This window comes from Malania oleifera, chromosome 9 (genome assembly GCF_029873635.1).
Source record: "Malania oleifera isolate guangnan ecotype guangnan chromosome 9, ASM2987363v1, whole genome shotgun sequence".
Classification (NCBI taxonomy): domain Eukaryota; kingdom Viridiplantae; phylum Streptophyta; class Magnoliopsida; order Santalales; family Ximeniaceae; genus Malania; species Malania oleifera.
This window is the reverse complement of record NC_080425.1, coordinates 52551568-52695746: the sequence shown is the minus strand read 5'-3', so window position 1 is coordinate 52695746 and position 144179 is coordinate 52551568. Positions and strand designations below refer to the sequence as shown.

At 36.0% G+C, this 144179-nt stretch overlaps 2 protein-coding genes, 1 long non-coding RNA gene and 1 other non-coding gene across 4 annotated transcripts; 2 read left to right on the top strand and 2 right to left on the bottom strand.

Annotated features, from left to right (window-relative positions):
- Positions 1-33844: 33844 nt before the first annotated feature.
- Positions 33845-34927, top strand: LOC131163459 (mitogen-activated protein kinase kinase kinase 20-like). Its single transcript, XM_058120050.1, has one exon. The coding sequence runs from the start codon at positions 33845-33847 to the stop codon at positions 34925-34927; it is 1083 nt and encodes a 360-aa protein (XP_057976033.1).
- An 18488-nt stretch (positions 34928-53415) lies between these two features.
- LOC131163458 (uncharacterized) lies at positions 53416-116094 on the bottom strand. The gene is made up of 6 exons (XM_058120048.1): positions 116027-116094; positions 115576-115906; positions 103471-103685; positions 102989-103380; positions 102736-102847; positions 53416-53889 (listed from the first exon to the last, which is right to left on the bottom strand). Exons 1-6 carry the CDS (start codon positions 116092-116094, stop codon positions 53811-53813), a joined length of 1197 nt encoding a protein of 398 aa, XP_057976031.1. The 3' UTR covers positions 53416-53810.
- Positions 57757-57863, top strand: LOC131165179 (small nucleolar RNA R71). The gene has a single exon (XR_009139496.1). It is a non-coding gene; the product is annotated as a small nucleolar RNA R71 (small nucleolar RNA).
- Positions 72971-75235, bottom strand: LOC131163747 (uncharacterized). The gene is made up of 3 exons (XR_009139108.1): positions 74934-75235; positions 74463-74843; positions 72971-73382 (listed from the first exon to the last, which is right to left on the bottom strand). It is a non-coding gene; the product is annotated as an uncharacterized LOC131163747 (long non-coding RNA).
- Positions 116095-144179: the final 28085 nt, after the last annotated feature.

The window sequence follows — 144179 nt, the reverse complement described above, 5'->3', positions numbered from 1 at the left end:
CTGTAGAGCAGGCACGTGCCCATGGGCAACACATATCATGTGTATATTCTTAATTTGAATAAATTTAAATATTTAGAATTGAATTTGGTGGGTGTGCAAAGGCCAAAAAAATGCAGGTGGCCTTTTAATAAATAGTGGAGATGAATATCAGCCATGTAATTTTATTTTTCTTGCATGTTCTTTTTTTTTTTTTTTTTTACAAACTAGCAAGGGAGTTTAAAAGTTTTTTTTTTGAATTTAAATTTATTTTAATTAAAAATATTTAATAAAAATTTGGGTGATACTTTATTTCTGGGATTGATACGTCTGAAAAAACATTGGCCCATACAGCGTTTTTTAAGTAAAAGACGCTGGATGGTCCAACATCTTTTGTTCTCGGCGAGGTCATCTCCTTTTCATGCGTGGCGGCTAAAAATCGATATCCCAAGTAGCATTTTTTGCTATGATATATCATTTCTTCCTCTTCCCTCTTTCTCTGCAATTCTCAGAGGAGGCTGAGCGCACAGAGAGCCGAGAGGGGGAAAGGCGGCCTGATGATTCTCTAAAGTTGCAGGTGAACGTTGGGTTCGGATTGTACAATTTGAACGTTGGGAAGGTAGTATATAAGGAAGGGAAATAAGGTATGATTTCCTACATTGAACCTTATTCTTTTTTTGCTGAGATTATGAAATTTGAGTTGAAATTTGTGTTAGGTTGTAGTAGAAATTGGTATCATGTGTTTCTCCAACAAGCAGATTTGTACCAGTATAATCAATGCACAACAAACAGATAAGAACAATAAGCTTGGTGCAAATATGTGAAATAACACTCAAGGTAATGTCAATAATCAATCAAGTGTGAGAGTGTATTATCAATCTATCTTTGAAACAATATATAAATATATATCAACCACAAATAGGGTTTTGAAGATTTCCAAGAATATAATCAAAATATCTCAAAATGATTTTCACAAGTTTAAGCACAAGAGATATTTTCAAAGCAAGCTTGTCAAAAAGTTTTCTACAAAACACAAGACAACCCTAAGAGTCTTGCAATAAAAAATGCAAAGACTCACAAGCTAATAAAAAGTTTCCTTACAAAATGAATATTGATTAACTCAAGGGAGAAAGCTTTTGGGCTTAACTCTCAATAAAAAAAAATCAACGAGCAATTTGCAAGTATGAGAGTTTGAGCAATAGTAGGATGTGTAGGATCACTTAGAATACTCTCACTAAAAAATATTTTGCAATAGAACGAGTAAGGGAAGAATATATGGCTTATATGTGAAGAAAGTGCTCTCAAAATTTCAAAGGAAATTTTTCTTAATCAATTTTCTAATTGATTATTAATCTTTGCAAATGAACACATATATATAGCTCCACCCAAAAAAAATAACTGTTCGGATATAGAGGGGATTAAACAAAAAAATAATTTGTTTAAACCAATTTAACCTTGTTAAAATTGGAATGAAGATTTAATATCTTATTCACGATTAATGAAAAATTATTACATTATGTCTTTTTATACATATAATAGTAACTGAATTTGTACAACTGAAGAATAAAATTTATAACTTAGAAAATTCTGTTGTAACTAATATATAACTGTTGCATGCTGGTAATCTGTTGTGCGCGCTGGTAATCTGTTGTATAACAGACTGAAAACCAAGACTGCTTTGTTGATAAATTGTTGTGTTGCTGTGGAATTGGAGAACTGAAAACTGCTAATACGCCCCTTCAAGATGGTGCTGGGGAATAAATATTCAACACACCCATCTTGCACAAAATATGATGAAAAACAGCAGAACCTAAAGCCTTTGCGAAAATATCTGCTAACTGGTGATGAGTAGAAACATGAAGAAGATTTAAAAAACCAGCTTGAACCTTCTCCCCAACTAAGTGACAATGAATGTCAATGTGTTTCGTTCTTTCATGAAAAACAGGATTGGAAGCAATATGCATAGCAACCTGATTATCACAAAATAAGAGATGGGTAGTGAGAACGAAACACCCAAATCATTGAGAAGATTAACAAGCCAAGTAAGTTCACAAGAAGTTGTTGCCATAGCTCGATACTCAGCTTCAGCAGAAGATTTGGAAATTATTGTTTGTTCCTTAGATCGCCATGAAACAAGAGAGTTACCAAGAAAAATACAAAAACCAGTAACAGATCGGTGAGAGTCAGGGCAGCTTGCCCAATCAGAATCAGTAAAAGCTGTAAGTTTCAGAGATGAATGAGCACTAAAAAATAGGCCCTGGCCAGGAGATGATTTCAGATATCGAAGAACACGATAAACTGCATGAAGATGAGGGAACCGAGGCTTATCCATGAACTGCATAAGAACTTGAATTGAAAAAGTAATATCAGGTCTTGTGATAGTGAGATATAATAATCTTCAAACAAGACGGTGATATGGTAAGGGATCCGGTGGTAAGTCACCTTCAGTACAAGAGAGCTTGAGATATTGAGTCATGGGGAATGAAACAAATTTAGAACCAAGGAAACCAGTGTCTTGTAAAATATCCAAAACATATTTTCTTTGACAAAGAAAAAATCCTTTAGAGGAACGAGCTACCTCAAGACCCAAAAAATATCTCAAGCAACCAAGATCTTTAATTTTGAAAGCTGAATGGAGAAAATGTTTAATGGCATTGATGGATGATATACTGGAGTGTGCAAGAATAATGTCATCAACATATACAAGATGAACTGTAAAAACTGTAGCAAACTTTTGAATAAAAATATAGGAATCAGAATTTGACTGATGAAAGCCATAATTAATTAAATTCGTAGCAAGCTTGGAAAACCACTGCCTGGTTGCTTGCTTTAAACCATAAATGCTCTTATGAAGTCGGCAAACCAAATCATTATTTCCTTGAATTCCATAACCAGGTGGAATTTTCATGTAAACTTCCTTAGATAAATCACCATGGAGGAATGCATTATTTACATCAAGATGATGAACAAACCAATTTTTAGATGCAACAACAGCTAACAAACAACGTATAGAAACCATTTTAGCAATTGGAGAAAATGTTTCAAAATAATCAATGCCCTCTGTTTGATTAAATCCTTTGGCTTCTAACCGAGCCTTAAATCGCTAAATAGAACCATCTGAATTAAATTTTATTTGATACACCCATTTGCAACCAATAGGTTTGTCACCAGGAGGCAAAGAAGTAATAGACCAGGTTTTGTTGTCCTCAAGTGCATGTATTTTAGCATTCATAGCATCACGCCATTCAGGAATCTTGACAGCTTGATGATAATATTTAGGTTCAAATTGAACAGAGACATTTAATGCAAAAGAATGATAAGCTGGAGAAAGATGAATATATGATAAAACAGAGGATAAAGGATAGGGATTACCTGAAGAATGCTGAAGAGAGCTGTGAGAAGAAGAAAGGACTGAGTTAAAAATTCTGGCCAGAGAACAATGATAATCACGAAGATAAGAAGGTGGATTACGTGATCGTGTTAAATGTCGTAGTGGAACTGAAATAGAGTTAGAAATGGTGGATGATGGTACGGAAGTATTAGATGGAGATGAAATATTTGATGAAAAAAATTAAATCATTAAGATCAACATCTGATGGTTGAACTGGAAGAACAGTATTTGAATTTAATGGTTTTGCAAAAAAAATCAGATGGTAAGGCAGTAAAAGGAAAAATGTGTTCATGAAAATTGACATCCCGAGAAACAAAAATTTGATGAGTTTGTAAATCAAATAACTTGTAACCTTTGATGCCAAAAGGATAACCAAGAAGAATACAAGGACGAGAACGAGCTTCTAATTTATGACGATTAAATGGAAGGGTAGAAGCAAAACAAAGTGCACCAATAACTCTCATATGAGAATATGAAGGAGGTTTAGCAAAAAGATTCTTATAAGGAGTTTTTTTTGACAAAAGGGGAGTGGGGGTACGATTTATGATATATGCAGCAGCTAAAACACAATCAGACCAGAAAGTTAATGGTAGATGTGCTTGAAAACGAATTGCTCTTGCAACATTGAGCAGATGTTGATGTTTTCTTTCCACAACTGAGTTTTGTTGAGGAGTAGCAACGTAGGATTTTTGACGAATGATGCCATTTGAACGATAAAATTCAGTCATATTGAATTCAGGACCATTATCAGTTCGTATAATCTTAACAATAGTCTGAAATTGGTTTTTGATTAAAGCAAAGAAAGAATGAAGTAGCATGCAAGTTTCAGATTTACACTTCATGAGATAAATCCATGTACACCTAGAATAATCATCAACAATGGATAAAAAATAACGAAAACCTTGGAAAGAAGGAATTGTAAAAGGACCCCAAATATCTGCATGAATTAATTGAAAATTAAAAGTTGATATAGATTGACTATGTTGAAATGGTAATTTGTGTTGCTTCGCAAGGGGGCAAATATTACAAACATGATGATTATTCGAAGGAGAAAATGAAATATATTTGCACAACATATGTAAACGACTATGAGATGGATGTCCTAGTGGTTGATGCCAAAGATCAAACAATTGGTATACATTATTTGAAAAAGAAGAATTAACAACAGATGTAACTGAATGATTTCCAGTTGAGAAAGGAAGCAGATAATAGAGACCATAAAGCAGTCGGCCCAGTCCAATCGTCTTCCACAGCCATAGGTCCTGAATATAGCAAAAAGAAGAGGAGAAAATTAGACAACAAGATGAGGTTGATGATAGTTTGCTTGCAGAAATAAGATTGAAATTGAAAGAAGGAATGCAAAGGACATCATGTAAAATTAAAGATGATGATAAAGTAACAGTTCTTATATGAGTGACAGACACACGAGTACCATTTGGTAGATTGACAAAAGATTAAATCGAAGAAGTGATGGTAGTTAAAAAACAAATATCACTAACCATGTGGTTAGTTGCACCTGTGTCTATGATCCAGGAAGTTGAAGAAGATAAAGAAGAAGAACAATTAAAAGATATACCTGTCATACACATTGGAGTTAAAGAACTACCATTAGGAATAGATGACACAGCCAAAGCTGAGGATGAAACAGGCGATGGTTGAAGAAGAGCTAACAATTGATTGCATTGCTCTTGAGTAAAAGGCAAAACAAGAATCTCTAAAATGGCTTGATTTGCAGAAGAATTGCCTCTTTTTGATTTAGTAAATTTAAAACCTGGCGGGAAACCATGAATTATGTAGCATTTGTGAATAGTATGACCCGAAATTCCACAATGAGAACATATAGGCCTGTCTTTCTTGAAAGATTTTGAATTAATAGATGATGGTGAAGCATTCGTGGCCATGACAGCAGAATCAAAAATTGGAGTAGAAGTTGCTATAAGCTGACGTTGACCTTCATCTTGAAGAAGAAGAGAAAATGCTTTGTTAATAGTAGGAAGAGGATCCATCATTAATAGTTGCCCTCTTATGGCTGAAAATGAATCATTCAATCCCATAAGAAATTGAATTGTGTAATCAAATTGTTCACGATAAAATATTTGCTGAAGTGCTCCACAGGAACATGATGGTGAACAAGAACAATGAGGAGCAGGACGATAAGTTTGAAGTTCATTCCAAAGTGTTTTCAGATGGCTATAATATTGAGTAATTGATAATTGACCTTGAGAAAGATCTGATATCGATTTCTTTAACTGATAGACACACGGAGCACTGCTTCTTGAAAATCTCTATTGCAGATCCAGCCATATGCTTATTGCATTGTCAGAAAAAAAGACACTAGAAACAATGTCTTTTGATAATGAATTTGTAATCCATGCAAAAACCATGGAGTTGCAGCGTCCCCAAACAGATCGAAGAGGATCATTAACATCTGGCCGTGGAAGAGAATTATCAATGAAAGAAAGTTTATTTTTGGCATGAAGGGAAGTGATCATGGAACGATGCCAAGTGTGATAATTTGTTTCATTGAGAGGTGTAGTGACAAGAGCAATGCCTGTATTATCCATATGATGTAAGAAATCGGGATTAGTAAAATCATCAACTGTGGATGAATTAGAGGTAGAGGAAGATGCCATGAAAATTGCAGTAAAACTTCGAAAAAAAACAAATGCAGAGAATACAGAGGAAGTTTAGAAACGCTCTAATACCATGTTAAAAATGGAATGAAGATTGAATATCTTATTCACGATTAATGAAAATTTATTACATAATGTCTTTTTATACATATAATAGTAACTGAATTTGTACAACTGAAGAATAAAATTTATAACTAAGAAAATTCTGCTATAACTAATATATAACTACTGCATGTTGGTAATCTGTTGCGCGTGCTGGTAATATATTGTATAACAGACTGAAAACCAAGACTACTTTGTAGATAAATTGTTGTGTTGCTGTGGAACTGGAGAACTGAAAACTGCTAATAAACCTTAATAACCCCGTGTTACCATAGTTAAAAATATAGTAACCTGAGAGTTTTCGTCGACTATATTTTAAGTTTGGTCGACTATATTTATAAGTTCGGTTGACCGAGCCACTTTTGAACTACAGAATATAGTCGGTTGAATCAGGGCGATTTACAAACCCTTCAAGGTTCGGTTGGCTATATTTGAGTTCGGTTTGCTATTTATCTGGTTCAGTCTGCTCAATCATAAATGAACTGGAAGTTTTGTCGGCTGAAATGTTGGGTGTTAGACACGTGCGAGTTCGGTCGACTGAGGAAGACATTTTCAAAAAGATATAGTCGACCAAACGAAGTCAACAAGTTGACTTTTGGTCAGTTCAGTCGACCGAGGTGTTCATAACGCGCTGAATTCGATCGACTGAAACTCGTTTACACTTAAGATTTTGGTCCTGATTTTGAGTATTGTTACGTGCAGGAACCTAGGGTCTATCTAAGGTTTAGGCATTTTAATTTAGCCTAAAAAACTTTGGCGTCGGTCGACCGAAGTCTTTTCTATGGTCATTGAACTTTTAGTCCTATCATGTATGTGATACATATATTACATACCGTATTAAATATTACAAACCCCAAAAGAATAAATGTAAATACAATGAAGAGAGAGGTCTTCAATGTTTTGCTACTTTAGATGTCATATATGAATGTACTGGGAGCATGTGCTCTTTAAGGTCTTTCTGACATTCACTTCCCTTTCATATGTGTGTTTTGAAAGATTAACCCATTCAAGTACTTAGGCACACACATTAGTAACTTGCGATTTGTCATTATCAAAACCAGAGATCGGACTCAAAAAGTCAACATTAGTTCAGTAGGTTTTGGTTTTAGGATGATATATATATATATATATATATATATATTTTAACTAAAAGAGGGAGGCACCTCCAATTATTTATTAATATACCCTTACTTTTAAAGGAGGAATACCGTCGTTACAAGATAAGCAAAAGGGAGATGACAGAAAAACCCTCCCAAAAAAAAAAAAAAAAAACACCAGCAACCAACCAAACTATGACAACAAAACTAAACATAAATAACAAAGAAGATAAAAGCATAAACAAAGCCAAAATCAAATCAAAATGCACCAAACGAAACTCATGATGAATGCATATGAAATTTTGTGTTTGATAGCATGAAATTATGTTATATGATTTTTATTTTTTGTATCTTTTATTTTTGTTACAATAACATGTTTGATAGCATGGAATTAGATTATATGATTTGAATTTTTAATTTTTGTGGCAAAACTTGAGGTGCTTTTCATCCAAACAAGCATAAAAATGTGGATATTTTATTCAACACAATGTTTTTCATCCTTCACACTTTCCTTTTGATGGCATTGATAAGTATTGTATACAAATATTCATTTGTAATTAAACATAATTAAGAATGAATTTAAATTCGTAAGTGTGTCCTTGGAGGGTGAGAGTGGTGGAGTGGCAGAAAATTTAGATTCTTAAGATTTGTATAGAACATATGTATAAAATTTTTAATTTTTTAAGATTCATAATGAAAATATGAATAATAGAAAAAATGTTTAACTTTATCTTTCAATTAAGCAAAGTATGAAAGATATGGTAGATAATTAAGCGAAGTCTGAAAGATACGATTTCTATTCCTCATAGGTCTTTATTGTTTCGGGAGGTTTGGTCTAAATAGTAGGAAACTCAAGCAGTGTTCCGATGACTGTCCTATTGTATATGGGGGAAGCAATTATCACAAGAGTAGATGTCGTTGGTTATAGTACACAACCAGTTCAAGCAATTTGAATTGGTAAGATGGCAAAATTAAACAAACTGTATGTTAAGATATATAAATATTTGCACATTGATCCAAACAAGATGCATTGTGGGTTACTACAAGATACCCTATGCGAGGGTTAAATGATACAATACTCTTTTAGTCTATTCCTATAATAGATGATTATGGTTTGCGCATTGCATTGGACGCACGCTGCTCCTGCCCAAATATTTATATTGTGGAGTTTTATTCCTCAAATATCAAAGGCGGAGGTTGGTGTTGCTGAGGATAGGCGGATGTTGGCGCTTGGGGAACAAGTGACTGAAGTGGAAGAAGACACCCAACCAACACCTTATTATGAAATAGCTATGTGTGGCATAGATGAACAGTACAATAGTGAGGAGTTTGGTGGGGATAATTTTGACTACTGTGGATTTGAATGATGGTCTGGGATCGTTGTTCCAGCCGCCTACATATGGAATACATGTTTATCACACAAATGAAGAATCCAGGCGCATTGAAGTTCCTGCTGATTTGTACGTCATTACGAACATTACATTAGACGAGGGGATGAACATTAAGAATGATGCTGATTTAGAAGACAAAGAAAACGGTGAGCAGGAAATTGCTGAAGGGTTAAATGAGTTCACTGATTACGAAAACTATGCCTTCTGCGATGAATTACATCCATCCCTCATGAAATGAATGATAACATATACAATAGATAGTTTATGGACGAACCTTCAATGTATGTTGAAATTGATGTAGAGGCTGCAGATGTGACATGCAAGAGGGGCTGCTTGTACAAGTCACTTGTTGGGATGAGTCATCTGAGTTGTGTAAGGGGATGATCTTTGAGTCCAAGGATCAGTTGATAGTTGAAGTGCGTGCTGACTTTTTGAGTCCGATCCCTGTTTTGATTATGACAAACAACAACATCTCATTTGTGTATTTAGTGAATATACAAGTTTATAATTCTAGAAGCACAAGTGAAGGATGCAAAATGAAAGCCGTAAATGCACTTCAAGCTTGCACCAATCTGTGTATTCTATGGGAACTAGGAGAGCAAGCTTGAAGACTTTATATATTTTTTGGTTGTAATAATTAGTTAGGTTTAATTGTACATGCATCTCATGATTTAAGTTGAAGCTCATACTTGACCTTAGACTGACCTTAGACACTCTATATTTCATTGAAAATCATTTTACAAATGCGTAAAATTTATTTCAATTGCAATTTTTTTTTTTGAAATGAAAAACTCTAAAGCAAGCTTTTCAAAGACCCCTTCATGTTTCTTCCGGCTCATTGATGAGTGATTCTATCAATCAATCCATTCTCATATTAAAACACGTTCAACATAAAAGTTGTGGGATTTTCTCTCAGCTTTCTGTTGCCACTAAGAACATTCAATATGAATTCGTATAGAAAAAGTTATGGTCAAAACACTAAAAGGTGTCAGTAGCAATTCCCTTCATGTTTCTTTCGTTTCAATGATGGGCATTTTTCTCAATCTATAACTTCTTATCTTAAAAAGTTTTCAACCTAAAAGTTATGGAATTTTCTCTCAGCTTTCTGTTGATACCAAGAATGTTCAATTTGGAGTTGTATTGAAAACGTTATGACAAAAACCTGAAGGGTGTCTACGCAAAAAGCCCCCTAACGACCGAAAAAAAGCTAGCTTTCAAATTAAATCATATTTTAATACTCCAATGGCCATAAAACAGCTAGTTTTGGTTTTTGCCTATAAATATAAGCCAAAGACACTTGAAAAATTGAGGAGAAACATTTTGAGAGCATATCTACACATTCTTTGTTTCTCCCTTATTTTTCATACCCCTTTGTGCATTAAATTTCATATTTCTCCTACTCTTTCACTTTGAAAATTCTTCTTGGAAGAAAAATTTGTGGGTTATTGAAGGAAACTTGGAGCATATATCCTGTAACACCCCAAACCCGTAAACCCGGGTTCGGTGCGTTATACTTGATAAAATCCCGATAATCCATAATCCATAATATTCATACGCAGCGGAAAACATAAACATAATCTCCATATGGCATATACCTTAATACAACAATACCAGAGTTTACTATTCTTAACTATATTCCATAATGTTCACCCATCACCTGCATTTCCATAAATACGTAATTCCAAAATATTCTAGTATTTTCACAATCATTCATCCCTCAACATCCTTAAACATAACGATATAAAACATAACACATAAATAATTACATCCAAAATGTCATCAACATATACCCTGTTTCTTTATATTCCTCATAAAAAGACTGAAATACCCTCGAGCTCCTAAGCCCGACCTCGAGGATATTCTGAAAAGAAACATTCATATTCGGGTGAGATACATCTCAGTAAGGGGAGAAGTATATACATATCAAAACAGCGTGTGGCTAACATAAGGTATATAGATATCATTTTAATAACATTTGGAAAACATTATCATAAACACTGAAATCATTTTCTGAACCTAATCATTCACATGCAAAGATTTAATCCACGAGAATACCTAAGGATGGAGGTGATTACCTGCCCATACAAGTAGCCACTACAAAAAAAATAGGTTTTTAGTGACGAAAGTATTAGTGACGAATTCGAATTTGTCACTAAATGTTGGTAATAGTGACGGTTTTTAAGAACCGTCACTAAAAGTCTAAGCATTAGTGACGGTTTCAAAAACCGTCACTAATATGACTTTATTAGTGACGAATTCAAATTCGTCACTAATACTTTTGTCACTAAAAAGAGTGCGGTAAACAATTTCCGTGCGAAAATTTATCCAGGAAAATATTAGTGACGATTCTAGGGTATTAGTGACCATTTTGAAACTGTGACTACTAGTGTTTATATTTAAAAAATATTAAAAAAGAAAAGATTAAGGGTGTCACGACGTCCCGACGAGCGCGTGTGCCCCGGGCGGCGAATTAAAAATCAATTTTTATTTTCAAGGAAAAATAGGGAATGTCGGAGTCGCCACTAACCTTTTAGTGTGGTTAGAACACATGATTACTACCCCATTAGGGGTAGAATGGGTCTACATTACCAGAGTTAGGCTCGGGAGTTCGGTTACGCAAGGGGAAGGTACAAGCACCCCCTACGCTTCCGTTCTTACGAACGATACCTAATTAATTTGAAATTATCCCTAAGTTAATCTAATAAGTCTTTAAATTACTCCTTTTTATGAATTTATAAATACACATGAAAAATAAATAAATAAATAAATATAATATATACATATATATTCCCTCAGAGCTTAAAGTACGTGATGCCTGAAGGCTGATATCCCCGCAATAAAATCATAGGGATACACTCACTCAAAAATACTTACTCAAATAATACCAAAATACTAGAAATAATGGATATCGCAATACAAAATATAAACATAGGATATAACTGAAAATTCTAGAAATATGTGATAATAATGGTCCTAATGTATTATAATGATAATACATTACCTGTAATAATAATACTACTAAAATAATAACACATATATATCTCATAATATTAATTACACATAAATATCAATACAATATTATAATACCACGTAAATATATACATGTCATAACATGCAAATATTAATATTATACCATAATAATACTACTAGACTAATAATACATATATATATATATATATATATATATCATAATTTTAATAACTATACAATAGGATAATAATACATTTTAACAAATACATGCAAAAACCCTAATTATAAATAATCAAAACTTTAACATAGCACTAACAAAACCCTAATATTAAGAATAAAGGAAACATTTAAGAACACGCCAATAAATCAAACCCTAAAAGTTAAAAACAAACATGGAAACAAATAAGATGAAATTATGGAATTAGCCAAACCCTAAAATAAATATACAATATATGCAATAATAATTATGGAAATAATTGAAGCCTTACCATTAATATACAATAAAAATGTGGAAACAAATTAAACCCTATAATACACATGCAATATATACAATAATAGAAACTATTACACAAGTAATATTATGGGAAGCAATTTAAACCCTAAAGTTAATAAATAAAACACACGACAATAATTATGGAAATAATTTAAAACCTTACCATGAATATATCGTGACAATATGAGAAACCAATGGAACCCTAAATAAAACATATAATGAACAAAGCCCTAAATATATCATTAAAACCCTAAATACAAAATGTAGTGATTTAAACCCTAAATACACAATACATAAATAACATACCATAGGATAATATACAACATTAACAACTAAGAACCTAAACATAAAGATCAAGTATCAAAACCCAAACCAACAAAATATCAAATATCAAATATCTAATATGTACAAATAATATAATATTAATACTAACACAATTAATATAATAGTAATACTAATAAATTAATAATAATATAACTAATAATAGTCTACGAACAAATAATAGTAATATTAATAATAACATACCAATAATATTACTAATAGTAATATAGGACAATATAATAACGTTACAAATAATAATATACAAACGGTGTAATAATATTACTAATAATATGTCAATAATAACATCAATACTATTAATAATATGCGAATAGCAATAATAATATAATCAAAATAAACATATATAACACTATCAATAAAATAAATATGTATATGTGTGAGTGTTGTGTGTGCTGAGTTCACTGTGTGTGTGTGTATTTTCTGTGAGATACGGGCTTGGACGGCTGGGGATTTACAAAGGGGGTGCCGCTGGAGTTGGGTGGTTGGATATGCTCTGTTCGTGGAGCTGGAGGCTGTGTGGGCTTTGGCTGGAGCAGAGGAGGGCCTTCGGGTCTGTTGTGGTTGATTCTCGGCTGCTGTAGAGAGGAGCCGCTGGCATGGTTGCAGCAGAGCTGTGTGTGAAGTCGTGGTCGTGAACTGCTGTGCTGCAAAGCAGAGATGCTCGGCTGGTGTGGTGTGGATGGTGGTGGAAACAGATGGGGCTCACGGTGATGGAGATGGCTGTCGGAGTTGCCGCTGTTGCTGGGTGTTTGGGAAGCTGTTGGTTCGGGGCCGCTATGGTGCTCCGGCGGGAGATTGTGTAGGAATAGTGGAGCTGGTATGGTGGTGTCGGGACTGGTGTTCTGGCTCAGCAGATGGAGGATGCTGCGGCTGTGGTGACGAACGAAGAAGACACGGTGGCAGTGATGGGGCTGTGAGTGGCCGGAGGGAAGCTGGGCTGGGGCTGTTGTGGTAGCTGTGACAGCAGCTGAAGAGAGGGACTGAGAGCAGAGAGAGATGTGAGAGGAAGAAGGAGCTAGAGAGATTCCGGAGAGGAAGGCTCGGGGGCGGCTCCTTTCGTGAAAAAGAGAAGCAAGAAATTAGGTTCTTTTATTTTTATTTTTATTCTTCCCTTTGGCTGCCTCCCCTCCTTTGTATGGCCGTCCCCCTTTTATAAAAAAATTTGGAAAAATCCTAAAAAAAACTTCCTTTTTGATTTTATTTTTTTTTCTTTTTTTATGTTTTTATTCTTATGGTAATAATGAAAATAGAAATAATAATAATAATAATTATCATAATAATATAAGTATCAATAAGGTAATAATAATAATACTACTACTAAATAGTAAATAATAATAAATAATTATAGTAAAAATAAAATAAATAAAGATATTATTAGTAAAATAATAATAATAATACTAATAAAAATAAAGTAATAATACAAATATTAAAAGTAATAATTAATAATAATAATAATAATAATGATAATATTGCTAATAAAGATACAGATAATAAAAATAATAATACCCAAAATAAGATATTAATGCTAATAATAATAATAATAATAATAATAATTGTAAGAAAGTAATAATAAAATAAAAATACTAATAATAATAAAATAACAAAAGGGAACCCCTTGTTCATTTTGACTAGGGCAAAAATATGGTGTTTACAAAGGGTATTAGTGATGGTTTGGGATAATCGTCACTAATAATATAGTATTAGTGACGGTTTTGAAACCGTCACTACTAGTGTTTTTACTAAAAAAATATTAAAAAAGAAATGGTTGAGGGTATTAGTGACGGTTTGGGATAACCGTCACTAATATTGGGTTATTAGTGATGGTTTTAAAACCGTCACTACAAGTTTTTTATTTAAAAAATATTAAAAAAGAAATCGTAAGTGTATTAGTGACGGTTTTGAAACCGTCACTACTAGTGTTTTTACTTAAAAAATATTAAAAAAGAAATGATTGAGGGTAATAGTGACGGTTATCCCAAACCGTCACTAATATTGAGTTATTAGTGACGGTTTTAAAACCATCACTACTAGTGTTTTTATTTAAAAAATATTAAAAAAGAAATCGTAAGGGTATTAGTGACGGTGTGGAACAACCGTCACTAATACCCCAAACCTAGTCAGCCCAGTGAGCCCACTGCCCAAGTGCCCATACGCCCTGCTCAGCCCCCCCCCCCTCCCAGGCGAACCCAAAATCCCTAATGCCTTATTCAATTGGAGCCCTAGCTGCCCTATTTGATTCTTCATTTGAGCATCTTTGTTCAGAGAGCTAGCACGAGAGGAGAGAGTGAAAGACCCTTCAGTTCTGGCCTTCTTCTTCGACCCTTCAAAGCCCTCTGGCCTTCTTCTGACCTTCGTGAGTTCATCGTCAACCCTTCGAACCAGCAGGAGCTTCGTGAGTTAGTCTTCCACATTGCGAACTAGCAGGAGCCCTTCACGAGTTTGTCAAAAGCTTCGTGAGTTCGTCATGGATATTTTGAACCAGAATGAGCTCGTTGCAAGCTCGTCTTTGAGCCTTCGTGAGTTCATCTGCGTCGAAGTTCAAATTTGTAAGTATTCTTCTTCTTCTTCTACATATCTGCTTTTGCTTTCAATGTTGGAATTTTTTTTCCCAATGCTGTAAGCTAACTTAATATGTTTTGAGACATAATGTGCAAATGGTTTATACAAGTTGTATGAAATATTTTACTGGGAACTGCATCTTGTGCTACGCTGTGCTGTGCCTTCAGATTGAGTTAACCTCATATATCCAAACATACTGTAATTGAGATTAAATTATACTGACCATTAGGAATAATTTGTAATTACAAATGAACTTAATTTGTAATTACAGTTTGTTCAGATATGCACTTGCCTTCGGTTAAAGAACTAATTCACTTAAAATTTTAAACTCATTAGGCATGCGTTTCGATTGATTTATTGTTCTCAAGGTTGCTAAAGGGTTGTTAGTCAATCTTGGCTCGGCCAGTTATTCTAACATAATAGCACGTCCCTCCAACAAACTATTAGTCATCCCTTAAATCTAAGAATACTTTCAATTTGCCTATACTATTTATGATGCTTCTGTCATTTTACTTGACAATTGTTTAAAATCTTTCCTTGTTCTAAGAATGATCTGGGCGTATCTAGTATTAGAGCCAGTTTTATTCATTGCTCTTTCAAAAGTTTTTAATTGAGATTAAATTATATTGACCATTAGGCATAATTTGTAATTACAAATGAACTTAATTTGTAATTACAGTTTTGTTCAGATATGCACTTGCCTTCGGTTAAAGAACTAATTCACTTAAAAATTTAAACTCATTAGGCATGCATTTCAAATCTAGCAACACATTTTGGATAATAAAAGCCCCAATAGGCTTGAAAAATGGGTAAAATAGAAGTTCATTGCATGTTAAAATTCTAACTTTTTAATTGGAAGAGGTTCGAGCTCTACACTTGTAGGTTAAAGAGGCTATGACTAAGAAAAATTACGGTACCTAGATTATGGGCAGTTCGTAAGGCCTGTTCACTTGTAGGTTAAAGAGGCCTTTTCTTCTTAAAAGTTTAAACTCATTAGATCATGAAGAACAACATAGAGTTATGGGTATGGATCTCATCTCTACCTGTGGTTGCCATTGAGCAGTGTCCATGGATGCAGAAGAAGAAGAAAAGGAAGAAGAAGAAGAAGAAGAAGAAGAAGAAGAAGAAGAAGAAGAAGAAGAAGAAGAACCAAATTGGTATCTGCAGAGAAATAAAGAAAGAAAACCCTTTTTCCCTGCAACTAGTTATAAAAAAAGTTGAAAAATATAAGAGAAAAGTGAGCGAGAAGGCCTGTGCGTGAAAGTTCTATGTACCACCTTGCTTTATGTGTGTGTGTGTGTGTGTGAGAGAGAGAGAGAGAGAGAGAGAGAGAGAGAGAGAGAGAGAGAGAGAGAGAGAGAGAGAGAGAGAGAGAGAGGTGCAATTTGGGTGGTAACATGTAAGATATGGGTTTTTATTTGAGTATTTTATTGAAAGTACTTGTGGGTGGGAATATATGTCTATGAAAAATAATTATTTAATTAATACCGTTTTGTTTATGTTTTTGTTAATACTTTAATACCGTTTGTGTAATGATTATTACAATATGATAAATATTTTATTATAATATGATAAATATTTTATCTTGTTTGGTGTAACGCATTTTTATGCAACTGAGTGATTCATGGTTGGAGGTAGTCTTGTTAGCAGTATCACTCTCATCGTCCCATCAATCGTGATTGTTACCTATTGAAGCATTTATCTTCAACAGCAACATCTTTACACCTTAATGCCATAAGGCTTATGCCTTGCCTACTTATCATGGGCTCCTTATGCAAAATTAATTATTGTCATTTCATGTGTGCATCAAAGCTTAGACCCGTTCAATAATGGTTACTATATATTCATGCCTCATCGTACATGTGGGACAAATCAATTGTTAAAATTCAATTGAGTATTAGTCATATTATGTAGACTAATAATCAATTGAACATGTCGATTATTTGTTTCATTTACGATTAGTCATGTTTGTATTTCAACCATTATTGAATTGTCCAATGTGGACAATTTAGGAAGTTGTATTGACATTCTTGTCATCGTTCATGCTTTCGTCATTGTCATTATATATTTCGATTGCATCTTTACTTGTGTTCTCTGGGTGCATAGTGGGGTGTGGTGACAATTTGTTAGTGATGGAAAACTAGCAGATGATGTGCACTTCCTCCATCTCATGTACTTGGAGAGCCATGGGGAGATGCTGCTGAAATTTAAAATGACTACGACGAAGGAATTTGAGTGATTGATCGCAATGCAATTGCAACATTCTTGAATGGGATAGGATTCGTACCCTTTAGACAGAAGGTAGTTGATTATAGGATTCATAATGCATGCGTCATAAACATTCTGACAATATAATCAACACCATTTACTTGAACATGTTATAAGGAATTAATGAACATGGATAAGAGTTGGATGAACGCTTGGGGTAGGTTTTTGCCAGAATACGTGAAAAGGGTAAATGATTTCATAGAGTTCTCACGTCCTCGTGCTGACGGTGCTAGTAGAATAAGGTGTCCTTGCAAGAAATGCCAAAACATAACATTCAAACACATTGATCTGATCCATTCACATTTATTAGACTTCGGAATGGAGAAAAGGTACACAAGATGAAAGTTCCACGGTGAAGCTTACACAGTTCAGAGCGATGATGATGATGATGACGATGAAGATGAGGGGGGTAAATATAGTAGGTGGTGATACACATTCGGAAGGGTTAATCGAAATGTTAGGTGACTTACAAAGGGCGATTGTAGTGGACACAGAAGACGTTAGTGTGTCACGTGCTGGTGATGAATCTACTTCAATAGGTACCATACCTTGCGATCATAGTACGTTAAATCAATTTGGTAAACCATTTGCTAATCTCGTGAGGGATACACGGGTGCCCCTATATCCAAACTGTAGAAAGTTCTCAAAATTAAAGTTCTTGATAAAGTTGCTTTATGCAAAGACAATGCATGGGTTATCTCAGAGCGCATTCAACATGCATTTAAGGCTCATTAAGGTAGCACTGCCTGATGGTGAAACACTTCCAAAGTCCTTTTATGAGGCGAAGACATACATGCGTGAATTGGTTCTCGATTACACTATAATACATGCATGTAGGTATGATTGTGCACTCTTTTATGGTGAACATGAAAACACGAATGAGTGTCCAGAATGTGGTGAACCGAGGTATACAACTAATCAGAAGAAGGGTAAAAAGATCCCCTAAAAAGTTTTGCGATATTGTCCATTAATCTCGCGGCTACAACGATTGTATATGTGCAAAAAGACTGCTACAGATATGAGATGACATAAAGAGAAACGTCTTCAAGATGGAAACACCCTTAGCTATCCAGCGGACTCCGAAGCTTGGGACAAGTTTGATAAAATGCATCCGTGGTTTGCTAGTGATCCTCACAACATCAGACTTGGCCTTGCTTTAGATGGGTTCAATCCTTTCGGTAACATGAACAACCCATATAGCATGTGACCAATTATGAGGATGCCATACAATATGCCGCCATGGCGATGCATGAAAGAACCCCTCAGTTATATGTCTCTGCTTATTCCTGGACCGAGGGCACCTGGTAATGATATTGACGTTTACTTGAGGCCATTAATTGATGAGTTGAAAGAACTATGGGAAAAAGGAGTGGAGACATTTGATGTGCAACTGGGACAACATTTCAGATGCATGCTGTACTTTTGTGGACAGTTAATGATTTCCCCACCTACGACAATCTGTTGGGCTAGAGCACAAAAGGTTACTTAGCATGCCTAGTGTGTAATAAGGATGCTGGGTCCTTATCCTTAAAAAGCATGGACGCAAGTTATGTTTTATGTTTCATCGTCGTTTTTTACGACCCGAACATCCTTAGAGGACTCGTGGTGTCAGAAGCTTTAATGGAAAGCCTGAACGGAGGTTGTAACCAAACCGACTAAGTGGGGAAGAGATATTAAACCAGCTCAGGTTGATCGAACATATGAAATTTGGGAAATCACCTAACAATAGAAAAAGGAAATGTGTTGAGTGGGAGTTAAATTAGATAAAGAGAAGCATCTACTTCGAGTTGTCATACTGGAAAGATCTTCCACTACGCCACAACCTAGATGTCATGTACATCGAGAAGAACATTTGTGAGAATGTCATTTGTACATTATTGGATATAAATGGGAAGACAAAGGACAAAGCAAATGCTTGTCGGGATATGAAAGATATAGGAATACGACCTGAGTTGCATATGATTCGTGATGGGGACAAACTTCTTATGCCATCTGCCTGTTACACATTTTCGAAAGATAAGAAGAATAATTTCTTTGAATGGTTGAAATCAGTGAAGTTCCTTGATGGATATGCATCGACCATATCTCGATGCATAAGCATGAGGGAAGGAAAGATGTTAGGAATGAAAAGTCATGACTGTCACATCCTTTTGCAACGAGTTTTGCCCGTTTTCCTTCGTGGACACTTGACTGAAGATGTTTGCTCGGTGCTGATTGAAATGGAGATCTTCTTTTGACAGTTGTGCTCCAAGAAATTGAGTGTAAACGTACTTGAATGGTTAGCGGAGGACATTGTGATCATACTATGCAAGCTGGAGAAAATATTTTCGCTAGCATTCTTCGATGTGATGGTCCACCTAGCCGTCCATTTACCAATGGAGGCCATAATTGGAGGACCGGTCCAATATCATTAGATGTATCCTATTGAGAGGTACATTATAAAGTCCTACAACGTTCTCATGATTTCCTTGTTTTTTTGTACAACTCACTAATGCTATGTAAACTACACAGGTTTTTATCTACTTTGAAGGGGTATGTGTGCAATAAGGCACGATCAGAAGGTTCAATCATTGAGGCATACATTGACAGTGAATGTCTTGCATTTTGCTTAATGTATCCACAATGATATTGAAACAAGGTTCACTCGTGAGAAGCGAAATGCAGACGTTCATGCTATTAATGCCGAAGATGAAGAACCGAGGAGCTCTATATTTTGAGGAAATGTTCGGCCATTCGGTGCACGGTTTTACGATTTCATTGATATGGTCGACCTACGAAAGGCACATTTTTACGTCCTCAGTGATTGTGATGAAATTATTCCATATATCGAGTACGTGGTTCAAAACTCCTTACTTCGAATTGTATTTACATATGCATATATACTTAGTTGACATTAACATGTACTATTGTTGCATATAGCAAACATAAAGCTGAACTTTTCGCTCAAAATGAAAGGAATGTTGACGAAAGACATAAGAAGGAATTTGTCAATTGGTTTGGGTGCCGTGTAAGTAACAACTACTACCTGAGTTCACTACAATGTACATTTTCAATATTGACGATTTACTCATCTAAAGTCCTTTGTAATTAATAGATGAAAGTCATGTATTATAATAAAGAAGCAACAACAAGTAAAGATTTGTACGCATTGGCATGTGGCCCCGACCAACGAGTTAACCGCTATAGCGGTTGCATTGTCAATGACTTACGCTTTCATACCAAGTCCCTCGAACTGCATAGAAGAACCCAAAATTGTGGCATTGCGGTGCTAGGCACAGAAGGAGATGAGGAAATTGACTATTTTGGTGTGTTGTATGACATTATAGAGCTTCATTATGGAGCTAACAGACTTGTCCACATCTTCAAGTGTACCTGGTGGGACATTAGCAATAAAAAGAGTGGGATAAATACAGATGCCTACTTTACTAGTGTCAATTTTAGTAAAACATGGTATCAAAATGACCCTTTCGTGCTTGCGACACAGGAAGAACAAGTGTTATACCCTAAGGACACAAAATTAAATGGTGAATGACATGTGGCCCAAAAAATTCCTCCTCGAAGTTTGTATGATATTACAGAAGTCGCAGATGGGGGGAAGAGTGCCAGCAATGATGCTTTCCAAGAAGATCAGCTATCTGATCCCATAGCAATGCAATATGTTATCAATGTTGCCGAGGAAGGAGTTGATCCTATACCATTAAATAGGGTTGGTGCCATGGCAGAACCCGTAGGAACTGTTGACATTAGAATTGAACCCTCTGTACATGTTGACTTCATCGACAGTGATGAAATTGATGGGGAAGATGAAACTATGGTTGAGTACTGCAGTGAAGAGGAAGACACTCTAGAAAGTGAAGACGATACTGATATTGAGGACGAGTAGGGGTAAGTGCATTATGTTGTCGCCGTGTATTTGACATGTGAGAACAAGTGAAAATATATTTACTATGCATCCATATAATATCCAATCTTCTTATATTTACTTTTGAACTGTTTTGCAGACATGTCCCCAGGAGGTCGCCGCCCCTTACTTCAGTCTAGGCTATTGAAGACATCATCCTGTGAGGATGATGGGTCATCATCGAGAGCGACTGAGCACGTCGGGGCAGATGCGGCACCATCTGAGCCCTCGGGACCCCAGCCCGACATCAATGCATCAGTTGGGGATCAAGCCCAGGGTGAGTTGTCGTCCATAATCAGCAGTGTTGGTAAGGTTATGCGTACTTGATTTAGAATAATATATTTACTATCATTTCACATGTATGATTATGTTATTGTTCTTTAACTCTTCTTTCAGCATCAACCCATATAACGCATACGAGTGCAGGCCGCGGTGTAGCGAAGAATGTTGCGCTAAAGAAGCACCTGGAGAGGATTGGGCGGCGGATCCGTATCGACATTCCTCCAGGCTTTATGGCCCCGCTTGACGATTGGTGCACAGCCTAGTCACGAGAGCTTGGGATTATATGTCGCCAATATACTCTAGTAACTTGCTTCACTTGGCCAAAGGTGACGGAGGCTCAGCACTTGGTTCTATATGAGTGCATCTTGGTAAGTAAGCCTAAAACATTTCTTTCACTTTTAATACATTACACTAAAGATTCTCTAACATTAAAAAATATATTTCATATGCAGGAAGAGTTTGATATGGACATTTTCACCGCAGACCATGTGAAAAAGGCGGTGAACACGCAGCTGTGCTCTCGGTTTAAGACCTATCGCAGCAAAATGCGCAATCATTTTAGGGAGATGGGAGATTAGGCAAAAGTGTACCCATATGATAAGATCTCCCTAGAGGTTTGGCGGGTGGTGTGTTGCCATTTTCGCGACCCTAACTATCAGGTGATGTGTTTCTATTAATTACAATAACAACTTTTTCATATTTGTGTGAATAATAAGAAGTTATTACATCTATTTTGTAGGCTATCTGTGAGAAAAATGCTGCGAATCGCAGCAAACTAGATACACCGCATTGTGGTGGCTCGAAATTGTTCGTCAATCATTGAAAGGTAATTGCTATGAAACGATCTGACCATCACTTGACAAGTGTTATTTATATTGACACCGCTGAATTCATATTAATGAACTTTTATATGATAATGTAGCATGATCCCGTCACTGGCGACCTAGAGTCGAGGCCGGATCTGTATCAGAGAACACATCAGAGGACATCGGGGGAGTGGTGCCAGGGTGCGCAGATAAAACATGTAAGTGAAGCAAATTATTTAGTTCATTATCTTATTCAAAAGGTCAGTTGTATTCTTATTTCTTCATTTTCATCATTTTAATGACTGAAAATAGGCAAGGATGCTTGAGCTGCGGGAAGCAACCGTTGCAGAGGGCAGTTAGCCGATAAAGGATGACGAGATCTGCACTTAAGTGCTTGGGCAATGATCAGGTGGCTGGTTGAATGGTCCTGGGAGTGGATACGTCGCCCCAACATCATCACCTTCTTTCAGTGCGGCGTCTCGTGCTGATATTGACTGAGAGCGTCGAGCCACCGAGGCTCGAGAGGAGGCGATGGTTATCCGGGTGCAAATGGTGGAAGTGGAGAACCAGCAATTGAAAGAAAAGATCTCGAACTGGGAAGCGGAGATGCAAGCCATCAAGGATTGGAAAGTGCAGATGGAACAAATGATGCGCCAATCCCGTCCAGATGATGCGGGTGACTCCTCTTATTAGAAGGTATGTACAAGCTAGTGACAATTAATTTAAATATAAAATACATGAGGATTTCAATTGGAATAAATACTTTATCCTTTTTTTTTTTACTTTCAAAATACATCAATAGATATTTAATAATTATGTAAGAAACTGTCCAACAATCATGATAAAAAGCTAAAACTAACTATCCGTCCAAGAGCTTTGAAATTATATACAACTAAAACGACTAATTTTTTTTTTTTTTACTTGCATATGTGAGTTGCAAGATGATATCATATACAACTTTGAAAATTCATGCAATGAAAGTTTAGATTGAGTGAAATTTTTATTTAAAAGATAAAAATGGATTTGTATGCTTATTTTGTTTCAAAATATTAAAGAATGATAAATTTTGTTGTTATGTTTTTTGTCTATTTTTGGATCTGATTGTATTTAGGACTCTATTTTCCTCTGTATGGAAATTTGGATATGATATTACTGGAGATGTAAATCTGGAAATTTAGAAACGTTTTGAGTTTGAACGGATTTTGAAATTTGACATCTTCTGGAGAATGCACTAGTGTTGATATGTTGCTAATTGATTTAATCATGTCCCCATTTGGATTGATGAACAATGCATTGGCATAAAAAGTCTTGTAAGAAGTGTGTTGTTGATTATCTGCCTCAAAACAAGAGAAAAAAAATTTCTAAAAATCAGAATCAGTCAATGTTAAAATTCTATCAATACATTTTTCATATGAAAAAAGTAGTAATTTTGTTGGTGGTTAATATAATCTACGTATTGCGTTGGTGATTTCTTCTTTTTAAAATAATAATTATATAAATAAATGCTTGTGATTAGGAAAATTTATCTTGCACACTCATAGTTGGTACACACCATATTATAAGTTATTGTAGTCTTATTATAAGCTATTGGGTTAAAAACTCAATGAAAATATTGTGGTTCATAAGGTTGTATTATAAATATTTCATATGGGTTATCTCTTATGAAATGAAGATGATTGTTACAATTTATATAGTATCAATGGTTTGGTTTGGTAAGTTTGAGTGTCAAGTTGAGATACTATTCTAAATTAATAATCTTAAATTAACATGAACCGCAAGAAGCAATTCGGGTGAGCTTGTTTCATTTATCATTCTTTTTCATCTTTTGCGTTCTTTTCCAAAGGATGATAGTATTATGTTAGTTTCAAGTTTTTGTTGTTCTATTGGGCAACAACAAACTTGACTAGAATTTGTCGTACACGTGGGCTCTGTTTATTGCTTGGATTCTACTTGGGATTGAATGATTGAAAAACAATTTAAAGTTCCCAATATTTGAAATTCAGAACTTACTCCCTTAAAATACAAAACTTTATCATGTGTAGCCACGAACAGACACATGTTAAAGCCAACTTCAAATGTGGTGAAACTACTAGGCTTTCAAATTCTAGTTGTTTGGTTGACACATTCCTAGCTAGCAACAGTCATTGGCTAAGTATTTGTGTGATACTAAATTTGAAATTACTTTTTTATTTTTTTAACAAAATAATGGATCTAATTGGAGTTGAGAATGTAGACTTATATAGTGAAGAGAATAAAAGAAGAGCCAAGAGACGGAAGGTTATGACAACGTACTATATATACTTTCATTTGTACCATAGTATTTGTATGGTGGCATGAGAAGTATATCACTAAAAGGGCCCACACATGATGACTCGAACACTTTGGAAGCAGTGAAGGCAAGAGAATTGTATTCAAGACGTCTTTATAGAGGGAGTGACGGTAGATGTTTTAGCCAACTATTAAGGCATATGGCTCAAGGTTGCTTAGAAAATTCATCAAACCTAGGACTTTGGCTGCCTTTTATCACTTGATTAAACTCGACTGCGCAATATTGCTTAACTTATTGAAGTTGAAGATCGTCTATAGCTTGGTAAGGGGCTCGTAAAATTGGCAACAAACTTAAATTCATCATGATCCATGTTCTCAATTACAACCTTAGAAAATAATTAAAGTTGAATTTTTACTCTTCATTTGGATTCGTATGGTCTGCTGGCTCATGCACATTGTAGAGTTGAAGCATAGTATTCTTAGGAAGGTTGTATGCTATAAACTTGTCAATGATGATGGTGATTGTAGAATTCGATAGCACTACTTGTTATAGCTAACACTACTAGTGCATGAGCATTAGCTTTGGTACTCCTAGCTGATGATAAGCATATATTAATAGTACTATTTTGTTGCAGGCAACTACTTCTCATTCCTATAGCTAAAGAGGGTTTCTAGGTGTTCATGAGAACATTGTTGTTAGAATTGGGATGATGACGAAGTTGATGATGATATTAATTTACTGATTTGGTGTATGGATGTTCATGAGAATATTGTTATTAGAACTAAGATGATGATGAACTTGATGATCATCATCATTTTTGTGCTTGGGTGATCATATATATTAATTTTATGATATTAATTAAGCATTGTATATAGTATATACCTTATGGTGGTGCGCCTAATATTGTTGCTACTGCTATGGTATTGTTATTATATTAATATTGTTATAATATCCATTAATTTTGGTATATTAATATTGTTATAATATCCATTAATTTTGGCATTTGTAGAAGCTAGTAATACTCCTACTGCTTGCTTCTTTTTCATTGCAAATAGCCAAATATATACTTATTTTCTCATTGTTGCTGCTATTGTTTTCTCACTGCTGTTGGTCGAGTCCAAGTAGGTTCATATGTGTTACTCAATGTGAATTTTTGTTCTTTTTTCTCTTGGTGGAAGAATAACACTCATGCAGGCTTGTCTTTCAAGTATCCCTATATACTTTCTTTATATTTTCAAGATTCCAGTAGGGGTTGCTAGTAAGATTGAGAAGAAAATAAGGGACTTCTTGTGGTTGAGGGTAGGGGGTTATAGGGATCATTTGGTTAGTTGGGGAGTGGTAGGTAGGTCTAAACAGGAGGTTGGTTCAGGTATTGGCAATTTGGTGTCTAAAAACACAATTCTTTTGACTAAAAGGCTTTGATACTTTCTGCTAGAGAATTCTTCCGTGCATCATTTAGTTGTTAAAGTAAGCATGGATTAAAATTTAAACAAGAATGTGTGGGATACTAATTTCAGATTTAGATGTTCTTCAGAGAGTCTGTGGAAAACTATCCCTCAAAGCTATCCCCTCTTCATTCCCCATACGAGATAGCAATATCCATTTTTGGAAAGATCCTTGGCTGGGGAATGTAGTTTTGTCCACCCCTTTTCCACGATGTTTTAGCTTGAGCTCAGGACACGATTATTTCAATTCTTCTTTTGTTGTTGATCGAGGTGGCCCTATGCCTTCTAGGATTTCCACTTTCACAGATCGTTAAATGATAGGGAGATGAAAGAGCTATCCTCTTTATTAGTCTTGTTGAATAATTGTTGCTTTTCTTTATAGGAGGATAGTCGGTTTTGGTCTTTGGATCCTTCAGGTAAATTACTCTTGCAAATCTTTATAACCCTATAAAGATTTTTGAGGTTATGTATATCTGTGATTACTCCTAGAATACTGTATTCTTTAGTCGTGACTGCTTTTTGAACTTAACCTTTGAAGTTCTATAGTGTTGCTTTGTGCTCGTGTGCGCTGCCTAATTTCCATTGTTGCTGTGTTTTTCATTCTTTGTATTGGTGTGTACTGATTGATGGGTGGATTATTTCGTCCTCTAAAATCTGATCTTGATGTGATTTATTTTTTATGCCTGTATATGTGCAATGTAGTGATTTATTTTCAAAAATCGTATACTAATTTTTTAACTTTCTTAATTTGTAGGGATTTGCAACTGTGACAACGACAGGACGATGTCATGCAGTTCGGATGCAGCTTTCTACTTTTTTTTTTTTATCTGAACAAATGGAATGTATTTAAATTTGAATTTTTATAATGTTGTGTATTTAAATTTGAATTTGTATAATATTTTGTATTTGTATTTGCATTTGAAGTTGTATAATATATTTGTACTTAAAATTTGAATTGCAATTATGGTTTTTACAGGAATTAATTTGAATCAAATTTTTACAGGATAATATAATTGGAAAAAAATTCATTTCACTATTAATTGTGCAATTTATGTATTAGTGACGATTTCAAAATCGTCACTAATACTATGCCTTTAGTGATGGTTTAAAATCGTCACTAAATCAATAAATAACAGTTATGCAGAGCAATAGTGACGACCCTGAAACCGTCACTAACAATAGACAAATAGTGACGGTTTTAAAATCGTCACTACTGATGAGTAATAGTTACGATTTTATAATCGTCACTAATAATGTAGAAATAATGAAGAATATAAAACCGTCACTATTAATGAAGCAATAGTGACGAATTTAAACCGTCACTAATAATAGAGAATTAGTGAGGAATTTAAAACCGTCACTAATAATAGAGCATTTGTGACGATTTTTGATCGATCTGGTGTAGAATCTATAGTGACGGGATTCGTTCTTTAGTGACAGATTAAAACCGTCACTAGTACGCTATTATTAGTGACGATTGTAATCCGTCACTAATACTTGATTATTAGTGACGATTTGAAATTTTTGTCACTAATAAGTATTAGTAACGGCAGGTATAGCGACAAATTGAAAACCGTCACTAATAACCTTATTTTTTGTAATGAGCACCCCTCTGCTCTGATACTTAGGTAATCCTAAGGTCACAACTGAAGCATACCAGGGCACTCACCTTACTCAGTAAGCCCTCAAGTGTTAACTTGATTTCGTACTCATGCATTCAACAATAGTTTACTGGTAAAGGCCCTAAGGATAGAAAAATCTACCCACCCATACAAATAGGTTCCCTCTACCCTAGTACGTTATGCAGCTATTAACACATCTGAAGCTACTAGTGCACTCGCCTTTCTCAGCAAACCCTTAGGCAAAGAGTTTGCCTCTCCCAATTGTAACATGTTCTACATACATAGATACTTCTAATATCATAATACTTTATTCCTTTCTGTCATTATTCATTTATACATATTTGTTCTTGTCCATAACTTAAACATTGCATTTCATTTCACTTTAAGTGACTCTTTCCCATTTACATTGTTCACATTTGTCATTTCATTCCATGGTCATTCCATTGTCATTTCATTTCATAATGTTTTCATTTCATTCCTTTGTACTACAACTGCTCTTTAGCCATCATCAGTTAGTCCACATAGAAATGCGCTAGAATCTGCTAATACAGCTCCTTTTAGCTGTCATCAGTTAGTCTACATAGAAATGCGCTAGAATCTGCTAACATGACTGCCTTTCATCTGTCTTACATTTACATGATTGTATTTAACATATATAGGCAACATAGTCCATGTCATATTTTATTTATAATACTTTACTTACTTAACCCGCATATCATACATTTAACATATATTTGCACAGAATCTCATGTTACACAATTTAGCATTAAAATTCATACTTATCCCTGTAAAATAAGCCAACCCACATTTAACATTTATATGCTGAAAATACATTTCATTTCTTATATAATTCCTCAGAAATTACTTTTCACTTTCATCCGTTTACTTTCACATATACATAGCCATATAAGCAATCCTAGGCTCAGAAAACATAGTTTTCATGGTTGGCATTTCAAACCCACATAAAAACATATATACATAAATAATACATAATCCATTTTAATTCATCAAAACTTGATTTAATATATAAATTTTACCCTTACCTGACTTTTAAACTACGTTGGCAGGATCCCCGAACTGACACCCGCAGCGTTCGCTTGGACTTTGAATCAAAAATTCCTAGTTTAATTAAATAAATTCCAATTAACTCAGATTTGAAGAAAAAACACCTATTTTTTACTTCCTAGGCTCCATACAATATTATTCATTAAGGAAATCCCAAAATAATTCACTTACCCTGATTTTGGGATGTTTCCCGAACCCCTCAAACCAACGATCAGCTCCTACAACCTTACAGAGAACGATCCTACGAACCTCGTGGTGGTTTCGAATCATCAGACTGGGTCAAATTCGGCCCAAGATCGAAGAGAGAAGGTGGGAAAACTGTTCTAGAGAGAGAGAGAGAGAGAGAGAGAGAGAGAGAGGAGAGGAGAGAAGAGAGAGGAGAGAGGAGAGAGGTCATGAGTTCTTGCTGAAAAATGAAGAACTCTCTATTTATAGGCAGGGCTTCGTCGACGAGACACGTGGTTTCGTCGACGAGGCACTATAGAGATTTCGTCGACGAGAAGATACTTTCGTCGACAAAATTCAAAGTTCCAAAATATACTCTTTCGAGATTCCTTCATTGACGAGAAACTAGAGTTCATTGACGAGCTTTAGAAGGACACTCGTCGACGAGGCCAGGACATTCGTCAACAAGGCTTGCTTTTCCTTTGAAAAATTCTTCATTTTCCCTTTTTATCCATTAATATATTTTATTTATTATATTTTTTAATTATTTTAAATTCCCGGGTCATTACATATCCACTCATATATTTTTGCTTCAAAGGCTCCTTTTTCTTGAGGTAATTTTATTTTAAAAGGCTTGAGCATATATTATCTTTCATATATATTGTGCTTCGTAGCCTTTCTTTTATTGTGTTTTTCAAAGATTAATTTATCCTACACTCACTTCTTGAAAATCTTTTTGGAGAAATGTTTTGGGATTTTGTTTTAAAAGGCTTGAGCATATATATTCAAGTATATATATATATATATACTTGATAGCCTTTGTATGGTTTTCAAAAATAATATTTCTCCCATTTTCTTCTTTGTAAAAATTATTTTTGGGGAAATATTTTTTTTTATCAAAGACTTGAGCATATATTTAAATCTCATATATATATATATATATATATATGTATGTATGTATGTATGTATGTATGTATATATGTATGTATATATATGGCCTGTCAGCACTATATATTTGTTCGACAGGACTTGACATAGTCGAGTCATCTAGTAGCAAACCATATCTTGGATATGTACCTTCATCCTTTTGACCTTCACATAATGTACCATATTTGAGTACCCCGTACGACTCTTCTACCACCCCATTCACGCCATTTATGTTTGACGACAGTATAGATGCTAAGGACGTGGATGCATTGGTCATTCCACCTCATTCCCGCCCTACATCATAACATCAGTCATCTCCCCATCCGTTTCATATGGACGATGATGCAGTACCTCAGGGCGGAGATGGTAGAGGTACAGGATGATGATAGGGTAGGAGACCTGATGGGGATGACTAGCAAGGAGAGGGAGGACATAGATGGTAGCCACCTTGATAGCGAAGACCACCTACATGTGGCACTTGAGAAGCAACATTATCATATATGTACCTATTTGTATATTGTGGTACATTATTTTCATTCTTATGTATTATCTTTCATGTATCATTGCATTTTTTTTTATGTAAAATTAGGAATGTTTATTTGTTGTTGCCTAATATGTAGACGTGATTGGAAAATAATGTTTGCATAGTATGAACGTATAAAGCTATGTATTTTCGTTGTGAAAATACTGTGACTGTTTTCCGATGAAAGTTGTTTTTCTTTGAATAGGTGTAAGCATGGATGAGTATACTCAATTTTAAGAGGAGACTCTGCCGAATTCTTTACACACGTTTGATGTAGTACGATTGTATAAAGTTGTGTATGAAAGTTATGAAAATATTATGAAAGATTTCTGATGAAAGTTGTTTTCTTTGAATAGGTGCAAGTATGGATGGGTATACTTGATTTTAAGAGAAGACTATGCCGAATTTTTTACACAAGTTCGATATAGTATGATTGTCTAAAGTTGTGTATAAAAGTTGTGAAAATAGTGTGACTGTTTGCTGATGAAAGTTGTTTTCTTTGAACAAGTGCAAGCATTAGTGGATATACTCAATTTTAAGAGGAGACTCTGCCGAATTTTTTACGCAAGTTCAATGTAGTATGATTGTCTAAAGTTGTGCATGAAAGTTATAAAAATACTGTGACTGTTTATGTTATTCCATCATGTCAAAATAAGATAGAAATAAATTAACATTCTCATGGTAAATTTTGAGAATAGTGACCTCCTTATTTATTCCCCATTAGCAATCATAATAATTTTATTATTACCATTTATTTAATGATTATTATGCATTTCCTTTTGTGAATTATATAATTTTTACTATTATAACTATTTTATTCCTAAAAAAATTAGTTCATACATAAAATGGTAAAAAGACACTTACATGCCTTAATTAAGGTTTTGACAAAAAAGACAAAAATCTCTCTTAAGATTTATAAATTTCACAAATCAAAATCTTCTGAAGTCTATCAAAAAGACATAAATCTTCATATATGTTTATGGTGTTTATGAAATCTCAGGAGAGTGTGTATTTTCAAAACCTTATGGGGTCCTTGTCTTTTTGAATATAGTTTCGTGCATATTTGGACAAAATGTAGGATAAATTTGGTTTTTTCCCTTTAAAATCCACACAAATTCAATGCCCTAAAATTCATATTTCCAAACACAACCTAAGTGGTATTTTATTATGTTGTATTTTATTCCTTGATGCCAACTCCACATCATATTACACGAGACTCTAATTCACAGGATACTAATTCAACTACTAATAAATTTTTTAATATTTGGTATGTGATCTTAGCTAATTATCTACTAACTTATACTTTTAAAAAAAAAATTGTTGTGTAAGAATTAATAATAACTGTTATAATTTGCAATTATTATTGTTGCATTTTATGTTGTTACATTTTATAGTTACAATCACTCTCAAAAAGGTTAAAACTTGACATTTTTACTAATAATTATTTTTTTGATATTATTCTTTTTTTATGATTAGAAATTGAAAAAGTTAGTATCAAATACTTAAAATTTTAAAATATTGAACGCTATCTTAAACTTTTCAAACTTTTAAACATATGAACACAGTAATCTAACATAGTATGTAGCTATTATTGGCTAGGCTATAATCTTTGTATCTCATGTTAAGACGTGCAAATTCTTATCTTACTATAAGAAATATACAAATTATAATTATTCTCATAAAAAATATCTTTATTTTCTTTGATAAAAATTAAAAGGGAGTAATTAGTTCATGAAAATCTTTATTGAACCTCATCTACTATAAATTAAAACTACACATTAAGTACGTAAGAATATAATGGAATTAAGAACAATGAAATCAAATTTATCACTTGATTTTGTCATACTTTTCATTTAAATTTTCATTTTATTCCTTTCCTATTGCGCTTCATTCTTTAAACCAAACATGACAAAAGAATTTTAGATGACGAGTTCATAAACAAGTCGTGGCTCATTTTTAAAGTTTTATTATACAAACTTTAGAACACATTCATTGTTATTAAAAGTGATAAACATATTTAAGAGTTAAAATTAAAGGTAATAAGCTTAAATACCCCAAATTGTGATTTATGATTAGTGATTTTTTTTTTCCAAACTATTGCCCGTGAATCAATTGAAATTATTGTAACATATAGAGATTTTTTATTAAAAAATTGGATAATTATGGATTTTCTATTTATAGTAGTAATAGCAAATATTATTTTAAAAAAATCCCTAATATATTTAAAATATTTCAATTCATATAAATGTATTTGATGCACGGTTAAATCAAATGATTGCATTTCACAAAATAAGTTAAAAAAAAAAAAACAAAAGAAAGAAAAATTCTATGCCTTTGCACGCCATCGGCACGTGAGGTAACCACTTTCATAGTTCATTTTTATCGACCAAATAACACGGATTTTCACAACTTATCTAATATTATTTTAGATTTTGGTATTATTATATTTCTTCGGATGAGTTTTCGGAGCATACTCACAATAGCCATGTAAAAAACGCTTTTCCAAATGGTATTTTTAGAAAGAAAAAAAATACTATTTGGAATAACATCTTTTATTAGAAGACTCTTTCCTTTAAAAAACGTTAGACCATTCAACATTTTTCTACAAACATCAAATAAAGTCTACACTCGAGCTTTTTGTTTTTTTCTAAATTTTTAATTAAAATAAATTTAAATTCAGAAAAAACTTATTATTTTATAGTCATTTTTTAATAATATAAAAAAATTAATGCTCCTTCCCTCTCTAGCAACGTTTTATTAACAGAAATCGCGGTTCAATTAACTGTCACATTTCCAAGCAGTAATTGTAAACTAAATAACTGTAATGCCCCTGCGGATTTTGAGATTGGCGCCACGTGGCAGTTATGGATTCATCCATTCTCCCAAATCCTCTGTGAATTCCTGAATGCTCGGATTTCGGATCACAAACCGCTGCTCTCTCCCCCTGAGTATATATTGAATGCCTTGTGAATTTCTGTCGTCTTCAACAAAATCAAGAAGAAAAACAGAGGAGAAAATTATTGGCCGCTTCTGCTGAAAGGGGCTCTGTTTTTTTAACCCGTTGGGCGGTTTTCCGATCAACGGAGAACCGCTCTCTTCACTCTGTTTCGCTTCGTCTTCCCTAAAACATTTGCTATCAACAAATTTAAGTAAGACTCCTGCCCTCGTATAATTGGGTCTGTGTAGAATTTATCAGGATATCGCATTTTGAATCTGTTTAACAAATCAAAATATGAAAAGTGTGGCTAAATTTTTTAAATTTAAAACAAAGGATAGCCAAATACTCTGTTTTTCTCGGTGTTTATAGTATTAAGACGAACCTCTGTTCTCCATGCAGGGTCCGTGGATTCCCATTTCTCGGAGATATCATTCTGAGTGTTCAGAGAAGAAGTAATTCAATCAACCCGTTTCCTTTGTCTTGTTGGATGCTTCAGATTCGCCATTGTTTCATTTTCAACTTTCTTTCCAGTTTGATTGCCATTTTCTATTTTCGGTGGTTACAAATTTTAAATCTGTATACAATTTGAAGGGCTGAAGATTTCATATTCCGAATTAGGTTTTCGTGCCCAATTCAAGATTGACCAAACGGGATTTCTTAAAATCGAAAAGAGGGAAGAACAATGGCTGGAGAGGACCAATGTTCTTCTCCTCAACCCGGGGAATGGGTGAAGGGCAAGGTAGTGGGATGTGGGACTTTTGGCGCTGTCAATTTGGCTATGAGCAAAGTCACCGGGGCGCTCTTCGTTGTCAAGTCTGCACAATCTGGTTCTGGACTTGTTTCTCTAGAAAATGAGGCTGAGATTCTCGAAACCCTGAATTCCCCACATATTGTTCGGTGCGTGGGAAAGGAATTTTCCAGCGAAACAAACGGAAACCACAGGCTCAGTGTTTTCCTGGAATACATGGCCGGAGGCAGTTTGTCGGATGTTGCTGAGAAATTTGGGGGTTTCCTGGACGAGCAAGTAATCCGCTTGTACACTAGAAAAATTCTTCAAGGCCTTCAGTATCTGCACGAGAATGGGATTGTGCATTGTGATCTCAAATGCAAGAATGTGCTTTTGGATTCATCAGGCAACATCAAATTGGCAGACTTTGGATGTGCCAAGAGGCTTGATGCCCGTACGAGCCGTGTATCGATCCATTCTTGGCAGCCTATTTGTGGTACTCCATTGTGGATGGCTCCTGAAGTTCTGAGAAATGAAGGGCTGGATTTTGCTTCAGACGTTTGGTCATTGGGGTGCACCGTTGTCGAAATGGCTACGGGAAGGCTTCCATGGGCCGAAAACATTTCAAACCCGATGGCTGCAGTTCTGAGGATTGCGTGCGGCGACGATATGCCTCAGTTTCCAGAGAAGTTCTCAGAGGAAGGGTTGGATTTCTTGGCAAAGTGCTTCGCAAGAGACCCGAAAAGAAGGTGGACGGCCACACAGTTGCTCTGCCATCCGTTTGTTTCTGGGGAGAATTCCAGAAAGGAGAATGCATTTGCTTGCTCACCAGCAAGTGTTTTAGATGTTCGAATTCTTGAAGTTGGGTATGAGTCGGATGAATCAGAGAGTGCTACTGATCAAGGATTGCTTTCGAGCAAAATTCCATTTTCAGTGAGGCACTGCAGCAACAGAAAGGGAATGGCACTGGAGCAACAAGAAGAAGAAGAGAGCAACCTCTTCTCAGCTGAAAGTTGGATTACTGTTAGATCAGGTTGAGGAACTCAGTTTGTGTATAATGTTTTGAGAAAAGTGACATGTGAACGGAGATTTGAATGTACAGTGAACAAGTAGAGAGAAGCAAATTTGTCAGCGTAAAAACATAATCATAATATATGCAAACAGGAAGAAACACTTCCAGTTTCCGTGGAGTAAAGTGGGCAGGGGCTTAGAATCCATTGAATTATGTGAATGGCTTTATTTAACATCTTCAATGTTTGTGCATACACCAAGAAGATGACAGTTCATGTACAAAAGCCATTTTCATTGATGCATGATTGTCCGTTGTTGCTGAAAATTCAAGCTTGTAAAATGACGGATCGTTGGAGAATTATTTTTGTTCCAATCCAGTCCCAAGGATATGAAAAATAATTCACAACATTCAATGGATAAGATGTGATATAAAATTATATTCAGGGCTGGCTCTTCACAATATGGGGCGCTCGGCGAATGATTTAATCAATGACCCTTAATATTTTTAAATTTTTTTTTATTTAAAATTAATTTTTCTAACTTTTTGAGTTGCAAAATTACTAATTAAAGTTTTATATTCAAGATTTTCAAGTATTTCTTTTTCTATTGATAACATAGCATATCCATTCATCTTGCTCATTTATATTTTACTTAGAACTAAAAATAAATTTATCAAGAGCTCCCTTTTAAGATGACACTAATTCTTCTATTTTTTTTTTCTTCGTTTTTCATATCCGGATTCATATTTTTCTCGTTGACATAGTTAAATTTCAAAATTAGCACTATAAAGTGACAAATTATGTAAACAAATAAAAATAAATTTAATAAATTTATAGAAATAATAGATTGAAACAATATAACCTGATTATTATTATTATTGCAAATCGATCAGCTTGTCGGATACAACACTCATACCTCAAAGCTTCCAAAATCTAAGAAAAAATAGAAAAAAAAAAAGTCAGAGTGAAAATAATAGAAAAATAATATACAAACATTGAAATCAAAATTAGAGTTGAAGAAAATTACAGAGAATCAGAGGTCCGAACACAATAGTTGGAGCAAAAATCATAGAGACTAAGAGATGAGAGTGAGAGAGAGTGTGAGAGATGAAAAAAAAAAATTTAGAGAGACTAAGAGAGAAAGATGGGAGTAATAGATAATTTGAAATACAATAAAGTTGTTAGTTGAGAAGTATAAGACTTGAAAAAAAAAAGAATTAAATTATATTTATTTTATATTTTAAAATATAATTTCATTTATTTATTAGTTGGGAAGTCAATTATAAGAATAGAGCATAATAAAAAATATTATTATTATTTAATTAAAAAAAAAATTTGAGGCCCAAAAAGTATATTATTATATTAAAAAAAAGTGAGGGGGCCCCAAAAATTTGGGGGCCCTAAGCGGGTGCCTCGATGGCCTAAAGGCAGAGCTGCCCCTGATTATATTAAAATTTATCTGCAACTACCTAAATTCAAATTTAAGAACTAAAATTCATGCTCCCAAATAGAGCATTAGTGAATTGCACTCTATTAATGTTCTCCCTTATTTGCCTAAGTAATGAAGAATTCTTTGATTTAAGTCAAATTGACCCAAACAAATTGGGTGCAACAATGGGTATCTTTACATGCTGGGAATGAAAGATTACAACAAAATATGGGTGACCTATTCCCTCTTTCTCCATGGATAAGTTTAAGGAGAATCCAACTTCTGTGTGAATCTGATTTTTTGAACCAAATTATCTTAACTATTTTATTAACTATTTAATAAAATAAAATAATTATTATTATGTCATAATAATATAGTACAATTATTAATATTTGGGTCAAATTTGTTTGTAGAATGACTATTCCATAAGAATGTAATGAAATTATATGGGGATGTAATAATTTTTAAGGATGTCACTCATATAAAGTATGTTTTAATCCATTCAACATGAAATAAGAAAGTAGTAGTCATTCATATGGTGAAATTTGATAATACTTGTTCCTTGTTTCTTATCCATTCCTTGTTATGCATTACAAATATATATATATATATATATATATATATATATATATATATTGCTATTTTCTTTAGGGTGACATTACACACACACACACATATGAGTAAACTATCAAATTCTCATAATTGTGAACATTGTATTCCTAGAAATACAAATTATGCCAGACCAAGTATTAGCTTAGACATTGTGTTATCTTCAATTATTTAGATTAATTGGATTGTTTTAAGTGTTGATTTTGTCTTTTAAATTTACGATAGTTGAAAATTGTAGGACATGAATTTAATTAAGTACATATTCTAAGTAGTTTTTTAGATTGAAAATATGTTCATTCTTCACTCTAGTCATCTTTGTGAATGTCCGCTAAGATTCCCTTGTTAAAACCAAACATTAACATGAGGCTTTTTTTTTTTTTTTGTAAATTTTAGAGAATCTTACAATGCAAACCAAACAAGAGCTATACCCATGAGGCAAATTATTGTGTCGGGCACCTCACTTGTGTCAAATACCAATACTACAAATATTGCTATTGAATATATAAAAAACTAAAGTAATGCAGAAACTAATAATAAAACGGTAAAAAGAACAAGATAAGAAATTAACGAGATTCGGTATAGAATTATCTACATCCTCGGGCGCCGAAGATCAATACACTACTTCTTGACAAAGTACAACTTTGAGGTGTGTTTTACAAATGGAGAGTTGAGCTGTTTATATAATTTCAACCTCAAGTCCAAAAACCAATGTGGGATAAATAATACAAAAAATTCAAAACAACTTTTTATACCAATTTAGAATTATTCTACCAATGTGGGACAAAAAACAACAAATCTCCACCTTGACGATAAATTCAACAAATTTTTCAGTCACCAACATTTTCTGGAGTTCCACATCATCGACGCCTTCCAAAAAATATTCAGACTTGAAGGATATTGATCAAGTTCAAACAATGTTTGAACTTGATTGTTGTCACAATCTTGGTCAATATAACTACGAGATTTTTAGTTGTAACAATCTTTTGAAGAAGTATCTTGCCTCTATCAATAATATCCTGCATAAAATGAGACTTAACGTCGATGTGCTTCGTTCGTGCATGATAGACTTGGTTTTTTGCCAAATGAATAACACTTTGGCTATCACAAAACACAACAATGTGCTTCTGAATAATTCCCAAATTTTCAAGTAAACCCTGCAACCAAATAGCTTCCTTAATAGCCTCTAAAACTACAATGTATTCTACTTCTATTATAGACAAGGCAATGATAGACTGTAAGGTAAACATCTAACTCACTAGACTGTTAGCAAATGTAAAAACATGTCTAGTAGTTGATCGACATTTATCCAAATCACCTGCAAAATCAGAAACCGCATATCCAACAATACGTTGATCAATAGTATTATTTTTCTCAAATACTATACCAACATTAATCATATTCGGAATATATCTCAAAATCTATTTCACAGCTTGCCAATGTCCTTTAGCCAGATCATGCATATACCTGCTCACCATACTAATAGTTTGTGAAATATCAGGTCTAGTACAAACCATTGCATACACCAGACTACCAATAGCACTTGCACAAGGAACTTGTGACATATACTTACATTTCTCATCTGATTTAGGAGATAAAGTCGCACTAAGTTTGAAATGAGAAGTAAGAGGAGTGCTTACCGGTTTTGACTGCTCAGACATGCTAAAACTCTGTACTGCCTTCTTCAAATACTGTTTTAGAGACAAACTAACTATTCCTCTCATTCTGTCTCTGCGAATCTCTATGCCAAGTATCTCTTTTGCTTTACCAAGATCTTTCATTTCAAACTCTTGATTTAACTGCCCTTTCAACTTGTTGATTTCTTCCCTATTCTTTGAAGCTATCAACATATCATCAACATACAAGAGTAAATATATAAAAAATCTATTTTATAGTCTGTGAAAATAAACACAATGATCATGTTTATTTCTGATGTACTTATGACCCATCATAAACTGATGAAATCATTTGTACCACTGTCTTGGAGATTGTTTTAAACTATACAATCATTTACCCAGTTTACATACCCAATTTTCTTTTCCAGCAATCTGAAATCCATCTAACTGAATCATATAGATTTCCTCTTCCAAATCACCATGTAAAAATGCAGTTTTTACATCGAACTGAACTAGTTCAAGATCAAATTGTGCGACCAAAGCCAACAAAATTTGAATGGAAGAATGTTTAACAATTGGAGAAAATACCTCATTATAATTAATGCCTTCCTTCTACGCATAGCCTTTAGCTACCAATCTAACTTTGAAGCGAACATTATTTGCATATGGAAATCCTTCTTTCTTTAGATAAACCTATTTGCAACTAACTACTTTCTTACCCTTGGGCAGCTGGGCTAGCTCCCAAGTCTGATTCTGATGAAGAGACTGCATTTCTTCATCCATTGCCCTTTTCCACTTGTCTAATTCAAAGTTCCTCATTGCTTCTTTGAAAGTGTTAGGAACATTATCATCCACAACTGGAAGTGCATAGGCCACCATATCAGTATACTAAGTAGGTTTTGGAATTTCTCATCTTGGCCTCTAAGAAACAATTGATTCTTGTTACTGTGAAGATTCTCGAATTGAAATCTCCTCTTCTCATACACTATTCCCTACCGTAACTGGAGAGTTACCATGTGTAGTCTCATTTCTCACTGGGTTTCCCAAAACCTCCACCTGTTGTTAAGTACCACTAGTTTTCTCTTCAACTCGTGACTCCTTGGGTATTGTTTTCTTCATCATCACAAGTTCATCAAAAGTCACATCCCTGCTTAATAATATAGTACAATTGTTAATATTTGGGTATGATTTGTTCGTAGATTGACTATTCCATAAGAATGTAATGAAATTATATAGGGATGTAATAATTTTTAAGGATGTCACTCATGTAAAAGTTCGTTTAGTCCATTCAACATGAAATAAGAAAGTAGTAGTCATTCATATGGTGAAATTTGATAATACTTGTTCCTTGTTTCTTATCCATTCCTTGTTATGCATTACAAATATATATTCATTCTTCACTCTAGTCATCTTTGTGAATGCCCGCTAAGATTCCCATGTTAAAACCAAACATTAACATGAGGCTTCTTTTTTTTTTTTTTTTTTGTAAATTTTAGAGAATCTTACAATGCAAACCAAACAAGAGCTATGTCCATGAGACAAACAACCCATTTTTAGGAATAAGATTATGAAATAATATAATTTTATTAGAATATTTTTAATTCTACGAACCCAAGGACTATCTTATTTGGCATTAGGGCATATTTGAGCTTAGAAACTTCTTATTACATTTAACTCATAGAGTGTTTATTTTTATTAATAGAGTAAATAAGGTAGGTATGTAATAAGAAATGTATAGAACTACAATAATCTAAAAAAAAGTCACTCTTACAAAAGTTCGCGTAGTTATTTTGTTTTACGCTAAATGAATAAGATAAGAATATACATTCTTATGGTGAAAATGGAAATAGTTATTTAACATCTATTCTATATTACAAATTCATTAAAAAAATTTAGATTATCAAATACTTTAAAATGAGAACACATAGTTATCAAAATTTATACTATTATTATTTTATCTTAGTAATAAGCTGGATGAAGTAAATGTTTGTGAGAACCCGATCCGAGATAAGTGTATTAAATAACTGAGTAAAAGAGAAAAAAAGTTTAAAAGGTAAAAATCTGTAGGGCTTATCGACGAGACTTCTTTGCTCGTCGACGAAGCCTCTTGTGTAGTTCGGCAACGAGTTTCAGTAGCTCGTTGACGAGGAGATGCCAGGAGATTTTGGGAAATCCTGAAATCTCAGGTTCGTCGACGAGGCCACCTTAGCGTCAACAAACTTCCTTCTGCGGCCCTTCGACAAGGACGTCGTCTCGTCGACGAGTCTGGTTAGATCAACTTGTTTATAAATATCTTTTCACTTGCTTAATGGTTAAGAAACCAAAAACCTCTCTCTCTCTCTAGAACTCGAATCCTCGCTCTCTCTCTCTCTCTCTCTCTCTCTCTCTCTTTAGGATTTCAGGCCGTCAATTGCCGGAATCTACAATTCGACGTTACCGCATGGATCAGGAGGAGAATCTCTACGTCTATAGAGGATCAGAAATTCATTTCAAGGATTTTCGGGTTTTGACCCAAAACCGAGTTAAGGGTCTGATTTCAATTTTGTTTCGGTATATATGTAGTAGTAAGAATTGTAGTGAAGTATAGTTCTTGGATGTTTAGGTTTTGGGAACTTGGTTCGCAATTTTGGAGCGGTAAAGTTCGGGTTTGTGGTATTCGAGAAAAGGTAAGGGGATTCTATTTATATTAGTTATTTTTGAAATCGGGATCGTTAAACCTATAGTTTACGATCGTATGTATGTTTTGGCTACTTATTTGGGAAAATCTATCGGGTGAAAATGAAGGATTTTTGGGTTACAGTTTTTGGGAAAATTGGGAGTTTTGGGTATCATCTTTATTTCTGTTGGAAAATCGTATGTTGTATAAAACTATACTATTGAGATGACTGTACCTGTATTTGTATTAAATTGTATTTCTCAAACTGAAAACGATATGCTTTGTGTATGTTCAAATAAGTGTGGAATGAATTGTTGTATGTAAAATGTTCCAAATTTTGTAAAACAATTTGGGACGACTGATTACCGTACGCTGATGAGTATAGGAACATAAGCTCTAAAATTGTTCCAGATTTTGGTTGACTAATGCTTCGGCGGTATTTATGTAATGAACATAATTTTCCATGAATATCTGGACCATTTCGTGGTGGTGTTTATCAATGAAATTTTGGTATATTCTAAGAGTTCAAAAGAGCACAGAAACCATATGAGGTTGGTACTTCAAGTTCTACGGGAGAAGAAGTTGTATGCTAAGCTGAAGAAATGTGAATTCTGGCTGAATCTGGTCACGTTTCTAGGCCATGTCATGTCAAAGGGTGGTATCTCAGTTGATCCTGGTAAGATAGAAGCAGTGGTTGATTGGGTGAAACTGAAGAGCGTATAGGATATTCAAAGTTTCCTAGGACTGGCTGAGTATTATCGACGGTTTGTGAAGAGATTCCCTAAGCTTTCTGGCCCTCTGACATGGCTGACAAGGAAGGGTGTGGGATTTGATTGGAACAATGAGTGCGAGCAGAGTTTCCAGGAGTTGAAACACCAACTGATCACTACTCTGGTTTTAACCATCCTATCTACAGATGGTGGTTTTGTGATTTACAATGACGCATTGCTGAAGGGGTTGGGATCTGTGCTGATGCAACAGGGGAAGGTAATTGCTTATGCTTCTTGAAAACTCAAGGAGTACAAGAAGAATTACCTTACACACGATTTGGAGTTGGCAGCAGTAGTATATGCGTTGAAGATTTGGAAACACTACTTATATGGTGAACAATGTGAGATCTTCATAGACCATAAGAGCCTCAAATACTTTTTTACACAGAAGGATTTGAACATGAGGTAGAGAAGGTGGTTAGAACTGATCAAGGACTACGATTGCACCATTAGCTATCACCCGAGGAAAGCTAACGTGGTAGTTAATGCGTTGAGTCGAAAGTCAGAGAACGCGTCAGTATCTAAAGTAGTAGGTCAGTATCATATCAGACAAGATCTAAAAAGTCTTGGCGTGGAGTTGGTGGATGGTAATCATCAGACTTTCATTGCTAGCTTGGTGATTCAGCCGACATTATTTAAGAGGATTAAAGTCGTGCAGGCTAATGATGCAGAGTTAGTCGAGGTTGTAGAGAAAGTGCAGCAAGGGTTAACTACAAATTTTAACATCTTCGAGAGGGGCGAGTTAAGATTTGGGACCAGACTGTGTGTTCCAAACGACGATGGGATAAAGAGGACGATCTTGGAGGAGGCATATCGTTCTTTGTATATGGAACATCCGGGTAGTACGAAGATGTATTAGGATTTGCGTGAGTTCTTATGGTGGAGTGGTATGAAAAAGGGGATTACTCAGTTTGTGGGGCAATGTATAATGTGTCAGCGGATAAAGGTTGAACATCAAAGACCGGCAAAACCGTTGCAACCATTGAGTATTTCAGAGTGGAAATGGGAGCATATTTTCATAGACTTTGTCACCGGGTTACCGCCAGCACTACACGGGCAGAATGCCATCTAGGTAATCGTGGACAGGTTGACTAAATCTGCTCACTTTATACCGATGAAGGTTAGCTGCTCTGTTAACCTTATTGGTCACACCCGGTTTCGATTATGACAAATACTCATTGTATCTAATGAGTGTTTGAGGTTTTGTGCAGGAACTAAATTTGTTAAAGATCGAGATGTGCACAAAGAGGAACTAAAGATGAAGACCCATTTATCGATTGTACTGTATTTAATTCATATGCAAAGGGCCTGTAATAGTAAATAGGATATTTAGTTTGTAATATGCTCACATACATCACATGCATGAAAATACGTAAGCTCAAAAAAATCATAAATGAAAAATGACCTTAGAAAGACCTTAGGGTTTTCCCTTTGGTCGATCGGAGGTCAACCGACATCGGACTTTTTCCATTTCTTCAAAATTGGATCTCAAGTGACCTTAGGAAACACACCATTGCACCTATGATTGTTAGGTACTTGAATAGGGTTTGTATGTTTCAAGACTAGACTGAAATGCACACATTGTGCACTTTTGGTCGATCGGCCTTGATAGTTCATTTTGTCCCTGTGATGACGCAAAAATATATATATATATATATATATATATATGATTAAAGTACAATAATAATAAAATAATAAAAATGGTCATTTAGTTAATATCAATATAGAAGTATTTTTCTGTAGGATCCTTGATTCCATGTTTGATGCCTAAGAAAGACCTTGTCTTAGCGAGTGCTCAGAGACCATTGCGGCTCAGTCGCTCCCTGGAGGTCGGCCTGGTCAAAATGGAATTTCATAGGACAAACAGGATAGACACTGTTTGTACACGTAAATAAGTATATATACATAAAATAGTGTTTTGACAGACATAATTTGTAGAAATACATAATAAGATGATAATAATATAGGTATCATATGTGGGGCCCACAAGACTATGTGGGGTCTACATGAGTCCCGGAGCCACAAGACACTGTTTATATACGTAAATAAATACACAAAATAATGTTTTGACTGATATAATTTGTAGAAATATATGATAAAATAATAATAATATAGGTATCCTATGCGGGGCCCACAAGACTGTGTGGGGCCCACATGAGTCCCGAAGCCGTATGGAGGTTTACACGAGTCTCAAAACTATGTAGGATGCATAAAATCATATGAGAGTTGTTCGAGTGACATAGGATCCATTTGGGTCTCGAAGTTGTGTGGGGCCCACAAGACCAAGTGGGGCCCACATGAGTTTTTAAAATTCAAATTTAATTCTTATTCAAAAAATAAAATAAAGAAATACTAAAAATAGTTTAAAAGTAATAACAATGATAATAATATTGATAATAATGATTAAGAAAAATAATGAAATAGTAAAATAATTAATTAACTAATTGATTAATTAGGTAAGTAATTAATTAAAAAAATAAAAAAAATAAAAAAATTATTTAATGGGAATGGTGGCAAGCACTCCCACATGGCCTCCATCCCCATCCCATACTCAACCCATACCTTGCCCATTCTTTAATTTTTAAAAATTATAATTTCACTCATCTCCCCACACTTTTATAAATTTCATTCTTTCCCCAAAATTTTCCTATAAATAGGGAGTTCTCAACCTTCATTTTTCACAATAATTTTCCAAGGAAGAGAAGGATTAGTGAGTGAAAGAAATTGTGGTGGAGAGAGAATTTTTAAATAAATTCTCAATCACCCACTCTTTCCGATATCATTTCTTAACGATAGTTATTGTGTTCGTAGCACGCGGTAAAAGAAGAAGGTAAGTAAATTTGATTATGTTAGTATTTTTATTCAAAATTTATACCCGAGTTTATTTGTAAGTAAATTTTGATTATGTTAGTTTCTTTTTATTTTAAATTCATACCCGAGTTTATTTTGTACGTAAATTTTAATTATGTTATTTAGTTCCACAAAATTTCCATGAGTTTATTTTTACGCATATTTAATTATATCAGTTCTATCTTTAATATACTTGCACCTATTTTTGGGTTAAGAAATGTTCTAATCCCCTTGGGTAAATTTTCAGCATTTCTTTCTATTCAAAAATAAAATTATATATATATTTTTAACACAAAAATTGTGTGGCATGAGTTTATTTTTACGTTGCAATTTTTATGAAAATATAAGTAAAGATGAGATTTTCACGATATTATATTAAATTGCATAAATTATAATAAGATGATTTTAAAACCCCTTATGACAACGAAAGTTCAAAGTTACAGATGCTCGGTACCGCAGCTTAAAGTTTATACGGATCAGAGTGCACCCACACTGTTTACAGAGTCGTCATTTATGTTAGTGGATTTCTCTTGAGTGCACACCTAGTTCCGGACCAGGACTTAATAAGGAAAATCTCACTTAAAGTTTACGTACGTTGATTTAGTTTGGTCGGCCAACCAACTAAGTCCAGTCTTCGGACCGCATAACCTAGTCATGGGGGTAAACATGACTTACGGCAAACAGGCCTAAGGGTGGTTTTTTATAATATACGTTTATACATATTTAATTACGTATACAAGTTACTGATGATTTGAAGGAAAAGTATAAGTTTACGTGAAAAGGATCATTCTGGTGCTTAAATGACGATCTAAGAAAAATGTATAAGGAAAAGTATATGTATGTTTATCATTAAATATTTTTACAGTTTTAAAGTTAAAAGTTTAATTTAGCAGTTATAATATATGATTATAAAAATTTACTGTTGAAATTGATGACAAAAGTTTTATGCAAATTTTTTTTTAATTTATATTTATTCTAAAAGCAGTCTTGAAGTTATAGTATTAAATATTATTTTACGAAATTCTTTAAAAGTTCATTTTAGCCACACACTAATAATAATCTTATTTACTTACTGAGCGTCGTCTCACCCCAATCATATTTTATTTCAGATAACTCTGAAGGACATGTCAGAAATCAGGCTTACAAAACATGCGGGTGGGGATTAGAAAAATAAAGATTTATTAGAAATATTAGTATGGTTTCAGATATTTATGTTTGTGTAATTTTTCTTCCTTTGAAATAAATGATTGTAATATGGAATATTAGTGCTTTGGTTTAATAAAAATTGAGTTTATTTTGCTTCCGCTGTAAATGAGTAGTAAAAAGTTAATATCCCAGGCCCCTCGGGGTCGGGGTGTTACAGTCCCAGTCGACCGAAATAGGCCTAGGTGAATAGTTAACTAAGGTCTTGGTCGACCGAACCAGAGTAGTTCAAATCCCCTAGTCAACCAAAACCCTCTCTGGTCAATAATTGACCATTTGGTCAACCGAGCAAAAAAATGTATACCAACTACCTGGTCGACCGAGGGTCCTCGAGAAAAATCACAACGGTCTGGTTGACCGAACCAACCAGTTCAAAATGGCCCGGTCGACCAAACCTTGGAGAAATGGAAAATCGCCCACTTATGGTCGACCGAGACTTCAGTTCAAAAACCTCCTGGTCGACCGAATCATATGAACTCTAGTCGACCGAAACTATTCTGGTCGACCGGACCTCTCGGATTGCTGTATTTTTTTACCGTGGTTAAACATTTTTTAAAAGTGGATTAGCTAATAATACCCAATAGGTCCCCAATGGCCATATCTCTTCCCATGTCTATATATATGAGATCGTTTGTGCAAATTAAGAGTGGATTAGCTACTTTGATTAGAAGAAATTCTTTGAAATTTCCAAATCTTATAGTACTCATACCTAAGCTCCAACCACTTATACTTACCTTCTCTTATTGTTCAAAACTCTTTGTAAGTTGATTGAGTGCTTGATTAGAAAGGTTTGCTCTCCTATTCTGATTAGATTGATTTGATTTTTACGAGAGCTAAACCTAAGTCTTCTTAGGGAACTTTGTTAATAAGTCTCTCCTAAGAAGACTTGTATAAAACTTCTGAGTATTGCATATTCATTGCAATATCTCTAGAAGTTTGTATTTGTATTTTGGTTGCAAAATCTTTTCATAATCACTTTCAAATATCTATTGTGCTTTATATTGAAAAATATATTTGAAGAGATATTTGTTTATGAAATAGTGATCTTTGTTGCAATATTCATTCACTCATATATTATCTGCTAAATACAAAGATTACACATCTTTTGCAAACCAAACATATACATTACTAGAGCATCATACGATTGAGAAAATCCGCTCATTGAAATATACATATATACTGTTTGGCTAGTATCTTTGTTTGAACATCTTGCTTGACTATCTTGTGATACAAAGATTTCTTGATTGATACTCTCACGCACTTATTACACTGATAGTATATATATTTGAGAGTTGAAATATTGGACCACACTGAGCTTACATATTATATCATTGGTGGTGTATGTCATTGAACGTAACTAGGTACACATTTGCTTTACTTGAAAGTACAATCACTGTACCATTTGATTGTAATACATATCTGTTGTATTTCCAAGCACGGGCCTGAAGAGGGAGACTAACCCTAGAATAGTCCCGAATTGGCTTAGACCCGGTTAGGAAAGCTAAGTGCACCATCCTGTTAAGGCATGTAGGTTGAGGTCAGCCCTGTGCTAATTGACCTGGTTGTAATCGGTGTCGCTATACCCTTAAGTGAGCTATTAGTGGAATCCTCAGACTTTCGAGCTAGAGGCGGGGACATAGGCATAGTTGGCCAAACCCTGATAACATATCATGTGTTTGTGTATATTGTTGCACTTTATTTTACCGCACGTGTATGCTATTATGTGAATGATGCGCTTGATTTAAATTTTTGCATATTATATTTATTGGCATATTTGAAACTAGATAGAAAGACCCTAGGTTGTAATACTCAACTGACATCTAGTTCAACCTAGGAGAAAAGTTTAAAATTCCAATTCACCCCCCCTCTCTTGGGAATACACCAGTTGTAACATACTCTTTGAGTATATTAGCAGATTTGTATGTGCAGGAGATAGTCAGAATGCACGGGGTACCAGTGTCCATTGTTTCAGATCGAGACCCAAGATTCACTTCTTGATTCTCAAAGAGTTTGCAGGAAGCACTAGGGACGAAACTTACTTTCAGTACAACATTCCACCCCCAAACTAATGGACATTCAAAGAGGATGATACAGATCTTGGAGTATATGTTACGGGCTTGTATATTAGACTTCGGGGGTAGTTGGATTCAGTTTCTACCATTGAGGGAGTTCGCCTATAACAATAGCTTCGAGGCTAGTATCGGGATGACATTGTTCGAGGCATTGTATGCTCGGAGGTGTCGGTCTCTTATGTATTGGGATGAGGTCGGTGAACGGTAAATATTGGGGTCCAAATTTGTACAATAGGGTTTTAAGAAGGTCAGATTGATTAGGGATAGGATTAAATCAGCTTAGAGTCAGTAGAACAGTTACGCGGATGTTCGCTGTCGTGAGTTGGAATTCGAGATTGAGGGTAAGATATTCCTAAGAATTGCTTTGATGAAAGGGGTGATAAGATTTGGAAAGAATGACAAGCTGTGTAACGACCCCGACCCGCCATGTGGGCCCAGAGTGCTACTTTAGTGACGTAAGTGTACCTGATACTTTATTCATCAAACATAAAACACATGTACGTAGCGGAAATAAAAAATAAAATTCTCAAATAAAATTATAAGAGTTCTAACTATCTTTATACACGAATATATCCATTTTCACATAATTACATCTCCTAAAACTAAACAAAATAAAATCTCTATCCACACATTACCTATATAAAATTTATACCTCTAGCCCAGCTCCTCTAGCCCGCTAGACCCGATATCTAGGATTCCCTGAAAAGATAGTTTGTAAAGTAGGGGTGAGACACAGTTCAGTAAAGGAAATACTAAGGTAATGTCAGTGTGTAGCCAGCATTCATTTAGTGTACATAAAATAACCAATTCACTAAATAGATAAACCCATTTATGAAAACATTCTTAATTTACACTCACACACCTAATTAGTCGAGGATAGGGAAGATTACCCGCCCATACAAGTAGCTTCCCTCTGCTCTAGTACCATTACTGCTGCCAGGACATTCACCTTTCTCAGTAAGCCCTCGAAGTTATCTTATTAATTAACCGTATTCACATAAATTAACAGATATGCATATAAGACAGTCCCTGTGACAAACACGCCATTTACATCCCCATGACACGGGTTGTGTGGCCCGAAGGCTGGACTAAGCCTAAGTGATCAGCCCAAACAAAGTCAAAAACAATATCCTCTACAAACACATCTACAGACATCCACAGTAAAGCTACAGGTCCGACGCCTTTACTTCAACCTCACGCAGGCAGTCGGCTGGACCCCCAACACTTCTATCCAGATAGTGTGGGTGCACATGGTCTAACTAGAAATGGTACCGTGCTCACAATACACTAGTCTCCAGGGTTCCTAAAGCATATCATGCAATTTAGATAATAGAAATCATCATTTGATATATCAATTCATATATATTTCCTGTTATTCCAAACACTTGGCCCCCGATCACAAAATACAATCCGGCATATAGCCGCCAATTAAAACTCGGTCCTCGGCCGTAAAATAATAATCCTGGCCCTTGGCCAATCAAATAACACCTGACCATTGGCTGTTAGTTCAAACTCCTGCATTTCATAAACAGTTTCAGAATTTTCACAAACATTTCCAGTATTTCTCAACCAATTCAATATTTCACAAATAATTCAGTATTTCAAAATCCCAAATCCAAATATACAATAATCCATACAAATTAAATCATCTGCCATACAATTTTCCACATTTTAATATATCCATATAAATAGACAAACTTTCCACCGTTCATTTTATTCAAAGATACCATACCATATATCCTAAGTTTGTAAAATCTATTTCGAACAGTTGGTTTTCAAAATAAATTTTTAAATTTTCAAACTAATAAATAAATAAATAAATATATTTATATAAACATAACAATTAAATGGATTCAAATTTCATAAAATTACTGACTTAACTTAATCCCCTTACTTGATTCCTGAAAAAGTCCGCTAATACCTCGGCCTACGCCCCAGGCGTTAAAAAAATCCCTGAGCCCTAAAATTTAAAATTCACTATATTATTCGTCACAATTCTTATATCAACTTTCCCTAAAATTCCTCTAGGTTCTGAATACCCTAAATAGCCTAATAAAATCCTAAATTATCAAACTTACCCCTGATTTAGAATTGGTACCCCGAAGCTCCAATTCGAAAACTTGCTCCGGCTAGATTGTAGAGAATCTCCCCACGAGTCTCTTGGAAATTTTCATTCGTTAATGGGGCTAATAGTTTAAGAGAAATTGAGGTAAGTTTGAGATTTGGCCTTACCCCAGGAGATATGCTTACGCCACTCCTATGACAAATCCACTCCGGTAGAAATGTTGGTGGCGGCGAGTAGAGTCCAACGATATTTTTGGATTTTTGATTGGCCGAATAACGGAGACGAGATGGAGGAGAGTAGGAGAGAGGAGTGGAAGAGCTGAAGGAAATGAATGGAGAAGTGAGACAGACAGAGAGACGCTGAGAGCACGCAGGAAGCTGAAAAGGAAAGAAAAAAAATAGTAGCTTCCTGAAGAAGTTGATTCCATATATATATATATATATATATATATATATATATCTTATTTCAATGTGTTTTGTTTTGTTTTTTTTTTTTCATACTATTTATTTTACTTGTTAATTTAATTAATTAATTTAAATAATTTAAATTTTAATTATTATTATTATTTTAATTAACTCTTTTTTTTCGTTTGGGTTACTACATTCCTCCCCCCTTAAAATAATTTCCTCCTCGAAATTTGTTAACTATTACTTGTCACAATTTTAACTCACTATCCCTGTCTATAGAAAAGTCGGTAGCCACTCGCATAGCGGCCTTGTCCCACATTCATTAACTACCCTTTTTGAACAGTTGTGAGTACTTTTGGCATATTTCTCTTTCTAACTCCCACGAAACCTCGTCAACTGCATGATTTCACCACAACACCTTCACTAACGGTATATCCTTAGTACGCAATTTTTGTATTTTCCAATCCAAAATTTGAACTGATATCTCCTCGTATGCCAAAGTATCCCCGATCTCCAACGATTCATAACTGATCACATGTGAGGGGTCTAGAATGTACCTCCTCAACATGTACACGTGAAACACGTTGTGTATCATTGACAGCGCTATGAGTAGTGCTATCTTATACGCTGCCAAACCAATCCTCTCTAGAATCTCGAATGATCCAATGCATCTAGAGCTCAGCTTGCCTTTCTTTCCATACCTCATCACTCCCTTCATCGGAGCAATCCTCAAGAATATCATATCACATACTTCAAATTCTAGCTCCCGTCGGCAAGTATCCACATAACTCTTCTGTCGACTCTGGGCTATCCTGATCCTTTCCCTGAGAAGTTTGACCTTTGCAGAGGCCTGCTGAACAAGTTCTGGTCCCAAAATCTACTGCTCGCCAACTTCATCCCAATACAACGGAGATCTGCACCGGCGACCATACAAAGCCTCATATGGTGTCATTCCAATGCTGGTCTGGTGACTATTATTGTATGCAAACTCAACCAACAGTAGATATCAGATCCAATTGCCCCCTAAATCTAATACACATGCCCATAGCATATCCTCGAGAATCTGAATGGTTCAATTGGACTGTCCATCCGTCTGAGGGTGAAATGCAGTACTGAAAGTGATTTGAGAACCCAACGCTCATTGCAAACTCTTCCAAAACGGGAAGTGAACCGCGGATCCTGATCTGAAACGATGGACACGATCACGCCATGTATTCTAACTATCTCCTAAACATAGAGTTCTGCCAGCTTATCCATGGAGTAACTGGTTCTAACTGGAATGAAATAGGCAGTCTTCGTCGATTTATCAACCACTACCCATATGGCATTCTACCCATGCAACGCTGAAGGCAATATCGATATAAAGTCCATCGAGATATGCTCCCACTTCCATGTAGGGATGTCCAGTGGTTGAAGTGGTCCTACTGGCCTCTGGTGTTCAGCCTTCACTTGTTGACATGTCAAGCACTGACCCACAAATTTAGCAATTTCCCTCTTCATGTTACTCCATCAAAACAATTCTCGCAAGTCTTTATACATCTTCGTGCTACTTAGGTGAACAGTATAGAGAGAATGGTGAGTTTCCCCTAGAATCGTCCTCTTTATCTCTGCGTCATCTAGCACACACAATCGAGTGTGAAATCTGAGCACTCCATTGACCGGTGCAAACTGCAAGTGCACAGTATTGTAGTTTTATAATATAATAATGTGTAGAGTATCGTCCTCAGGGATTGATGTCTTAATTTTATCAAGTACCGAAATTTTACTAACCTTGATTTTATTTAGAAAAATTAATAATTTTAGACTACAAAATTTAAACAAAGCTACTTTAAATAAACTATTCAGGAGAATTTAAAACTGGATATCGCGTGTCAAATTGATGATGGTGAAAAACTTCTAGGAAATTGATTTCACCTAGTTTCTCACTATGCTTTACTCATTTAGCTAATTTAACTTCGTTTTCTCTGTTTGTTAGCAAATCGCCAATTTTTCCAAAAGCCTCTTTCGATAGTCAATTAGACCTATTCTTGTTTATTATTTAACATAAGAGTATGCAAATTAATAACACAAGAACGCAATAAGACCCTCGATTTTTAATGCTACGTAGGTTCATAGAAGCCTTTCGATTTCTATATTTACCTATGCTGAATTATCCAAGATCTATCCTATAATCCCCCCTTTCGGTAGCAAATCACAAGACTAAAATCATTTAATTAATGGCCAGTTAATTAAAAACATTAGGCACAAAATAATTCAAACAAACATTAATGAAAACTACTTCAGATTAGCATCAAAGAGCAAGCATAGTTCGAAACTGGCTACATCGTTTTCCTAGAATTCAAAAATTTAGTTCATTTCAAAAATTAAATCCAACATAACATATTTCACCATATTTTCTTCAATTTGGAGCGTACGGGAAAGATCAACACTCGTCGCTCCGTCGTCGCGCGTCACGAACACCCCGAACACCGCCGTTGTTCGCCGCCTTCCAATTGTGAAAAGATATTATTTTTTTTGCGTACTTCGAACTCTCCTTTGCTGGCTGTGTGTGTATCTTCGCAGCACCCCCAAAAGAAAACCACAAGAAAGCTCCCAAAAAAATAATTTTTCCAAGAAACTCTCTGCGGTTTGGCCTCTCTTGTGTGTCTCACCAAAAAATATAAATTCTTCCTTTATCCTATGGTGCAGCCTCCCTCTCCAGCACAGTGCACGCTGCCCCCCTTTTCCTTTCCTGCGCACCACTCTCTCCCAAGGAAACCCTCCTCTTTTTGACTTTTCTCATTCATTTCCTTTTGTCTTTCCTTTCTTTGCTTTTCTTTCCTTTCTTTTGTCTTTCCTTTCTAAAAACCCAGTGCCTCACCCTTCTGAGATGACTCAGCTGCATGGCTGGGTCACATCTCATTTTTTTTATTTTTTTATTTTCTTATTTTTTTAAAGGTACACGAACTGCCCTCCTCTTTCAAGCCCACTTTCGGTGCTCTTATAGCTCGTAACTCTCGAAGCTTAAAACACAAAAGATGTAGAAATCTTTTTCATATTTTCCTAGAATTTTGAATCAGTTCGATCGGAGCTCGGATGAGAAAGTTACGCCAAGATTACGAAGAATTGTCGAAATAATCCATAAAAAGGCATATGCTAACTTCACGTCTAATTTCGATCTTGATGCATCCATTATTTTGCAAAATGCAAAACATGAAAATTGTAGAAAATTTTCTTATCTTTCTATGGCATCTTGAATCATCTAAATCGGAGGTTGGATGAAAGAGTTACGAATAGATTAAAAAGTGTCATCGATTTTTGGCTTCCGATAGTTGCCCTACAAGAAAAAATACCAAAATTTCATAAATTACTTAATAAAACTCAAATATTATAAATAAAACATAATGTTAAAATATTGAGAGTAATTAGGCATTTAAATACAAAATAGGATTCCCAATGCATGAATTAAAACACCTAATTACGCAATTTAAGCGCGTAATCATACCCCCCAGCTAAAGTTTTGCTAGTCCCTAGCAAATAACGTGAATGCAATTTAGGGTGGTGTCATACCAATTTCAAAAAATGAATACACAGGCAACACAACCATATCCTTTCACATATAGGAATATCACCAAATTACACACAAACTCATTCATACCCAATTCACGCAACTCCGAAGTAAGTCATTCATGCAAATCTCATCATTATATAGCCATTAAGAACAGTAAAGTCACGTAAAATTAACCAGCGAGCACTGTTCAGAGTTAATGTAGCCATATAAAGTCAAGTATAAATAGGTGAAATCTTGAAACACGTGTAATGTGTGTGACTCGTTACACCCAGGATATCCCTGGACACCTAAAGAACTATCGCTTTGACTTGGCCTAACTGGTATACTCTCAAAAACACTTAAAAAGGATGGGTTCACTCATCGTATGTGAGGAGGAGTGTCATGATCAAATATCCCACATACTGCAAGGAACAAACGCTAAATGTATGGAGTGGACTAGTCTAAAGAGGATCAAGCCTATTTAGGAGGTGTCGGGTCCTTCACCCTAGCATCTTCTCACCTGCTCGCCATGTCCAACTGAGACCACCCTAGATCAACTTATTTACAAATTAGGCGTGAATACATCTGAGGTATTAGGTGGGTGAAGAGTCTTCATATGTGGATAACATGAGTCTTGTCCCTGACTTTTGTTGTAGTTGTGTGGAACAGGTATTAATCTTTCACCTCTTCTAGGGTATTTCTATTTCTCTTTTTCTTTCTTCTGCTCATTTTTCAATTTCTTTCTTTTCATGGTCAAGTAGGACAATCATAACACTTCTTTTATTGTTTTCATACCACCCATGTGCATTAAGTTCGAACAAGAGTCCATGAAATAAGTCTATTTCTAGGGGTGGTTCGGCCTTCACATCTTGAGTAGGCTACAAGACCTAAGTTTTTATCTCCCTACTAGATGTCACCTCTAGGCTAGCAATTCAAAAACCAAGACTAGTGTGCAAAGAGTATCCAGAAAAAATAGGGAAAGTTGAGTTTCATGAACTTTGAGTTGACGTCAAAACTCAAAAGAGCGATAAATGGCTTAACAGTACCTCACAAGGTGTCAAAGTCTCCATGGGTGCTCTCTCAGTGTTCACAATGAACCCGAAGTGCTACAAGTCACGTGAATGTGTATTTTTTTAGCCCCAAGAGATACCATGTAGATACAAGAGTTTATATACCCATATTAACACAATTGCACTACCAATCAACTTTCAATGAGTTACGATTCCTAGTTTAGCCATATAAATAGAAACTACACATAAATGACCCAATGTGTACTCTTAGGTTATATGCAGGTATATGAAGGACATAAGTAGTGTCACGCATGGCCTAATCATCCATATTCACACATTTTTTTTTTCAATTTTATTCAAAAATGAGAAATATTGAAGAAAAGAAAGAAATTTTCCTGACTTATTGGTGAATCCGTAGAGGAATTAAGTTTTCAGCTCTGCACTCGTGCCAAATAAACCTACATCGAAAATCTAAATTATTCAAAAGTGCATAGATAAATAAATAAATAATAAAGATAAAGGAAATAAACAAAAGAAAAACTCTTTGGGTTGCCTCCCATAAGCGCTTGTTTTAACGTCTCCAGCCAGATGTTTCAATCTTCATAAACCAGGATCACCAAGAGGAATAAATGCACAGTTCCTCTCCATTTGTTCTCTATAATAGTGCTTCAATCTCTGACCATTAACTCTGAATATATTCCCTAGGAAGAGTTTTAATCGTGAGTTGAAGAGTAGAACCTGTTGTCCTAGAGCAAACTCACACCTAAGAAATTGTTTTTCATGCCACTTCTTCGTCTGCTGTTTGTAGATTTTTGCATTTTCATACGCATCACCCGAGAATGCATAGCAAAGATGCTCAAGGAATTGTTTCAACTCTAGAAATATAGGTTGTTGCATCTTTCCTTTAGAGATTACAGAATCCGTCCTTGCTACCATAGGTTCTAGCCTCCCCACACGCTGCTGTGTTGTAATTTGCTGGAAGGATCGTTCTAGGTGATCAGCTTGTACATCTTTTTGAAAGAATTTTTCTACACCTTGCTGAATGACATCTACTCGAAAACAAGTGCTTGGATCTTATGAGAATCTCATGTCTTGGTAGATGTTGAACATAACCTCTTCCTTATCCACTCTCAATGTTAACTCACCCTTTTGAACATCAATTAAAGCCCTTCCAGTGGCCAAGAATGGTCGGCCAAGAATTAGCGGGACTTCTTGGTCTTCCTCCATATCTAACACCACAAAATCAGCAGGAAAAATAAATTTATCCACTTTTACCAATACATCTTCTATGATTCCACGTGGATACTTGATGGATCGGTCTGCTAGTTACAACGAAATGGTTGTTTGTTTCATCTCTCCAAGTCCCAATTTCCTGCAAACAGAAAGTGGCATAAGATTAATACTAGCACCAAGATCACATAAAACTTTATCAAAAAATAAATTTCCAATAGTGGAAAGCAAAGTAAAACTCCCTAGATCTTTTAATTTTTGAGGCAATTTCTTTTGAAGAATAGCACTACACTCCTCGGTAAGCTTCACTGTTTCGAACTCCTCCAACCTTCTTTTCTTTGAAATGATCTCCTTCAGGAATTTGACATAGTTTGGCATTTGTTCTAAGGCATCTGCAAAAGGAATATTTATGTGAATTTTCTTAAAAATATCCAAAAATTTAGAAAATTGCTTATCTAATTTTTGCTTTTGAAAGCATTGAGGATAAGGAAGTGGAGTAGAGAGAATAGGAGGATTGTCAGGAAATGAAATTGCTGGAAGCATGTCCGTCTCTCTTGGTGTATCATCCACAATCTCCTCTTCTTTCCCTTTATTCTTGCTTCGGCCATGCTTTTCAGGTGTAGGTGTGGACATTGTTTCCTTTGCTGGTGATTTATCAATTTCTCTTCCACTCCTAAGTGTGATGACATTGCATTGTTCCTTAGGATTCACTTATGTGTTGCTAGGAAAAGTTCCTCTCTGTTGGGTATTTATAGTCGTGGCTAGTTGCCCAATTTGTATTTCAAGGTTCTTCATAGTGGCTCCTATATTGTTGCAATCAGTCTCAATGTTGTCTAGCCGTGCATCTGTCTTTTTAAGCCTTGCTTTTGTCTCCTCAACAAAAGATATCATGGCATCCTCAAGTGACATCTTCTTCTCACCTTGATGACTCTCAAATCTTGCAGGAGGTTGCAGCACATTCCTTGTATTTCCATAAGACAAATTCTCATGATTTCGAAGCCCTGAATGGTAATATTGTGGCAAAGGATCACCACGATAATTGTAGTTCTGATTATTGATGTATTGAACCTGTTCTTGACTCGCTCCAATACTCGAATCTATCCTACTTGTAGCTGCCACATATTCTACACCTTGTGGTATCCTCTGGGTTGTCAAAGATGAAATCTGATGAGACAAAGAAGCAACTTGAGCTGAAAGTGCAGCAAACGGCTCCAATTCATGAATTCCAGCAACTTTCTTAGCCATAGTTCTTTCAGTTGGCCATTGATAGTTATTTGAGGCCATTTCTTCCAAAAGAACAGTAGCACCCTCAGGTGTCTTTGACATCAAAGTTCCCCCAGATGCAGTATCAATTAAAGTCCGCGTTTGCCCATTTAACCCATTATAGAACATCTGAATTTGCAACCAATCCGGCAATCCATGTTGTGGGCAGCGTCGAATCAAATCTTTATACCTTTCCCATGCTTCATAGAGTGATTCAAAATCATGCTGCTTGAATTGACCAATCTCACTCCTGAGTTAAGCTGTTTTTGTAGGTGGAAAGATTTAGCTAGAAAATTTTCTACCATGTCCTGCCAACTAGTAATACTCCTAGGTTGTAGCGACTGTAGCCAACCTCTTGCTTTGTCCCTCAAAGAGAAAGTTAATATTCTCAGTCTAATGGTGTCTTCAGTAACACCATTGATCTTCACAGTATCACAAATCTCCAAAAACATCGCCAGATGGATATTGGGATCATCAAGTGGTGATCCACTGAATTGGGCCTGCTGCACCATTCTGATTAATGCGGGTTTGAGCTCAAAATTGTTGGCATTAATGGGCTGGCGTCTGATACCCGAATAATTGTCATTCACAACTGGCCGCACATAATCCTTCAAGGCGCGTGGCTGCGCATTATCTTGTCCGTTCTTCATGGCTAATACCCTTTTTTTTCTTAGTGCTCTGAGCGTTTTTTCAATCTCTGGATCAAAAGGAATAATGATCCAACATAAAAAAAAAAAAACACACCAGAAATACAAAAAATAATAATAATAAAATAAAATAAAGAAAATAAATAAATCAAAATATAAAAATAGAATTCTAAATTAAAACCAAGATTACTTTGTATCGATATTGGCAAAAATAAGATAAACTCAATCCCCAAGAACAGCGCCAAAAACTTGACCGATGCAAATTGCAAGTGCACAGTATCGTAGTTTTATAATATAATGATGTGTAGAGTATCGTCCTCAGGGATTGATGTCTTAATTTTACCAAGTACCGAAATTTTACTAACCTTGATTTTATTTAGAAAAATTAATAATTTTAGACTACAAAATTTAAACAAAGCTACTTTAAATAAACTATTCAAGAGAATTTAAAACTGGATACCGTGTGTCAAATTGATGATGGTGAAAAACTTCTAGGAAACTGATTTCACCTAGTTTCTCGCTATGCTTTACTCATTTAGCTAATTTAACTTCGTTTTCTCTGTTTGTTAGCAAATCGTCAATTTTTCCAAAAGCCTCTTTCGATAGTCAATTAGAACCTATTCTTGTTTATTATTTAACATAAGAGTATGCAAATTAATAACGCAAGAACGCAATAAGACCCTCGATTTTTAATGCTACGTAGGTTCATAGAAGTCTTTCGATCTCTATATTTACCTACGCTGAATTATCCAAGATCTATCCTATAATCCCCCCTTTCAGTAGCAAATCACAAGACTAAAATCATTTAATTAATGGCCAGTTAATTAAAAGCATTAGGCACAAAATAATTCAAACAAACATTAATGAATACTACTTCAGATTAGCATCAAAGAGCAAGCATACTTCAAAACTCGCTACATCGTTTTCCTAGAATTCAAAAATTTAGTTCATTCCGAAAATTAAATCCAACATAACATATTTCACCATATTTTCTTCAATTTGGAGCGTACGGGAAAGATCAACACTCGTCGCACCGCCGTCGCACGTCACGAACACCCCGAACACCGCCGTTGTTCGCCGCCTTCCAATTGTGAAAAGATATTATTTTTTTTGCGTGCTTCGAACTCTCCTTTGCTGGCTGTGTGTGTATCTTCGCAGCACCCCCAAAAGAAAATCACAAGAAAGCTCCCAAAAAAATAATTTTTCCAAGAAACTCTCTGCGGTTTGGCCTCTCTTGTGTGTCTCACCAAAGAATATAAATTCTTCCTTTATCCTATGGTGCAGCCTCCCTCTCCAGCACAGTGCACGCTGCCCCCCTTTTCCTTTCCTGCGCACCACTCTCTCCCAAGGAAACCCTCCTCTTTTTGACTTTTCTCATTCCTTTCCTTTTGTCTTTCCTTTCTTTGCTTTTCTTTCCTTTCTTTTGTCTTTCCTTTCTAAAAACCCAGTGCCTCACCCTTCTGAGATGACTCAGCTGCATGGCTGGGTCACATCTCATTTTTTTTATTTTTTTATTTTCTTATTTTTTTTAAAGGTACACGAACTGCCCTCCTCTTTCAAGCCCACTTTCGACACTCTTATAGCTCGTAACTCTCGAAGCTTAAAACACAAAATATGTAAAATCTTTTTTATATTTTCCCAGAATTTTGAATCAGTTCGATCGGAGCTCGGATGAGAAAGTTACGCCAAGATTACGAAGAATTGTCGAAATAATCCATAAAAAGGCGTATGCTAACTTCACGTCTAATTTCGATCTTGATGCATCCATTATTTTGCAAAATGCAAAACATGAAAATTGTAGAAAATTTTCTTATCTTTCTATGGTATCTTGAATCATCTAAATCAGAGGTTGGATGAAAGAGTTACGAATAGATTAAAAAGTGTCATCGATTTTTGGCTTCCGATAGTTGCCCTACAAGAAAAAATACCAAAATTTCATAAATTACGAATAGATTAAAAAGTGTCATCGATTTTTGGCTTCCGATAGTTGCCCTACAAGAAAAAATACCAAAATTTCATAAATTACTTAATAAAACTCAAATATTATAAATAAAACATAATATTAAAATATTGAGAGTAATTAGGCATTTAAATACAAAATAGGATTCCCAATGCATGAATTGAAACACCTAATTACGCAATTTAAGCGCGTAATCATCCATCCTCAACAACATTAAAGTCTGTGTGTTGCTCATCGTGTATTTTCTCTACAATCTCCATCAACTCTGCATCTTTCAACTGAGCTGTTCAGGTTCTTTGCCGTAAAGTTGGTTGAACCACTAGACTAGAAATGAGCTCCTGATGATTCTCTTTTACCAATTCTACACCCAACCTCTCCAGGTCCATCACGATCTAGTGCGAACCATAACTGCTGAGGCTAATGTACCCCCTTGTTTTCGGCTCAATGCATCGGTTACCATGTTCGCCTTTCCTGGGTGATTTCTAATGGTGCAGTTGTAATCCTTTATCAACTGGAGCCATCTGCGCTGCCTCATATTCAACTCCTTCTGGGCGAAGAAGTACTTGAGACTCTTATGGTCAGTAAAGATCTCACACCTTACACCATAAAGGTAGTGTCTCCAGATCTTTAATGTAAGCACAACTATTGCAAGATCCAAGTCGTGCGTAGGATAGTTCTTTTCGTACTCTTTCAACTGACAAGACACATATGCAATGACTTTCCCTTACTGCATTAGAACACAACCAAGTCTTTTTTGTGATGTGTCACTGTAAATTACAAATCCACCCTCACCTGATGAAAGGGTCAACACTGGGGTAGTGACTAGACACTGCTTCAACTCCTGGAAGCTCTGCTCGTACTCGTCGATCCAGTTGAACTTCACATTCTTCCTCGTGGGTCATGTCAAAGACCCTGTTAATATGAAGAATCCCTCAACAAATCGGCGGTAGTATCCAACAAGACCTAGAAAAATTCTAACTTCCTGCATTTTCTTCAGCTTTGCCCAATCAACTACAACCTCTACTTTGCTCGGATCCACTGAAATCCCTTCCTTGGATACCACATGACCAAGAAATGCAACCTGCTCTAGCCAGAATTCACATTTCTTAAGTTTAGCTAATAACTTCTTTTCCCTGAGCACCTGAAGTACTAGTCTCAGATGAGCTTCATGCTCCTCAGGGCTCCTCGAATAGACCAAAATATCATCTATGAACACAATAACAAACTAGTCTAAATACTCGTGGAATACCCTATTCACCAGATCCATAAATACCGCTGGAGCATTCGTCAACCCAAACGGCATAACCAAGAACTCGCAATGGCCGTACCGAGTCCAAAAAGTAGTCTTCGACACATCATATAATCTAACCTTCACCTAATGGTATCTAGATTGCAGATCGATTTTAGAGAAAATCTGCATACCCCGAAGCTGATCAAACAGGTCGTCAATTTGGGGTAATGGATACTTGTTCTTCACTGTTACCTTATTAATCTCTCGGTAGTTGATGCACATCCTCATCGACCCGTCCTTCTTCTTCACAAACAACACCGGTGCACCCTAGGGCGATACACTCAGTTTGATAACCCCCTGTCTAAAAGCTCCTATAGTTGCTCCTTTAACTCCTTTAATTCAACTAGAGCCATTTTGTATGGGACTTTGGAGATTGGTGCTATCCTTTTAATAAGAACAATTGCAAATTCCACCTCATGATCAGGGGGCAACCCTAGTAAATCCTTTGGAAAAACATCAAAGAATTCCCTTATCACTGGGATATCTTCCAACTTGAGTTCCTCCTTTGATGCTTCCTTCACCATTGCAAGGTAACCCTGACATGCACCCAAAAGTAACCTCTTTACCTGGATAGCCGAAAGGATCCATGGTGCCGAATGCACACATGACCTAATAAATACAAACTCCTACTCCCTAGGAGGTCTGAATACCACCTCCTTCCCGCGACAGTTAATGCTCTCGAAGCTGGATGCTAGTCAGTCCATGCCCAGAATAATATCAAAATCATGCATATCAAGGACTATCAAACTAGCAGGCAGCACTCTCCCATGAATCCCTATTGGATAATCCTTGATCACCTTACTACATACTAACACTGACCCTGTCGGTGTGCCCACTACTAACTCTGTCTCTAACAGTTGAACCCCTAACCCACATAGTTTAACAAAACCCCCAGACATAAACGAGTGGGTTGCACCTAAATCAAATAATGCAATGGCACTATCTAACAATATGTAAATAGGATATAACCCGACTTAGAAATTTCACCCTTAACATAATTAATGCAAATATGGAATAATGGAATTGATTTAATATACAGGTTCTAATTTAATAATTCATATTTCAATTCTATCACAAAACCATTAAGGTAAAAATCTCCATCCTAACACTAACTTCACACATATACCTACTCATCCTAACATTCCAACCTAAATTCCCTGAATTCAAGTCCCTCAACCTAGAAACGAAACCATCGATGGATTTACCATGGTTTTCTAAAACTCGCGACTGATTCAAAAATCATAGAAGTCCGTCAATAAACTTCTGCCTCCAAGCTTCCAGACTAAAACCCATCTTAACCTACCCACTCCTTTCCCTATCTTATCTCGACCTATATTTTGGTAATTATCAATCCACAAAGTTTGCAAAACCTAGCAAACCTAGGCTCTAATATCACCTATAACGACCTCGACCCACCACGTGGGTCCAGAGTGCTACTTTAGTGACGTCAATGTACCTGATACCTTATTCATCAAATATAAAACACACATACACAGCAAAATAAAATATAAAATCCTCAAATTACATTACCAAAGTTCTAACTATCTTTATACACAAATATATCCATTTTCACATAATTACATCCCCTAAAACTAAACAAAATAAAATCTCTATCTACACACTACCTACATAAATTTACACCTCTAGCCCAGCTCCTCTAGCCCGCTAGACTCGATCCCTAGGATTCCCTGAAAAGACAGTTTGTAAAGTAGGGGTGAGACACAGTTCAGTAAATGAAAAAGACTAAGTTAATGTCAGTGTGTGACCAACATGCATTAATTGTACAAAAAATAATCAGTTCACTAAATAGATAAACCCATTTATGAAAACATTCTTAATTTATACTCACACACCCAATTAGCTGAGGATAGGGAAGATTACCCGTCCATACAAGTAGCTTCCCTCTGCTCTAGTACCATTACTGTTACCAGGGCACTCACCTTTCTCAGTAAGCCCTTGAAGTTATCTTATTAATCAACCATATTCACATAAATTAACAGATATGCATATAAGACAGTCCCTATGACAAACACACCATTTACATCCCTATGGCACGGGTTGTGTGGCCTGAAGGCTGGACTAAGCCTAAGTGATCAGCCCAAAAAATTTCAAATACAATATCTTCTGCAAACACATCTGCAGGTATCCACAGTAAAGCTGCAGGTCCGACGCCTTTACTTCAACCTCACGTAGGCAATCAGCTGGACCCCCAACACTTCTATCCAAACAGTGTGGGTGCACATGGTCTAACTAGCAACGGTGTTGTCCTCACAATACACTAGTCTCCAGGGTTCCTAAAGCATATCATGCAATTTAGATAATAGAAATCATCATTTAAAATATCAATTCATATCTATTTCTTGTTATTCCAAGCACCTAGCCCCCGGCCACAAAATACAATTCGGCATATAGCCGCTAATTAAAACTCGGTCCTCGACCTTAAAATAATAATCCTGGCCCTTGGTCAATCAAATAACACCCGACCATTGGCCGTTAGTTCAAACTCCCGCATTTCATAAACAGTTTCAGTATTTTCACAAACATTTCTAGTATTTCTCAACCAATTCAGTATTTCACAAACAATTCAGTATTTCAAAATCCCAAATCCAGATATACAATAATCCATACAAATTAAATCATCTGCCACACGATTTTCCACATTTTAATATATCCATATAAACAGACAAACTTTCCACCGTTCATTTTATTCAAAAATACCATACCATATATCCTAAGTTTGTAAAATCCATTTCGAACAGTTGGTTTTCAAAATAACCTTTAAATTTTCAAACTAATAAATAAATAAATATATTTATATAAACATACCAATTAAATGGATTCAAATTTCATAAAATTACTGACTTAACTTAATCCCCTTACCTGATTCCTAAAAAAGCCCGCTAATACCCCGGCCTATGCCCTAAGCGTTAAAAAAAATCCCTGAGCCCTAAAATTTAAAATTCACTATATTATTCGTCACAATTCTTAGAGCAACTTTTCCTAAAATTCCCCTAGGTTCTGAATACCCTAAATAGCCTAACAAAATCCTAAATTATCAAACTTACCCTCGATTTAGGATTGGCACCCCAAAACTCCAATTCGAAAACTCGCTCCGGCTAGATTGTAAAGAATCGCCCCACGAGTCTCCTGAAAATTTTCATTCGTTAATGGGGCTTATAGTTTAAGGGAAATTGAGGTAAGTTTAAGATTTGGCCTTACCCCAGGGGATATGCCTACGCCACTTCTACAACAAATTTGCTCTAGTAGAAATGTCGGTGGCGACGAGAAGAGTCCAACGATATTTTTAGATTTTTGATTGGCCGAATAATGGAGACGAGATGGAGGAGAGTGGGAGAGAGGAGCGGAGGAGCTGAAGGAAATGAACGGAGAAGTGAGACAGACAGAGAGACGCTGAGAGCACGCAGGAAGCTGAAAAGGAAAGAAAAAAAACAGTAGCTTCCTGAAGAAGCTGATTCCATATATATATATTATTTCAATATGTTTAGTTTTGTTTTTTTTTTCATACTATTTATTTTACTTGTTAATTTAATTAATTAATTTAAATTATTATTATTATTATTATTATTATTATTATTATTATTATTATTATTATTATTATTATTATGTGATACCTCATGGAAGAAAGTCTTAAAAAGATTAGATGTTACTACCCATATCAACAAAGTGCACCTTTCTTTTCGAGAGTCTTCCCATAAGTACTCCATAGTTAAACGTGCTTGGCTTGGAGCAATCTTGGGATGGGTGACCAACAGGAAAGTTTTCTCAGGAAGTGTGTAAGGACAAAAACATACTGACAAGGACACGTGTTGGTTTGTGGGGCCAGTTATTAGTCCGATAAGGCCCGCCCCCCTGTTGTCTAGTTCGGGTGAAGGAGGAGAGACGTAGTACTCCCTAGCAGACCCAGGTTGGGGCGTTACAAGCTGAGCCCGAGGTATATCATACCATTCGAGGTACTGGAACTAGTGGGTCCAGTGGCCTACAGGATTGCACTACCCGCAGCGCTCATGAGGATCCATGATGTATTCCACGTATCCATGTTGAGGAGGTACGTGTCGGATCCATCACATGTTATTAGTTACGAATATTTAGAGATTGGGGATGCTTTGGCATATGAGGAGATACCCGTTCAGATTCTGGACCGTAAAGTTCAAAAGTTGCGTACCAAGGAGATATCGTTAGTGAAGGTATTGTGGAAGAATCATGCGGTTGAGGAAGCTTCTTAGGAGTTAGAAACGAAAATATGCCAAAAACATCCACAATTGTTCTGAGTAGTAGTTTTAGTAGTAGGATTGGTATGTGTTTGTAGTAATGTCGTGTGGTTGGTCTTTGGCAGAGTTTTGTAATATTGTGAACTCCCGAAATAGTATGTATGTAACCACAGTATTCCTCCCCCACAAGTGAGGGTATGTATGTATTTGGGACGGGGCTACTATGTGAGTGGCCGCCGACTCTTTCTAGAGTTGGGTATGCGATTGGATATGTAGTTGAGTTAGTAAAAGAGAGATTACAAAATTCGAGGATGAAATTTTTGTAAGGAGAGGAGGTTGTAAGAACCCGACCCGAGATAAGTGTATTAAATAAATGGGAAAAAGAGAAGGAAAGTATAAAAGGCAAAAATCTGTAAGGCTCATCGACAAGGCTTCTTTGCTTGTTGATGAGGCTTCTTTGCTCATCAACGAAGCCTCTTATGTAGCTTAGCAACAAGTTTCAGTAGCTCGTCGATGAGGAGATGCTGAGAAATTTTGGGAAATCTTAAAATCTCAGGCTCGTCGACGAGGTCACCTTGGCATTGACGAACTTCCTTCTAAGGTCCGTCAACGAGGACATTGTCTCGTCGACGAGTCTTGTCGGGTCAACTTGTTTATAAATATCTTTGCACTTGCTTAATGGTTAAGAAACCAAAAACCCCTCTCTTTCCATCTAGAACTTGAATCCTTCCCCCTCTCTCTCCCTCTCTCTCGGATTTTAGGCCGTCAGTTGTTGGAATTTACGATCTGACGTTACCACATGGATCAAGAGGAGAATCTTTACGTTTATAGCGAATCAGAAATTCGTTTCGAGGATTTTCGAGTTTTGACCCAAAACCGAGGTAAGGGTCCAATTTCAGTTTTGTTTCGGTATATATGTAGTAGTAAGAATTGTAGTGAAGTATAGTTCTTAAATGTTTAGGTTTTGGGAACTCAGTTTGTAGTTTTGGAGCCGTAGAGTTTGGGTTTGTGGTATTCAGAAAAGGAAAAAAGATTCTATTTATATCAGTTATTTTTGAAATCAGGATTGGTAAACCTGTAGTTTACGATTGTATGTATGTTTTGGCTACTTATTTGGAAAAATCTATCAGGTGAAAATGCGAGATTTTTGGGTTACAATTTTTGGAAAAATTGGGGGTTTTGAGTACCATCTCTACTTCTGTTGGAAAATCGTATGTTGTATAAAACTGTAGTATTGAGATGACCGTACTTGTATTTATATTAAACTGTATTTCTTGAACTGAAAACAATATGATTTGTGTATGATCAAATAAGTGTGGAATGAACTGTTGTATGTAAAATGTTCCAGATTTTGTAAAACAGTTAGGGGCGGCTGATTACCCTACGCTGATGAGTATAGGAACATGAGTTCCAAAATTGTTCCAAGTTTTGTAAAGCAGCTAGGGGCAGCTAATTACCGTATGCTGTTGCCATGTCTCAGCTAATTAGTGGGTGAGTGTGTCTGACTTTATATCCAAGGGTGTGAACTATCACCAATTTGTTCCGTCTTGTCACCGATGGGTATAAGTGGACACCGTACTAGCAACGATATCGCTATGAGGCTTCGGTTATTGCAGGGTATCATATGCTTGAGTGTGACGACACTGACCGTATATTTGATTTTGTATGTACTGGAACTGAATTGTAAAAATATTGGAACTATGTCGTGTTATGTTTTATGTTGAAATAACACTTATATGCCCCACACTGATATAACATACTTTCTTCCTTACTAAGAGGTGTCTCACTCCAAATATACAAATATTTTTTAGGTCCATCGAGTAGCTGAAACTAGCATCCTAGCGTCTGGAAGCGTGGGTGTTGGTTAGTTACATTTAGTACTTGTGTAAGTATGGGTTTTGTAACCGGGTTGTCAGTGTTGGTTTTGTAGACACCCAGAGTATGTACTGTATTTTAGGAACGTATATTCCAGTTATGTATAGACTCTCGTATGGCATAATATATGTATAGAAAGAACATTTTTGCTACGTATTTGATGTGTATAGACATGTATGTAATTGTGTATAGGGTTTATGAGTACCCCACAGGATCAGACCCTCATTCAGTATAGTATCATGTATGTTTTAAATGATACAGAAACAGGTTAGGTTACTAAAATCACACTTGGGACCCATCCGCGGGTTCGGGGCGTGACATGGTGTGTTAAGAACTTTTGGTGACAATAGTGATATATAGTTGGAGTGTACATAAGTATAAATCCAGCAATATGGTGACAAATTATTTAGCAAAGAAATGCCATTTATAATACCTTGGGCACAATTTCAAGCTTTTCCACACATTTCTCAAGTGTATGCAATTTATCATTGATAGAAGATGTCCACTGAATGTGGTTCTAAAAATGGAGTCACTCATATACAATTTCATCCGAAATCTCACCCAAAGTCTTGTGAGATATCTTGGATTGATAACACTACTATACATGTTTGTAAAAGATGTTTGGCTTCTATCCAAGTGGGTAACTATTTCGATAATGTTTGGTATGTCATCATACTTACGAAGATTGTCCATGTACTCCTTGGTTATCCCTGTTTGGATGATTTGGGTGTGACTTGATCACATGAGAAAACATGTCTTCCACTATAATGGTAAGAAGATCGTATTGAAGTGCACATTACCAATTTGGTTGGTGTTAACTTGTAACCACGATATTACTCCATCAAAAGTGAGGGTTTATTAATAAATAAATAGAGGTACCGCCCTCCTTTACCAAAAAAAAAAAAAAAGCGCACATTACCAATCAACCAAGACAAAGAATCTTCCAAAGTTACTCAACTTGAAGACACTATTAGCTAAGCCAATGTGTTTGAAGATATTCAAAGTCTTAAATTCCTGTTGTTAAGACTATCATCCCTGATGTGTTTATTGATATCAACTCTCAGTTCAATTCAATGGCGCTGCCAAAGGATAGTGGTTTCTTGTATCACTCGAGCACAGACATTCAAAGAATCCCACTTTGCTAACTTCTGATCCTTTAGCATTTCAAAATTTGAGGCCAACTTTGTTTTAGCTAGGGGAGAGTTGATGTAGGACAAGAAGCAAGGCCTTGGGAAGATCCTTGTTGGAGAATAATTAAGAAGAGGTGGGTCAAGGAATTATTAAGTTTAATTAGTAGTTTATTGTATATGTAGTTTAATTAGTATAGTATTTGGGGGCTTGTTCGTTGTATTTGTGTATTCTATAGGCATAGTTGTCAAATCAAGATTCAAATTGTGAATCAAAACCCCAGTTTTATGAATAGAAAATCAAGAATCGAATCGAGTCATTAGATTCACTAGCAAGCTCAATAACCAAAACGACTAGTTTGTCCTTTTCTTCTGTTCTTTAATTTTATTTTTTTATTTTTTATTTTAATTAACTTTGCATTTGGAAGCATGAATTTTAATATTTTGATTTAGAAAAAATACAAAATAAAATTGTATAGAGGTTTTTTTTTCTATTTTCTTTTTCCCCAAATCCACAATCTCAAAATTCATGCTTCCCAAATACTACCTAAAGGTATTGTGGTGATTTGAATGATTAGCCTATCCTTTATAGATGATAATTCAAATTTTGGACTAATTATTATAGTTAGTTATTAGTATAACCTAATCTAATCTAGTTTAGTTGTAAACCTTAACTATCAAAACAAATGCACCCTCAAGGCTGGAATAGTTCCAAGCTTAGAAACTTCTCAACATTTAGTAGTTCAGCTTCTCTGAACAATTAATCAAACCATCAAGGTGTAAGACTTAGAAAAAGCAACAAGTGACAAAGCAAGCAAATAACAAGGTCCTAAGAATATAACAAACGAATTATGGGGCTTAATATACGTGTCCATTTTCTCAATCAAAGCTATGTACCTTGACATAAGGAAGCAGCTTGAGCCTTTTTCTACTACTTCTAAAAGTACAAAATACATTTTTTGGTAATTCATTGTGACAAATTTCATAATATTTATTTTGGCCTAACTATTTAAGAGGTTTTCAATTTTAATTAAAATGCCTCCTCCTTTATTGTCTTTTTCTCTTCTCTAAATAATTTATTTTTTTAACCTTTCAATTTTCTACCATTTCTTCTTTTCCAAATGATTCATTTCCCAACCCTTTCATTCTCTCATACCCCATTTTGGCCTCACTTCACTTGTATATATCCTTAGTGAAGAAGAAAGAATGAATAATGGCTCAAGAAAAGAGTCTAAGACTATAATGAGAAGTATAACTCAATTTTGGTAATACCTATTTTGCCCACACTATTTAAGAGGTTCTCCATCTTAGTTGAAAATGCCCTCCTCCTCTATTACCTTGTTCTCATCTCCAAATAGTTTCTTTTCCCTACCTTTTCATTTCCAGTTATTTCTTCTTCTCCAAATAATTTATCTCCCCGTACTTTCATCTTCTTATACCTTATTTGGCCTTCTCACTCCACTTATAAATATCTTCAAGAAGAAGAAAGAATGAACAAGTTCAAGAAAAGGGTCTAAAGGCTTTGACGAGTACAACAAAATTTTTTTAAAGAGATACAAAATCAGGCACAGGTATGGACGGATTGCTAAAAAAAGAAGGTCATGACAATAATTTCACCCAATTCAACAACTATCTCAAGTCAATGAAGGGATCAAGAGGAGAGTTCTTGACAAGTGGGATCCTAATTTGAAAACCGATGAGAACCTAGTAGTAGCATTAATGCTCAAATCTTAATTAGATGGTCATGATACTCCAAAAATGTAAATGTTTATGATTAGATGATAATATTGATTTGTAAGATATTTAAAATCTCTCTCTCTCTCTCTCTCTCTCTCTCTCTCTCTCTCTCTCTCTCTCTCTCTCTCTCTCTCACAACTTATTTACAAAATTAACAAAGTGTCTCTCTATCCTTCTTTCTTTTAACACAAAAGTCTCTAATCAAATAAATTTTTTAAATCTATGTGTACTCTTAACTTATTTATTAAGATAACGAGCTGCTTCTCTATCCTTTTTTTTCTTTTTAACACAAAGGTTTTATTTCACTTATTTTGTTAATAATAGAGATTATTTTAATAAAAAAAAGACTATTTTTAAGAAAATAGTTGTAAACATTCGATGTGAATAGAAAAATTGATATTTGAAATAAAATTTCATTTCAAGTGAATTTATTCACGTACAACACATGCGCAGTGACTGATAATATGAAACAATTATGCAAGAAGAATGGAGGTGCTAACAATATTATATGACACGAGTATCAGACCAAAACTTCAAAACAATATGAAAAATCACGTCCACATCCAAACCATTTATTACGTGACACATTTGAGTGGAATTGATAGAAGCTGATCGATAGTATATAGGCACACACATTTAGAAATCATGTGACACTGAAAGATGCCACACTTAGTTCATACATTCTCAGTTCTAATGAACTCTATTATAGGGACAATAAGCCACTTGAAACAACTTCTTCTCCACGCTAATGGGCCCTCATGACATTTGATCAGCTAGAAGTATGCTAGATACTCCCTCAATTCATGGGTACGAGAATTAATCATGTGGCTTTTATCTTCGATTATGTCGAGGGGTGATTCAATTGGGATAAATATAGCAGCCAAACATTCTGGCTGGCAAATTTCCCACTCCAGTGCTTCCCACCAGTGTCTCTCACCCCTGATGGTCTTCAACTCTTTGCTAGACAATTCTCCATGTGAAAAACTCTTGAGCTTTGGGCAGTCATATATGCTCATCCATTTTAACTCTGGTGCAATGTGTAGGCCACCAGATAGATTAGTCAATTCCGGTGTGAAATGAAGTGATATCTTTTTCAACTTTGGAAGTAAATAATCTGATTTTAAGCATTGGAATTTCTGCTCCGCAGGGTTTTCCCAGCTTACTAAGCTTTTTATGGCTGGGCAATCTTCAACTATGAGTTCTTGCAAGTTGCCGAAAACAAGAAGCAACCCCCATGTGAAAATGGTAACCAACTTTGGACATGTACGCAAGTTTAAGGACTTCAAATGCGAAAAACACCTAGTCTGCACTGGCCCCACCCATATGGTTCTTAAATTTTTCATGTAGTAAATATTTAAGTATTCTAGTGATTCAAGCCCAATTCTAGTTCCTTTGGGGATGTCTTCTCCATCTATGATCGCTTGAATCTCATTACATTCCCCTAGTATGCAACATTTCAGACGCTTCATATTTTCAATTCCAAATTCAGACAACTTCTTAGCAGTTACATGGCGATCTAGGTGAAATGCTGTTGCATGTCCAAGCACCTTCCTAATTTCTTCTCCAGGGATTCCCTCACCGTATACATATGTTAAGCATCTCCGCCATCGCTTTAGCTCAAATTCAACCTCATGGGGGAGTCAAGATATGATCCGTTTGACATGATGACCAACAATAACTTTGAATTGAACCAATCGATTTTGGGATACTAGCAACATCCCCAATAGTTCCACCTTCGGAAAGTAGAATTTGAGAAATCCTAGTCTCTGCAAGCAACAAATTTCTTCCATTACATTTTCCACAATTATGTGCCACCGCTCATCATCTGGATTCACATCTATACATAATTCTTCTAATTTACAGAGAGATGATATGACCCAGCGAGGAATCATTGTTCTCGACTACTCACTTTTCCTGCCACAGTTCATATATCCATAGAATGAGACTTTCAAGCATTTGAGTTTTGTCAAATTTCTAATTTCTCCAGGTAGATCTTTAATCTCTGTCCCTTCAAGATCAAGTACCTCAAGATGCTTAAGCTCTCCAACTTTCGGCGATAGCACCATAAAACTCTCACAGTCATTTAAATAAAGTTCTTTGAGGCTGACCAGCCCAAATAGCGACAGTGGCAATGACTTGATACCAGTCTTAGACAAGTTGAGGACTTGGAGGGCAGGCATGTGTTGAAAAAATGCTGAAGGAATGGTTCGCAATTTGTAGTTTCCTTGTAGGACCAATTTTGAAAGCTTTGGGCATCTTGGGTTCTCAGTTAATGTTGACAATTCACTATTCACCAAGTGGACCTCCACAGTTCTCTCCCACTCATCATCATTCGGTGGCATTAATTTTTCACCACATTGCTCAATACGTAGTCCAGCTTCTCGCACAGTCACTTTTCTCTCACTTATCGAATGTCCAGATGACCCGGGAAGCCATTGATTGTGAATTGGAAGAATTTAGAAATTAGAAAGTAAAACAAGCATGAGATACATTTAATGTTACAAATTAAAACCCAAACTAGTATTGCAATAAAATTCTTCCATCCATGTCAAGAATCATAAGTGTACAAGAACTAATTAATATACATGAACAGGTTACATCAATTTTCCTCTTAACAAATATTGGTGTTTTGCCAATATATATTGATTCATGCATTGATTTAAGTGTGAGTGATGCTATATGCGCAAAACAAGTTCACCTCTTCAGCTCTTCCACAGCAAAGTCAAATTCATAATCACCTTTTCATTGTATAAAATTCACAAAAATCTTTTATTTGTAAAGCATTTTCCAAAATGCATAACCATTCTTCTATTCTTCAACAGATGAAGTAGATAAAGAATTTTTTTAATTCGTGGCCAAAGGGCTTCCAAGCTGTGCGCCATTGTAAGTTCATCTGCTCACCGTCAATTTCCTATGTTTGCATCCAACAAGTGTATAAGGTCTCCAAGCTAGGTTAATATATTATAAGGTATTAATATAGGACAAGAAGCAAGACCTTGGGAAGATCCTTGCTAGAGAATAATTAAGAGTTGGGTAAAGGAATTGTTGAGTTTAGTTAGTAGTTTATCATGTATTTAGTTTAATTAGTTAGCATTATGTGTATTTGGGGGCTTGTTTATAATATTTCTGTATTCTAGGAGTACGTTCGTAATGTAGTGTAGGGTATATTTGTAATTTCATGTGAAGTGGATTTCTTATAAATAGTGTGTGAAAACTATGTTGATGTTGCTTGAGCTATCTTTGGATTAAATTCATGTCTTAATATTCTTTATACTTCATTTGATCATATTTCTTTGGAGTATAAACTTTCAATGATTCTTGTGAGCACTTGACCTTGCATTCACATACTTGAGTCTTGAAATATCATCACTTAACCAAATATGTTAAGTTCCTATAATTTGTTATTATCAAACAAGATTTTAAGCCTTATAAAGTCAACAATCTTCCCCTTTTTAATGATGACAAATAAGGAGTAAAAAATTGAGTAAACCTTAAAAAGACTGCCCCCTTACAGTAAACATCAACTTAATAATATTTGCAATATTAAGATCAATTTCAATATTAATTTCAATATCATGCTCATATATCAAAATCACATCATTCAAGATCAAATAAATTTATAATTGAACCAATATACATGCTTAGGTATGCAGTATCATGCTCAATTTTTGCCCAAAATTTTTTTCCCTCTTGACATCAATTAAAAAGAGTAAGATATAAAGAAAAACGTATAAATACTAAAGTAATGAGTAACCATAAGCAAAAGTATAGATATAATGAAGACTTAAAACAAAAACTTTGTTTTTGTCTTCTCATCATGAGAAACTTCACCATCGTCCAAAGAATTGTCTTCTAATATTCGAAAGGTAGCGAATAATTAGTTACAAATGAAGCAATTGACTTGTAGTTCATCAAATTGTCAGCAGTGCTACTCAACATTAGAATAAAAGAAAAAAAAAATCCTTCTATTTTCATTTTAATTTATTCTTACCTTGTGTAGCATCTGTTGAAGATCCATTAGAATGATGATGCTCACCCTTGTAAGTAATTAAAGTCCTCCCATCAAGCAATTGTACTATTCGCTTTTTTGCTCGGCAGTTAGGCCATAATGAACACTCGTAATAGCTACATTTCTTTCCATGATGATTTTGTCTTTTGCCATAGCATTGCCAACGGTAGCCATCATCATGCAAAAACGGTATATTGGATGTTTGCGCTAAGAGGGGATTGCTTTCTTCCTGTTTGGATTTTTCTTCTTCTTCCTCTTCTTCTTCTTCTTCTTCATCACGGATCTCGGCATCCGCAGGCAGCATATATGTCTATGTGGATGTATATATTAATGGAGTGATTCTTTCCTTATGCTTGCTCTCCTCTGCAATTTCCACTTGCACAATTCAATTGCTTAATTTGTGTGTGAACAAGTTACGAGAATGATTATATAACGAAAAAAAATCAACTTCACCTCATCCCCAATTTTCCAACCAAATGCCGTTTCACCTCTGTCCGACGGTCAACTTCAAGTTCACCTGCCGGCCCAACTCGTCGGCAGTACAAGCACAAGTTTGTTTTTTCCGCGTCTTCCACTAGCACACGGCACGTGCGAGACGGCAAGACAAGGAACAGTCGCACACAAATGTGATTGGTGCACCTCAACCGATCTTCTTCCCCTGTTTGTGAAATCACTGACACTCCTTCGCCTCCACTAAGGGATTATCCTAGAATGGTTATGGTTTCCTCTGCTTGAGAATCTTTTCAAATAAATGAATGCGGATATTTTTGCCAGGCTAGCAGGTTGTGCCATTTTGAGTTGGCCTATTAGCTACTTGGGTGTTCCCTTAGGAAGTAAACCCACTGCTAACTTGTTCTGGGATCTGACTCTTTAGAGGGTGTCTAGGAGATTGGATGGGTGGAAAATGATGTTCTTCACTTTAGGGGGTCACATTACTCTTACCCATCCTTGTTTGTCCTCCATCCCTTTCCATTATCTTTCCCTCTTTAGAATTCATGTGAGATTGGTGCAGGGGCTTGAGACTCTGAGAAGTTGATGAAGAATTTTTTGTGGTTGAGTGGTGGTGAGCATCTTGTAGGTTGGGCGACTGTGAGCATATCTAAAAAGGATGGAGGCTTGAATCTAGGTAATTTGGTGTCTAAAAACATCTCTTTTTTGGGGAAATGGTTATGGAGTTTACCTTTAGAATCTATTCTCTTTTGCGTAAGGTAATTCTCAGTAAATTTGGCTTGCTGCAAAATGGGTGGGATGTTAAAGTTGAAGTTAATATTACTTATTTTAGTCCTTGGAAGTTTGTGTCTCAAACATCATTTATGGCTCGTCTGACTCAGCAGAATAGCTATTCATTGGAATAAGATGAAATATAGTTTAAATTTGGGTAATCAAGGGAGTGGTTATTCTTTATATTCTCTCAGTTATTTCATTCAACATATAATAAGAAAAGAATAGACATTTTCATGATGAAGTTTGGGAATAGTTATTCCTCGACTATTCCTTAGTATGGACTCATAAAATGTTTCACATTATTATTTGCTTTATAGTAACAATATAATATCTTGTATAACTAATTGTAACCAACCTACTAAAATTAATCTATTTGTGGAACAGGCATTCAGCAAACCAAATGTAACCACAGATTTTTTACAATTATTTTTTCCTCTGGTGGGTATTTAATTGTTATTTGGCAGGGGAGGGGAGATAATTGAAAAAAGATTAGCTCCCCAGCATGAGGGAACATAATTAATTAGAGTTTTTTCTGGTTTTAACTTTTTTTTGAAAAAATATATTAAATAATACCTCATTTTGGGAAGTATTTCCCAGAATGACTCTGACGTAATCTCACTACTTCAAGTAGCGAGATTTAAACAAATCTCGCTACTCGAAGTAGCGAGATTTACTATTGACTGAAGGGCTCGTACTAACGTGTGGCAAATCTCGCTACTTCAAGTAGCGAGATTTTATTCGGATAATTAATGCTCTGCCAACCGTCTTTCGATGCGTGGTAAATCTCTACCAACCGCCTTTTGATGCGTGGTAAATCTCGCTACTCCAAGTAGCGAGATTTAAATGACCATCCACCCCGCTTTCGAAGTGTGGCAAATCTCGCTACTTGGAGTAGCGAGATTTGCTTCAGAATAACCTCGCCCGTTCTTCCTCCTTTCTTGCGTGAACAGACAATACCTTTGTTACAGAGCTGAGCAGGTTACCGTTGAAGGAGAGGAGACTCCGGAGCAGGTGACCTTTGCGGGCTTCATCAAATCGAGAGTTATATAACGAGATGGGATATGTTATGTTTTCCATGTTCAGTGCATAGATTTTTAAATTATTTTTATTTCATCCAAAGCTTTGATAATCGGAGAGACAGAGTTTGTGATTTGTGTTGAAAGATTCGTGGATAAACACTTTTCTTAAGGTTTGTATTTCATTTTTATGGTATTTGAATTTTATTTTTTTGCCGAGAATATTTTATTTTCTCCATTCAAACTGTTGTTCAATATTTAATTTTTTTTTTGGATTGTTGTTTTATTGTAAAATGCATTATCTTTCTTGCCCTAGAATTTGTTGAAGTTTCCTCCACTCACTAAATTTGTTGAATTTCCTTATGCTCTTTTTAATATAATTGTGCAATTATAATTAGATCATATGGTTTACCTTCAAAATGGGAAATTTTGTTATTCAATCCTTGAATTTCCTTATACTATTTTTAATATAATTGGGCACATCAACTAAAGTTTTTCAAGAACATGTAAATTGTATGGTTTTAATTGATGAATTGACTTAATGTGAGTGCACATTGTAATTATAAATTGCATTGTCATTTATCGTATTAAGTGCATATACTTTTCTATGAGTTAACGAAATTTAGAATTTTAATTTTGACTTATTTTATTTCCTACACAAACTTTAATAATTTTAGCTCATTTAAGAATGTAATGCCTATGATATATTTCATAGATAACGCATAGAGTATATATATCTATACGTGCCTTTGATGTTTCTTATATTTAATTTCAAGTTTTAGTTTTCCTTGAATTTTAGTTTCAATTCCTAATGAATCAAACTCATACCTTGAACCAACCACATAATAAAGTTCAAGTTGAGCCGCATGTTTGAAACATTTAGAATAGATTAGAATAGAACTTTATAATTATAATAAAAGAAGTATCATTTGTGAATTTTTTTATTCTCAAATAAGAGGTCCTAGTGACGGGATTAAGTCCCCTCTCCCTCTCTTATGATTACTAGAATACAATAATTAATAGGATAAAAATATTCATTTTTTCTAAGTTTGCTTAAAAGACAAATATCTTTCCTGAAATTTCAAAAATGCCACGGACGTCTCCTAAAGTATCAAAAATGTTAAAAACCTCATTTGATGTTTGTCAAAAGAAAATGAAATTTCTCTTAAAAAAAAAAAACTTGTCTTTTTGCAAAATTTAAAGTGAGATTTGTGCATTTGTAACAAATCTCAAGAGAGATCTTTGAAATTCTTGAAATGTCAACGGACGTTCTACAAATTCTTAAAACCCCTAGTATCATATTTAAAATTCTTGAAACCTTTGGAAATGTGATTGTCTTTTTATCAAATTTTTGGGAAGATTAGTGTCTTTGCCTAAATTAATATACTTTATTAAAATTACCTAATAATTTAGTTCACCAATCACACTAAAAAACTGAAACTTGCAAAAATTATATTTAAAATAAATAAAAATATCCAAAGGAAGTAAGAGCAGATAAGGTGGGGAATTCATCATGAGACAAGCCCCATATGTATAAGATCCTAGGGTGGGGGGTGCCTAAGGAGGCCACAGTCCACAGAGCACCATTAAAGATCCAACGGTACGAGGGCGAAGCCCTCCTCGACTAGTCACCGTCGATGACGCTGACTGGGAACACCGTAGAGATGATAGCTAAAAGGTCACATTATGATGATTGAGTAGTAATGAGTTTTTTCCTTCCCGAATTTATGTATTTTTCACCAATATATCGATATAAATGTAGTGTTCACATTTTAAAGCACTTGCCATAAGACGATCCCATTCCCATTTTATGAATCGGGATGTTATGCGTCCTAAGTAACATTTTTCCAAAAGATCTCTTCAACTCCTTTGAGTATGACTGTTCGGATTAGTAATGAATCCTCAAAAGGCTACTGAACAAAATTGAACTTCAAATTAAGTGGCAACCCAACCCATAATGAGGCAGAGTACAAAGTACCATTTTGGAAAAATTACTCTTAAGAGCACCATTTCATAGTTCTTTAGATTCTAAGTTGAATTACAATTTTGGGAAAATCCGAAGTATATATGTCATATGGGGAAAATCAATACATATTCATGTTGTTTATTCATAGACGTTGAATTCATCTATTTATTTTCTTGGTGGGAAAGTTAGGTCCAAACTCTAAGTTTATTCATTCATCAGAATTTGTATACATCTATTTGGTTTATAGTTATTAGTTATTTCGTCTCATTTACACATCACTTATACATACAATTTTGTCTTGCGTAGGTTTTTTTCATTTCCCGATCGCCGATCTAAATGGCAGGAAGCTCAAGCAGTGATCCGGTCATGGTATTTTTATATATAGGGGGAACATTATAACTGCATTAGATGGTGTAAGGTATAGTAGTCGGCCAGTTCGACTTATTCGAATTGGGCGTAGGTGTAAATTAAGTAAATTATATATGAAGATATATAAATATTTTCATATTGATCTAGATCAATATGCATTGCGGGTGACCGCAAGATATCCTGCGTGAGAGTTAAATAATATAACGTTCTACGAGGCTGTTCCGATATCAGATGATTATAGGTTGCACATTGTATTGGACGCACACTGTGTCGGTGAGACATATTTAACGATGCAATTGTATGTCGAGTGACTCACTCGAAAAATGAGCAGCTCGGAAGCTATCCCAAGTATAGGAGTTACGTCGTGTAATATTAAGCCCAAAGGCTAGATCGTCTCCTCAGGAAATGCGTTTAATCTCAAAATTTACGTTCGTCCAATTGAAAACAAAATTGTACTGAACTTAGTTCAGATTCGGGTTTTCAAGATTGTTGAGTTCCACTTTGAATTAAATGACATGTAATTTAAAGTCCTAAACTAAAATGCACTAAATAAAAGAAAACTAGAATAGAAATCCTAGTTTACTTAAAGAAACATTGTGACACGCACTAATAAAAATTGGAAACTACAAATAAGGAATTAAAACACGCTAGAATAGAAACTCTAATCTACCTAAGAAAACATTGTGACACGCACTAATTAAAAATGGAAACTACAAATAAGGAATTAGAGTATGCAATGGAAACTCAATCAAATACGCACACGCGCGCAATAAAAATTGGACCTTTAACACGAACACAGAACTTGAATTAAAATTAGACCATCAATCAACCTAAACAATAACATGACACAAGAAATGAAAAAAACACGAACTTTGTATTTTATTTTAGTTTTCTATATTTTTTTTATCTTAGACTTCATAAATTAAACACATAAATTCAATAAACTTTAATACTAAAAAGAACTATAATTAAAAGAGCATCTAAATAAATGATAAAAAAAAGAAGAATATAGAATAATAAAAAAAACCAAGTCTTTAATAAAATTCAATGAGTAAAGACAAAATAACAATTAACATAAAATAGATAAATAAAAAAAACAAGAAAAAGAAGGAGATGAGGGAGAGAGAGAGAGTAAGAGAAAACAGAGAGATCCTCCGCTGTGGTATGGTTGGGCTGTCTCGGGTTGCAGCAGCTGGTGTGCTCGGGGCCTGCTGTTCCTGCTGTGTTGCCGCTGTCCTCTGCTGTGTTGCTGCTGTCCTCTGCTATGTTGCTGCTATCCTCTGCTGTGTGGAGTTGTAGTGGTGCTGGTGTTGGCTAAGAGGACTGGAGGTCGTGGGACTGCTGGGGAAGAGGAAGAAGGAAAGGGAAAAGAGCAGAGGGAGAAAGAAGGAAGGAGAAGAGAGAACGAGAAGGAGAAAGACAGCAATTGAGAAGAAAAAAAAATTACAAAACCAAAGAAGAAGAAGAACAACAAGAAGAGAGGAGAAGAAGAACAAGAAGAGAAGAGGAGAGCAGAGGAGCGTGAGGAGCCCCTATGGGCTGCTGCCAAAAGAAGAAGGAGAAAGAGAAGATTTAAAGGGGATGGGGAAAAGCCCTATGACCCGGCGTGGAACAACCCGACCCGTTTGCAAAGGGTTGACCCAGCAACTTGATTTTTTTCATTTTTTCAATTCTCTGTTCGTTGCAAATTCTGCTCTTCTGGAGCCTGTATCTCATAAAACTCAAAACACGAAAGTTGTAGATAATCCTTTTCTCTTTCTCCAAAATTTGAATCATCTCGATCGGAGCTCAGACGAAAAAGTTATGCACAAAATACGAATAGGTGTCGGTTTTGATTCCCGGGAATTTTCCTGCGACAAAAAATTACCAAAACTTCATAAATAGTACAATAAAGTTCAAGAATGATGATTTTGGCACTTTATTAAAATATTGGATAATTTTGGACATTTAATTAAAAATATAAACCATAAAATCTGAGTTAAACGTCCAATTACGCAATTTTGACGCGTAATCGTCGAGACCATTCCTCAAGTGCGTGTAATCACAGTTAGGCAACCAGACGCCCCCGCGGAGCAATTAGATGAAGTCGGTGAAGACATCGAACAAACACATCAGGTCGATGTTGGTGGGGATGTTCATGCTATGTCCATGGTCGATTTTAACGAATATCCGGGATCGTCATTCCAGCCGTCGGAGTACGAAGCACTTGTTCCTCACATGTTTCCGTAGGGAGGTTGCAAAGACGTCCCAAGTGCGAGACCAGCATCGTTGTTCGCCATTGCGAATGACGCATTGGACGAGGGCATGAACATTACGAACGATGTTCATATTGACGACGAACACATGCGCAAGCAGAAAATGGGTGAAGGGTTAAATGATGTCCCCGATAATGTGAACTTACCTCACCATGACACGGACGACGCAATGTTTGACGCCCAATTCATCGGCGAGCTTCCAATGTACGGTCATATTGACCTAGCTGTTGCAGATTTAACTACGGTCGATGAGCTTCCCATACGCGTCACTCGTTGGGAAGAATCCTCTGAGTTGAGTAAGGGGATGCTCTTCGGATCAAAGGATCAGCTGATCGCCGCAGTGCGAATATATCACGCTTGCACCCACCATGACGTCCACGTGGTGCGATCTACTCCTGAGTTGTGGGTTGCTAGGTGTAAGGACCACGATTGCGCGTGGAGATTGCGTGCCATGTATCGGATGATACACAATTTTTTGAAATCACCCAATATGGTGGTCCACATACGTGTCTGAATGAACTTATATCGCAGGATCATAACCAAATCACATCGTCCCTCATTGGTGGGGAGATAGTGAATATGATCAGGGGAGATGCGTCGACTTCAATCGCTACATTGAAGCAGTTCATTGATCGTCGATTCGGGTATTCAATCTCTTATAGAAGGTTTGGTTGGGCAAACAGAAGGCAATAGCCCAAGTCTTCGGTGATTGGGAGAAATCGTATGAAATGTTACCAAAGTGGATGGAAGCGATGCGCGCGTACAATCCTGGGACTATAGTCAGGTGGAGGTCAACTCCTGTTCCAAGTAGCACTAACAGCGCAACCTTCGTATTTGTATTTTGGTCATTTGCAGCATCTATTCAGGGTTTTCATCACTGCCCTCCCATTATATGTGTGGATGGGACACACTTGTACGGTAAGTACAAGGGCAAACTCTTTATTGCGATGTGTCTCGATGTAAATAGGCAAATATTTCCCCTTGCATTCGCTATTGTGCAAAAGGAAAGCCTCGACACATGGAATTGGTTTTTATGTTCTCTACGTTTAATTACCGATAGGGACGACATTTGCCTCATATCAGATCGACATCCAGGGATTATCGCTGCGGTGCAGCACAATCCTGATTGGCAACCACCACGTGCGCACCACCAATTCTACCTTCGACATGTCGTGAGCAACTTTAATACGAAAGTGCGGAGTGTCAATATGACGCGAATGGCTGAGTGAGTGGGAAGGGGGCATCAGGTGAGAAAATTTGACACCTGGATGGAGAGGATATTCGATGAGGGGTGGAGAGCTAGCCAAGTCGTTTTTCGATCAGATTCCTCCTCATATGTGGACTCAGTGCCTCGACGGTGGAAAGAGGTATGGAAACATGACCACCAACCTGGTCGAATGGTTCAACGTCGTCCTAAAAGGCACACGTAGCCTTCCCATAATGGCTTTCGTGCAACTAACATTTTATCGCGTTGCACATTACTTTAATAGCCGAAGGGAGGCTACTCGTAACACAATATTTAGAGGAAATACGTTAACTCCGCATATATTGCTAGTGATGGAAAAAAGGAAGCTGAAGGTGACCGAACAACGGGTCACGATGTTCAACCGGTCTAGGGGTACTTTTAGCATCACGACCGCGCAACAGGAACCCCATAAAGGAAACAATGTCCAAACTTTGAGCATCTAGAGGCGCGAATGCTCCTGCAGGAAGTGGTAATCTTTACATTATCCCTGCTCGCACCTTCTTGCAGCCTATGCCGAGACACGGCTAAATGCGAGCCAGTTTGTTGAGCCATATTGGAGCACTGCCGAGCACTATGCAACATATGCTGCCAAATTTTATCCAATCATGCATAAGGCATATTGGCCAACTTGCTCGTTGCCAAAATTGCAAGCAAATCATGCATACGCTCAACATAAAGGTCGGCCTAGGAGCTCACGTATACATAACGAGATGGATGCTCGGGAAGGTAGGTCGGAAACATATCACGTGTAGCATATGCCATCAAGAAGGACATAATCGCACAAGATATTCGAGAAGGACCCAACCTGGGGATGCAGCTGGACCTTTGCACTGACCTATAACTTATAGGTTATCCGGGATTTGCGTACTCATACTCCTCGTATAACGACAAGTTTTCAGCTGCCATTCTACTCCTTCCTTCTAAACAAGGCAATTCCAAATGTTAAATCCTCAGACCGATTTCATTTTTCGGTGAACACGCGAATGCTCCATGCTCAATTTGGCTCTGAGCAATTGAGTCACTGTGTTCATCAATCGAGAATAGTGTATGTTCAGATGAAAACTTTGTGAGATATTTTCATTTGTACACATATAGGATAAACCCTGAGATTTTTGTTCGGTTCCACCATACAAAGCACCGGTGAGAGATACTCATTTCTGATGATTTCTATGTTAATGCTTTCAATATTCTGGCTTGTTTGCAGGATCGATCCAGGGCCATTCGATACTACTGTACTGAGTATGGGCGATCGGCACCGGTCCAGTTGGGCGTGGACCGATTCGCATGCTGACGTGTTATATTGCCGAGGGGGCAGTCAGAGCGTACAAGATAGGATAGGTGCAGACCCTCGCATTATTGATTGGATACGTGATGCGGGGTTTTTATGGGATATATCAGATTGGCCATATCCAGTTGGATTGGCATCTTGTGACCGCATTGGTGGAGCAATGGAGGCTAGAGACACACACTTTCCACTTGCTGCACGGGGAGGCGACTATCACATTACAGGATGTCGCGGTGTTGTTCAGGCTACCGATTGATGGGTTGCCCATCACTGCTCGTACAACTGGACCAGTACAGGATGGAGGTGTCGGTCAGGGGGGAGGACTTCGACGCATGTGTGAGAGATTCTTAGGAGTGGTGCCTCCAGATGGTGAGCTTGTTGGTGCTCGCATTCACATGCGGTTTCTAGAGGGGGAGCTGTTTCGCCAGCTTCCAGCTGATGTCGATAATCACACTATAGCATGTCATGCATGTGCCCACATGCTGCGATTGATATGTGGGACGCTGTTCTGCGACCTATTGGGGAGTTACGCACACTTGATGTTCCTTCCACTGCTCGCGGAGCGAGCAGAGATACGCCATTATAGTTGGGGCGCTGCGACGTTAGCCTGGCTACACCGAGAGATGTGCCGTGCTGTGCACGTTTCGCACTCACAGATTTGAGGAGCACTCCGCTTATTGCAGGTTTGGGCATGTGAGAGATTCACGTCGTTAGCTCTTACGCGTCGTGGTCTCCTGCGTCTTATTCAGAGGGACAAGGACAGACGGCCGATTGACCTAGCTCCACTCGCGTAGAGGTTAGTAACTCCACTTATAATCATTTCCTTCAGTTGTACTACGTACTAGTGGTTACAACTTGTTAACTTACGTTTTTATTGAGTACAGGTGGAGGGATCAGTTGTTGGCACCTAATGTTGCGCAACACACGCTGCCCTGGTACAGATTCGAGCTGGACATGCACCGGCAGCACGAGGTAGTCTCGGTTATATTTATTGATAGTATTTTTCAATATTTGCATATATTCCCGTCCCACCTCTGACATTTACTATATGTATATGCGCAGTTCGTATGGGCGCCCTACACTGATGACATTGTTGCCGACCTACCAACTGGCTATGTAGTTGGGTGGGACCTCTCGGTTGCCTGAGTGCCACTCATATGTTTTCATATTGTCGAGTGGCATCTCCTAGACTGAGTGATGCGCCAGTTTGGCTTTCGACAGGGCATCCCTAGTCGCTTCTGTACTTCGGGGGTCGATGTACGTGGGGAGGACTTGCACAAGATTGGTGGTCGCGGTCAGGGGAACACAGATTGGGCTGCGGAGCACGCCATGTACGTGAGTATATGGGGACATAGGCGGGAGTATATCGTCGAGGGAGTGCGGGCAGACGGCCCGATGCGTCCGGAGGATCCGTATTACGCGTGGTACAGGTCGATTACAACGTCGCTTCGTAGATAGGACTACGACGGTCTACATGAGACTCGTACGCTAACTCAAACGTATACTTAATTTGTTACCGTTTACGTTAGTAGTTCAATGTTGTAAGCACTATTTTCGTATGTTGCAGGCTGACGTATTACACCAGGTTGACTTGCTATCATCAGAGCCCGCTGTGAGCGATTTAACGAGAGCTGGTTTGGACATTGTCTACGAGGACGGGCGACAGATCCCTACCCCCACACCGGCCCCCAGCCCCACGAGGTGGTTGAGCAGCTCCAGTATGAGGGGGTCGAGCAGCTACCTCCAGCCGTCCATCGAGTCCGGCCTTCTCACCGCCCATTATACATGAGGAGTATGTGTTTGGGCCATCCGCACCGTATGCCCATCGACAGTTGCTGATTTTGCGGGACCCTCCAGTAGACCGACGAATTATCGATCTGACTCTGCGCGATGCTGTCGATGTCGTACTTACTAGACGACCCTCTCGATGCGGAGGAGGTGGATGCACCCGGGTTGCCAGCTCGAACTCGTCCAGAGACTACATACGACATAGCTCCCCATCCGCTTCACCTAGAGATGGATTATCCATTACGTATGGGCAGAGATGACAGACATGTAGCCCCTCGACGTGATCGGACGCCAGACGCGGACGAGCAGCCAGGTGAGGGCAGACGCAGACGGCAGCCACCCCGACACCGGAGACGACCTCTATGCGGTACCGAGTAGGCGATATATGTATTTGTTAATTAGTTCATACTTCATTTGTACATCAGATATATGTTTATAACTTCATTTGTACATAATGTATTTATTCATTATTCATATGGGCATAATGTATTTATTAATGACTTCATTTGTACAGCATCTATTTGTATAGAATATATCATTTGTACATAATGTATTTGTTTGGAGTATCATTTGTACATAATGTAATTGTTTGGAGTATTATTTGTACATAATGTAATTTTCTTAATTCTGAATCTATAGAGCAGCAATAGGTAAAGTGCCAAGCAGGTATCATTTAGTATAGTAATTTGATATGTTGAATGTATACGAATCTGATGAATGTAACGTTGTGAACATACTGGTATCAATTGTATTTGAAGAATGTTTTCTTTGCACAGGTGCGTGGATGGATATGCTCAATTTGTAAACAGGACTCTGCTGAAATTAGTATAGTATTTTGATAGTTTCAATTTATACGAATCTCGTGAATTTAACGTTTTTAATATATTGGTATCAATTGTTTTGAAGAATGTTATTTCTTTGCACAGGTGCGTGGATGGATTGCCTCAATTTGTACACAGGACTCTCTGAAATTATATAGTATTTTGATAGGTTGCACTGTATACGATCCGTGAATGTAACGTTTTGAATATATTGGTAATCAATTGTATTTGATAATTTTTCTTTGCCAAGGTGTGTGGATTGATATGGTCAATTGTAAACAGGACTCTGCCGCAATAGTATAGTATTTTGATAGGTTCAATGTATATGAACTTATCGGAATGTCATGTGTGAACATACTAGTAATATTGTATTTGAATAATTTTTCTTCTACAAAACGTGCGTGGATGGATATTGGTCAATTTGTAAACATGACTCTGCCGAAATTAGTATAGTTTCCATGTATACGAATCTCGTGAATGTACGTTGTGAAATATAATTTAGTCTCTCTATGTCTGCTTCTTAGGTTTTATGTCTACTTTTTTTCACAATATTGAAGTAAAACCAAACGGGCCCCCGAGAAAAAGGAAAGAATTTAATGAGTGCAATCCAACTTGATAGGGTTTGAAATGTATAACTCAGTAAAATAGCTTAGAAATATATTGTTATCTTTAGAAACTACCAAAAATAAAATCCTAAAAGTGTATACCGAGCCATTGTATTTCTACAACGTTTGTTTTGGCATCATTGTATCCTTCCACTTTCGATGCTTCAGAATTGTTGTTACTCAGATACAAATTTTCATGAACATAAGAATTTTTATGTCTTGACCACAACATATTGCTAATAATTCTTTGGCATGGAGCATTAATCTTTTGTTCATAAATAAGATTTATATGGAAAGGAGGGATGTCTTATTGTTTATATAAATCAATATTTTTTTGTTAATTAATAACCAAGTTCGAATTTAGATATGAATGAACAGCTTAATGAAAAATCTTTATCTTGATAATGGAATTCCGAACTAAACGAGGGAAAACATTGGAATCATTGAATGCAACAAACCCAAATGGCTAGCAAAGCATCAATAGAACCAATCATTAAATAAAACATGAATGACATCCAAAATGTAGAAAGAGTTTAAACATGAGCCGAAGACGAAAATAATAATAACCAATCTCTGTAAGTAGGAAGTTCTATCACCTCCTCTCGATAATGGATACATATATGATGAAAGAAGTAAAATTTAAAAACATTAATGCAGGACATTGTTTTCCCAACTCTATATCTAGAACATGTAATACATAGATGAGGAATAAATTTACAAATCTCTAAATTTTTGTATGAATTCATGAAGGGTGAAACCGTTTAACATTCGGAACATGTACAGACAATCCAAAGGGATTGTAGTCTGAAGGAGAAGCAGAATCAGAATTCAGCTTCCTCAGGCTTACTCACTGCCTTCTCTTCATTACCACCTCCCTGCCGAACACTGAACTACTCTTCTCTCTGTGAAATCCATGGTTCTTTGCAGGCTCAAAATGTTTCCGTCAGCAAGCTTCTGGCCTACTAGCTGAGGTTGCTGCTTATTATCTTGTCATCTTTTTCTTCATACAGCTTTGCTGCGTTTGGCATTTGTTGCTACTTGTTTTCTTCTATCCCCATTCTTTCCCATATTCTGGGCCCCCATCCTCCACATCCACCTTAAAACTTCATCGCTGAAATCATCGTTTCCATCTTCCCCCATCAGATATCTCTGTACCAGTTACGACTTGTTGTGCTGGCAGCCTTGATACTTTCTTCCGCTGGCATTGTGGAATTTCATGTTAATTCCCAACATGCAAGAACAATAATTTTTTGAAATGAGTAGAAGACTCGATAATAATATTGTAGGATCATCGAAGGAGTATACTGAGTCCTATCTGATCTGAGATCATCAGGGTGTTCCCTTACTTGAACAAATGTACGGTTTGGAGCAAATTGGCTAGGGTATTGTATCAGCGATGGATTTCTGGGAGATTTGAGGGCTAAGGTTGATTCTTTCCCTATGAATTCTCTCTCGCACTCATTCTGCCTAATTTTTCTTCTTTCCTGGTTTAAAAAGAGGGTGCTGGAAGACATCTTTAAAAAATTTTCAACATGTGGACTCTACCCATAACTTTCTCAACATGATCGACATAGGTTTGGGATCGCAGGTCAAGGGCTTTGGACCAACTCAAATTGTGAGGAGACCTTTAGGGCCTCGAAAACCGGTAAGGCTTCTTATGCATCCCATTTCTCCCACAAAACTGCCACAATCCCTCGTGATGTGACCTGCACTACTACTGCATGAAATGAGAGGATTGTGAAAATTATGATGGAAAGGAAGGAATGTGAAAGCGAGTGGTATGGGTGTGCTGGATCTGAAACCGGGATCTTCCTTGCTCCCCAGAAACTCTAGATATCCACTGCTCCCTCTAAAAAAGACTTTGTTTTGGTCCAATTTGCGGTTAACAATCTACCTGAAGGTTCAAGCAAGTCTGTGGGATGCAGTGATATCAAATGATGAATTCTCACATACAAAAAGCTCATTCGAATTAAGAATCAGATTATGTTACGATGTTGCGAAACACCTGGATTGCATTGCTTTCAGCTTTTTAGGAATGGACCTCAACATTCTAACTCTTTCATTTGCTATAACTTCTGGATACTAAGAAACTACGGTTCCTGGCAAGGTGACCTTTGCGGGATTTCATCAAATCGAGAGATATAACGAGTGGATATGTTATGTTTTCCATGTTCAGTGCAAGATTTTTAAAATTATTTTTATTTCATCAAAGGTTGTTTGATAATCGGAGAGACAGGAGTTTGTGATTTGGTGTGAACGATTGTGGATAAACACTTTCTTAGGTTTGTATTCATTTTATGGTATTTGAATTTATTGTTTTGCCGAGAATATTTTATTTTCTCCATTCAAACTGTGGTTCAATATTTAATTTTTTTTTGGATTGTTGTTTTATTGTAAAATGCATTATCTTCTTGCCCTAGAATTGTTGAAGTTTCTTCCACTCACTAAAAATTTGTTGAATTTCCTTATGCTCTTTTAATATATTGTGCAATTATTTATTAGATCATATGGTTTACATCAAAATGGGAAATTTTTGTTATTCATCCTTGAAATTTCTGTATACTATTTTAATTATAATTGTCCACATAACTAAAGTTTTTTCAAGAAACATGTAAATTGTATGGTTTAATTGATGAATTGACTAATGTGAGTGGCACATTGTAATTATAAATTGAAGTGTTAATTTATCGTCTTAAGTGCATATACTTTTCTCTGGGGTTAACGAAAGAAATTTAGAATTTTAATTTTGGACTTATTTTATTTCTACTACACAAAAACTTTAATACGTTTAGGCTCATTTAAGAATGTAATGCTATGATATATTCATAGATAACGCAAGAGTTATATATCTATACGTTGTGCCTTTGATTGTTCTTATATTTAATGTCAAGTTTTAGTTTTCCTGAATTTTATTTCAAATTCCTAATGGAAATCAAAAACTCATACTTTTGAACCAACCAAAATAATAAAGTCAGTTGAGCGATGTTGAAATATTTAGAAGTAGATTAGAATAGAACCTTGTATAATTATAATTAAAAGAAGTATCATTTTGAATTTTTTATCTCAAATAAGAGGTCCTAGTGACGGGCATTTAAAGTCCCCTCTCCCTTCTCTTATGATATAGGAATACACTAATTAAGAGGATAAAAAAATATTGCAGGGTGGCTAAGGGGGCGGGTGGGGAAAATACAAATCAATAAAAAAAAACAAGCGACTTATCAATTGATCAAAAAGGAACAAATATCTTTCCCCTTTTTTCCTCTCCCATGAAGAAAATTTTCAAAAAATGCCCACGGACGGCTCCTTAAAGTATCAAAAATTTAAAAAACCTCATTTGATGTTGTCACAAGAAAATGAATGAAATTTCTCTTGAAAAAAAACAAAACTGTCTTTTTGCAAAATTGTAAAGTGAGATTTGGTGCATTGCAACAAATATCAAGATGGATCTTTGAAATTCTTGAAAAGGTCAACGGACGTTTACAAAATTCTAAAACCCCTAGTATCATATTTAAAAGTCTGAAAACCTTGGAAATGGGATTCTTTATCAAATTTTTGGGAAAGATTAGTGTCTTGTCCAAAGTTAATATACTTATTAAAAAATTACATAATAATTTAGTTCACCATCCACTAAAAAACTGAAAACTTGCAAAAATTTATATTTAAAATAAATAAAAATATCCAAAGGAAGTAGGAAGAGCAAGATAAGGTGGGGAATTCATCATGAGACAGCCCCTTGTCTAAGATCCTAGGGTGGGAGGTGCCTAAGGAGGCCACAGTCCACAGAGCACCATTAAAGGATCAACGGTTACGCGAGGGCGAAAGACCTCTCCGACAGTCACCGTCGATGACGCTGACTGGGAACACCGTAGAGATATAGGATGATACTACTAAAAAAGGTACATTATGATGATTGAGTAGTAATGAGTTTGTCCTTCCCGATTTATGTATTTTTCACCAATTATATCGATTATAAATGTAGTGTTTCACATTTTAAAGCACTGCCATAAGATCGATCCCATCGCCAATTTTATGAATCGGGATGTTATGCGTCCTAAAGTAACTTTTTCCAAAGATCTCTTCAAAACTCCTTTGAGTATGACTGTTCGGATTAGTAATGAATCCCTCAAAATGGTCTACTGAACAGAATTTGACTTCAAAATTTAAGTGGCAACCTAAAACCCAAATGAGAGAGTTAAAGTTACCATTTTGGAAAATTACTCTTAAGAGCACCATTTCAGAGTTCTTTAGATCTAGTTGAATTTACAATTTTGGGAAATCCGAAGTATATATGTCATATGGGGAAAATTCAATTACCAATCATGTGGTATTAATAGAAGTTGAATTAATATATTTCTTTTCTTGGTTGGGAAAGGTTGAGGTCCAAAAACTCTACGTTTAGTAATTCATCAGAATTTGTATACATCTATTGGTTTATAGTTTATAGTTATTTCGTCTCATTTAATCACTTATACAGACCCAATTTGTATTGCGTAGGTTTTTTTCAGTTCCCGATAGACCCCCGATCTAAATGGCAGGAAGCTCAAGCGTGTGATCCGGTATGGGATTTTCTATATATAGGGGGAACATTATAACTGCATTAGAATGGTGTTTGTAAGGTATAGTAGTCGGCCAGTTCGAAACTGATTCGATTGGGCGTTAGGTGTAAATTAAGTGTAAATTATATATGAAGATATATAAATCTTTTAATATTGATCTAGATCAATATGCATTGCGGGTGACCCGCAAGATATCCTGCGTGAGAGTTAATAAAATAACCGTTCTACGAGGGGCTTGTTCCGATATCAAGATGATATAGGTGCATTTGTTATTGGACGCACACGTGTGTCGGTGAGACATATTTAACGATTGCAATTGTATGTCGCGTGACTCAATTGAAAAATGAGCAGCTCGGAAACTATCCAAGTATAGGGAGTTACGTCGTGAAATATTAAGCGCAAAGGCTAGATCTCCCTCCTCAGGACATGCGTTTAATCTCAAATTTTCCGTTCGTCCAATTGAAAACAAAATTGTTACTGAACTTCGTCAGATGCGGGTTTTCAGATTAGATTGTGAGTTCCACTTTGATTAAATGAGCCATGTAATTTAAAGTCCTAAACGAAAAGGCAATAAATAAAAAACAAATAGAATAGACATCCTAGTACTTAAACGAAACCATTGTGCGACACGCCTATAAAAAAATGGAAACTACACATAAGGGAATTATGAAAACACGCTAGAATAGAACACTCTCATCTACCTAAGACAACCACATGGTGGACACGCATCATTAAACATGGAAACTACAAATAAGGAATAGAGTAGCATGGAAACTCAATCAAATACGCACACTGGCGCGCAATAAAATTGGACCTTTCTTTAACAAGAAACACAGAACTTAGAACTTGAATTAAAATTAGACCATCAATCCAACCTAAAACAATAAAAAGACACAAGAAATGAAAAAACACGAAACTGTGTATTTTATTTTTGTTTATATATCTTTTTTATCCTAGACTTCATAAATTAAAACACATAAATTGCAATAAACTTAATACTAAGAAAGAAATATAATTAAAAGAGCATCTAAATAATGATAAAAAAAGAAGGAATATAGAATAATAAAAAAAAACCAAAGTCTTTAATAAAATTCAATGAGTAAAAGACAAAATAACAATTAACATAAAAGAGATAAATAAAAAAAACAAGAAAAAGAAGGAGATGAGGGAGAGAGAGAGAGTAAGAGAAAACAGAGAGATCCTCCGCTGTGGTATGGTTGGGCTGTCTCGGGTTGCAGCAGCTGGTGTGCTCGGGGCCTGCTGTTCCTGCTGTGTTGCCGCTGTCCTCTGCTGTGTTGCTGCTGTCCTCTGCTATGTTGCTGCTATCCTCTGCTGTGTGGAGTTGTAGTGGTGCTGGTGTTGGCTAAGAGGACTGGAGGTCGTGGGACTGCTGGGGAAGAGGAAGAAGGAAAGGGAAAAGAGCAGAGGGAGAAAGAAGGAAGGAGAAGAGAGAACGAGAAGGAGAAAGACAGCAATTGAGAAGAAAAAAAAATTACAAAACCAAAGAAGAAGAAGAACAACAAGAAGAGAGGAGAAGAAGAACAAGAAGAGAAGAGGAGAGCAGAGGAGCGTGAGGAGCCCCTATGGGCTGCTGCCAAAAGAAGAAGGAGAAAGAGAAGATTTAAAGGGGATGGGGAAAAGCCCTATGACCCGGCGTGGAACAACCCGACCCGTTTGCAAAGGGTTGACCCAGCAACTTGATTTTTTTCATTTTTTCAATTCTCTGTTCGTTGCAAATTCTGCTCTTCTGGAGCCTGTATCTCATAAAACTCAAAACACGAAAGTTGTAGATAATCCTTTTCTCTTTCTCCAAAATTTGAATCATCTCGATCGGAGCTCAGACGAAAAAGTTATGCACAAAATACGAATAGGTGTCGGTTTTGATTCCCGGGAATTTTCCTGCGACAAAAAATTACCAAAACTTCATAAATAGTACAATAAAGTTCAAGAATGATGATTTTGGCACTTTATTAAAATATTGGATAATTTTGGACATTTAATTAAAAATATAAACCATAAAATCTGAGTTAAACGTCCAATTACGCAATTTTGACGCGTAATCGTCGAGACCATTCCTCAAGTGCGTGTAATCACAGTTAGGCAACCAGACGCCCCCGCGGAGCAATTAGATGAAGTCGGTGAAGACATCGAACAAACACATCAGGTCGATGTTGGTGGGGATGTTCATGCTATGTCCATGGTCGATTTTAACGAATATCCGGGATCGTCATTCCAGCCGTCGGAGTACGAAGCACTTGTTCCTCACATGTTTCCGTAGGGAGGTTGCAAAGACGTCCCAAGTGCGAGACCAGCATCGTTGTTCGCCATTGCGAATGACGCATTGGACGAGGGCATGAACATTACGAACGATGTTCATATTGACGACGAACACATGCGCAAGCAGAAAATGGGTGAAGGGTTAAATGATGTCCCCGATAATGTGAACTTACCTCACCATGACACGGACGACGCAATGTTTGACGCCCAATTCATCGGCGAGCTTCCAATGTACGGTCATATTGACCTAGCTGTTGCAGATTTAACTACGGTCGATGAGCTTCCCATACGCGTCACTCGTTGGGAAGAATCCTCTGAGTTGAGTAAGGGGATGCTCTTCGGATCAAAGGATCAGCTGATCGCCGCAGTGCGAATATATCACGCTTGCACCCACCATGACGTCCACGTGGTGCGATCTACTCCTGAGTTGTGGGTTGCTAGGTGTAAGGACCACGATTGCGCGTGGAGATTGCGTGCCATGTATCGGATGATACACAATTTTTTTGAAATCACCCAATATGGTGGTCCACATACGTGTCTGAATGAACTTATATCGCAGGATCATAACCAAATCACATCGTCCCTCATTGGTGGGGAGATAGTGAATATGATCAGGGGAGATGCGTCGACTTCAATCGCTACATTGAAGCAGTTCATTGATCGTCGATTCGGGTATTCAATCTCTTATAGAAGGTTTGGTTGGGCAAACAGAAGGCAATAGCCCAAGTCTTCGGTGATTGGGAGAAATCGTATGAAATGTTACCAAAGTGGATGGAAGCGATGCGCGCGTACAATCCTGGGACTATAGTCAGGTGGAGGTCAACTCCTGTTCCAAGTAGCACTAACAGCGCAACCTTCGTATTTGTATTTTGGTCATTTGCAGCATCTATTCAGGGTTTTCATCACTGCCCTCCCATTATATGTGTGGATGGGACACACTTGTACGGTAAGTACAAGGGCAAACTCTTTATTGCGATGTGTCTCGATGTAAATAGGCAAATATTTCCCCTTGCATTCGCTATTGTGCAAAAGGAAAGCCTCGACACATGGAATTGGTTTTTATGTTCTCTACGTTTAATTACCGATAGGGACGACATTTGCCTCATATCAGATCGACATCCAGGGATTATCGCTGCGGTGCAGCACAATCCTGATTGGCAACCACCACGTGCGCACCACCAATTCTACCTTCGACATGTCGTGAGCAACTTTAATACGAAAGTGCGGAGTGTCAATATGACGCGAATGGCTGAGTGAGTGGGAAGGGGGCATCAGGTGAGAAAATTTGACACCTGGATGGAGAGGATATTCGATGAGGGTGGAGAGCTAGCCAAGTCGTTTTTCGATCAGATTCCTCCTCATATGTGGACTCAGTGCCTCGACGGTGGAAAGAGGTATGGAAACATGACCACCAACCTGGTCGAATGGTTCAACGTCGTCCTAAAAGGCACACGTAGCCTTCCCATAATGGCTTTCGTGCAACTAACATTTTATCGCGTTGCACATTACTTTAATAGCCGAAGGGAGGCTACTCGTAACACAATATTTAGAGGAAATACGTTAACTCCGCATATATTGCTAGTGATGGAAAAAAGGAAGCTGAAGGTGACCGAACAACGGGTCACGATGTTCAACCGGTCTAGGGGTACTTTTAGCATCACGACCGCGCAACAGGAACCCCATAAAGGAAACAATGTCCAAACTTTGAGCATCTAGAGGCGCGAATGCTCCTGCAGGAAGTGGTAATCTTTACATTATCCCTGCTCGCACCTTCTTGCAGCCTATGCCGAGACACGGCTAAATGCGAGCCAGTTTGTTGAGCCATATTGGAGCACTGCCGAGCACTATGCAACATATGCTGCCAAATTTTATCCAATCATGCATAAGGCATATTGGCCAACTTGCTCGTTGCCAAAATTGCAAGCAAATCATGCATACGCTCAACATAAAGGTCGGCCTAGGAGCTCACGTATACATAACGAGATGGATGCTCGGGAAGGTAGGTCGGAAACATATCACGTGTAGCATATGCCATCAAGAAGGACATAATCGCACAAGATATTCGAGAAGGACCCAACCTGGGGATGCAGCTGGACCTTTGCACTGACCTATAACTTATAGGTTATCCGGGATTTGCGTACTCATACTCCTCGTATAACGACAAGTTTTCAGCTGCCATTCTACTCCTTCCTTCTAAACAAGGCAATTCCAAATGTTAAATCCTCAGACCGATTTCATTTTTCGGTGAACACGCGAATGCTCCATGCTCAATTTGGCTCTGAGCAATTGAGTCACTGTGTTCATCAATCGAGAATAGTGTATGTTCAGATGAAAACTTTGTGAGATATTTTCATTTGTACACATATAGGATAAACCCTGAGATTTTTGTTCGGTTCCACCATACAAAGCACCGGTGAGAGATACTCATTTCTGATGATTTCTATGTTAATGCTTTCAATATTCTGGCTTGTTTGCAGGATCGATCCAGGGCCATTCGATACTACTGTACTGAGTATGGGCGATCGGCACCGGTCCAGTTGGGCGTGGACCGATTCGCATGCTGACGTGTTATATTGCCGAGGGGGCAGTCAGAGCGTACAAGATAGGATAGGTGCAGACCCTCGCATTATTGATTGGATACGTGATGCGGGTTTTTATGGGATATATCAGATTGGCCATATCCAGTTGGATTGGCATCTTGTGACCGCATTGGTGGAGCAATGGAGGCTAGAGACACACACTTTCCACTTGCTGCACGGGGAGGCGACTATCACATTACAGGATGTCGCGGTGTTGTTCAGGCTACCGATTGATGGGTTGCCCATCACTGCTCGTACAACTGGACCAGTACAGGATGGAGGTGTCGGTCAGGGGGGAGGACTTCGACGCATGTGTGAGAGATTCTTAGGAGTGGTGCCTCCAGATGGTGAGCTTGTTGGTGCTCGCATTCACATGCGGTTTCTAGAGGGGGAGCTGTTTCGCCAGCTTCCAGCTGATGTCGATAATCACACTATAGCATGTCATGCATGTGCCCACATGCTGCGATTGATATGTGGGACGCTGTTCTGCGACCTATTGGGGAGTTACGCACACTTGATGTTCCTTCCACTGCTCGCGGAGCGAGCAGAGATACGCCATTATAGTTGGGGCGCTGCGACGTTAGCCTGGCTACACCGAGAGATGTGCCGTGCTGTGCACGTTTCGCACTCACAGATTTGAGGAGCACTCCGCTTATTGCAGGTTTGGGCATGTGAGAGATTCACGTCGTTAGCTCTTACGCGTCGTGGTCTCCTGCGTCTTATTCAGAGGGACAAGGACAGACGGCCGATTGACCTAGCTCCACTCGCGTAGAGGTTAGTAACTCCACTTATAATCATTTCCTTCAGTTGTACTACGTACTAGTGGTTACAACTTGTTAACTTACGTTTTATTGAGTACAGGTGGAGGGATCAGTTGTTGGCACCTAATGTTGCGCAACACACGCTGCCCTGGTACAGATTCGAGCTGGACATGCACCGGCAGCACGAGGTAGTCTCGGTTATATTTATTGATAGTATTTTTCAATATTTGCATATATTCCCGTCCCACCTCTGACATTTACTATATGTATATGCGCAGTTCGTATGGGCGCCCTACACTGATGACATTGTTGCCGACCTACCAACTGGCTATGTAGTTGGGTGGGACCTCTCGGTTGCCTGAGTGCCACTCATATGTTTTCATATTGTCGAGTGGCATCTCCTAGACTGAGTGATGCGCCAGTTTGGCTTTCGACAGGGCATCCCTAGTCGCTTCTGTACTTCGGGGGTCGATGTACGTGGGGAGGACTTGCACAAGATTGGTGGTCGCGGTCAGGGGAACACAGATTGGGCTGCGGAGCACGCCATGTACGTGAGTATATGGGGACATAGGCGGGAGTATATCGTCGAGGGAGTGCGGGCAGACGGCCCGATGCGTCCGGAGGATCCGTATTACGCGTGGTACAGGTCGATTACACGTCGCTTCGTAGATAGGACTACGACGGTCTACATGAGACTCGTACGCTAACTCAAACGTATACTTAATTTGTTACCGTTTACGTTAGTAGTTCAATGTTGTAAGCACTATTTTCGTATGTTGCAGGCTGACGTATTACACCAGGTTGACTTGCTATCATCAGAGCCCGCTGTGAGCGATTTAACGAGAGCTGGTTTGGACATTGTCTACGAGGACGGGCGACAGATCCCTACCCCACACCGGCCCCCAGCCCCACGAGGTGGTTGAGCAGCTCCAGTATGAGGGGGTCGAGCAGCTACCTCCAGCCGTCCATCGAGTCCGGCCTTCTCACCGCCCATTATACATGAGGAGTATGTGTTTGGGCCATCCGCACCGTATGCCCCATCGACAGTTGCTGATTTTGCGGGACCCTCCAGTAGACCGACGAATTATCGATCTGACTCTGCGCGATGCTGTCGATGTCGTACTTACTAGACGACCCTCTCGATGCGGAGGAGGTGGATGCACCCGGGTTGCCAGCTCGAACTCGTCCAGAGACTACATACGACATAGCTCCCCATCCGCTTCACCTAGAGATGGATTATCCATTACGTATGGGCAGAGATGACAGACATGTAGCCCCTCGACGTGATCGGACGCCAGACGCGGACGAGCAGCCAGGTGAGGGCAGACGCAGACGGCAGCCACCCCGACACCGGAGACGACCTCTATGCGGTACCGAGTAGGCGATATATGTATTTGTTAATTAGTTCATACTTTCATTTGTACATCAGATATATGTTTACAACTTCATTTGTACATAATGTATTTATTCATTATTCATTTGGGCATAATGTATTTATTAATGACTTCATTTGTACAGCATCTATTTGTATAGAATATATCATTTGTACATAATGTATTTGTTTGGAGTATCATTTGTACATAATGTAATTGTTTGGAGTATTATTTGTACATAATGTAATTTTCTTAATTCTGAATCTATAGAGCAGCAATAGGTAAAGTGCCAAGCAGGTATCATTTAGTATAGTAATTTGATATGTTGAATGTATACGAATCTGATGAATGTAACGTTGTGAACATACTGGTATCAATTGTATTTGAAGAATGTTTTCTTTGCACAGGTGCGTGGATGGATATGCTCAATTTGTAAACAGGACTCTGTCGAAATTAGCATAGTAATTTGATAGGTTGAATGTATACAAATCTCGTGAATGTAACGTTGTGAACATAATGGTATCAATTGTATTTGAAGAATGTTTTCTTTGCACAGGTGCGTGGATGGATATGCTCAATTTGTAAACAGGACTCTGCTGAAATTAGTATAGTATTTTGATAGGTTCAATGTATACGAATCTCGTGAATGTAACGTTTTGAATATATTGGTATCAATTGTATTTGAATAATGTTTTCTTTGCACAGGTGCGTGGATGGATATGGTCAATTTGTAAACAGGACTCTGCCGAAATTAGTATAGTATTTTGATAGGTTCAATGTATATGAATCTCGTGAATGTAATGTTGTGAACATACTAGTATCAATTGTATTTGAATAATGTTTTCTTTCTACAGGTGCGTGGATGGATATGGTCAATTTGTAAACAGGACTCTGCCGAAATTAGTATAGGTTCAATGTATACGAATCTCGTGAATGTAACGTTGTGAAATATAATTTAGTCTCTCTATGTATGCTTCTTAGGTTTTATTTCTACTTTTATTTTCACAATATTGAAAGTAAAACCAAACGGGCCCCCGAGGAAAAAGGAAAGAATTCAATTAGGTGCAATTCAACTTGAATAGGGTTGAAATGTATACTCAGTAAAAGAGCTGTATGATATAATGATTTATCTTTAGAACTACCCAAAAAAATAAAATCCTAAAAAGTGTATACCGAGCCATTTGTATTTCTACAACAGTTGGTTTGTGGCATCATTGTATCCTTCCACTTTCGGATGCTTCAGAATTGTGTTACTCAAGATACAAAATTTTCATGAACATAAGAATTTTAATGTCTTGACCACAAACATATTGCTAATAGATTCTTTGGCATGGAGCATTAATCTTTTGTTCATAATAAGATTTATATGGAAAGGAGGGTATGTCTTATTTTTTTAAATATAAATCAATATTTTTTGTTAATTAATACCAAGTTGCGAATTTAGATATGAATGAACAGCTTAAATGAAAAATCTTTATTCTTGATAATGGAATTCGAACTAAACGAGGGAAAACATTGGAATCATTGAATGCACAAACCAAATGCTAAGCAAAGGCATAATAGAACCAATCATTAAATAAAAAATGTAATGACAATCCAAAATGTAGAAAGTTAAACATGAGCCAGACGAAAATAATAACCTATGATCTGTAAAGGAGGAAGTTCTATTAACTCCTATCGATAATGGATACATATATGATGAAGAAGTAAAAGTTAAAAAACATTAAATGCAGGACAGTGTTGTCCCAACTCTATATGCTAGAACATGTTAATAACATAGAAGAAGGAAATAATTTACAAATCTCTAAATTTTGTAGGATTCATGAAGGGTGAAACCGTTTAACATTCGGAAATGTAAAGACAATCCAAAGGGGGATTGTCGTCTGAAGGAGAAGCAGAATCAGAATTCAGCTTCTCTCAGCTACTCACTGCCTTCTCTTCATTACCACCTACCCTGCCGAACACTGAACTACTCTTCTTCTCTAGTGAAATCCATGGATTCTTTGCAGGCTTCAAAATGTCCGTCAGCAGCTTCTGGCCTACTAGCTGAGGTTGCTGCTTATTATCTTGTCATCTTTTCTTTCATACAGCTATTGCTGTCGATTTGGCATTTGTTGCTACTTGTTTTCTTCTACCCCCATTCTTTCCATATTCTGGGCCACCAGCTACCACATCCACCTTAAAATCTTCATCGCTGAAATCATCGTTTCCATCTTCCCCATCAGATATCTCTGTAACAGTTAACGACTTTTTTGTGCTGCAGCCTTTGATACTTTCTTCCTCGCTGGCACTTGGGGAATTTCATGTTAATTCCAAACATCAAGAACAATAAGTTTTGAAATGAGTAGAAGACTCGATAAGTATAATTGTAGTAGTCATCGAAGGAGTAATGACTAGTCTATCTGATCTGAGATCATCAGGGTGTTCCCTTACTTGAACAAATGGTACGGTTTGGAGCAAATTGGCTAGGGTGATTGCTAATCAGAGATGGATTCTGGGAGATTTGAGGGCTAAGGTTGAATTCTTTTTCCCTATGATTCTCTCTAATCACTCATTCTGCCTAATTTTCCTGTTTGAAGAGGGGTGTCTGGGAAGACGATCTTTAAAAATTTTCAACATGTGGACTCTAAACCATAACTTTCTCAACATTATCAGACAAGGTTGGGATGCGCAGGTCAAGGGCTTTGACCAACTCAAATTGGTGAGGAGACTTTAGGGCCTCGAAAAACCTGTAAAGGCTCTTAATGCATCCCATTTCTCCCAACAAAAACTGCACGACAATCCCTCGGATGGTGACCTGCAACTACTACTGAATGAAATGAGAGGGATTGTGAAATGATAGATGGGAAAGGAGAGGGAATGTGAAATGATAGGTGGTATGGGTGTGCTGGATCTGAAAGCCTGGAATCTTTCCTTGCTCACAAGAACACTCTAGAATATCCACTCTCCACTCTAAAAAAGACTTTGTTTGGTCCAATTGCGTTAATCAAATCTACCTGAAAGGTTCAAGTCTGTGGGAGGCCAGGATATCAAATGATGAATTCTCACTATACAAAAAGCTCATTAGAATTAAGAATCAGATTATGTGAAGATGTGCGAACCACCTGGATGCATTGCTTCAGCTTTTTAAGGAATGGGACCTCAATCATTCTAACTCTTTCATTTGCTATAACTTCTGGATAACTAAAGGAACTACGGTTCCTTGGTCCATGGTGGTTTGGAAGAGTGGAAGTACCCCCATACATGCTTTGACTCTTTCGCTGGGAATTATAAGGAAACTACCTACTTGTGATAGGCTTATTGGGTTTGAAGGAAACTTGTATTGTTCCTTTTGGTTGGTAAGAGAGTTGGTTTGGCCTCTACTATTTATCTCATATGGAATGCCCGAAATAGGAAAATATTTGAAGGAAAATTCATATCTCCAATGGAGTTGATTGTGACCATTCAGAAACATATATACACAGTACTAGGCCAAAAGGTCCCTAGATTTGCTCAGGCTCTCTTAAGATCCTGAGTGTTAACTTTATTGCTTGTAATTTTGATGGAGTTCATTTCCCCCCCTATATCTGTCCAGTGTTCCATGTAAATACTCATTTTGATCAATATATTTACTTTTCGATCAAAAAAACAGTATGATAAATTGATGGATCATTGACTCTCTTTGTGCTACAGATAGCGGTAATAAATGGAACATAACATTTAAATATTTCCTACTCAATAATAAAATATATAAAGATTTTCCTATTTAATTAAATATAGTTAATGTATATATATTTATACTGTATGATTGTTATATATTATATTTTAACTAAATCACAAAATTATAAATTCAGTAAATCTCGCTACTCCAAGTAGCGATATTTAAAGGCGAGACCCTATTCTTGTGAAGACACGTGGCAGCGAAATCTCGCTACTTGGAGTAGCGAGATTACGTCAGAGTCATTCTGAGAAATACTTTCCAGAATAAGGTATTATTCAATATATTTTTAAAAAAAAAAGTTAAAACCGGAAAAAACACTAATGAATTACAAGGATGCCGTACAGACACAAAAGGAAAGCAAAAGAATAGAGGACAACTTTTTTATTTAAAATAATAATAATAATAATAATCAGGTAGGCTGTGTTTCAACGTACTGTTGCTTTAATTCTGCACTCTCTCCATCAAAGGCGTCACCAACAGCGTGTTGGGGCTTTGTTTCTGCCTTTTCATCATCAGAAACTTCACCATCGTCCAAAGAATTGTCTTCTGATATTCGAAAGGCAGCGAATAATTAGTTACAAATGAAGCAATTGACTTGTAGTTCATCAAATTGTCAGCGCAGTGCTACTCAACATTAGAATAAAAGAAAAAAAAAATCCATTTACTTTCATTTTAATTTACTCTTACCTTGTGTAGCATCTGTTGAAGATCCATTAGGATGATTATGCTCACCCTGGTAAATAATTAAAGTCCTCTCATTAAGCAAGTGTATTAATCGCTTTTTGGCTCGGCATTTAGGCAAAAATGAACACCTGTAATAGCTACATCCCTTTCCCCGAAGATTTTCACTTTTTTCATAGCATTGCCAACAGTAGCCATCATCAAGCAAAAACGGTATATTGGATGTATGCACTAAGAGGGGATTGATTTCTTCTTGTTTGGATTTTTCTTCTCCTTCTTCTTCTTCTTCTTCTTCTTCTTCATCACGGATCTGGGCATCCGCAGGCAGCATATATGTGTATGTGGGTGTGTGGATGTATATATTAATGGAGTGATTCTTTCCTTTTGCTTGCTCTCCCCTGCAATTTCCACTCGCACAATTTAATTGCTTAATTTGTATGTGAACAAGTTACGAGAATGATTATATAACGAAAAAAAATCAACTTCACCTCATCCCCAATTTTCCAACCAGATGCCGTTTCACCTCTGTCCGACGGTCAACTTCAAGTTCACCTGCCGGCCCAACTCGTCGGCAGTACAAGCACAAGTTTGTTTTTTCCGCGTCTTCCACTAGCACACGGCAAGTGCGAGACAGCAAGACGAGGAACAGTCGCACACAAATGTGATTGGTGCACCTCAACCAATCTTCTTCGAGTTTTTTCCCCTTTTAACTATTTTTAAAAAAATATATTAAATAATATTTCATTTTGGGAAGTAATTCCCAAAATCAGTGGATGTAATCTAGTAGCGAGATTTGTCAAGTGTCAATTTGAGAATTATTTTTTTAAAAAAAATTTATTTAATATATATATTTTAAAAAATAATAAATGGGGAAAAAACTCTATTCCTTGTGCTGTGGTATTTTTTGGTTCGTTGGATGGATCGTCTCGTGTGGACAGCCCCAAACCCTGATTTGTCAGCCTCTAACTGGACAATATCAAATGGCTAACAGGCAGCTTAGTCTTTGGACGACAGCAAATTGCAAGATGGGTTTTAAAAATTTTTATATAAATAATTACTAAATATATTTATATATGTATTATATTATTTTTATTGCTTACGGGTATCCTAGTTGGATACATGCTAGCAAAAATAGGATGACAGGAAATAATAGCTATATCTGCAGCTGCTCTATATGTCAATTTCACATGAATAGTACTTCCAAAATATTAAAGATAAAATATTAAAATTTCTTTAAAAATTCAAAATTCAAATTTTATAAAATAAAATAAAATATATATGTATTAAATGTGAAATTAAATAAAAATATTGAATAAAAATGTTAACAAATATAGCATATGAGTGCTGAGCTAATTTCTAAAATCCCCTCGAAAAAAAATTGTTAAACAATAGTTTTTGTTAAACTTATTTTTATTAAGCATTCACTTTTTACGTGTCTTATTGTAATTTATCATTATCATTATAAAATCTTTAAAAAAAGAAAAATTGAAAGATTAGGAGTTAGGTAGGTAAAAGAGAAATTAAAATAAATCATAATTTTGGAATTTAGAGATGGATTTAAGTTTTAATATTTTATAAAAAGGGTAAAAAATATTTCCAATATATATTGTATAATAATTTAATTAATTCTTGGCTTGTAAAGTAAAAGATAACTTGATGCTTGTACTATGGGGGGATATCATAAAAATTTGTTATGAAAAATATTAAATTCAAAATTTTGAATAGTATATGAAACAATTTTGAAATGAGGATACACTTTTTAATTTTGTTGTCTTGTCTGATCTTAATAAACATTTAAATGGATCCAAAAACATAATGGGGCAGCAGTACAATATTAATGAATTTTTTGTAAAATTATAATTGCATTATTATTATTATTATCCTCAAGATCCAACACTATTTATGATAAGTATTTTTGTCATTTGACTTAATAAATAAAAGTGTCGGATCCTTCTAATTTAAATATTAATATGAGGAAAGATATTTTTAAAAATAGGCTAAAATCAACAAAATTAGATTTAATTTTTTTTATTTTTATTCTTAAAAGTAGCTAAGACTTAAAATTGGGACTAAGGAATTGTATTACAAATGACCTCCTCTTCCTCTTTCTTAATTAGTCTCAAGCGACAACCACCCTTAGGCCTCCCTATTAAAGAAACTTTTTTTTTTTTTTAAGAAATGAATTACTAAAAAGGTGAATTACATTTTTATTGTGCATGTCAGTATAATGGATGTGATCTACAGGTCAGAATTTCGAACAGTTGCTGCAGAGCATGCACAGCCTACATATGCTAGCATCCATCAACTACAGATACTAATAAGCAATAAAAATAATATAATGTATATAAACATATTTAGTAATTATTTTTATAAAATTTTTTAAATCCCATCTTGGGATTTGCTGGCGTTCAAAGAGACTAAGCTCTCTGTCAACCATTTGATATTGTCCAATCAGATATTGACAAATCTGGGCTGACGTGGGCCATCCAACTCTGCACATTTTGGGGTTGTCCACACAACACGATCCATCCAAGAAACCAAAAAACACCATAGCACAAGAAACCGAGTTTTTCCCCATTTATCATTTTTTAAAATACATATATTAAATAATATTTTTTTTAAATAATTCTCAAATTGACACGTGGCAAATCTCGTTATTTCAAGTAGCGAGATTTGGTTCAATATCGCTACTCCAAGTAGTGAGATTTGTTTAAATCTCGCTACTTGGAGTAGCGAGATTACGTCAGAGTCATTTTAGGAAATACTTCCCAGAATGAGGTATTATTTAATATATATTTTTAAAAAAAAGTTAAAACGGGAAAAAACTCGATCTTCTTCCCTTGTTTGTGAAATCGATTAATTACAAGTAGTTATACCAAAAATATATATATATATATATATATATATATATATATTTTGTTGATATAAAATAAATATAAATATAAATATTTATTGAGTCCATAATAAGAAGTAGACAAAGAATAACTATTCCTAATTTTCATTATTGATATAATTAAGAATATATAAGGAATAATTATTCCCTTAATTCTCAAATTTAGAATACATTTCATCTTATTCCAAAAAATAACTATACTCTGGAGCCAAAATTTTCAAAATCTCCCCTACCTTCCAAGTTTTATAATTTTCATTTATGAGATTTGAATTTTGAAGTTGTCCATAAATAAATTAATTCCTCACCAACTAAATTCCTCTTCTTTTATTTCTTTGACTTCTACTTCTAAAGATTTCTTTCATTTGTCTTTCTTTCGTTTTCCTATACTTTATTCTCTCTATTTGGTTTTGTTTCTCATCAACCAAACATATCCCCTCTCTAAACTTCTTTTATTTCCCTTCTTTTCCTTTCTTTTCTCATAAAAACGCAAACAAATCCAAGGAGTCTTGTTTCTTCACCCATAAATTCATGAAGAAGTAATAAAAATTTTATGGGTTGAGTAATCTTATTTTTTCAATACTCTTGGATTTGAATCTTGAATTTAGATTTGAAGAATTCTTATGATCCCTCATTGCTTAAATATTTTTCGATTGATTTTAGTGTCAAATTTCTTACTTTAAAGGTACATTTTTCAAGTGGTTGTCATTACCTTTTTAGTTTTACATTTTTCAAGTGGTTGTCATTACCTTTTTAGTTTTACTCCCCCGTGAGATCTTCTTCTCTCTTATTATTTATTTTCTTATTATTTTTATTAAAAAAAATTTTCAATAGTTGGTTAGTAGTGGAGATTTTGTGTTTTTGATTTGTAAGCTTAGTATATGCATTTTTTTGTATTTTTTTGGTATTTTTCATTTTACAAGTTTTAGAATATACAATTTTTTTCAAATAGTACTATTGCATGTTTTTTTTTTATAAATAGTCTAGCTTGGATTCACACACAAAATTGAATGATTCAACACTTTTTTGTTAATACATTGTGTGGTTTCTATTAGTTGCAACATGTGACTTAGAAAATTGACTATGTGAAATAAGCTTACCAAAAAAAAAAAAGCAAACATGTAGTTTGCCTTCACGACACAAATTCTTTGTATACATAATCGGTCCCAAGCCTAGATAAAGGAGCAGAGTTGTGTTAAGTAGCTGACAACCAACATAAAAATTTTGTCAAATCTTATTATCCTGGGTTCTTACCAAATCCACTTAGTTCAAGAGAATAAACCAAACTAGTATAAAAGGGAGAGGGTTAATAAATTAACACAAGAAATAATGATAAGATTAGCAACTTCCATAGAGGGAATTTTATAGGAAAAAAAGTATGGAAATAGTGGAAATAATGTTTAGAAGAAAAATTAACTTTAAGAGCCTTCAAGAGATGAAATGGGTAGGAGAGAAATGTAGAAGAATTGAAAAATTAGGATTTAAACTTTAGTACACTAGTCAAGAGAAAAATAAAAATTGTGTGGGTATTATTGTAGATGAAAATCTAAAAGATAATATAGTAGATGTTAAAATAATGGGGGATAGAATCATTAAAATCATGATAACATTAGGTCAAGAGATAGTGAACTTCATTAGTGCATATGCTCCCCAAATAGGTGATGGGCACCATGGTGGACCGAGTCTTAAAGATCCATTGTAAGTTCCAGATGGGCCAATCACAAGGTCAAGAGTTAAGAAGACTAAGGAAGCAATGCAAGGATTGGTGCAATGCACTTGGGCCGAGTTTGCAAATTTTCCAAACAAGACTCTGACATTCAAGATGGGATTAAAAGAAGAAGAACTAACTTTAATCCATTTGATACAAGCTACACAGAGAGAGGGGGGGGGGGGGGGGAATAGTATAGTGGTATAGTGTAGACTCTTTATTTCATTAAGTATAGGTGTGTGGACCTATTTTATGTTTCTATGGTTGTAGGCATTTGGACCTATTTAATTTATTAGGTGAGCTTATTTTATTAGTTATAGGTGTGTAGTTTAGGGTGTTTTGGCTTGAGATGTTTAGCCTATGTATTTTAATTGTTGTAGGCCTTAGTTGGCCCTAGGGTTTAATGGAGGGGTTTAAAAATAGACTTGTAGTGGCATTCTCTACAAGTTGAACATGAATGAAGTTTTCTTCATAGAGAAATTTTAGTTTTCTCTACTTGTTCTTGAATGAACTAAGAACATATCAAAGGCCAAACCTTTGTGGCGTTCTCACGGAATCTAGGTTCTTGAAATAAGATTTCAACGGGACTAAATAATCATGACTTGATTCTTGATGTTCTTGGGTAAGTTTTCAAATTGTTCGTGGGTTCAAGGGATTCTGATCTCACATGTTCACATCAATAGGTTTAACAAAAAATTTGAAAAGACAATTTTCAAAAGATATGGATAATATTTTACAAGGGATACCAATGTCTAAAAAGACATCCATAGGAGCTAATTTGAATGGTCACATTGACAAGGATAATATAGGATATATATATATATATATATATGAGAGGATACTTGGAGGTCATGGATGTGGAGATAAAATGAAGTTACTAGTACAATATTAGATTTTTTATGTTTTACGATTTGGTTATATTAAATACTTATTTTATAAAATGAGAAAATGCACTTAATAACTTTCAAGAATGGGTATAATAAAAGGCAAATAGATTTATTATTAACTAAGAACAGAGTGTTAGAAATTGTGTAGTCCCAAGAGGGTGGGTGAATTGGGTATTTAAAAAATTTATGCAAATGTTTTAACAATTATAACCACAATTTAAGCATGTGATCTAAATGAGCAAATGCAATCAATATTCACAAAAAATATGAACAAATATAAATGTGCTTAATTTAAAGAGATTAGAGAAGAGAGAATAAAACCTATATTTTTATAAGGTTTGGCAATCCTTGCCTACGTCTTTGCCTGAAGCAACTCACTTGAGGGTTCCACTATGCACTCCTTCAATAGGTGGAGCCTTTTACAATCCCTCCTTCACTAGGCAGAGATGTCTCTCTTCTTTACGTAGGTGAAGTTTTTTCTCTCCTTTGCTTAGGCAAAGCACCCCACTCCTTTACTAGGCGGAGTCACCTCTCTCCTTTTAGTAGGTAGAGATACCTTTCTCCTTTAATCGGCGGAGACGCCTTTACAAGTGGAATCAACGAAAATAGATGTACAAAGAATGCTCCTCAAATGAGTGAATAAGTACAATGAAAATAGCAAGCTAATACACTCTCATTATGATTATGAAAGGAAGCTCAAGGAGTATTTAGAAGGTGAGCACTTGAAAGATAAACAAAGAATTTGAAAAGTGTTTGAAATTTTTTTTCAAATAAGGATAAAAAACTTTTGATGTGTGTAATAGATATATATCTCTTTCCTTCTCTTACAAAAACAAGTTAATAGATATATATCTCTTTCCTTCTCTTACAAAAACAAGTTAAAAATCTTGTATTTATAGGTAAGATGATCTACTGGCCGTTTTATAACCGTTGGGCTTTGAAAATAATTAATGATTTTGAAAACTATCCGTTTTATGGCCATTACAATACTTTTGCCATGATTTTAGGTCGACTGAATTGGGAATTCGGTCGCTCGAATTTCTGGGCAATTTCACCCGCGAACACTCTTCAGTATTTCGGACATAACTTTTACTAAAAAAACTCCAAGTAGGGTGATCTTGGTATCAAAAGAAAGCTAAGAAAATATCTCACAATGTTTGTGTTAAACATTTTCTAAGATGAGAATTCATTGAGCGAGAAAATCGCTCATTAATGTGGCGGTAGAAAAAATAGGGGATTTGGACAAACTTGTTTTGGGGTTTTTCATTCCAAAAATGATTTTAATACTTTGAAATAATTTTAACACTTTTATAAAATGATTTTCAATGAAATATAGAGTGCCTAGGGTCTAACTAAGGTCACCTATGAGCTTCTTCACATAATCAATGATAATGTATTCATATAGGTCCTATTTGCAAAATACAAGAAATAAATTCTTTTAATTTCTTCAAGCTTGGACTTCATATGCTCTGTAGTGACCCGAAGAATAATAGCATTTTAATAATGAGAGGGAGAGAAAATAGATATAGAAACAGAAGGAGGCCGTAGATTTCATCGATGACATTGCATTTTGAGGGAAATAAAATTTCAAAAATTTCCAAGGCTTCGTTGACGAACCCAAAATTTCATCGACGAAGGTTTAAAGAATTTCGTCCACGAACACAGGGCTTCGTCGATGAGAAAATACTGAGAGAGGGTCTGGGGCGGTCTGAATTTCGTCAACGAATACAGGGTTTCATCGACGAATTTACTGAAGGATTCGTCGACGAAGTGACAGGCCTCGTCAAAGAATCTGGCAGTATATAAGGAGGAAAACCGAGATATTTTTTCATTTTCACCATGCCTCTCTCTCTCCTACGACCCTCTCCCTTCTCTCTTCGTTTCCGGCCCCACCAATCACTGGATCGACGATTCGAAGCTACCACGACGCTCCTGGCGAAGTTCTTTACAAGACTGCCGAAGCGGATCATCAGGAAAACGAAGTTGGAATTCATCCCAAATTTAGGGTAAGGACTTTTATCCAGTTTTTGACTTCCTGACAGTTATAAGAAATGATATAGGCAGAAAAATACTGATATTATGTTCTGACATATGTTGGTTTCAGAATGTTGTGTAGGAGGCCTTGCGGGAGTTAGGTTAGTGTTCCATAGGGATTTTTCAAATTTAAGGTAAGAGAAATATGCTATGCTAAGAAATTTCTAATTATTATACAGTGTATCTATTTACAAAAATTATGTATTAAAGTATGGTGTGGCTTGTGAATATGTATGTAGTACGGGGATATGTTTTACGAATTGTAGTTTCATGATTTTTATGAATTTCAGTACCATGATTTTACGGATTTTAGTTCTATGATTATACGAATCTCAGTACCATGATTATACGAATTCCAATATTACGAATATGCAGTTCCATGTTATGATTATTCAAATTTCAGTACGTTATGCAACATCATAGTTATTATGATTACTTCAGAAACATGGTAAATCATATAGATATGTATAGAAATATATTATATGATATCAGACCCTGTTGGACTTACAGTTATAGAGCACGGTACCATTGCTATAGATATTACATTATGTTATGAGTGCAACTACCTATTTAGATAATACATGGTAGTAGGTCGATCACCTAGGCCCTTGATGTGGACAGGTTCCCCATCCAGTTATGGGTTGAGGTGGGCAGATCGATTGACGGAGTATAGTGATTTATTCCTGGTTGGCCAGTTAGGGTAAATCCCGCCTACGGGCCGCACAACCTTGTCATGAGAGGTTATGTCATGACACACAGATAGTCACAGGGAAGAGTTTCAATTATTATTACATATGTATGGATTTACTGGTTCGGGGACCCTACTTATGTACACTAGAAGTATTTTGAGTTATAATCTACAATTGTTATATTAAGCAACATGGAAAGGGGATGTATTTTCTTACTTCTACTGTACTTAACATATCAAGTTATACATGTTTATATGAAATAAAATTTTACATAATATTATTAGCTCATTTGCCACACACTAATAATAGCATATTTCTTCTTACTGAGCGTTAGCTCATCCCAGTGTTGAAATATTTTTTAGGTGATCCAGATAGGCGAGCAGATCAGGCTCACAGATAGATGGGCTTCAGTAATGCCCTGCCAGTGAGTGAGTATATTTTGGGAATGATTTTGTGTAGCCTAGCTAGTTGAGGGCATTTTGGGGATACAATTATCTTTGTATATTTTGGAAAACATTTCAGAACTCTGGTATTGTATATAATGGTTTATGGTTATGTTTGTATGATTTCTGCTTCCTGCTGCTTAGGTTAATACTATGGTATCAAAGTATGTTATTTGCTATTATGGAAAAAAAAAATCAATTTATTAAGCAGGTTGTTACATGTTCCATAATCATAATCATAGACTTCAAGCCTAATCTTTATATGCTCCATGTTCATAGCAAAATATCATTGTCTTGTACGCGTCATGACTTTCCAATTTGCATATGTTATTATGCTTAACACCTTAATACCTATAAACACACTTAGTAGCACAATTAGATGTCTTGATTTGTCATTATCAAAATGGGATGAAACCTAGAAAAGCCAATAATCTCTCCCTTTTTGATGATGACAAATAAGGAACAAAATGAGGTAGCCTTCACAAGGCTTCCCCTCTCGATATGCATAAACATAAAGATAAGCAATATAAAGCATGTTAGGCATATTGAGAATAAGACTTAGAATTTTTCAAGTTATAGTCGTTTAAGCTCAATTTTAACTAGCTTTCAAAATATATTTTGCTTATTAATTCTCCCAAATTTAACCATCATAATTTCCCCCCTTTTGACTTAAAATTCAAAATTATTTCGCTTATGGCTCTACCAAGTATAATCATTTTGCTTATCTTCAAAGATTATAGTATGACTTTAGAAGAATTTTCAAATATTTCTTGTAAGCTTTGACTTTTGAACTTCATGACATAAATTTAAATTTCATAATATTTCTAATACCAAATGTCATGAGAGCTTTTAAATCTCCATCTTATGGCTAGAATTCTCTTCCCTTTGATATTATCAACAGATAAGACTTCTATTTTGCTTCAAGTTTTTTTCTTGCTATAAAATTTCCATTTTGTTCTATGCTCACCCAACTTTTGATTTTAAAGCATAAGATTTTCAATTTTGCTTTGTTCTTACTCAGCTTTTGATTTCAAAGCATAGTATTTTCAATTTTTGTTATATGCCCTCTCAGCTTTTAATTTCGCTTTTAATTTCTCCCATTTTTTTATATCTAAGTTCATGTATTTTGTATTTTGTTCTGCATTCTCTCCCTTTTTGATCTAAGATTATTCATTTTGCATTTTTGTTCAAATTTCTCCCCATTTTTATCTCAAAATAAGATCTCCATTTTTTCAAACTTTATTTGCTTTCAGTTCTCCCTATCATTAAAAGGAGTCTTATCATAATTTGCATTTAACTAAAAGTTTAAAGTTGAAACACTTTCTTATATAATCAATGCAAATAGTCTCCATGTTAATCCCATAATAACTAACTATTATAATCTTTGGTTTTGGGTTTCCTGTTTATCAGTTGGAGCCCTTCATGGGAAATAAATCAATCACAATATATGTGCAAACCTTACTAAGGAGACTTGCTATATTGTAATATGATGCACCATTTTTAAGACTTTCTAAATTTAATCACCTCATTTGTTTTCTTTGTATAATTTCCTCAAGTTTAACAACAACACATTAAGATTTGAGTGTTTGGGTGATTCGGTGAAGTTGAGGAGATAAAGATTGAAAGATCAAATTGTAATATTTTAGTGTAGAGGAAAGGATTTTAAGTGTTGGCCTAACAAGGGTACATCTCTGTTTTGATGATAACAAATAAAGGATTCTAATTGTGCTTCAAGTAAATTTATAGGTATTTGATTTTACGAGCACAAATGGATCATACTTAAAGCTTTAAAGTCATGAAGAACTAAAGCTAAATGAAGATTGGCTCAAGCTTGAATGAAGATAAAGCTTCAAGAACATGAGGACACATTATCTATTTAATATGTATTGTTTTAGGAGTCTTATGTAAGTATCTCTCTATATTAAGACTGTGTATGAAGCTCTTAGGAGATAATTGGACTTAGAGACCTATTTTTAAAACTTGGAACATGTCTTTTCAAAGTTGAAATATGTTTTAAAAGAACACAAATGGGTTTTGAAATAAATAATATTGAATTTCACAAAAAACTAATCAAACTGGTCAGGAATTAGTATGTTTGGGCAACCAGACTCCAAGGGTTAGGTGACCGAATTGGTATTGCCATTGAAAATAATCCAGATAATGTAGGTTCAGGAGACCGAATTGATAGTCCAGCCAACTGAACATGTTCAGGTGACCGAAGTGCTATTGCCTGTTTTGAAATTCAATTTCTTAATGGTTAGGGTGATTGAAGGTTCGTGGCTAATTTTTAACAACGTGATTTCTTACCGTTTTGAGCAAATATTGTGAGGAATAGTGTAATCCCAAGAGGGGGTGAATTGGGATTTAAAAACTTTTGTTAATTATTTTATCGATTCACCAATAATATCAAAATCAAAATTTAAAGCATGTGTGTAAATCAGTCATGACAATAAATAAACATACATGTGTGGAAAAATAAATAGTGTAGGGAGAGAGAAATCAAACACAAAAAATTTTGTTAGGAACAGTGCATTCCCAAGAGAGGGGGGGGGGGTGAATTGGATATTTAAAAATTTTTCCTAAGTTGATTTCGAATCACAATTAGTATAGAACAACCTAGGGTCTTTCTAAGTATTTACCAATTCAACAATCAATATATGGAAATATTTAAATCATGCACACCATTCAAAATAAGTCAAATATAAACATTCATGCACGGGAAATAAAAATAGATAAGAGAGCCAGAGAGAGCTGATTTGTTATCAGGGTTCGGCCAAACTAGCCTACGTCCCCGCCTTAAGCCGCAACTCAATAATTCACTAATGCTCTCTTTAACTGGGTGGAGCGACGCCACTTACACTCTCCTTATGGGGTAGAGAGTCCCCAGCTCACTTTCCGTGTAGAGCCAACACTGTACACCCTTTCATAGGATGGTGCACCACTTTGTTATTGAAACAATTTGAGATTTTCTTAACCGAGTCTAAGTCTATCCGGAACTATTCACATGACTAGTTTTCCTCTTTTGGCCAGACTTAGAATACAACAGATATGAAATTTTTGCGAACAATAGAAATGCTTCTATACTAAGCAGGTATGTTCAAATTTAAGCTCAATACACTCACACACGATATAAGATAAAGCTCAAGTGAGTATGAGTATTTTTCTCAAAATAAATCTTTGAGTATATAAATATATATATATATATATATATATATATATATATATATATATATATATATAATCAAAGATTTGAACCCTAATAAAAATTTTCTTCAAAAAGATTTTCAATTAAAGTATAGGAGAACCTAGGGTTTTGCCAAATAATTTATGCTCAAAAAAATGAGAGACCTTTTCAAGCAAAGTTATGTGAATAAAAGAAATATGCTTAAGGTACTCTTAATCTACCCAAAGATTTTCTCAAAAATATATTTCAAAATAAATATAGGAGAAGCCTAGGGTATTTGTTCAAAAGAAATATTTACTGTTGAAATCAATGAACAGTGAACAGTAAACTTGACTGCGGAAGCTTCGCCGGCCGGCAGCCCACCACAGTGGAATTTGGAGGTTGGCAGGCTGCCTACTCCACCTACCAGCCCACCTCCTCTGAATTAAACACCCACCATTGTTGATTTTATTGCTTCTGTAATAGCTATAAATAGGTGTGTGTATTGTGTTATATTATGTGGTGTGTGAGAGAGATTAGCCAGTGAGTCGTGAGAGAGATTTTATTCCTCTGTAATTTATTTTCAGATTGAAATTACTGATTTGGCAATTTATCCTCACTGAGTTTCAGCCACAACCAGTGGCTGAGTGCTCCTCTCCACCCATCAGTGGTATCAGAGCGTCCAGGTACGCCGGAATTCACCAAACAGAGGTGAACAGAGAAGAAATTCAAGTTTCTTCTCAGTTTTGAAGTTGCTCCAAATATCAAATTGAGCCTACCATTGTGCAATTCAGCTCGAGACGATTCCAACGGTGAAAACCACGTCTCAAACGGACACCAGGAGAGCCCCCACGCGCCTCCCACGTAAGCACCATTCTGCCCATGCGCCGGCAAGACTCCGGTGACGGCGACACGCGCCTGCACGCGTCTTCCTCGCCCGATTGGCGAGATCCTACCCGCAAAGCGACCCGCGACCCGGATCCATGACCCACGACCCGGTCAGTGACCCGCGTGCCAAACCCGCGACCCGGATCCGTGAACGAGATCCGACCCGCCTTCGACCCGCTCCCAAGCGCCGAAACGCGGCACGCCCAGAAAGCGCCACGTGGCCTAACGGAGGGGTTAATGCCGTTTAAAGGCCGTTAAATTAAACAGGTTAGTTCAAAATTCCCCAGGATTTTCCTATAGCCGGTTCAGTGATTTTTAGACCAGTTCTTTGCAAGTAAAAACCTGTTCCTAAGGTTTTTCAACCTTTTGAACAGACTGGTGGCATCAGATTTTCCAAAATCAGTGCCCATTTTTCTGTTTTTATATATTAAATTCAATGGCTAACGGTACTACCCAATCGGTCATTCCAAAATTGACCCGGGAGAATTATGACAACTGGTCGATTCAAATGAGAGCCCTTCTAGGTGCTCAGGATGTCATGGACATCGTTGAAGATGGGTACAAAGAAAGCCCATCAAAAGAAGCCGAAGCAGCTATGCCCGATGCTCAAAGAACGATCTTGCGAGCCGATCGAAAGAAAGATTGTAAGGTAAAATCCATAATCTACCAAGGTCTTAATGAGGCCACGTTTGAAATCATCGCCTCCGCGAAGACATCCAAAGAAGTCTGGGACTGTCTCCATCAAACACACAAAGGTGCAGATATAGTGAAAAAGATTCGTCTTCAGACATTGCGAGGTGAGTTTGAATCTCTCAAAATGAAGTCTATTGAATCCATTGCAGACTACTATACACGAGTAATGGTAGTATCAAATCAAATGAGAAGAAATGGAGAGACTCTCAATGACGAGAGAATTTATGAGAAAATTTTGCGATCTTTAGATGCAAAATATGATTATATTGCTGTGACCCTAGAACAAACAAAAGACTTGGAAACAATGTCTGTAGAAGAACTTGTGGGCTCACTCCAAGCCCATGAGCAGAAAGTCAACAGAAGAAGTGATGATAAAGAACTGGAGCAAGCCCTCCAAACAAAGTTGTCCCTCATTGCAGAAGGATACGACAAAGGGGGGACGTCGCAGCAAGGAAGAGGACGAGACCGAGGATCTCGTGGAAGAAATTCTGGAAATTTTAATTCCAGAGAAGGTGGCAGAGGCAGAAGAGGTCCCACTAGAGGAGGACGAAATCAACAGAACTATGTTCCACGAGGCAGAGGACAAGGAAGAAGAGGAGGATACAAAAATCATTCGAATGAAGACAAAAGAAACATTCAATGCTATAATTGTCACAAGTATGGACACTATAGCAATGAGTGTTGGGGACGACAACAAGAAAAGGTTAGCGAGGAGGCCAACCTTGCCGAAACAGATCATGCAAATGGAGAGTCATTGATGCTGATGGCACACAATGAAACTCCTCAGGACCAGAGTGTTTGGTACCTTGATTCTGGAGCCAGCAACCATATGACTGGCAGAAAAAACCTATTCTTTGAACTTGATGAGAAAGTTCAAGGGGAGATCTCTTTCGGAGATAATACTAAAATTCCAGTCCAAGGGAGAGGAGATGTCTTGATCAAACAAAAGTCCGGAGATCATGCTTACATTTCCAACGTCTACTATGTGCCAGCCATGAAGACTAATATACTTAGTCTCGGACAGCTCGTGGAGAGAGGCTATCGAATTAGCCTCAGTGATAAGCAGATGGTGATAATAGATGCTCGAGGAAAGCTTGTTACTTGAGTTCAAATGGCAAAGAATCGAATGTTTCCGCTTGCCATCCAACATGATACGCCAAGGTGTTTGAGCGCTATCATCAAAGACAAAGACTGGCTATGGCATCTAAGGTATGGACATCTAAACTTTGAAAGTTTGAAACAATTGGGAAGCAAGAAGATGGTGAAGGGCTTACCCAATATCCATCATCCAAATGTGATATGTGAAAGCTGTATTTTGAGCAAGCAACACAGAAATAGCTTTGGAAAGCAAGCCGAATGGAGATCAACCATGCCGCTCCAGCTAATACACACAGATGTGTGTGGTCCACTAAGACCATTTTCGAATGGACAGAATCGATACTTCCTCACCTTCATCGACGACTACAGCAGGAAGACCTGGGTCTACTTCTTGAAAAGGAAGTCCGAGGTATTCGACAAGTTCAAAAAGTTCAAAACTCTTGTGGAGAAGCTGAGTGGCTTCCGCATCAAGTCACTCCGGTCAGATCAAGGAGGAGAGTACAAAGACGAAGCTTTCCTGGAATTCCTTAGACAACAAGGGATTCAGAAACAGTTCACACCATCATACACTCCCCAGTTGAGTGGTGTAGCTGAAAGGAAGAATCGCACAATCCTTAACATGGCCAGAAGCATGTTAAAGGATAAGAATGTGCCTAAGAGTTTTTGGGCAGAAGCAGTGTTATGTGCAGTCTATCTGCTAAATAGGTGTCCAACGAAGAGTCTTGATACAAAGACACCATATGAAGCCTGGAGTACTCACAAGCCCAGTGTGAGTCATCTTAAGGTGTTTGGCTCCATAGCCTACGCCAAGATCCCAGAAGCAAGAAGAACAAAGCTGGAAGATAAAGGAGAGAAGTGTATCCTTGTTGGATACGGTGACAGCACCATGGGATATCGTCTTTACAATCCCATCAACAAGAAAGTCTTTCACAGCCGGGATGTCATTTTTGAAGAAAATGAATCCTGGAAATGGGACCAGGTTGAATGTTCCAAAGATGCAGAATTGACACTTGAAGGAGAAAAACCTTCACAGACAAGAGAAGTGGCTATCGAGCCACAAATTCCTGAACTGCAGACACCTCCACATGGTTCACCACAAAGAAATGAAGCTCCATCACCAATAGAGCGTGAAATCTCAGACATGAGACCAAGAGGAGCTCGAAATCTAGCCGATCTGTATGAAAATACAGAACCAATGGAAGAATATATTGCTCTAAACTGCTTGTTGCTAACTAGCGACCCAATTAGCCTTGAGAAAGCTAACGAAGAAGACAAATGGAGAAAAATGATGAATGAGAAGATTCAATCCATCAAGAAGAACAAGACTTGGGAGTTGACAAATCTCCCGAAGAGCCGCAAAACCATTGGTGCGAAATGGGTCTACAAGACCAAGAAGAACACTCAAAGAGAAGTCCAGAGAAACAAAGCAAAACATGTCGCCAAGGGTTACAAGAAGAAAGAAGTGAAATTAATATATTGCAGAAGGTATGATCAGATTGCTGATATTTTTACAAAGCCACTCAGACATGATATTTTTGCAAGACTAAAGACAATGCTCGGAATGACAAAGCTAGGAGAGTCAAGTTTAAGGGGGGATGTTGAAATCAGTGAACAGTGAACAGTAAACTTGACTGCGGAAGCTTCGCCGGCCGGTAGCCCACCACAGTGGAATTTGGAGGTTGGCAGGCTGCCTACTCCACCTACCAGCCCACCTCCTCTGAATTAAACACCCACCATTGTTGATTTTATTGCTTCTGTAATAGCTATAAATAGGTGTGTGTATTGTGTTATATTGTGTGGTGTGTGAGAGAGATTAGCCAGTGAGCCGTGAGAGAGATTTTATTCCTCTGTAATTTATTTTCATATTGAAATTACTGATTTGACAATTTATCCTCACTGAGTTTCAGCCACAACCAGTGGCTGAGTGCTCCTCTCCACCCATCATTTACAATAAGGATTAGCGAGCCTTCGGAATCTTGCAATAAATGTGCAAGATTCACAAGATATATGAAGTTTACTCCCAAAGATATTTATTAAATAAAATATGTGGGAGAAACTATAATCTTACTCTCAAGAATGATTTTGAAAAATGTAAGCTAAGTGGGAGTAAAAATGATTTTGATATGGAAAAATGAATGCCTGAGGTGAATGCTCTCTTGAAAAGAATTTCAAAATAAAAGGAATATGAAAGAGTATGAAATATAAATCACAAAAATATTTGAGAGAATTATAATCTAAGCATTGGTTTTAAAATTAAGTAATGAGGGGGTATTTATAGACTATGGGAAAATTATGACCGTTAGGGACACGATAGGAATTTTTAAAATTGTTTAATTAAATTATAAACGTTATTAATGCTAAAAAATTCTTGGAAATTGAGAGGTTCAATTGACCGGTACTTGCATCGATCGGTTGATCACTCATAGAAAATTTGAATTTAAAACTAGGTTCTGTTGGTTGAGGAAAGGGTCGATAGGCTGAGCCAAGGGCAATTCCGAACCTTTGTAGGTTCGGTCGACTAGGGCTAAAGCTGGTCTGCTGGTTCTTCATGGTCAGTCGGTTGAAGGCTTTGTGAACTACGGAGGACGGTCGGCCGAGGGAGGTGGAAAGGACATGTCTAGGGTTCGATTGACCGTGAAAACTACGTTAAAAAACAGTTGGTTGACCGAGCTAAGTCAAACTTTGACTTCTGGCTAGTGTTTGGTTGACTGAGCTGTTTTACAACATGAAGGGTCGGTCGGCCCAACCTTTTAATTAAGCCTAAAAATCCTAGGTCGACCGAAATCTTTGTAAAATTAATTTTCGCCCTCTTTTTGACCCTAGATTCATTTTAAAACCTTATATGATATTAGCTTTATATGAAAAGATTTTTCATGAAAAGTGTTGGTCCTCAATGATCAGTCTGTGGTCCTATTTGATTCCCTACAGTCAGTCTATGGTCATTACTGAGCTTATCATTCATATCATGTATGACATGCTTTATTACAGACCAAAAACTAAAATGCATTACAAAAATAAAAAAATATGTCTTCCCTTCCTCTGCTCGTTATGGAATGCGCCAAAATTACATAATCTTTAAGTCCATTCGGACTTTATTTCCCTCTTCCATGTGTGTGTTATGAATAATTAACCTGTTCAAGTACTACGCACACACATTAGATCCGAGTGCTTTGTTAACATTAAAAAAGGATCAGACTCAAAAAGTCAATAATCTCTTCTTTTTTGATGATGACAAATACCCAAGAGCAAAATGGGATAAGCCTGAAAAGGCTCTCCCTAACAATATGCATTCTTTAAAAATAAGTAGTACACAACTTAGGCATATTTGTAAAAGAAGACATTTCAAATGAATGCAGTTAGTTTTGACAATGAAGCACATACATGTAGCATGCAATATATCTCAGATGATCATCATTTTGCTTTTCCTCTCCCCCTTTTTGTATCAGCAAAAGGGTTAAGTTAAGAAAAAAAATTAATTATTTTAAACGAAGTCTTAGCTTAAAATAACATTTCCCCTTTTAAAATAATTTTCACTTTACTTAAACAAATTCTCCCTCTTTTTAAAAAGCGCGCTCCCCCTTTTTGATATAACATTTGGGCATCGGAATATAAAAAACATTCGGGCATAAAAATATTTTACTGTTGATTTGAAAATTTTGCAAGAAAACATACACAACATTATAACTGGTCATTTAGGTTAAAAATGACATGATAAACTTGGTTAGATTAGAAATATGCACAAACCATTGCATTTTAAAACAATACATAAGACCCGCAAAAAAAAAAAAAAAAAAGAGTTCAGAACATGTGGCATATGATAGCAAATATTAGGTTTGAGTATAAATATAGTTTAACTAGTTCGCATGTATTTTCACATTTAATCAATAGACCAATTGTGCAATATGTAATAATAATAATAATAATAATAATAATAATAATAATAATAATAATAATAATAATAATAATAATCATAAGACAAGATATAAAGAATTTTAGTTTTTGAAGTATTTCTTGCCATAAAACATTTGAAAAATCCCTCTTTGATGTTTACAAAAAGTACTGGGGACAATGCTTGTTGAAAAAGAAACTTTAATGTAAGGCTCAAGCAATCATTATTCTAGATAAACATTTAAGCACAAGTTATAACATAACTAGAACAAGCAACCATATGGATCCTAAAAATATCAAAACAATTTGAAACCAAGGATCACATGGCAGAACCTAAGACACTGTGGCGAAGCAGTATATTTCAAATCAAGATTTTCAATAAAATCATTATAATTAAGCACATGTCACAGATAGTTCAACATTAGATCTAAGCAAAAATTATTGGTGAGCATAACAAGGTAAGAAATAATTTTTAGATGCTCCCCCTATGAAGTTGAGTAGTTGCTTAGATGCTTTTAAGTGCTTATACTTGTCAAAGATTAATTTTGGGTTGAGTGCAAAACAGTAGAATTAATTAATGATAAGAATAACTATACTGAGTATCAATTAAACGATCTTTATCACTTGACCAGTATAGTCTCCCTATAGACTATAGATGCATCAGAAAAGATATATTAAGACATGCTTTAATGTTCATAACCCTAAGAACAATCCATATCTAATCATATAGTTTTGAGAGCTGGATATGATGTTCGGGTTTCAAGAAGAGCCTCAATATTTAAAAAGCTAAATATGTGTGATGAATATAAGTCCTTTATGTTCTTCTTATAGGGATGGAGCACAACTCCCATGAATAGACAATGATTATGTAAGGATGAAGTTTAATATTCATTTAGTTTTGACTCATCATTTCAAAAATATTTTAACATTTATTTTATCATAATCATCTTATCACATGATTTTATTTTAGGAAAAATTTGACGAAATTTTGGCAACATGCTGTCTAAAAATTTGCCTTTTTTTTCATAAAAACCATGCAAATATACTTGATAAATCCAAGCAAGCAATTCATAATACTCTGCATCATGTAGGTTCCATTCAGTTCAAGCATGCGAGAACCTATATCCATTACTAGCATGCAATACACTATACACTGCATCAGCCATGCATGAGACATTCATCACAAGAATGCATTCCAGTAGTTCAAATAACAGTTCATATATAAAACTATCCATTAAAGATAAAACTCTATAGAGCAATGGATAGTTATAAGTATAATTCAGTGTGGTTTTGCATAAAGGCATATAAGCACAAGATATAATTATGAGAGCATTACATAAGGTTATAAAATTAAAACGAGTAATGCTCCTCTTGAGTTATGCACTAATCCATCTTATGCCTTCTCTTATTTTTCAAATACTTCAGCCAAGATTTCTAAGATTTTCAATGGTTCAAGCTTGGCTTTAAGTTCTTAGGCTTATTGGACCAAAAAGTCAAGCCGATATTTGCCTCTCATCTTATGAATCTCAACGCATGAGAGGCACCAGTTTGAATGACTTTTAATTTTAACTACACATGCATAAATTTCCGAGACTTTTGAACTTTCTTTTAATTGAAACCTAGTACAATCATCTTAGCCATTCATTACATTCAAAAGATATGAAGCTCTAAATAATTTGAATTTTAAAAACGAGAGCTTACGACGCAAATTTGGATAAATACTCTTAACAATTAAATTATTATTAAGTTCAGAAGAGTATTCGTTATGAGTGGACATGATTCAAAATATTTTCTTGAAAGTGAATGTGACAACCTAGAAAATTTCATTCAATTTCTCTAATACCACCTGTAATAACCTGAATATTTCATATTATAATAATTACTGATACAAACACCAGAAGACCTTAAATGCAAAATAACAAAGTACTAAACTATCCCAATATAACAATATCAATCCCATCATCGCAATAAAGATCCGAACTCATTAAAACATAAATAAAATAATACAATTCTAAACACGACTTTCTATCCCACCCAGGCTTCATTGCTCTACTCTGATCACTGTTATACTCCATATGACATATGAAAAATATTGGATAATCATGGGGTGGGACACCTCTCAAAAAGACGGAATAGATTATTACCAGTGTGTGATAACATGAGTTTTAGTGTATCAAAAACACATACATATAATAATTAACTTTAACTTGAGAAATAATATAAAACTGTACTCACTCTTATATATCTGGAAAATACATACTTTATGTTGACCTTACGGGTCATGCCCGGTTTTGATTATGACAAATACTCATTATATCTAATGAATGTTAGAAGGATGTGCAGGAACTAAAGGTGATGAGACAACGATGTGCACAAAGTCAAGAAAAGCCCTAAGACCAAAGTTTTATTTCATAATGTAATATCTTTAATTGGTCTGTAATAGTAATTAGGGTTTTTCGGTTTGTAATAAGCTCACACACATCACATGAATGATTTACTTTGTAAGCTCAAACCGAACCATAGAAAGACCTTAGGGTGTACCTTCGGGCGACCGAAGGTCGACCGACACCGGACTTTTTCGGTGTCTTCAAAATTGGACCCCAAGTGGCCTTAGGACACACACATATGCACATATGTTTATTAGGCACTTAAAATTGACTGAGTTGAGTCAATTCGGGACCGAAATGCACACTTGGTGCACTTTCGGTCGACCGAGCCAAACAGTTCAAATTGGCCCGGTCGACCAAAATCGGTCCGGGTCAACTATTTGACCCGGTCCCGGTCGACCGACCCCTTACAGGTCATTTGACCTCGGTCGACCGAACCACCTGGGAGTCAACTATTTGACCTCCTGGTCGACCGACCACTTTTGTACTCCAACAACTTGGTCGACCGAAGTGTCTCGGGAAAATTCCCAACAGTTCGGTCGACCGAGCCATGTAGTTCAAAAAGGCCTCGGTCGACCGAAACTCGGAGATTTCAAAAATCGCCTTTGCCCGGTCGACCGACCACTCAGTTCAAATTTCTCCCGGTCGACCGAGCTACTTTTGGTCGACCGGACCTCTCGGGTTGCTCCCATTTTTACCGTGGTTAATACTTTTCTAAACAGGGTTAAAATGCACTAAACTTCATTAAACTTTTCTGATAATACCCTATAGGTCCCCAACGGTCATAGTTTCTCCCTTGCCTATATATATGCCTTCATTTGTAAAGATTACGTGTGATTAGCCACCTTGATTAGGGAAAATTCTTTGAAAAACCAAAACCCTATAATACTCATTTTATTACTCAAACCACTCATACTTGCCTTCTAGCATTGCCTACATATTTTGTAAGTTGATTGAGTGTTTTGCTTAATAGGTTTGCTCTCCTTGTGTTACTCGTTTGATTTTCTTAAGAGCCAAACCTTAGGATTCTTAGGAGGCTTTTGCTAATAAAGTATTTCCTAAGAAGACCTTGTTAGATCCTCTAAGCTTGCACCTTCATTGTAAGATCTTGAGAAGAGTGTATTTGTTTTTGTCTGCAAAAACTTTTCAAACACTTTCAAATATCTAGTGTACTTTTATGTTGCAAAATGCTTTGAAGAGATATTTGCTTGTGTGATTGTGATCTTTGTTGCAACATTCTTTCACTCATATATCATTTGCTGAATACAAAGATTACACGTCTTTTGCAAATCAAGCATATACATCGTTTAATACTTACATGCTTGAAATATCTAAATGATCGAAATATACAAGACTTGACATCTTTGTGTGAACCTATTTATTGAACATATCTTGTGATACAAAGACTGTTAGTTCGACACTTTCACGTACACATTATACTGATAGAATATACTTTGAGAGTTGAACCATATTGACCACATTGAGCTTACAAATTATTTCATATTTGTGGTGTATATTATTGTGCGAATTTGGGTACATATCTGCTTTACTTGAAAGCACAATCACTGTACCAGTTCATTGTAATACACTTTGATTGTATTTCCAGGCACGGGCCTGAAGAGGGAGACTAGCCCTAGAATAGTCCCGGATTGGCTTAGACCCGGTTAGGAAAGCTAGGTGCGTCGTCCTGTTAAGGCGTGTAGGTTGAGGTCAGCCCCGCTAATTGACCTGGTTAAGGTTGAGGTCAGCCCTGTGTTAATTTGACCTGGTTCAGGTTGAGGTCAGCCCCGCTAATTGACCTGGTTAAGGTTGAGGTCAGCCCTGTGTTAATTTGACCTGGTTGTAAACGGTGCCGCTCCACCCTTAAGTGAGCTATTAGTGGAATCCTCTAGCTTGCGAGCTTGAGGCGGGGACGTAGGCACGGTTGGCCGAACCCCGATAACATATCGTGTGTTCATTTATATTTCCGCACTTTATATTTACCGCACGTGTATGTTATGGGTGAATGATGCGTATGACTTAAATTTTACATTATACTTATCTACCCATTTGGAAATTGAATAGGCATACCCTAGGTTGTGTATATACTGCTATTTATCCAGTACAACCTAGGTGATAAATTTTAAAATTCCAATTCACCCCCCCTCTTGGGAATACACCAATTCTAATACTTTATCGCAATAAGTTTCTTTGTATACGTAAATCATTTCATATATATATATATATATACACACACACAGAGACACACATAAAAAAATTTCCCTATATACGTAAATTCACATATATGCATAAAAGAACCTCCCTCATATAACATCATGTAATCACCCGACATGATTGGGTTGTGCAGCCTGGAGGTGGGACTTAGCTTTGGCTGACCTACCACCAAGTTAAGTCAAAATTCCTTATCTGCAGTACGATTTGCCTACCACAGCCTGGTCCGGACTCTAAGGGCAGTCAACAACACTTCGCAGGCCAAATCAACTTCCATTACCAACACTCTTTTTGAGTAGTGTGGTTGTACTAACATATCTCTATAGCTACTGTACCGTACTCTGAACATAATTGGTCAATCAGGGTTCGTATACCATATAATGGAATTTATATAATATTATATAATAACAATATAACAACCTCCTCATATCCTGCCAACGTTATATTGCAATTTACATAATATTATATAATAACAATATAACGACCTCCTCATATCCTGCCAACGTTATGTTGCAATTTTGCTGATAAAAAGAGTAGCATGATCTCATTTTTACAACTCGGTATAAACCGTCATTTCTCACAATTCCACAGTATTCTCAATATTTCCATTGATCAGTATAAAACCACATTCTCTGTATAAAATCATAATTCAATATAAAATCACAACTTTGTATATATTCATAATTCAGTATAAAACCTATACTCACTATAAAACTACATTTCTGTATAAAATTACAATTTCACTATATAATATCATAAAAGGGATTCCAACTGATTTAATTATGCAATTATAACAAATTGTTCTCATGTTACACAATTTAAATGCTTATACCATAATATAATAAATTGTCGGGGGAAAATATATATTTTGCTGAAAATAAGGGTATGATTAATTTCACCTATTTAATTTAATTCCAAAATATTCCAAGCAAACCCGATATACTCAAATCCCTGCAGTTTAATTTAACTCCAAATTATTCCCAAAAATCTGATTTAATCAAATCTCTATAGTTTAACTTAATTTCGAATTATCTCCAAAAATTTGATTTAATCAAATCCCTACAGTTTAACTTAATTTCAAAATATTTCCAAAAATCTAATTTAATCAAATCCCTGTAGTTTAATTTAATTCCAAATTATTTCCAAAAATCTGATTTAATCAAATCCCTACCATTTAATTTAACTCAGACATATTTTAATTAACATGAAACTAATTAAATTCACGTACTAAAATTTAATTAGAAGTATTTTAAAATAAATTGATATAATCTATTCCTCTTACCTTAACCCTGGAGTGGTGCCTATAACGTCTAAACGATGAATCCACTTTGGTTAAAATATTCAGGAGCGGAGTTAGGACCTGGATAGGAAAAGAAGAGATATTGAAGAGAGAAAAAGAGTGAGCTTGAGGAGAGAGAAATGGAGGGAGAGTGAGAGCTACGCTGGGGTGGGGGGGGGGGGATGAAATAGGAATTGGATTTCAATTGATTCAGGATGCTTCCTTAAGAAGTAACCTGATAACATATATATATATATATATATATATATATATATATATATAATTATAACAATATAATATAATATTATATTATATCAATATAATAATATAATATAATATATTATATAATTAATAATAATTTTTATTAATTTAATTTAATTTAATTTTTTTTAGGATCACTTCTATACATATTATTTTCTAGGGCGTTACATTCTCCTTTCATAAAAATTTTGTCCTCGAAATTTACTAAATATAACTTCAAATAAAATCCATCATTAACCTAACATGTTTTGAGTTAATCTCGTAAACAACTCTATTAAAAATTGATAACTAACACGAATCGATAAATTGGACATCCTAATCTAATACCCCTTACTTCAGCACCAACACTCAACAACCTTAATTCTTATTTCCAGTCCCCAAAAATCTAACACGGACATAACCTTTCTCCCTTTATCATCCTCTAATTCCAAAAAAAAACTTCTTCTGAATAAATAGGTATTTAAGGCTTTTATCATATTAATACAGTTCAAATTTATTTCCATATAAGTATGAACGCTATAATTTTAATGCAAACATAATAGCAGCTAATTCTAGGACATGGGTTGGATAATTGCACTTGTAAGGCTTTAAGTGTTATGATCCCCGGGCAACTACTTTTTCTTTGTTAACTTGATTAGTGGCATAGACATTTTAGAAAAAAATTCCACACAAACTTGCGATAATACCCTGCCAACATCAGGAAGTTCTGAATTTAAATCAAATTTTTAGGGGTTTCCCAACTCAATACAACATCAACCTTAGAAGAATCAATAGATAACCATTCTTTGATTATGATATGACCCAAAAATTTCGTACTAGTTGTCTAGAACTCACATTTCCCGTTTAACATATAACTATTACTCCCATAATGTTTGTAAATTTAATCACAAATGTTATTCATGCTCTTCTTGAGTCTTTGAATATATCAAAAACCATCCATAAAAATTATAATAAATTGATTCAAGTATGGTTGAATAACTTGATTCATCATATCAATGAAAATGTAAGGTGCATTGGTAACACAATAAACTTATAGTGCTCATACTATGTACTAAATTTCGTTTTTGGGATGTTTAATTCCCAAATCTCAATTGGTGATAATTTGATTGTAAGTCATTCTTCCAAAATTTTGGGATTTTTCCAATTGGTCAAATTGCCCATCAATTCTTGGAAGTTGATACCAATTCTTAATATAACCTGATTCAACTTTCAATAATCAATGCATAGCCTCAAGGACCCATTATGTTTCTTAGCAAATAATGTCGACACTCCAATTTTAATCAGGTCATTTTTCGAGAAAATCAGGTGTAATAAAAGTTGACTGCGAATTACGGAAATTGGAGGACATTGTTTGAGCCCCAGCATTTTAAATTAAGTATCGTTATTTCTATTTGAGTCCTAATATTTTTAATTAGAGTCCTGTTTTAAGATCGAGTCCCGATATTTTCAAAAAAGTAAGTATCTTTTTGTTTTAAAATTGAATCTCTCAATTTGAGTATTTTCAATTTTTAAATTGAGTTTTTTCAAAATTTTTAAATTTTTAGGAGTCGGGTCGTTTAATTTTAAAATAAATTTTTACCGAGTCGTCTTTCCGAGTCCGGGTCCATCCAATTTTCGAGAATCAAGTATTACTAAAATCGAGAGTTTCATTTGTGGGAAATAAAATGAGACAAATAATAATAATAATAATAATAATAATAATAATAATAATAATAATAATAAAAACAAGAATTATTCAAAAAAAAGGAGCAAAAGCATGACAGGTTGGAGGAAAAGTTCTAACAAATCACGCGTGGCAGGGGGGAATATTTTCTGCAGGGATATTTTTGGCCCCCCGCGTGCTTTTGCGCGCCAATTCTTTCCACCCATACTCCCTATAAAGACACTTCACGCAAGGTGGGGAAATCCATACTTCTATATTCACTTCACGCAAGGGGGGTCGTCACTTTTTTTTCTTCTTCACATGGCAGCCTCCCTCCATCCTTCTTTCTTCCACACAACCCTATACACCTGCGCCAGTAACCATTATCACCCCCCTCCTCCCAGTTCTCTCAACCTCCTCCGTGCATGCCACATTCATCTCCACATTCCGATCGGTCTTCATATACTCTGTCATGAAAGTTGAACCGAGCTGCACTGCATTCATGACGACTCTCTGTCTCCGTCGTCGATAATTTTCATTGTCGTCCTCTCTCTCACCGTCGCCCTCCATCCTCCTCGTCTCTTTTTCTTAGCATTGTTCTTCCCAAATAACTCCTAGGCTCCTAGCTCACACCACGCTCGCCCGGGCACCTCTACCTAGCAATCAGACTTCATTAACTCCGGCCACCTGCATTCCTGAACTGGTCACCCTCCTGTTGATCAAGTCCTCCCTCATCTCTCTTCACTGTAAACACCTCGACCTGCACCTGCGTCGCCTAACTTCCAGCACCCGGCCACCCTCATGGCCTCTCACTTTACACCGGCATCTAGCACCAGTAGCAGTAGCTCTACAAATTTCCACGCAGCTCTACGGCACTTTCGGCTACCTGTAAAGCTGGTGTTTTCTCTGCGATTCAGGTATATCACCGACCCCCCCTGCACTCGCCAGTCTCTCTCTCTCTCTCTCTCTCTCTCTCAACTCTGCAGATGGGTTGCTGTCAATTTTTTTTTTTCCGTTTTATTAGAGAAATGATAATTGGGATAAGGTTGGAGGAGTTGAAGATATCACAATGGAGAGGGTATTTTTTAAATTCAATTGAAGAATTGAATATGATTTATTTAGAAAGATGAAGAGAAGATGGATTTTGAAATTGTTGATATTTTTGGCTAGGTAGATATCTTAGATCTAGAAGTGCGTGGACCTTTTGGGTGCCGAAATCTGTAGATGATTTATATGGTTTCAAATGGGCAGGTGGTTTCTTTGAACATTCTAGTTTTTCAAAATTTGAATATCTCCACTTGGGTCTTGTGAGATCAAAACCTTCTGGTGGACACATAGGGAGGAAGAGGTAACTACTTGGAAAGAGATGGTTTAGACAATTGACTCTGGGCGCAATGTTCAGAGCATGAGCTCATCTCTCTGCCACAAGAACCAGTATTCATTACAAAAAAACTGGTTTTTAGTAACGAAAGTATTAATGACGAATTCAATTTCATCACTCAAAGTTAGTATTAGTGATGTTTTTTAAGAACCGTCATTAATTGTTTAACCATTAGTGACTGTTTTAGCATCCGTTATTAATACGACACTGTTAGTGACGATTTTATAACTGTCACTAATACTTTCGTCACTAAAAACAGCGCGGTAAACAATTTCCGCACGAAAATTTTTTCGAAAAAATATTAGCGACGATTTTAGGGTATTAGTGCTGGTTTTGAAAGCGTCACTACTAGTTTTTTTATTTAAAAAATATTAAAAAAGAAATAGTTAATGGTATTAGTGACGGTCCCAAACCGTCACTAATAAAGGGGTATTAGTGATGATTTTAAAACTGTCACTACTAGTGTTTTCATATAAAAAATTTTAAAAAAGAAATAGTGAAGGGTATTAGTAACGGTTTGGGAGAACCGTCACTAATAATGGGGTATTAGTGACGGTTTTGAAATCGTCATACTAGTTTTTTATTTAAAAAATATTAAAAAAGAAATAGTTAATAGTATTAGTGATGGTTTGGGAAAACCGTCACTAATAAGTGGGTATTAGTGACGATTTTGAAACCGTCACTACTAGTGTTTTTATTTAAAAAATATTAAAAAAGAAATAGTTAAGGGTATTAGTGATGGTTTGGGAGAACCGTCACTCATAGGGGGGTATTAGTGACGGTTTTGAAATCGTCACTACTAGTGTTTTCATTTAAAAAATTTTAAAAAAGAAATAGTTAAAGGTATTAGTGACGTTTTTCCCAAAAACCGTCACTAATACCCCATTATTAGTGACGGTTTTGAAACTGTCACTACTAGTGTTTTTATTTAAAAAATACTAAAAAAGAAATAGTTAAGGGTATTAGTGACGGTTTGTGATAACCGTCACTAATAATAGGGTATTAGTGACGGTTTTGAAACCGTCACTAATAGTTTTTTACTTAAAAAAAAAATAAAAATAAAATTATTAAAGGGTATTAGTGACGGATTGGGAGACTCGTCACTAATAATAACGTATTAGTGACGGTTTTGAAACCGTCACTGATACTCGAAATCTTAAATTCACTTTCCCCAAATTTCTTCTTTCTCCTCCCACCTCCTTCTCCCTCCCGCAGTCTCTTCTTTCCCTAACTTTCATTCAGCTCCTCCCTCCTCGCTCCTCCATGGACGCATCGCAGTCCTCTCGACACTCAATCCATGCAGCCTAATCAGGCGGTCTATACGACGATTGGACCGCACCGATCATCCCAAAACCCCCGCGGGCTAACTCCTATTTATCTCTCTCTCTCTCTCTCTTTGTACGTTGGGGGTTGTCGCCACCCCTCTCACTCTCTCTACTTTCTGTGTAGCTATTGAGAACTCCACCACAGTGAGCGGGGCTTCGGAGCCCAGCGCCAACTCCAACGGTGCCATCAATCCCTAACCCTAACTTTTCTCAATTTGTATCCTCTGCTTTATTTATTTACTTGTTTATCTCTTTGCATATTTTGACCCTCCGCTTTTGCAGGCATTTGAATATCTTTTACAACGGGAATTGATATGCTTTGTGGGCAATGTGGGACAAAATCAGTTTATTGAAATTTGTCCTGTGAAGCTACTTATTTCAACTAATGAACTGCATCATGGGTTGAAATCAAATCAATGTTGCCCTGTAATTACTTTAAGAATAATTGGATTGTCATTGTCCTGTCAGTGAAAGCAAGAATATATATGTGTATGTGTGTGTATATATGTATATATGCTTGTCTAGACTCTGGAGCCTAACATCTTCCATTTGTCAAGAACATCACATTGCAGTCTTGTTGTCTTTCCATGAGTCAAAAAGCATGATTCAGAATTTGCTACAAAATACTTGGAGGTGCTTTCAATATTTTCTAAATTAATTTGTTTGTGTTGGCAGGCTATTCTTCAGAATTTAGTTGATCGTGAAAAATAAAACAGATCAATGTACTCTGAGCAAACTGGATTGCGTCTTACCTTCCACAGTGGATGCAACCACCCCGCAAGCCCTGTTGTAGTCATTTTTTCTTCTTCTTTATTTATGCCTGAATATTCACTTAAATTAATGATTATATTTATATGACTGAGAATTGTGTTCACCTTATGGTGTGCTTTGCAGTTTGCACGATTGTAGAATTAATAAATTGCCTCGTTGCCCCCCCTCCTTTAATTTGGTCTCAATTTTTTGCACTAGTTGTGGAAATCCAAGTCCTGGATTAAAGGCTTCCATCGATACAATACGCTCATACTAATAGATAATATTTAGAAACATAAATTTCATGACTTAAATTTAAATTTATGAATTTAAAAAAGATTCAAAAATATAATTTTTGGGGTGAGAATGTTGCATAATCTGTGCAGGTAGAAGGGTCTTTTCCAAATGATTTGTTTGGATGCAACAAAGGTGTGCGTTTGCGGTTAATGTCAACGGTATCAGCAAAGGTCTGTTTGTGTTTGTGTGTCCCTGCCTCTATTGTGTATCGCTTTTAGATTTTAGATTTTAGATTATTCTGTGTTACATGTCTGCATATCGTTAGATGTTTGGATTCTTTTGATTTCAACAACATGGAAGATATGAAAATCCACCTTCTCCGGTCGTCCGTCATGAGAGTTCATACCGGGAGAGAGAGAGAGAGAGAATGGTGCGACATTCAATTCCAAATCTCCACGCACATGATTTCTTCCAGGTATGAATCTTGTCCTTCTAAAAGTCTCAGCTTTTCTAGATTTTAATTTCCATTTTGGCTGGTTTATTGGTTCCGGGACTCAAATCTATTTTTATTTTTTTAAAATTTTCTTCTAGTGATGGTCAACATCTAGGCCCACAAGTTGATCAATAAGCACAAATTGAGATAATTTGAAAATAAGACTTTCAAATAATTTGACTAGAACACCTAATTTGGTATAATTTGTAATACGACAATCATAGCTATGTTTGTTTTTCCAGGTCCAGTTGGAGCACAAACCTGCAAATACCAGAAAATCACTTGAAGAAAAAATAAAAACTACAATTTCACTTCTGTAATAAAATATGGTGCAATTACAGAATAATCACTCACTAGTATATTCTCATTAGTGTGATAGGTGGCTTGGAAAATCTGGTTCCGAATACGGTTCAAAGATTTGTATCCATGAAAAGCTGCTTGAGCAAAATCATATTGTTAGAGCCTTAAACCTTAAACCTTGAGGCAATTTCGATGACAAATTTCAAATAATTATTTTAGCTTTAACAAAAGCTGATTGCAAATAATTTCGGTGACAAATTTTAGAAACCTTAAACCTTGAGGCAATTTCTTTTGCCAACTGCACTTAAAACTTCTGATCTCTGTAATTGTTCTTGGAGTACGCCAGCTGGCTATAGCTTTGATCAACTTCTATTCCCTTTGTGAAACAATGAAACCCGAGAACTCCAATCTGTCCACCATTAATCTACATTTTGTTATGTTGGCATTAAGCTGATTTTGCTTCAAAGCTGTTGGGTATCCTTCAAATGGTTAACATGACATTGTTTCTGTGTTGTACACCAAAATATCATCAAATAAACAATAGCAAACTTCCCAATGAAAGGTCGTTACCTGATTCATAAACCTCATGAAGGTACTAGGTGCATTGAACAACCCAAAGAGCATGACCAGCCACTCATAGAGCCCTTTCTTGGTTTTAAAGGCTGTTTTCCACTCACCTACAAGCCCAATTCTAATTTGGTGATAACCACTCTTCAAGTCAATCTTGAAATAACACTAAGATCCAGATAGTATGTCAAGCATATCATCCATTCTTGGAATAGGAAACATGTATTTAATGGTGATTTTGTTGATAACCTTGCTGTCCACACACATTCTCCAAGCTTCATCCTTCTTAGGAATGAGTAAAGCTAGTACAACACAAGGACTTAGGCTTTATTGAATAAATCCCTTTCTAAGAAGTTCCCTAACATGCTTTCGAAGCTCTTCATGCTCCTTTGGGCTCATTCAATAGTGGGCTAAATTAGGTAATGTAGCACCTGGTAAAAGTTCAATGAGCTTCCTCCAAAAGTGTTTTAGGTTCAACTCAATTTTCAACTCCTTATAAATGTGCTTGAACAACCAAGTTGTCAAACACTAATCAAAAACTAATTTTGCGCTATGAAATCATTTTTTATTTAAAGCTATCCCAAATAGGCACTTTATTGTGTGGCCTCTGGCACATTGTCAAGAAAGTTAGACAAAATGAAATTTTAACTGCTTTACATTAGGAAGAGCAAACAAAATTCCACATTATTATACTTAGTTAATATTTATTTGTTGGCTAAGTGAAAATAATCCTAAGGTATTTGAAAAAAAATAAAGCCAAATGATACTACGCAAGAGAAAGTATCTGTTAAAAAAAAAAAAAAAAACACATGATGAGTGTTTCACAAATAGAAATTATGAATCTACTGAGACATTTTTAATATGAAAGGGTGTAGACACCCCATTTTTACCCAGGCCCAATATTATTATTATTATATTACTATTATTATTTTCATTTTTATTTTCATTATTATTATTATTATTATTTTTATTAGTATTTTTATTTATTATTATTATTATTATTATTCTTATTATTATTTATTTATTTTTGTTATTATTATTTTTTGTTATCATTTTTTAGTATTTTTTATTATTATTTACATTATTATTTTAGATATTATGTTATTATTATGGTATTATTTTTATTATTATTACTTTACTATTATTTTGCTTATTTTTATTTTTCTTGATTATTATTATTATTATTATTATTATTATTATTATTATTATTATTATTATCATTAATATTATTTATTTATTATTATTATTAGTATTTTTATCTTTATTATTATTAGTATTATTACTATTTTGTTGTTATTAATATTATTATTATTATTATTATTATTATTATTATTATTATTATTTATTCTCATTATTATTAATATTATTTTTAATTTTCTTTATTATTATTAGTATCTTTATCTTTATTATTACTATTTTTTATTATTTTTCTTATTATTATTATTATTTATTTACTTATTATTATTATTATTATTAGTATTTTTATCTCTCTTATTATTATTATTATTATTATTATTGTTATTTATTTTTGGTATTATTAGTATTCTGTTATTATTTTGTTATTATTATTATTATTATTTTGATTGTTATTATTATTATTAGATTAGGGTTTTGGGGATTTTGTTTATAAAAGAGGAGGCCGGGGGCGCTGCACAGAGGACAGCCGGAGCCAGGAGGCCATTCAAAAAAAAAAACCCGCTTTCTCTCCACATCTTCTTCTCGTAGCCGCAACCACAACCCTAGAGAACCCATAGCCATTGCAACAATCCTCTTCCCGCAGCACAAACCCCTACATAACAAAGCTGGACCCAGCAACTCCGGCATTCCATCTCACGGCCACGACACCCACGCGCAGCAATCACCCAATCTCCCACAACCCAGTCACCATCTCAAGCGACTCCACGACAAGGAACTCCTATCCTCACGGCTGCATCATCATCCAAGTAGCAGTTCCTCCTCTCCACAGCAACATCATCATTCACACGGCAATCCCAACACTCACAGCCACAAATCCCACTTCACCGCCTCAGTTTCATGCACCAGCAATATCAAAGCCCAGGTCAACGAATCGCCAAAGCCACACCGTCAAGGTGAATCAGTAGCTCCAGCTCTCATCATCACCATCATCATCACCAGAAGACACGAGACCTTCTGCAACGCCTCTCGGAACAGCAACCACCAGCCGGCACGCCGTCGCCGCCAACCAGCTCTCCGGTCACCTTCTCCAGCAGCGGCTTCTCCCAGGTAACTCTCTGCACACACACTCACACACAGGAACACGCCCTGCACACTCACTCACAGCAGGACACACACCAACACACACCACCGCACACTTTTACACACAGCAGAACACACACATACACAGCACACACATCACGTGTATTTTTATGTTATTTTATTATCCTTTTATTCATTTATTCAGCTATCAGTTTTATTATTTATTTTTATGTTTCTTTTCTTATTTTGATCTGTTTTGATATTTAAAGTTTAAGACTCCATAGGTGCATACATTGATATCCTATTTGTTATAGTATGTAGTTAATATTCATAGCTAGACCTTTTATTGTATATATGTTAAAATTTTAAATATTGTATTTTAGGTTTCATTTTATTGCGGCAATATTTAGATTTTTCGTGGTAATTACTATAAATATTAATTGGGTTGCTCTTATTTTTGTAGGTTTGGGTTTGGTTTCAATTTTGAATTGTGTGTACGTTAAATAAGTAGTATTGAATAAGTTTTCCTTTTCTTGTTGTCATATATTTATTTAGTAAATAATATATTCATATTTAGGGTTTTTCTCTTATTATTATATTATTTTTTTTATAATTAGAAATTCAAATTTAAATTGTATATTATCAAAGTAAGGTTTTTATTGTCATCATATCATGTGTAGATATTGTTTAGGTTTTCATGCATGTCTAGGTTTCTTTACACAATTTAGGGTTTTAGTTATTCTTGCACTTACTTTATATGTAATAATTGTATATATGGGGTTGTGTATTAATTTTGGTTGCCATATTGAATAGGTACATATTAATTTTGACGATAACTTGTTTCCATAAGTTCAATTATTTTCTTACCCTTTTCATTGGTTTCCATAATTTAATTTTAAGTTCGATTTGTTTCTTTAATTAATTGTTGGCATATGTGTGTTGCACATCTTTGACAGCGTGTTAATATTAAGCTAAAGATCCTATCAGTAAAATATGTATATTATTAGTTAACAATATTTATTATTATGACTGTTAATATTATTCTTATTACTATTATCTTTATTTATTATTATTATTGTTATCATTAAGGTATTTTTTATTATTATTGTTAATATTAGTATTATTATTACTATTATTTATTCTTATCATTATTAATATTGTTATCACTATTTTTAGTATATTGTTATTGCCTTATATGTTTATTTGTATATTTATATTATTTTGAATGCACATTCCTTTTTAGCATAGTTTGTATATTTGTATTATTACTGTGATTGCCTTATATGATTATTTGCATATTCATGCACATTCTATTGTATACTAGCTTACATATTTTCATATTATTATTGTGTTTCAATTTTAGGTTTTTCTATGTTCCCATATCATACTTGTATATACTTGCATAATATATTTGTAGTTTGAGTTGCTTCCGTAATCTTGTTTCCATGTTGATATATTGTATGCCATTTATTAGGTTTAATTATTTCCATATTTGAATTATTGTATGTCCATAATATTCTATGTAGGTATCATCCTTACCATTATTAATATTGTTATTACTATTATTATTTATTATTACTACTATTAATATTCCTATTATTAGTATTATTATTGTATTTATTATCTTTAATATATTATTATTACTATTACTATTATTATTATTATTATTATTATTATTATTATTATTTATTGTTATCATTATTGTTATATTATTATTATTATATATTTTGAATTATATGTATACTCAATTGTGTTATTTTTAGTGTTTCGTATTTATATTAACGTGTTATTATTTTATTATTATGATATTTTTATTATTAACTATTTTCGATTTTAATCCCTATGATTTTATTGCGGGGGTATGAGTCTTCGGGCTTCACGTACCCTAAGCTCTGAGGGATTATATATGTATATATTATCTTTATTTATTTATTTTTCACATTTATTTATAAATTCATAAAATAGGAGTAATTTGAAGAATTATTAGATTAACTTAGGGATAATTTCAAATTAATTAGGTACCGTTCGTAAAAACGGGCGCGTAGGGGGTGCTCGTACCTTCCCCTAGCGTAACCGAACTCCCGACCCCAACTCTGGTAATGTAGACCGATTCTACCCCTAACGGGGTAGTAATCATGTGTTCTAACCGCACTAAAGGTTAGTGGCGACTCCTACACCATGTTTTTCCATGAAAATTTAAAATTGGTTTTAATTTCGCCGCCCGGGGCACACGCGCTCCCGGGACGCCGCGACAAAGGGAAAAATGGTAACGAGTGGGCAGAATGAAAAATGCATCAAACTTAGAAGCTCTTGTTGTTTTTTAGGGGAGTTAATGAAAAATTCATTAGCCATAGTGGCTCCTTTTGTTTTTAAGGGGAGTTCTCTAATTCTAAAAGCACTAAAAATTAAGCCAGCTTCTTTTGGATGCCGATAAGCTGCGGATGTTGTTATCCCAATGACTCAAAACTATAGGGTGCGAAATTGACGTGGGGTCAACTGACTTAATAGTTTTTGCACTATTCGAATGGACCTGTGGTGATTTACTTTTACTTTGCATATATTGCATAAAAATAATGACAATTTGTACAGAAAATGTTTTACAGCCATATTATTATCTTCTTTTAGCATAATTTTTCTTCTTTAAATTTCTAATTTAATTTATATCTATTTTCTTTGGCAGACTGTTACAATCTGATGTTTTCTCTTATAATGATGTGATTTATTTTTTATGCCTGTATATGTGCTAGGTAGTGATTTATTTTCAAAAACCGTATACTAATTTTTTTAACCTTCTTAATTTGTAGGGTTTGCAACTGTGACAACGCAAATGTAGCTTTCCACTTTTTTTTTTTTTTTTAAAATGAAATGTATTTAAATTTGAATTTTTATAATGTATTTGTATTTAAATTTGAATTAGAATTTTGAATAATTTAAGAATTTTATTGCAATTATGGTTTAATGTAAATGTAATTTAATTAAAGATTTTTATAGGAATTAATAATTGGAAAAAAAATTAACATCACTATTAATTGTGCAATTTAAGTATTAGCGACGATTTCAAAATCGTCACTAATATTATATGTTGACCTTATAGGTCACACCCTAGTTTTGATAATGACAAATATGATTGTATTTAATAAATATCTAATTCATGTGCAGGTTCATATTAGCATATCTTCAATGGCACTTGAAAGCTCAAAGCTTGAAGACAATTTCATACTCTTAATTGTAATAATTTTCAGTGAAACTGTCTGTAATAGTAATTAGGGTATTTGGTTTGTAATAAACACACACATCACATGCATGATTTATATTACAAGCTCAAACTAAACCATGAATGAGAAAAAACCATAGAAAGACCTTAGGGTGGGTCGACCGACACCGAACTTTCTCGGTGTCCTCAAATTGGACTCCAAGTAACCTTAGGACACACACTTATGTACATATGTTTGTTAGGCACTTGAATAGGACTTGTTGGTTCAATACGGGACCGAAATGCACACTTGGTGCACTTTCGGTCGACCGAAACCTATAGTTCAAAAGGCCCTGGGCGATCGAACCAGCCTTGGGTCAATAGTTTGACCAAGGCCCGATCGACCGAACCTCACAGTTCATTTCGTTTCGATCGACCGAACCACCTGAGGGTCAACAATTTGACCTCCTAGTCGACCGACCACTTGTGTACTCCAACTATCTAGTCGACAGAAGGGTCTCGGGAAGATTTCCAACGGTCTGGTCGACCGAACCAAACAGTTAGAAAAGGATCCGGTCGACCGAACCTCAAAATTTTGGAAAATCGCCCTTCCCCGGTCGACCAACCACTCAGTTCAAAATGCCACTGGTCGACTGAGCCATTTGAGTCCTGGTTGACTGAACCATTTCTGGTCGACCGGACCTCTCGGGTTGCTCATATTTTTTTACTGTGGTTAAGTGCTTTAAACAGGGTTAAATTATTTTAAATGTCATTAATCTTTTCTAACAATCCCTAATAGGTCCCCAACGGTCAAAATTTTCAGCATGTCTATATATACTCCTTCATTTGATGGATTAAGCACCGATTAACAAAAAGATTAAGAAAACCTCTCTCAAGAAAAAATATTCTATCTTGTCTCTCATTGCTTATATCTTTTTGAAAATCTACTCAAGCTTACCTTCTTCATCCATCCATATTATTTGTAAGTGTATTGAGTATTGTTATCTAGAGGTTTGCTCTCCAAATTATTACATATTTGAATCGAATTTTTTGAGAGCATAACCTAAGTTTTCTTAGGAGACTTTGCCAATAAGCCTACCCTAAGAAAGACTTGTGGTGACTTCCCAAGTATTGCATTCTCATTGCAATATCTTAGGAGGTTCGTATTTGTTTGGAGCTTGCAAAAATACTTTCAAACATATTCGAATATCTTGTTGTGTTCATATTGATATATTTGTGTGTGTGTTATATTAATCTTTGTAGCAATATCCATTCAAATCTATATCATTTGCTTAAATACAAAGATTACTTATATCTTGCAGTCCAAGCATATATATATATTCATGGGATTGACACATTCTATTGAGTGATATTATTGAGGCTTGTTTAATACTCTGCGTGAACACGTTTGATTGAACACTCTAAGATACACGGATTATTATTGACACTCTCACGTACTCACTACATTGATAGAAAACATCTTTGAGAGTTAATCTGCTTAGACCACATTAAACTTACATTTTAAATCATCTGTGGTATTTGTGTTTGTGCGCATTAGTGGTACAAATCTGCTTTATGTGAAAGCACTCTTGTATTGTACCTTGTGATTGTATATCTGAGAGATTCCAGGCGTGGCCTGAGGGGGCGGTAATCCAGCCTGGTAAGGTTTAGTGTAAAGGTTGAGGTCAGCCCTGTGGTAATTTCACCTGGTTTGTATAGGTGCCGCTCCACCTGTTTAAGTGAGAAAGTTATTGTGATAATTCTTGTGCTGGTTAGCCAAGGCGGGGACGTAGGCAGTTGGCCGAACCTCGATAACATATCTGCGTGTCATTTTCTCTTTACTGCTTTCTGGTACTTGTATGGTTGTTTAGATTGCTTTATTTAATTTCTGGTATATTTATATTATTTGCACTAGATTGACCCTAGGCTTGTGAACATACTGCTGCTAGGAGGAATACCTAAGAGATAAAATTTAAAAATATCAATTCACCCCCCCTCTTGGGGTCACGGTAAAGCTAACATTATGGCTTTAGTGACGGTATAAAACCGTCACTAAATCATAAGTGATAGTTCTACAGAGCAATAGTGATGGTTCTAAAATCGTCACTAGTAATAGACCAATAGTGACAGTTTTAAAAATCGTCACTAATAATAGAACAATAGTGATGATTTCAAAATCATCACTAATAATAGAGTAATAGTGACGATTTTGAAACCGTCACTAATACTATGACTTTAATGACGATTTTTTTCGATCTGATGTAGAATCTATAGTGACGAGCCTAGGTCTTTAGTGACAGTTTTATTCCGTCACTAATACTCCATTATTAGTGACGGTTTTAATCCATCACTAATACTTTTTTATTAGTGACGGTTTGAAAAATTCATCACTAATAAGTATTAGTAACGGCAAGTACAGTGACAAATTGAAAACCGTCACTAATACTCACAGAACCGTCACTAATACTAATAGTGACAGTTTTGTGAGTATTAGTGACGGTTTAAAACTGTCACTAATAGCCTTTTTTTTTTTGTAGTGCTTAATCAATTCATGCATATAAATTTCATTCTCTCTCAACTCTTTGGCCATTGATAAATTCTGGCTAGATTCAATTGCTACACAGTTTGAAATTAATCCAAAAGCAGTGAGAAACTGTTTGCTTATTTGATTCCCTGATTCTGCTTTGGATGCCGAAATGAGGTGTTGGATGGTGTGTGAATTTGAATTAGTTCGTGCACAACAGTTGTTTGATAAATTGCTAAAGTGGGAGTCTGATTATCGGTTGAAATGCAACTTCAAGAATGATATTGTTTACTGTAGAATCATGGAATTATTGGTGATGCTAATTCAACAACTGTTTTCTGTCTACTGTTTTCTATTTCCGTAAACCACACAACCACCCACATCACCAACTCCGGCAGCCCAACACCAGCCACAACCACACACATACCACTGAACCCCCGCCACCTTGAGAATTCTGCAGATGATTTGAAGGTATCTGTTGGAAACAATCATGGAAGCACGGATGGAAGAATGAGACAATTGGAAAACATTCTTAAAGAGGTGCAAACTGGTGTAGAGGTTTTAAGGGATAAGCAAGAAATAGTGGAGGCCCAGCTTCAGCTCTCAAAGCTGCAAGTGTCCAAGGCGGAGCAGCAATCAGAAACAGCAAACACAGTGCATATGGATCCCATGCAGCAGCCAGCATTTGCTTCTCAGCAGCAATCTCATCAACAGATTTCTACTCCTGTTCTTCTTCCACACTCACATCCTGCTCTCGCCCCACCAAATACTGCTCTTCCAACCCGCCTCCCAACAGAATCATCCGCCTGCAGTTCAGCTTCCAAACCGGCATCACCCCCTTGTTGGGAGTTTCCTACCCACTCCAACGCACACACACAAACCCACACTTCCCAGCTGTTTGCCAGAGCTGTCTCACGACCAGAGCATCCTCCGTCTCCCTCTCCTAGCTACATCTCCATATCCACCCTCTCCTTTCCGGCGCCACCACCCTCCACACAGCCGTGAACACTGTTCACGGCTAGCTTTACCATACCACCACCACAGTCCCTCTGTTCACACTCTCTCTCAGTCTCGCCTCTGTCTCTGCTTTCTTTCTCCGTCGTCACTAACGTCTCCGTGCTCTCTAACCTCCGACGTCGTCATCACTCCCCTCTGCTGTGTTGATTTCGTTGAAGCTCCTGGCATGTATCGCCATCTACGATCTTCAGTTACGTAGTAGGTTTGATACGAGCACACACTGCCCGCTAGATTGTTCAATTTCTTTCACTGGTTCGTTTCCAGTAGTTCCGTTCCCGGCGGGCATATCGACATTGTCTCAATTGATCAAATTTTTTGATCACGGCGACGACTGTGCAAAACACACACTAACTCGCGCGCCTTTAACACCCATTGGTACACACACATATAGACACTTAACACCAATTGTTGCATGCACATACACACGCTTTAATACGCATGGCCACACACATATTTACACACACTAAAACGCATTCATGCACACTGTTACACGCACTCCAATACACTCTGCACACACACGCAATAACGCCTGCACTCGTTCAGAAAAAATCTCAGGATCTTACACCTGAGCACTTGTCTTCAAAAAGATCTTGGGATTTTACACCCGATCGATCATCCCCAGTGGAACAACCATTTTTCTTTAGGAATTCAGGACCCCACACCTAAATGCTCATTTTCCCAAAGATCTCGGGACCTTACACCCAATCGATCACCCCTAGTGGAGCAACCGTTTTTCTTTAAGAACTCAAGATTCTACATCTGAATACTCATTCTCCCAAAGGATCTCGGGACCTTAGACCCGATTAATCATTCCTAGCAGAGCAATTTTTTAGGGACTTAGACCCAAGCACCTAAGGACATTTTCAAGAGGATCTCGAGACCCTACACCCGATTGATCATCCCCATACTAGGTCTAAGTCATCCCCAATTCCTTTTGATTCCACATTAAACACTGACTATTCACCTATGCTAACTTCTAACCAAAAACTGCTAACTACAAACTTTCCAGAGAGTTGTGTGACATTTCCACTT

Bases quoted from the DNA above. Each gene is read 5' to 3' on its own strand.
- LOC131163459 (XM_058120050.1), top strand. From the start codon at position 33,845: ATGGCTGGAGAGGACCAATGTTCTTCTCCTCAACCCGGGGAATGGGTG.
- LOC131163458 (XM_058120048.1), bottom strand. From the start codon at position 116,094: ATGGGCACTGATTTTGGAAAATCTGATGCCACCAGTCTGTTCAAAAGG. The intron at 102,848-102,988 runs GTAAGAGTAAAT...TTCGAATATCAG, and splicing joins TTCAACAGATGCTACACAAG to AAGACAATTCTTTGGACGAT. The intron at 53,890-102,735 runs GTACGTTGAAAC...TTTTTCTTGTAG, and splicing joins AGTGCAGAATTAAAGCAACA to GGCAACTATCGGAAGCCAAA.